This window comes from Dipteris shenzhenensis, chromosome 26 (genome assembly GCF_047967505.1).
Source record: "Dipteris shenzhenensis isolate YYH24624 ecotype China chromosome 26, Dip_SZ_1.0, whole genome shotgun sequence".
NCBI lineage: Eukaryota > Viridiplantae > Streptophyta > Polypodiopsida > Gleicheniales > Dipteridaceae > Dipteris > Dipteris shenzhenensis.
The window spans coordinates 32353295-32497473 of NC_141621.1; the positions used below are offsets into that span (position 1 = coordinate 32353295).

The 144179-nt window shown below is 42.8% G+C and overlaps 1 protein-coding gene across 2 annotated transcripts; it reads left to right on the forward strand.

The window, feature by feature from the left end:
• Positions 1-44005: 44005 nt before the first annotated feature.
• LOC147884970 (cAMP-dependent protein kinase regulatory subunit-like) lies at positions 44006-89094 on the forward strand. 2 transcript variants are annotated; one of them, XM_087397938.1, is made up of 11 exons: positions 44141-44706; positions 44995-45178; positions 70892-71004; positions 71192-71284; positions 71407-71502; positions 71745-71834; positions 71970-72101; positions 72221-72343; positions 72680-72799; positions 73011-73169; positions 88983-89094. In XM_087397938.1, exons 2-11 carry the CDS (start codon positions 45088-45090, stop codon positions 89064-89066), a joined length of 1101 nt encoding a protein of 366 aa, XP_087254064.1. In that variant the 5' UTR covers positions 44141-44706; positions 44995-45087; the 3' UTR covers positions 89067-89094. The 2 variants fall into 2 exon arrangements, with proteins under 2 accessions (XP_087254065.1, XP_087254064.1); XM_087397939.1 differs by lacking the exons at positions 44141-44706; positions 44995-45178 and adding an exon at positions 44006-44041.
• Positions 89095-144179: the final 55085 nt, after the last annotated feature.

Below are 144179 nucleotides of genomic sequence, written 5' to 3' on the forward strand. Positions count from 1 at the left end.
GGATTAAGCATCTCAATGCCCACTATGAACCCTATGAGCGAATGAACGACGAATGACTGTTGCCATGCTTCCTTATTAGGTTAGCAAACCCAAAGCTGCATGACCATCTCATGGTGATGAGGCCCCACCTCCTTTGATCTATGCAACAAAGTGGCCATCTGTATATGTGACAACATGATGGACAAAGTGGTTTCGGATAAGGCCTCGGCCCCCTCTGAAGTAGCCCCATCCAGTTAGGTCCTCGAGTGTAGAGTCAAGTAAGAAGGAAGCTAAAAGCTTGGATGTGAGTGAGCTAGCCTCCACTTTGTTGGAGCAGCTAGGTCAGCAATGGAGAGAAGGAACCTCCAAAGAAGTTTCGAGCAACCCCCACTTGTTTCCACGACGAGACAGTGTATGGTGTGGGGTATGCAATGGCAACCACCCTTCCAATGAGTACCTATGCCTAAGGGCAAGGCCAACACTCTATTGTGCACACTGCCATAGGTGGGGAAACCATGATACCTCCCAATGTTGCTTTTCAAGGTCCCTTCCCCAACCCATGTATCAAATGCAACCCCCATTGGCCCTAACCGCCCCACCCAATGCCCAACTCCCGCAATGTGGCCCTGGAGCCAACTCTAGCCAGTATTGAGCCCACTCTGCTACCTCCACCCATACTGGGCCCACAACCCCCGCTACCTTGCATTGCCCTAGTCAATCAAGTGTGGCTCGAAGAGTTGCCCAATGACTGGGAGGAAATGAGTCCTGATCATGGGCCTCATGATTATTACCCTTACGAGGAGGGAAGGGGAGCCTTAGCCCACTACCTCCCACCAGACGATTAACAAGTCTTCATATTCTAGACTACCCCCGTAAATGCAAGGGCGAGAGATCTGAACTCAATGGCTTGGAGGCCCCAACTCCAATGCTATATCTGCCAAGGTCCCCATAGAGTAAATGAATGCCCCTACCAAGGCACTTCGAACCCATCGGTGTCCTATTTCAAATGCCAGGGCCCACACTTCTTGAAGGACTATCCATACAGGGATCATATGCCCACCGCCCCGACCACAACCAACCCCGCTCCCTTGTGCATAGGATGTGGCACGAAGCATCTATTCCAAGACTGTCCCATGAGAAGACCTACCACGCCACTCACCCCGCCAAAGAGCGCCAACCTCAATTTGCTTAGCATCGAGCAAGGCCATGTGGCTACAGTGCCACTACAAGTCATTACATGGATGTAGGCTAAGGCACTAGGCAAGTCCATGAAGAAGCTCACCAAGAAGGGCAAGGTATCCCCATTGCCCAGTTCCGAGATCCCTCAACAACTGCTAATCCATTCGAAGAAAGCCATTCGAGTAGGTGACGGTCTCGATCCAATGTTCATCCAGGATGGTTTTGATGAGGAGACAGCTACCCCTACCACCTCCTGCACCTCTGAATAGTCTTCTATCCAGGGTGACCCTAAGGTACCTCTAATTCTAGAAGTAAACAAACCAATACATGCTCAGGGCCTAACAACGGCTCCCACCTATAAAGACACCTACGCTAACTCGGTCTTAGAAAAGGGGATGCCCAGGACTTGGTGCGTGAGTGCCAGGATAAGTTCAAGCATTGACTAAAGGCCAGTAGGGGATCAGATACTATCCATCCAGCCCACCTAATGGGGCATCGAGGAGCAAAATCTCTCAAGGTCTCAGAAAGAGTGGAAGAATAAGAACACCTCAGCGCGGAGTAGTTTGAAGCTTCGAAGCTGATGCAGAAGATGTTTCAAGAGGACCCAGTGCTACAGATCCTCCAAGATGAAGGAGATCTATATGGCTTCGATGACATGTTATCCATGGAGGAACAAACATCACCAGAACCCTACGATAGTGTCGGGTTGGCTGCCTTCCTATCTACAGAAGTGAAAATGCCGATCACGTCTTTACTAAGAGGAAATCCCATAGCCCTTGCCAGCCCTAAGCCCAACTAATCAATGCTAGATAAGGGGCTGAACGTACCTAAGATTCCCATCAACAAGCTAGGCCAGTATTTTGAGGGTGAGGACACAAATGCCTCAATCCCTATAGTCTACCAAAACTAGAAGGTAGAAGCCATCCTAGATGGGGAGTAGGATTGAGTGTCTGCACAAAGGAATGCTGGAAAAAATGGGGAAAACTAGCACTCAAGCAGACCCATTTAGTAGTTAAGCTAGCAGATGGAGGAATCGCTAAACCTCTGGGAACACTGATGGGCATAAACATTAAGGTTTGTGGACTCATGTACCCTATCAAGTTCATGGTCATGGACTTCACACAACAGCGCGGGTATAAAGCTATCCTAGGTAGGCCATTCTTGTGAATTTCCGAACTCGTGCATGACTAACATAATGATAATGTCACCCTGTGGCACAAGGAGCAAACCATGAGAGTGGACCTGCATACCTACAAGGCCTACCCATTATCAGGACATCTCTTTGGTGTGGAGTCCAACACCACCGCCCAAACCACCTCTGTAAATCTATTCCAACCCTGTGACAAGGAAGAGGATGAGAAAGAGTTTGACGACTTCTAGTATGCGCCTCTCCCCAAGCCATTAGGGGAGAAATGGGGTCTCAAAAGTGCCTCCAATTAGTGTTTTCTAATTTCAAGGGACTAGATAGGGATTTGAGGTGTACCAATGAGAGTGCTCCTTTGTGTGGGGCAATGGTATGTTGAGGTGGAGGGATGGTAAGCATGTAGAGATCCCCTATTGGCTATTCCTCTTACATTGGGGACCACCCCAACCATCCTCCCCCCCCTTAACCCATGCTTGACCACCCTCCCATGTGCACCCACCCCAGATCATCCCCAAATCTCATTTATGTCTTTATGGGCCCTTGTGGGCAAATTTCTCTTCTCCTTAGGTGTGTTGCAAGTCTACCCCCTCTTTCCATGTTCCTCTGCTCTAGTCCAACTGCTCTCTCCCTCCATTGTGGGACCTTTTAGACAAATTTCTTTTGTCCTCTAGCCTACTGCAGGTCTGCCCCCTTTCTCTGCTCCTCTTCTCTAGTCCAACTGCCCTCTCCCTCCATTGTGGGACCTTTTGGATGAATTTCTTTTATCCTCTAGCCTATTGTAGGTCTGCCCCTTTCTTTGCTCCTCTGCTCTGGTCCAACTTCCCTCTCCCTCCAATTGTGGGACCTTTTGGACGAATTTCTTTTGTCCACTAGCCTACAACAGGCCTGCCCCCTCTCTCTCTTTTCCTTTGCTCTGGTCCACAGCTACTCTCTCCCTCCATTTTTCAAAATTTGGGTTGCAGCACCTCCTACAGATAGTCTTTTCTCTCTTGCTCTTTTCATTGTTTTTGTGCATCCTCTCACTCTATCCCCTCACACTCTACCTCTGTCTTCTCTTTCCCCTCTTGATCTAACCCTCTCTTGCTCTATGGCCTCTTGCTTAGCCGCCATATTCTATAGGTTTTCTTTCCCTTCTGTAGGCGCTTCTCCTTCTGGTACAGATGCTATTTTCCCTCGTACAGACACTTTTCCTTCTGCTACAGCAACTCTTTGCTCTCCTACAGGAGCTTTTTCCCTCTTTCTTTTCCTTCTCATATAGGATACAACTGCTCTTTCCTCTCCTACAACTATTGTTTTCCCAACAGGCATGGTCTAGAACACAGTGACACAAGGCGGTAATGTTGTGAGCTCTAGTGTGTTCTGGAGGCATGGTCAGGAAGAAAGTGACACAAGTTGGCAATATTGTGAGCTCTAGTGTGTTGTAGAGGCATGGTCAGAACAAAGCGACCAAAGTGGCCAAAGATGGAAATATTGTGAGCTCTAGTGTGTTCTAGAGGCATGGTCAAGAAGAAAGTGATAGAAGTTGATAATATTGTAAGCTCTAGTACTAGAACATGAAAAATGCATTGGATGACTTGAACTTATAGTTTGACTAACTAGATAGTCATGGAAGGTTTTGCCAAGGGTCCACATAAGCTTCCGAAGAGGAAGGATGTATTTCTTAGACTATGTACCTTCCTTGCCTATCTTCTTTACAAGATCCTATTTTAATAGAGGAGTGGGAAGTAGTGGAATCTTTTATATAATTGACAATGGAATGTCTGTAAGTTATCTGTAGGAATACCTTTTAGTCATGGAAAACGAAATGTATAGTCCTTCAACCTTACTTGAAATGGTGAAATAGCAAGCAAGAATCTAGAGAAATGCATGAAAATGTCCATTTTATCCCTTGTGCAACATCAAACAATGTATTTGACTAGTACAAGCTGTCCATAAATTGTAGGTTGGATATTTTGGAATTTGCATAGGTTTTTTTCATGACTTGGAGGACATTAAAAGCATTGATAAAATTTTATTTTTATGGTTTTATTGTGTGGTTTCGTGTCCAAAGTTTTCAAGTAATATGTATAAAGTTTTCATGCCTAAAGTTTTCATGTCTGAAGTTTACAGTTTATACCTATTTGCCTTGCTTGCATCATTAAAGGAGACAATGCCATGATGGTAAGAATCCTATATATTGATTTATATTTTATGGTCTTTAATGTGCTTTGTTAGGTCTACTAATGTAATGGTTGTTGAATTGATGCAGGAGGCATTTGAGATCACTCATTGGTGCACTATATTAGTCGAGCAGGAGGATACGTTGTGGTCTTCCACATCCAATTTTTAGAATGGCCTACTTAACTACTGAAGTGCATCAAAGTATTGACAGCTTGATCATTGTGATCCACATCACATGGCTTCCCCTATTGCATTATATCCCATTGGCAATAGTGTAAAAAACTTTGTGCCTGGCTACCCAGAGAGGAGATCCTTAATGGTATTAGTATTAGGATCTTACTTGGGGATTTCAAAGGCCTCTTTTTTCTATGTATCAGAGGTAGCAAAGAGGAGGTACAAGCTATGAAGGGTCTTTGTATTTTAATGGAGAGATTATAATACAAAAATGTACATTTTATCACATTCTCTTCCTTGCAAGATACCATGTCATAAGCAATAATTTTGATTGAGTCATGGTTGAAATTTCAAATGTGTTGTTAATTCAATATAATTTAATGTCACTTTGAATTGTAGAGTATTGAATACACCACCTCCAAGTTTGTTGTGTAGAGAGGTGAACCTTTTAGATGCAAACTTGTCCCTTTTCCTTCATTTGTATCCAAGGTAATTACAAATTTATGACCCCCTCATCTTGTGACTAATTTTTGAAGGTCTTCTACATTGAATTAGACCATATTTTTCTCATCAAATATCATAGAGCTACTCATGCTCTCGATTTTGAACTTAAAAAATTTGCAATCGGAGTTATAGCGCAAAAGTCATAGCTATTTTACTATTCTCTTCATATTCCATGTAATTAAGTTCTATTACTTATATATATATTTTTGTAAAACTAATTTAGGAAAATATTATGAATATTCCAAGTCAAAATAATACTCTAGACCAAGTTTGGTAATTTTGGTGACCATTTTTGGCAAATGTAGGAGGAATTTGACCACGGCGCCGAAGGCAAAGTTGGTTAGGAGATCATGGGGTGTCCAAAAATGCACAAACCCGCCACGGTGCAAATTTGGCCACCTGGACACCCTCCAAATGGCCAAATTCACGCCATGGTGGGTTTGTGCATTTTTGAATGCCCCATGATGTTCTAACCAACTTTGCCTTCTACGTCGTGGTCAAATTCCTCCTACATTTGCCAAAAATGGACATCAAAATGGCCGAAGTTGTCAAACTCCTTCATCTACCTCTTCAAAATCTATATTTCTTCAGAGGAAATCATGAAGTGCATCAATCCTTTATAAGGTGATATAGTAGCAAACCTAAAAATTAAAATAAAAGGTACATGGACATAGCCAACCTCCATGACTAAGAAAACATAGAAAATGAAATTTTGAGATTCCTCTTCAAAATATATATTTTCTCATGTAATGCATCAAATTATTTCAATGTGATTTAGTGATATAAAATCAAATATTTCATTGACATAGCCAACCTAAAAGGTGGCTCCAAAGGCAAGATAAACAAAGAAAATGAAAATTTACAAGGTGATGTAGTGGAAGATCAAAGTCTTCTAGATTAAATTAAAAATTACATTGAGATAGCCAACCTATAAGGTTCCTCTAAAGCGCAAGAAATTATATAGAGAATATATTGCCAAAGGGTCTTACTTTGTGGAGACTAGTGATGATACTGCACATCCTATTGTGCAGATTGGTAAAATTCCTTTGTCTATGTAGGATGGAAAAAAGAAATACCTGTCTGATGTATTTCATGTCCCAAATATCACCAAGAACCTAGTTTCTATTGGTCAAATGGTTGAGTAGGGCTTGCAGGTCAAATTTAATCCTCATGGATGCTTTGTTGAGGATATGAAAATAAAGGTCGCTTGATAGCAAAAGGGAAGAAGAAGGGCAGGATGTTTATGTTGGATGTGGACATGCCTGAATTGAGTGCAGCAATGTTTGCACATGGGCCCAGTGTACTTGCAGATATTGATATCTAGCATAAACCCATTGGTCATGTTAATGTACAATGACTTAAATTAATGCAGGCCCAAAATATTGTTGCAGGATTGCCTAAGTTCAAGGTTGCAGAAATGCATAAGGTATGTGAAGCCTGTCAATTTGGAAAATAGGCAAGGAAACCATTTCCTAGACATGTACAATAGAGTAAGAGGCCATTGGAATTAATCCACTCTGATGTGTGGACTACTAAAGCTGCATCTATTGGAGGCTGCCATTATTTTGTCACTTTTATTGATGACTACAATAGAAAAGTTTGGGTGTATTTTATGAAAAAGAAAAGTGAAGTGTTTGGGAATTTCAAAGCTTTTAAAGCTATGGTTGAAAAAGAAACATGCCTGCAAATAAAATGCCTAAGGTCAGATGGAGGGGGAGAGTACCTCTCAAATGAGTTTACAAGTTTCTTGTAGGAGCATGGCATAAAGCATCAATATTCATGCAGTCATACCCCACATCAAAATGGACTTGCAGAAAGGAAAAACAAGCATATTGGAGAGGAATCTCGTGCCATGCTCAACAAAAAAGACCTACCAAATTATTATTGGGTTGAAGCAGTTGCTACATCAGTCTACATAATGAATAGGACTCCCATTGTAGCAATACATGGCATGATGCCAGAGGAGAGGTATATTGGTAGGAAACCAGATATTTCTCATTTGAAAGTTTTTGGTTGCATTACCTATGTTCATGTGCCAGATGAGTTGAGATCCAAGTTGGATCCAAAAGTTGAGAAGTGCATCTTTATTGGTTATTCTTTGCAATAGAAAGGGTATAGATGCTATAACCCTTCTACTCGTAAGTTTACAGTGAGCAGAGATGTTTTTGATGAGATGAGCAGCTGGTATAAACCAGTAAATGTGATTGATGATGTAGATGCACAAAATGGTAATGCTACACAGAGTTCACAGCAGCAATCACAAAATATTAGTGGACCTATAGTGTCCTCTAGTAGTGGTTCACATACTTCGCCATGGACAGGCAGATTGACATCAAGAGGATCTCCTCAAAGCAATGCAAGTAGTGGTATGCAAGTATCATGAAAAGGAAAAGAGAAAGTAGATCATCCCATGGTTGATGTGAATGCAGGTCACTCTTATGTGGATGGTGAATCCAGTGGCTCAGAACAGAGCCTTGATGATGAGTTGGGTATTTGTTCTATTATTACACCTAGAGTAAGGAAGACAAGGGATATTTTGAGAGCACTGGGTAGTGAGCCTATTTTGTGCAGGTCCACCAGAGCTAGGTATCCTGTGGATAGGCTGAAATATGATGGATTTACATCCATTCACTATGCCTATATGGTCAAAGTGATACATGAACCAGAACCCACTTCTTTTGAGCAAGCCATGGATGAAGAAATGGATGCCTTGGAAGCAAGTGCTACATGGGAATTGGTGCCTTTGCCTAAAGACAAGAATGCAATTGGCTGCAAGTGGGTTTATAAGGTGAAGCACAATGCAGATGCAAGTGGGTTTATAAGGTGAAGCACAATGCAGCTTTACACGAAGAGTATAATGTTGTGCCCAATCACCATAGGGAAGCTCTTCAACTTTGACTGTGTTTTTGACAATTTCAACTAATTATGTGGACCATTTGTCATCAAATTTTTGATCAAAGGATTTGTCATAATGTCGCCCACCCATGGCTAGAAGGAATTAACAAATAGTTGCAACATTGGGCGGAATTTGCTTATCAGCAGGTGCACACAATTTGAGTCGGCACGGGTGGTAGAGATCACAACTTGAAGAATGCTCCTAGACAGAGGAGGTGTGCCCTGGGTTGTAGAAGCCTCACTTCAAAGGATTTTGCAAATGGCGGGCTGAGTACAGAGAACAAGCTCTCACAAATTTGGGAAAGAAGAGGGGAAGAAATGGAGATGATGAAGAAACTTGAAAAGGCTAGTAGTTCATGCTAGAGAGAGCATCTACTGCTAGGCTAGGCTAGATCTAGAACCTAATGCTCTCATACCAAATGTAGAAACATGTGGGATAGAGTAGATGCATCTTGGAAGAGGAGTGAGAGCACAAGATGTAACCAAAAAATGTTGTTCTCTATTGAATGTGAGAGAGGTGACTCTCTCTTATAGAAATGGGGAGAAGGTGGCCTAGATCAAAGGCACCTTCCCTACATCAGTGGCATCAGCCCCTATGTCAATGGGACTAGCCTAAATCAAAGGAACCTCCCATGTGGGGGCCTTTGGCTTACATCATCACTTAAATCACACACTTGACACATCATAGCACTAGATGTGCCTCTAGAACACACACACACACACACATGTGACTCCCCTAGATGCACACATGTACCATAGAGCAAGCCCTTGACCATAGTTATCCCAACAAGGTCTTCTGACCGGACTTTAATATTCCATGTCCACATTGATGCCTCTAACTTTGCCATTGGTGGATGTGTGTTAGCTCAGCCCAGGGAGCATAATTTGGATTACCCGGTATGCTTTGCAAGCCATCAACTAAATGAGGCTGACGTTAACTACACCACCACCGAGAGAGAGGGTCTTGCCATGGTCTATGTAGTCAAGAAATTCACGCACTACTTGTTAGCTAACAAGTTTGTCTTCTTCGTGGGCCATCAAGCACTATTGTACTTGGTCAACAAACCCTGCATGATTGGACACATCACTAGGTGGATGCTGATCCTACTAGAATTCGTTTACAATTGCAGTGCGCAAGGGCAAAACCCATGTTTTAGCCAACCACCTATCGAGAATCCCTAACGGTGGCAAAGCTCCAATAGGAGAAGAAGATGATCTCCTCGATGCTTCCCTCTTCTTCCTCGACATCATTCCAAAATGGGCCGCCAAAATCGACCACTAATTGGCCAACGGGCAACCCCTAAGCCAAGACCTTAAGAAGGATAGAGCCTGTAAACTCATTAAGGATGCAGTGCCATATGAGCTAATAGCAAGCCAACTCTATTGCATGGGTAAGGATGGCGTACTGTGAAGATGCATGTGCAAACACGAGTACATCGAGGTGCTTGAAGAAGCCCACACTCAGGAATCGTAGGAGGCCATTTTGTCGCTAAGGTTACAACATGTAAAGTGCTGCAAGCTGGTCTCTGGTGGCCAATGCTCTTCAAAGATGTGGTTGAATTTATCAAATGATGTGACCACTACCAGCACATCCAAATCCCACATAGGGCAGACATAATGCCCCTAATCAAGATCCTAGCTGACCAACACTTTGAGAAGTGGGGCATCGATTTCATTGGTCCCATAAGCCCAGCCGCTAAGGGGACCGGGGCTTGATACATCATCCTAGCTACCGACGACTACTTCACCAAGTGGGTATAAGGAAGGGACACAGTAAAGGCTGATGCAAGATCCACTACCAGGTTCTTATATGGGCAAGTCATCACGTGGTTTGGATGCCCATTGGAGTTAGTAAGCGACCAAGGAACCCACTTCCTCAATGAAACCATAGCAATCCTATGACAAGTGAGTTTATGATCATTCATAGGAAGTCAATGCCATACTACCCCAGAGCAAATGGCTTGGCCAAAAGCTCCAACAAAACTTGCTATAAGATTATCACATGTATGGTAGAAGGCAGTCATACCGACTAGGCGCATAAGCTCATAGGAGTGTTATGGGCTTACACGACCTCCTACAAGGTGGCAACTAATTGTACCGCCTTCAAGTTAGTGTTTGGGGTAGAGGCATTACTGCCATTGGAGTATGTAGTGCTTGGCCTCTGTCTTGCCCTATAAAGGAAAGACTCAGAAAATTTACTAGTTGAATGGTTGGTCAACCTCAAAAAGCTAGAGGAGACAAGGTTCCTATGCCCTCCAAGTAGAAAAGGCCCGATGTAAAAAGTGGTTCGATCGCAACCTCAAGAACAAGGACCTGGCAGAAGGAGACTTGGCACTCCTGTACCGTGTCCACAACACCAAACATAAGCTTAAGTATCGGGGTATGGGTCCTTACCGTGTAGTTGAGATCAGCCCCCAAGGGGCATGCCGAATAGCCACCCTTGATGGGATAGAAATGGATGGCTACCTAAACAGAAGCAAATTGAAAAGATACTATGAACCACTCACTATCCCTACGCTTCAAGCCATACATAGAGAAAAAGAGCTCAAGACAGAGGTAGCCATGATGAAGCGCCAAGCCATCAAGGAAGCTAGAATCCATAATGCTAAGATCTGACAGCATAGACAAATGATCCTTTTTAAGGCAACGACTGAACAAATTCAACTAATAGATGAGCTAACAGTAGAGCTAGCCAGGTTGCTTATTTAGCTATAGGTACCACGCTTGCACATCAAAGCAATCGTAGACCTAGGAGCGAGCCACAATTTCATTTCCCGAGAGGTATGGGAAAAGCTACAGGTACCCCTAATCCTCACTATTGCCTCAATAAGAGCAATAAATGGCCAATTGGGCAAACCTTGGGTTATGTAAATCTAAATCTAATGGTTGTTCTCCAAGCTGTGGATATTTGGTTTTATGTTCTCCCTACCAAAGACACTGAAGAGCAAATTATTCTAGGAAGAACCTGGTGTTACGCTCTCAATTGCCAAATTGATTGGCATGCCCGAATGGCTTCACTTACCAATGGTGGTCAAAATAGCGGTAATTCCATTATGCAGACCAAGCCCCCCCTCTTCGGACCTGACCTCACCGATTCACGACAATGAAGTGATGTAGCAAAGCCAACCAAAAGCCTCGGCTTCCACTAGCACACTGCCCAAGGGCCCAGCTCGAAAGGAGCACAAAGCTAGCCGCAGTGGTAAACCTATGCCATTGCCAATGCTACCATCCTCCGCTCAAGAATCCACCCACAATTCACCCACCCCACTCCCCCTTCCTTCTCTCTTTTCTTATTTTTCCATAGTCACTATAGCACCGACTGTCGCTAAAGAGTTCACCACTGACCATCGCCGAAAGGTTCATGATTGACCGTCACTAAAGAGTTCACGGCTGACCACAGCCAAAAGGTTCATCATCATGATACCCGTTGGGTCATCACCATCCAACACCGCACTGCCCCATTGCCTTTTGGATACCACGCCGACCGTGGCCTACGTTACTTCACAACGATCATCACCATCGAGGTTCGCCGTCGACCATCACCATAAATTCTCACCATAAATTCAGCACCAATCATTGCCATACCAGTATCCCATCAGTTAGGGGGATAAAAATCTATAAAAGCAGGCCTACCCCACCAGGTTATTGCCATAGCTGTTGTAGCCAAACTCTATCAAAATTTATCCAAAAATTCGATAGTTTCCTACCCACTTCCCCTCCATCCCCACTAGCAAATTGATGTCCTCTTGTTCTTCCTCATCCACCGATTCCCTTGTCATGCAACTCCCATTTTTGTTCACCATGGAGTCCAAACACAATTTTTTTGAATTTGAGACCCACCTAAATCTCAACCCACACCCTATCCCAGAGGCCACTGGCCCCTCAGATTCTCAGAGCACTCCTTCGGCCACAATTGGAATTCCAGACGAAATACCCACAGAGGACTTACAAGATGAAGACACCTCCACCAGATAGGTGACTCGAGAAGAGCCAGCCATAGTAGGCACGACCCCCATGAAAACAAGGAAGCGCACCTCGGTGCCAACCATTGGCAAGTACAAAATCATGCATTCACAAGCTCACTCGCCATTGGGAGAAGCATGGCTCCAAGAGCTAAATGCTTGCATGGTCCACTCGCGCTTCACATTCAAGGGTCGGGACTACACCCTCCACTACCACACTGCAGTAGCATATGCTGCTCTCTAGGACCTAGCAGTCATGGAAGCACTTAACTTTTTAGGCTTGCAGAGAGTAGCAGACCGTTTCCCATGCCACCTGGATATGAAGCTACTAGTGGAATTCCTTAAGACATACGACAACACCAACATCGCTGTCTTGAGAGATGCAGCAGGCAATCCCCACCACTATCAAATCAATCAAGACGTGGTGTGGGCAGTATTCAACGTGCCAGTGGTGGCAGAAAAATATTCCAAGCAAAAGAAGAACCTCGACTCCCTAAAAGTGGTCTGCCCCTATGACCACCACAAGTGCAGAGACCGCATCCAATTTGCCACCATCTACAAGCCCAAGGTAGAGCACCCAGCAAGAGCCCTACAATGGCTCACTCAAGTAAAGCACTCGAATCATCATCAATCCATTGTGCCCAATATCTTGCTGAGGATGGTGAACTTTCAAAAGATGGATTGGGTTGACTACTACTGAACCTAGATGAGGGATGATCTCAGCACTCACAGGGATGTCATCGGCAACCCCATGTTGTACATGCTAGTCCTCTATTACCTCAAAAGTCAACATCTGCCCATCAGCTTTGTACTCGCCAAGAAATCCACCATCAATCTGGTACAGACTGAGCAGGAAGAGACAGAAAGTAGGCCCAAGAGAGTGAGGGCAACGCCAAGTGCCACTCCGGTCACCCAAGTGCAACCAGAACAAAGTCAGCCACTCAACTAATATGAGGAAATCCAATTTCATGAATTTGTGCAACGACAACTATGCATGTAGTGGCTAGGTCCTTAGGAAAAGGGAATACAGGTGCAAGGAGGGCCTATGCTCATTGAAGACCTTCAGGGTGCTGACACCATCGAAATTGGCCTCCATCCAAGAGCCAAAACTATGCGAACAACCCTCACTACACCCATTGTCTCAATCTCCACCACGTCTCAGGAGACAACATCCTTCACCACAAACACCTCTTCCACACCATGGGCAGGCCTAGTAGAGGCCATACAATTTTGTAGCGCGCCCTAGTACAGGGCAATGGGAGGCTATAGCCATATGACTGACAAAATAGCTATCAAGTGCCAACATCATGGAGATGAACCTCTTTGAAGCCATGGCACAACTGCCGCAAGTCGCCCATACGATCCTACAAAGGAGGTAGGAGCAAGCCTCACAACTCTCCTCCAACCTCATCCAAGCCCAGCTCTCGGCACAAGAAAGCCAGTTGACCATGCTTGCAGTGCAAGCAACGGGTCAGGCCGCACTACATCGAGCCGAAGAGTACTGGGCTAAGGTGGAAGAGCTCGAGCTCACTATGATGAAAGTCAAATATGAACTCACCACTAGTGAATCCCTAGTCCAAACGTTTATGAAGCAGGAAAAAAAGGCAAAATCAGCCCTACACACAACGCTAGAGTAGCACGCATAGGCAGAGCAATGGTATGCCCGCACCCAGGAGACCCACGACAAGTAGATCCGCTCCCTACATGATCTCCTAGCACAAGAGAGGAGCCTCACTCTCTCTCTGCAACAAGAGATTGAAAGACAACGCACCACTGGCCACTCAAAGTGAATAGTAGTAGTTCATGATGTACCAAGAGGTGTCTACACAATAAGCCACATATATACTTGCACCACACACCATCACCCAAACCCTCCAGATGCACTTTGATGCACTCCGTGCACAAAACCGCACCTTCCACCTAGACCTCACTACTCCACTACCACCCAATGCCCTTCAAACTATCCTCCGTCTCGTAATCCCGACCACTGCCACCCCATCTTAGCGATGTCGTACTTTTCTCTTGACCTTCAGCCCACCTCCCTATCTCTTCTTTGCCCCTCTGATCTCCAAACCATATCCTCCAATCCCATTCTTCTTAATTTTCAAGGCTGGTGCTATGTCATCACTGAGTCCCTTAATTATCCTACGGACGATGAAGTGATGCAACTCGCAAAACCCGAGGAACTCACACCATGGATCTGTACTCTAGAAAGTCTGCACATAGACATTACATGGATGCAGACCTATAGTCGAGTCTCTGCAGTCCAAGCTCAAGGACACCTTGCGGCCTACCAGACCACCACCTACCATCTCCTTGGAATAATAATACTCTTCAATCGGGTGCTACAAGCTCTCCAAGACTCACTTGAGTCCTTGATGAGAAATTTTGAAACAATTCATGTGGAATACCCTTAAGAAATAACCGAGGATGATGAACAATATGCAATCACCCTCCTTCATGCCACCGCCCCCCCTGCAGATATTCCATTACTACCTCCACTATATTCCTCCCAACCCACCCAACAAGCTACCCAACCTCCTCTCCCTTGGACAACACTACTCGAGTACTCATCCAATGCCTCCAACACCACCACTGCACAACACGGACCCTCCCCATCCATCACCTCCAATGCTCCGATCGACCTCCCTGACAACACATTGCTCAAATCAACACATTTTGTACAAAGCACTGACACCGTGACTCCTACAGGCCCCCCAGAGATAGAGCCAATGCCGCTGGCTGATGATGAAGCTTTGCCATCCCCGCCAAGGTCTCCTCTTCAAGATCTTCATTGGTGTCCAGACTTGCAATCCTTCCAAGAGTTACCGAATAGTGCACTCATGCACCACTGGAAGCACCAGCTTGAGGGCTCCAACCTCCATCTCTGCAAAATTCTAGAGGTGCTCCCTCTCACACAGTTCATAATGTAGTCATTCGACGACTGGCGGCAAGCGCATCCCAAGTGCATAAGAGGAGGATACAACCACCCCCCGATGCCCCTATCCCCATGATGGATGCAGATGGCAATCTACAGCCCAAGTGGCAGCTCCCCCTTTTAAAGCTGGAGAAATTTTGGTGCTACTACCGTAACACGCCCATTGATCCTCGTCAAGTCCACCCACTCTACATGCCCATGGAATGACGTTTGACTTGGGCCGCCTTTTGACATCTCCAGTAACAGGACCCCAATCTGTTGTACAATTTTTCAAAGTACAACTTCCCAAAGGAAATGACATAGGAAGGTTTTTGCTTTTGCCTCCAGTCATTCAATGACACCTATGGCTCCATCCTGGATCTAGCCATCATCACCACTATCCACTAAAATCGCCTCATCCTCTTACTCCTCCGTGTTCTTCCCACCCATAGCTGCCCCATCGATGACCGCATTCACAATTTGACCAACCAGATTGTCTTCAACCCCAACATTGGTCCATCGTAGTTCCAAGACCTCCACATCCGCAACCTCCATGGGTATGACCTCCGCACTTGTGAGGATATGCATGCTACCCATTTTTGGAAGTATCGCTCATACCTCACCCATGCAACTGGACCGCTATGCCATCTTGCAGTCAGTCCTCTCCACCACCCTCATCTAGTGCAGCTAACCTGAGGACGGATCAGCAATAGAAAAGGGGGCATGTTAACATCCACAGAGTACAACTGTCAAATGCAGGGTAATCAATTAGTAAAGGTGACCAAACAGAATGATCTACTTCAACAGGACAAGCTCAAGGGAGTTTGATACCCAAATACACCAAGGTCAAAGATTACAAGCAATGTGCACATGGAAGGATTATAGCTCAAACTCAAGTAGTTTGATCCCCAAATACCCTAAGCCCACCCAAAAGTTCAAAGATTCCAAGCAACATGCACAGGTTATATGTTTCGGCTACCCCCACCCAGAACAAGGAGGTGTTGGAACAACGAGATGCAAACTTCTAGACCATGAAGAGTGTTTGCACCTTGCACTGTTCAGCTCAACATCCATAGGAAATAGCAATGCCACTGAAAATAGCCCCCATGAAAGGAGTATAGCTCAAACTCGGGGAGTTTGATCCCCAAATATTCTGAAGAAAAGGCTTCCCAACAACATTCAGGGTTGTCGTGGGGTGTCTCATGGAAGCCTAGCCTCGTCGCTCCAAGTTTGAGCCGCATTCATGAGGTTTGAATCCCAAACAGGTAAAGGTGTGAGGGCACTCAGGGAGTTTGAGCCGAAAATCACCTGAGCCTAGGAGTGGTGAGGCTAACAGAAGCGCTATTTGGGAATCAGTTAGGATCACCTCCTAATACTAGGTTTGTCCCAAGCGCTTTAATATGGTTAACACAAGCACTATTTTTGCTAGTAGAGGGAGAGACGGTAAGAAGAGCAATATGCCTTGGTGTCCTACAAGCCCAAGAGCCCATGGTTGTAAAGTGAGGGAGAGTGCTAAAAAGGAAAAGGGTTGGCCCTCCCTTCAAAGGTGACTTGTATAAAAGGCCAAAAGTTTGACTTTGGTCTCCATTGTTGTTTTCACAAGTTTGAATACAAGCTCCCCCTTCTCTTCCAAGAGAGTGTTTTAGGTGTTCTCTTGCTTCCATTGTAATGCCTTTGTGGTTGTCACTCCATCCCCCTTCACTCCCTTCTCCTTTTTCCCTTCCTCCTCGTCCCTCCTTCTTCCTCTCCCCTCCCCTCTTTCCCTTCCCTCTTTCTCGTGTGAAACCACACTACAACAATCTGGAGGCCACTTGAGTGACGATTGCGGACGGCTCATGCTATGCATTGCTCCCACAAGGAGTAGCCAGGAGTGGAAGCTCTATCGGCATATCTTCAACTACCCCACGACACATGAGTCACCACTGAGATCACACTACAACCCTACTCATCTGCTACTCACCCCATTAGGGGAGAATCGGGGTCTCAAAAGGGCCTCATAAGGAATGGATTAGAGAATGCTTAGTGGGCTAATGCAAGGGGCTTGGAGGGTCCCAAAGAGGCCTAACCAGTCCAATCTAGGTGGGTTAAGCCCACATTTGAGACCATCTCTCCCCCCATCAATGAGGGGAGGGGGCCACTTTTTGAAATTTGAATTTCAAATTTTGAATCTCCCTCCCTCCCTCCCTCTCTCTCTCTCTCTCTCTCTCCCTCCCTCCCTCCCTCTCCCTTCCTCCCTACCTCCCTGCCTCCTCCCTCTCCCTCTCCCTCTCCCTCTCCCTCTTCCTCCCTTTCCCTCCCTCCTCCTCTCCCCTCCTCCATCTTGCTCCTCCTCCTCCCTCCCTCTCCCCTTCTCCTCCTTCTGGCTCCTCCTCCCTCCTTCCTCTCCCCTCCTTCTCTAGCTGCCCAAGATCCCTCTCCTCTGCTCCTCCCTCCTACAGAATCTCTCCCCTCCTTCTTCCTCTTGCAGCATCTCTCCCCTCCTCCTCCCTTCTATAGTAGCTCCTTCCCTCCCTTCTACACCTGTCGCCCTACTCTTCTCCTCCTCTTCCTCTTTCCCTCATTTGCTTCTCCTCCTACCTCTTTCTTGCTACTCTCTCCCTCTCACTGCTCCATCTTTGCTAGCTCTCCCCTACATTTTAGCCTGCATCACTGATACCTCTCTTTAAGTACTCATGGCACCATTCGAGGACATATCCAACAAGTACCATGTGAACCTACAACTGGAGGCAGAATATGCAAGCACACACTCTTTGGGATATAGTGGAACTCCTCATAGTGTGCTCCACAATCTTCGATTGCAAGGGAAGAAGCATCTTGACCTTTGGATGGATGGAAACTTGTATCCTTTAGACCCTACCACCCAAAAGAGTCCTCCTTTTCATACAATGCATGATGTTGTTCAATTTGTTGGCAAGGGACATGCTGGATTGCTTGGTTATTGCAATCAATTGAACCATTCTCAGACATTGGCTATGCAAGCAAGCAAGGTGCAGAGAGCCCAAGCAGAAGAACTTGCACATTTGGGAAATATTACTATTGTGGCAATGCATAATAGTATGCAGGATCTCCAATTGCAAAACAAAGAACTTAGTGACAAAGCACATGCACTGGGACTTGGATTGACATGAATTGGAAGAATCAATCCAAAATCTTGCTGAAAGCAAACAAGATTTGGAAAGGTCTATCTATGGCCAAGTTCAACGTGCTATGGAGAAGGAACGAGAGAAGTCGATAGAACGAGTACAAAAGTTGAAGGGAACACCTTTGGGACTAAAGGAGAGGAAAAGACAATTGCAATCTATGGATGCATTGTCAACCAATAGTGGTGCCCGAAAGAGGAGAATACAGGCTACAAGGTTAGTTCCCCAAATTTTCAATGGAATTTCTTACCCCAAAATATTTGTGGTGTTGCATTCTTTCCTTTAAGACTCATTTGTACTCTACTTTAGGAATTTCATGGAGGATGTGATGGGAACAATGGAAATGGATGATAGTGATCCTTCATATGTTCAAGAAGTTTAATAAAGCCAAGTGATGTCATGGAAGTGTTGAAGGACCCTAGACAAAAAGGGCTATGTAAACAAGTTGCTAGAGAGGCAATGAAGGATTTCAAGGGCCTCGTCCAAGCAAAGGAGGTGCTTGGAGCTGTGATGCTACTGGTGTAAGTCGTGAAGCTTACAACTCTGTTTTTAAAATTTTCAAGTTTGCTATGGAGGAAAAGTATAAGATATCTACAATGCCATTGCCAACACCATGGTCTGTAAGGCTTGCATGTCAAGAAACAAACCAATGTGCTAGAGAAAAGCTTGTAGGATACCATTGTGTAAGTGGCACAATGACTTGGAAGAGTAAAAATAAATCTAGCATCCAAATGTTTGAGATGAATGCTTTCAATATGTTTACATGGATGTAGAGAATTTGCAGAGAGCCATGGTCAAATTCTATGGGATGAGACAAGAAGGTAAGAGAAATTCCCTCTTCACATTCAACTTTATTTCTTCTTATTTCTATATCCTTACTGAATTTCTCTTTCATTATACAGATGGTAAGCTAGTATTTGTTATAAAAATGGATGAAGCTCAGTTGGTAAAAGAGCACAAGCTAGAGGGTGTGAGCATTTGTATTATGAACGACGCCTTGCATTTTGCTCAAGGGGATGAGGAAGTTGTGCAGGGTTTCTTAGTCCAATCTAAGAAGGACATATGGTGGCTTGCAGCCTTTGAGACCCCAAAGGAGTGTCACGAGACATTGAAGTGGGTTTTGGAGAGAACCCGCATCCCATCGATTATTTGAAGACAAGAGGCAGGGCAAACATTAATTGTGGATGGGCATGGAACGTTTCAAGTTGAATGGCATTTAGCTGGTGAATTGAAGTCCCTCAAGTGCTTGTATGGTTGTGATATAGGTGCATATGCAAAATGGACATGCTTGTATTGCACCCACTCTCAGAAGATGCAAAAGGAAAGCCTACAGTGGGAAAATGGCATCCTTTCTTGCAACCAAAGTGCAGCCACTAATCGTCACAAAAAGGATCCTAAGTGGGACCCCATTCTACCAATTCCATTGGAGCGGGTACATGTGTATACTTTGCATGCTAAACTGCATATACTTGATAAGTTACTCTATCTCCATCTAGTTTATGCTTGGAATTTGAGGCCACAGCAAGTATCTGCACAATGCATTGCAAAAGCTGAAGAGCTACTCTCACTAATGGGACTTCACGGAGGCAATGTCAAGCTTAAGCAGGACAAGAGCTTTAAAAAAGACTATATAAAGCACTTTAAAACCCTAAAATCCCTCATTTCTATGGCACGAGTTAAACAAATTGCTAGACCCACTGGACATCGTTTAGACGCTACCCATTGTCCTCCTCACAATGCCATGGCCTCTAAACACACTGCAAGCCCCAGTGGCCAAGAGGGCAATGATCACCAAGAATCTGAAGGCGGTTCTCCTCATCAGTAGTCCAAGCAACGCAAGTCCCCACCATCCGACTCTCATGGGGGATCCTCAAGAACTCAGCACCATGAGGAATCCTAGCACGATGAAGGATCCAAGCATGATGAGGGGTCCTCTCAGTACTTCCACACAACTAATTGTGGAAGTAGAGAGGTCTCCCGAGAGGGGCAAAATAGTCCACTCAATCCTGATCAACTGCCCCTCCCTCCTCCGTGGGGTTCTGGCGTGGAGCATCTAGACCAACAAAGGGAGCAAGAAAGGCAAAGAGAGCATATGGAGAGATTAAAGGGGCCACAACTAGAGGAAGTATTTGGCGGCTCGCAGATATAATGAACCTTGGCCCCAATCCTCCAACCAAGCAGACCGCACAGAAGAGCACCATCAACCCTCTGTGTCTCACAGCTTCGTGAAAAGGAAAAGAGACCAAGGACAAAGCAGACCCCTAGGCATGAGGAGCCACCTCGAATGACCCAACAGACACAGGAAGAGGAGTCCGAAGAGGTGGTTGCAAGGAAGGAGAGGCGAAAGAAGTTCAAAGCGGACAAGCGGCCATGGAGCCATGTCCAAAGGCCAGTGCAGGGTCCCCCAAAGATTAAGAGGCACAAAAAATCAGGAGTGAAGGCACTTCAAGAGATCTGCAAGTTCCAAACCACTATGGACAATCTCATTCCCCGTGCACCCTTCCAATGTGTTGTACGTGAAATAGCACAGCATTACAAAAGTGATGTGCGTTTCACTTCAGGCGCTATGGGAGCAATTCAGGAGGCAACGGAGTAGATGACACTAGGTCTTTTTGAAGATGCGAACTTATGTGCTATCCATGCCAAAAGAGTAATAGTGATGGACAAGGACCTTGCACTCATCAAGTGCATCCACTCCGATCCCTCCCTTAGGCCCTAGATGTTGTTTAGGTTCATTTGGTGTAACCTGAATCATTTTATAAATCTCCGCCCTTTGAGGCCAATGAATAAAAGATATTTTTATGTTCTATTACTGCTCCCATGTTATTATACATGTTATGTGATGCTTTCCATCAGTTTATACAAGTTCAATGTGAATTTGAGTGGTCAAATGATGTTTTTTCACTGCACGGCAGAAGGAAAATGTGCTCAGCATCGCACGAGGAGCCCAAAAATGGCAAAACCCTCTATGGCACGTATGGGGCCTATTTGACTTGGCCCTCTACGGTGCGTATGGGGCCTGTTTGACTAAGTCAAGTAGGCCCCATACACACCGTAGAGGGTTTTGCCATTTTTGGGCTCCCCGCGCAATGCCAAACACATTTGCCTTTTGTTGCGCGGTGAGATTCTTACTGGATTGCTCAGAAATGACCATTATAGCGCAAATATTTATCTGATCGCATGCTTTTGAATAGAATAGTGAATGAAAATATTAATGCCAAAAACAATTAAAGTTACAAAATACAATGATAGTATAAAATAAATTTTGTAAAAGAGCACAAAATGGGGCACTGTATAGCTGTATTCATATAAAATAGAATTTCTATACAATAAGGCTTCAGAACCTTTCTCTCTTCTCTAAAACACTAAAAACATTGGGCTTTGAATTCCCAAATACATTCCTAGCTCTAAACCTAGTCGATAGAGAGTCATTGCTATTGTCGTTGTTGGCTAGGGACATGGCTGCTACCATCAATGCCATACCTTGAAAATTGGTTCCAAAGGCATTGAGGGCAGCCATGCGGTTTGCCAAAATGACCTCGTCAGCATTGCGATTGATGTCAGCATGACCAATCACTCTTGACAAGGCCTTGCACTTTAGGAGGTCATCAGTGCCATGTGGAGAAAACTTTTTGTGAATAACCACAAAGCACCCTTTTGCTTGGCCAAGGTAATGTGCCAATGAGTGATCTCGGCCAAAGCTACTACGAGAACAAGGCGTTGCCGAGATGAGAATAGGTCAACCTCAAATGCCACCTGCAACAATCCAATATAACATTAGAATTCCATTGTATTGTTTTCCTTCGACAAGAAGGGGAGAAAGAAACCATATCATTATTGTGGGGTCAACAAAGGTGGTGCCCAAGGTGGATGGAATTTGAGAAGTAGAATGGGGTTTAGGAGGTCGCTGGAGCACTTCCAGGTCCAATGCAGCTTCCCGCTCCTCAGCTTCTTCATCTATGGGCTCTTCATTGTAGATGTTGGGCTCATCTACAAAAATAAGAGGATCGAAAAGGGGAGGGGCAGGGTTAAGGCTTGAGGTCGAGGCCTCCTCTTCCATTTGTCCCTCTTGGAGAAGGAAAATAAAGGTCATTTCCTAGGATAGGAACCTATTTCCTATGTTTCCGATGACTCCACATGCTAGGAGGTCATCAGTGTCCACCTCCCTAAACCCTAGGGGTGTGAGCTAGCTCGAAAGCGATCTAAATGCTTCACGAACCTGGGTCCTTGATTGAACAAGTACTTCAAATAATCAATTGGGACCCATCTTTTTGTAGACTCATCAAGTTGATATGCAAAACTCGTGATGTAGTCTTGCATGTACTTGATGAGGTCTTCAAAATCATCTCGGGCTCCCAAATAGGTGCCTAAGACATCTATGCTCTTATCAAAGACTGGAAATAACTCCTCCTCTCTATCAATTAATGGAGTACAAGAGATGAAATCGTGGAAGGTAGACCTCGAAGAATCCATGGTAGTTTGGTAGTTGGGAGAACTATGGCTATGATAGTGAAACTTTGAAACTAAAGTAACTTTATAACCTATATATACCCAAATGTTCTAAATATAAAAAATAAAAAGAATTATAAATTTTTTTGGAAAAACTTGACATTGACATAAAACAAAACCATTCAAAACATCAAAATTAATTGCACCAGTAATAATTGGAAAATACTAAAATCCACAATTGTTCCACCCCATATTTTCTACACAATCTTCAATATTGCAGGAGGGATAAAAGTGGCACTATGCACGAGCTTCTCTGCACACTTTCCTACCTTTTCATCATTTAAGGTAAAGTGAAAGGACTCAGACATGCCATCCTCCATGACCAATAGGTGTTCTCGCATGTCCCTGAAAGTCCACTATGACGTGACAATCACATTCTTAACATCTCCTAAATGAGAACCAATACATAGACTTACCCCTATATTATCATCATCGTTAGAGTCAAGGGGGGGGAGCCAATTGTCACCTATTTTCTTCCAGCGCCTATATTGAAAAGCAAAATATAACATTTGGCGGGAGATGTGGTACTTGACAACCACATTGTCCTTACATACATGGCATTGAAACAGATCACCCTTTTGTTCACCTCACCTGCTTCCCCAATTCACCCCAAGCAATTCCTCAAGGGCATTCTCATGTAGGCACTTGCATGACCACATGGTTTTTGTTATGTGCATTAACGAATCAAAAATGTGTAGAGGCATAAACAAGACAACCTTACCCATTTAGAGCCAAATGTAAACTTCATGGCCATGCCCACATCCTTTGCAATCTTTTCCTTAAAATGTTATAGTACTAAGTAGTATGCGAAATGGAGAGATTCGAGGCAATATGGAGAGATTTCTCGAATCGATGTGCAGTAATATATTTATTGATTACAGATTCTCATGCACAAGATATTCTCACGTAGGCATTCTCATGCTCATATACACATTTTCATGCACTACGTCTCCTCTCATGTGTTTCACTTTCGAACCTACACTCTATCACTTTCACTTTCGAACTTCTGAACTTCTGATTTCTAGCTTCCACTTTCAAACTTCTGAACTTCTGATTTCCACCTCGAATTTTCTCACAGGATGTTGACGCGGGTCGCTCTCTCGTGAGTAATCTCTCTCTCTCCCTTGATTGCATTGTTCTTGTGTCCACCATGCTGCAATCCATGTCTTCAAGTTGTGGTGTTGCAATGCATTGAAGATGGCCATAGCTTGATGCCATCCTTGGAGTAATGTACTTGGCATTATACCAATAGATATTTCTCTATTTCAAAGTAGAGGACTTCTCTCCACAGCATGCATTTGCCTTCCTAAATCCTCATGAATGGCAGTAAACTTACCTAAGAAGCACTCGACTAGTTTCCACTCCTCAAAGTCTGAAGGAAATACATCTACTATGCACAAGTGCTATTTCAAAATACAATTTCAAACTGACTCATTACACTGGTTCTATTTCAAAATTTAATTTCAAGCTGACTCATTACACTTCAAAATCTTACACAAAATGCAGACTTACAATGCGATGGTATTGTCGATTGATTGCTCGACGGAGGAAGGTGCATGTCCTTCCCCATGTAGATGTGTTGCACCTTTGCAAGCAATCCTTTCTTCCCAAGCTTGAACTTCATGATGCAGCCCTTCCATTCATGCAAAAGATCACCTCTTTTGCTCTTGGGAAGCTTATGTGGACCCTTGGCAGATCCTCTCATGACTATCCAATCATTCAAGCTGTAGGTGTAAGGCACCCATTCACCCAGTGCATTTTTGCTCCGGTGGGACATAGAGTACATGTATGGTCTCCTCACCATGCTTGTACAGAGGTCACAACAGCAATAGTGGACTAAAAAGTGCAGCTTGGAGGGAGAGAGCATATCTGATAGAGGGAGAGAGAGGGAGAAGGTATAGAGGGTGCAACTGAAGCATGAGAGAAGCTCTAAGAGTGCTGTAGCTAGGAATGGAGGGAGAAAGAGTAGAGGGGGATGAGCAGCTGCTCCAAGAGGTATTGTAGCTAGGAATGGAGGGAGAAAGTGCAGAGGGGGATTAGCAGCCACTATAGGAGGTACTGTAGCTAGGAATGGAGAAAGAAAGAGCAAAGGGGGATGAGCAACTACTATTATAGAAGGTGTTGTAGCTAGGAGTGGAAAGAGAATGAGTAGCTACTACAGGAGGTGCTAGAGAGGGAGAAACACAGTGGACCAGAGCAGGAGGGGGCAGAGAAGATGCCAAATGAGTTCCCATGTTTAAAAAATTGAGGGAGAATGGAGCTGGACCAGAGAAGAGGAGGGGACAGGCTTGTAACAAGCTGAGAGGGGGGGAAAATTCACCAGAAGGGCCCACCACCTCTTGAATGACTTGTAGGTTTGTTTGGGGGAGGTGCATATGGGAGAAGGGTCAAGCATGGGTTGAGGGGGGGGGATGGTTTGAGTGGTCCCCGGTGTAAGAGGAGTAGCCAATAGGAGCTGTTTGCAGGTCTGCCCACCCTACACCTCAACATGGCATTGCCCCACAAAAAGGAGCACTCCCATTGGTACACCTCAAATACCTCACTAATCCCTTGAAATTAGGAAACACTAATTGGGGGCTCTTTGGAGACCCCAATTCTCCCCTAATGACTCATCTTCAGCATGCCTACTACCACCCCGCCTCGATGGTCTATGATCTCAATAATATCTCCCGTCTCATATAAGGTGATTGCATTATTGCACTCACCTGAAGTAGAAATACTGGAACTAGTGGAGACCCTTCGTTCCCACAATCAATTCCCCACACATCTGCATGTCACCACCTTAGATGGCATGCTCATAGAGGGCCTCTTTATGGCTATGCTGTATGGGTTCCCCCTAGATGCTGACAAAGGCCTCAATATTTTCAGGGCAGAGTACTCTCAACTTGTTGGGGGGGCCGTAATCTGAGTCTTGGCAATGTGTATGGTCTTTGGCCCTTCCATCGTATCCTCCTTTGGCTCCCTAAAATTTTTTAATGCAATAAGCTAGATTGGCGGAAAACTGAGTTGTACAAATTCCCTCTTGCTCAGGCGAGGCTCTCAGCAATGGCTAGATGTAATATTTTGGCCTCTAAGGCTCTCAATGATCTTTTGGCTCACTGGATGTAATCTTTTGGTCTCTAAGGCTCTTAGCAATTGCTGAGCTTTTATTGCATTTGTATAATCTCTTTCTCTTCCATTTGAGGCTCTCAGTATGCATTGTTGTTAACTTTTATATTTGAATGGTTGTGGCCACTAGTTGTAATCTTTTGGCCTTTAAGGCTCTTAACAATTGCCAAGTCTTTATAAATGTAAGATCCTCTATTCAATTTTTGCTCGGTATAAATTGATGATTTTTATATAACCTGTTATTGATACATGTACATTATAATCCCTTTTGCTCAATTTTCACTCGATAAATTGTACTTTTGAGCTCATTTATATTTACTGCGACAAGGACTAAAATACCAAGAAAGAAGGACTACAATTTCCTTCGTTTATGACCAAAATAGCGCTAAAATAACTCCAACAACCCACCGTTGTGGTTGCATGGAGATACATTTAGAAAATACAATTAAACTTTCAAAAAATGCAATTGACGATATGGCCGTTGAGGGGTCCCTCTAGGGGCAAGGGCCATATCGACGTGCATAATTCCTATTACAAATTGAGAAGTTTGTAATCTTAATGCAATCTCCTACATTCAATGTCTTGATGAAGTTGGCATAGTAAACCTCGCCTATAGCGAGTGTAATATACCCGTCCCCTTCTCTATCAGCAATTAAATCTAGTTTTAAAGTCTTGGGGTAATTAATGTTTTGTAAGGCCCAAGTTCCATACTTATTCAATATCGTCACTTGTATTTTTCTTGGTTGCACAACAGAATACATTTTCCTTGGTACACAAATATATAACTCCAAGAACCAATGTGATGGCTTTCATAGATCTCCTTCTATTTGCCAATGCGTTGGTCATCATAGGCCTCCTCCTGTAATATGTAAAAATAGATAACGGAGCTATGACTCCAAGAACCAATGTGGTGGTCTCTCCAAGACAACCTTGAATTTTGGGCGATGACAGGTCATCAAGCTAGAGACTGCACTGAGGCGATGCCCAGAATGATAGATTGAGGATAGATTACATCTCATTATTGCACCAAAAACCAGTGGGGTGATCTCTCCAAGCCAACATATGATTTGCATGGGCTGCAGCAAAGATGCAGCAAAAGGCTACATGATGATGGTCACGCCAGAGACTGCATTGCAGTGGTGGTGTTGATCGATCAAAAGAAGTATTGGTATTCACATTGTGGATCTATAAAAAGAAGTGCTGATATTTTTAAGCAATGAAGCTATCAATGCTTATGTCAATGCAAATATCAATAATTTATCCTCCTTTTATTGGATTTTAATTACTCCACCCAAAATATTCATATGTATGTACATTATAAACATGCAAAGCAAAGTATGAATAAGTAAGCTTTTGGAACTTCTAGAACCTAGATATTTTATTGATATTTTCATGTTCGCGTTAATATGTCATTCATGAACATCATATCCACTCCCACATAGCAAGAGAATAATGTCATCACATTGGTAGTCGAAAAGAATAAACCAATAAACTGGAAAATATTACCATCAAGAGTCGACCTATTTTCGGTAGTAGTAATCCTACTTACTACGCAGTTATATATAGAAGGCCTTTTTTTAACGGTAATAGGCCTCTTACCACTAGTAATATGGCCACTATTAGAGGTATAAATTTCATGCTCCCCACTCCTTTATTTACATATAAGATGCTTGTGAGAGCTATAAGTGCTTTTCATTTGACGAGATTGTAGTTAATAGCTATTGCACCTAGTGTGGTGGGATAAACTGGATCACAATTGAGTCACAGGAATCTAAGAGAGGGAAAGCACAGCTATCCATTGCTCTTTTGATTTCTTTTGGAAAGATTGTAGTCCATAGATCTTGTACCTAGTGTGGTGGGTTTTAAATGTGGACCAAAATTGAGTCACAAATTGAAGATATATGAAATTATGGATAGTAGTGTTGTGACGACCAACAATATTTGGCATAATACCATGGTAGTAAGCCTTTTACCTATCATAGTACAAACTTTTTATTGGCAATAATTGGACCATTACCGATCATAGTGCACAAAATCAACAAAGGTATTAAGTACTTTACCAGGGATAGTCCACCAATTTTGAGGTTATTTTGAACCAAAGGGTCTTTATCATGGTTACATGAGTCATTTCATGAAAATAATCGTTACTGTTCACATGCATAGTCATGCAAAAAGACATGTGATTATTAAATGAATATGTAATCTCTGCTAGTATGTTTTCTTGAAAGGTTTTGAGTAACAATTACTATTCAACATTGTGAATAAATATGGAGAGGAAGAGGAGAAGAGTGGATTTGAGGAGAGAAGGCACAGCTAGACAACACACCATAAATGATTAATTGTACACTAGATTAGTTAAAAATAATAAATATATATAAGCCCCTTTAGGTTTAGGTTTAGGGTTTCCAACCCTTGTTCCTTTTAGCACTCTTTTTTGTTTATGTTACTACCCTCATCCAAAATCTACAGTATGGGAGGACAAGGATCATCTATAACATGCATGATTTTTTGTTTGAAATTTGCAATGGAAAAATATGATAATCTCCAATCCTTCCTACCACGAAGAATAAGGTTTATACTTCAAAAAATATGAAAGATTTTAAATTTTGTACATATTTTGCATAGTATGTGAGACCGCGCAGGGGGGGGGGGGGGGGGGTCTTTTGTATGAGGGGGGGTTAAAACAAAAAATACACTAAAATATAAAAACCCAACTTCTTTCAAAAGCATGTAACTTTTGCATGTGCCACTCAAAATTCAAGGCGTAAAGACATATTTGAAGCTCTTTTAGTGTAGAACGTATTCATGCTAATTTGACTAACCTTTACTCATGGCATATTGCTAAATTCATCTCATTATCAAACTTTTTATAGGTATTCTTACTAAAGGGATTTGGCACCTAAGTGCTAGTGGTATCCACATATGATCACATGATGTTGATATGAATCCTCAACACTTTTCCTCAAGATTAACATCATGAAGTAGGCCTTCCCTCACACACTAAATATTAGATTCCATCACCTTAATGGAAATGTCCTTCCTTTGAGTGAAACCAAGAGCTTTTCGGTGTTTCTCAAAAAACTCTTTCCCAAGTGGTGTGAAAAAGATATCTACAACATTCTCTTTGCCATTACAATGTTACAATGTGGTATCACCAACTTACACTCTTTCTCTTATACAGTTCTCTCTGGCATCAATGTGCTTTGTCCTTGAGTGATATATTGTATTCTTGGCTAGTGCTTGAACCGATTGATTATTACAATATATTGTTGTTGGCTTTGATTCATTAAAGTAATCTATTTCAGACAATAATCTTTTGAGCCATATAGGCTCACATGCTCCTATTGTGAGTTGTTTCTGTTGAAGACAAAGAAACAACAGGTTGCTTGTTTGGTAACCATTATATGGAGCCTTGACCAAGGAAAATGCATATCCTTGTGTGGATCTCCTAGTCTCATGATCTCCTGCATCATCATTTTCATAGTATCCATGCAACCTTGGATGACTTACTGTATATTCTATTCCAAACTATCCTATACCTTGGGTATATCTCAAGACTCTCTTGGTTGCATTCCAATGAGACTATTTTGGATTTTCCATAAACTATGCAAGTGGTCTAACTACATAGAAAATATCTAGCCTTGTGATAGTTAGATATATAAGAGGTCCAATGAGCTATCAATAGTACTTGTCATTGATTGTAGGCTTTTTGGAATCTTTGATAAGTTTCAAACTTTGCTCCATGGAAGTATCTTTCAATCTGCCATATGAAACTTCTTTAGGAGACTATCCACATATTTATGCTAGCTCATGAAGGTGCTACATAAGTCTCATGAAGGTGTTGTTTGAGTCTCTCTAGAACTAATACCAATACAATGAATGCATAAATCCAAGATTTTTCATGTTAAACTCTTTACATATATAAATCTTGTTTCAACATCTTGATGAAGCTTTTCATTACTTCCTGACACCTGTCACAATACGATTGTTGTCTTTCCTAGTGCAAGGTTACATAGATCTTAAGTGTTGCTTTTGTACAAAGCATCCATTTCTTTACCTCAAAGTACATTAGCCCTTCTACGGTCATTATGGTAGTCATAAGTGCAGAATTGGTGGTTTTAATCTCAAGTGATTTGCCTTTCCGAGCATATGTCAACCTTGTTAGTGGTTTGCTTCCTCTAGTAGACCACCTTGACAGTGTAGTCGGGCTACAAATGGCTACAAACCGTTTCGTATTCTATCCCTGTCGACCATTTCGTTCTCCCTTGCAATCTCAAGCCATCCACTATTCCATTTCCTTCATTGTTTCATCTTATATCCCTCCCGACCATTTCTTTCTCCCTTGCAATTGGACTGCAAACTTAAGCCTCCACTATTCCATTTCCTTTAGTGTTTCATCTTCTATCCCTCTTAACCATTTCTATCTCCCTTGCAATCTTTTTGCAACTTCTATCACCTCTCATAATACCGTACCCTACATAGTCAGGGAGCTCCTCACACAATCTTTCCTCCCCCTCTATAGCACAGTGCAAGAGCCCCTCCTCCTCTAATCTTGAAATCGTGACATATGGGAGCTCCTCTCTTGCTCTTCAAAAGCCCAATTCGGATGCTCTCCAAAACTTCACCAAATTAGTACAAGAGGTGAATGTGAAGGAGGGGCTACTAGTCTATCAAGGTTAAAAGATTACATGATCAATGAAAGCATGATTGAAAATGCTCTAGGAATTTCTGGAGGCAATTTGCAAGCACACTTTTTCGAGAAGCAGTGCAAGAGACATGATATTCTAGATGTATACCCCAATGCTCAGATTAGTAAAGATGGTGAAGTCAAGATTTCAAGCTTGCCAACAGACCTCCAAGATGTGCTGAAGAAGACCATTCACTTCTTTCTAATATGAGATGAACCCCCAAGTTTTGGCAGGTTCAAGTAGTAGTAGAGAAACTGAAAGGACGTGATGTATCTTTCTCAAGGGAGATCTCCAAGAGCGTGTTAACCAACCTAAAGAATTGTGTGGATGGAAAATCCCAATTGTCATCTTAGTCTGCTAGAGTTGCAATGCACCTCATGGCCTCTACCCTCAAAGGGATTTTTGAGCAATACAATAAGCAGATGTCTCAAAAGGTGACTTTTCTACAAGAGAAAACCAACGATGCAACAAAGGCAGTGCAACTTGAGAAAAGTCTCAGGGAACATGTAGAAGACAAGAGGAGGCACAAGTGAGGGCCTTGTAGAAAGGCACAAGAGTAGGCTGAGGCCACTAGAAAAATGGTCGACATGGAAAGGCATAGAAGAGAAGTAGAGAAGTGCATGAAGGAGCTCAGAGATAGGCTCTAAGAAGTAAGAAATGACGGGGACATGGCAGAAAAGGAGCGAGAAAAGATGCAAAAGGATCCTTGGTTAGAAAAACGAGATGATCATAGATGTTTTTGGGAGACTAAATCTAATAGCAAATTTTTGGGAGAATGATATATAGCAGATTTTTGGTAGACTACTATATATAGATGTTCTTGGGGGACTATATCTTACATATTTTTGTGCTACACAGGGTGTTCCAATTGTCACTAACTACTCTTATTGACAAGTGCACATTTTTGTGAATCTTGAGCACATGTGGTAGTCTAGGAGCCTTGCAAAAGGGAAAGCTAATCCATGACCTCATTATTAGAAGTGGAGTTGAATCTAAAATGTGGGAGCTTAGATGCAGCAAAAAATCTTTGACAGATAGCCAACTCGAGATGTGGTGTCGTGGGCTACAATCATGTCAAGATATGCACAGCATGGACATAACGGATAAGGAGATGAAGAGAAGCTAATAAGGTATCTGATAATTTTGGGGCGAATGGGGGTTGCCCATTGACAGTGAGGCTTGGTGTGACAGTGAATTTATTTTCTTCAATTGGCGCATCACTCTATCTCTTTCAAGCTGAATTTGTAAAATGATAGTGACCATAATTTGCTTCGTGAGAATTCGAGGGTGTCACTTTGCTCCTTGTCCTTTGTGTTTGTGAGTCTTCATTAGGATTCATCAATTGCATGATTTCATCAACTTGGCGACAAAGGAATATTTCTCTCTTGACAGAGAACTTCTATTCTTCCTTTATGAATTTGCAGTGCTTAATTTTGAGATTCCTTGTCCTTTTCATGAAGTCGATATAGCTCTTTAGTAGTAGATTTTAATATGAAATCCATGTAATCTTCGAGTGCTCAATTCCGTAACCATTGATTAAGAGTGTTTTGACCATTGACTGAATACATGTACAAACCACAGACTGCTATCATAGAGGATGTGCAGACTGATGTGGAGCTACTATGTGGAATGCATCTACTATTTCTAAAGGTACTACTACTTTTTCTATTGCTAGAGGTCGAATCAACACTAAAGCGGCTACTACTGCTCTAGGGAAGGCTCTTGGGATGCTAGAATGAAGGAGGATTGCATGTATTTATAAGTAGCTCAAAAAATTAGGTGTGAAGATTGTCCATGTATTGGGGTGGCAAGAATCAAGCTTAGATTTTCCTGAGGAGCTTCACTCAATCGTGTTGAGCCATTTCTAGCACGTCAGTATAGCGCTCTGTGCACCACTTGCGCCACGAAGCGACAACTTCACTTATGAAATGTATGGAAGCCAAGATGTACTTCTCGTTGTCTTGCATCTATGCAACATAAAGTAGCTTTGAAATTGCTTGAGCCAAGATGAGAAAGGTCTGTGCATAAATGTTCATCTCAAGACTCATACAAACCTCAATGGGTTGGAACATAGAGTATATAATTGATTTTTGGAAGGCAAAATCCCAATAATCATGCTCATCATTCAACTTAGTTTTTTTAATAGATGGTACTTTCTTTGGAGAGAAAAAAAAATTGGTGACATTTAGACACATGTCATCACACCAAATATAAGATCATGGGGATGCTATGAAGATTTGGAGAGGCCATACCTTTGCAATTTGTTCTAGTAAATCTATGTTTATGATTCTTGAGACACAGAGAGAGAGAGAGACGTATCTAGAAGTGAATTGGCTGGATACATCCTTCTGTTCAATTTGTCACATAGTAAGTTGGGAGAAATCGAGTTTGTATATGTAGGATGATAAGGAGACTAAGTGGGGTGGCACTATGAAATACATAGGGGATGAATGAAAGAAATTGCCAATGCTATAGATTGCAGCCCATTGATGGAATTCACACACAAGTGAAATATTGTCTCACAACATGCATTGGGAAAATTGATCCCTAGAATCGGATCATAAGAATTAGTCAAGCCCAAGTGTGGGATTACCAACAATTGTTGGTGAAGACATTCCAAGAAAATATGCATTATATCCATATTAGAAAGAAATGGACAATGAGACAGAGATGGACCTCAATCTTGTGCAAAACACATGCAAGAGATCCTAAAGAGCCAAGCTGATACAATATCTTTTGTAAAATCACCTCAAGGCAGTCTAGGAGTATTTAAGGCAAGGCCCAATTTTAGTGTTTGATCTTTAAAAGAAGAACAAGAAACTTGTCAATGACTTGGTCTAAGTCAAGTTGAAACACAAGTCATGAGCTAATTGTTGCATTTCAGTTTTGAGTATTCTAGCCAGTGATTGGGATTTCTCCTTTTAATAGGTCAAAGTGTGCCTTCTCCATCACACGTCCTCTAAGGCTCACTATGTATTGTGCATGATTCATTGTGCTAGGAGCCAGTTATAGCATTTCGGTTTTGAGCATTTTAGCCAGTGATTGAAATTTCTCTATTGCATCAATTCATACAATGCACATGCTGATTCTATTTGTGTGTGTGAGTGGAAGGACATTACAATCTAGTGTGCTAGAGCTATATATAGCTTTCCCAAACTCAGCCTAGTCCTCAACTATACATATGCCTATGATCTGTGAATAGAATCACTTCCTTGGGAGAAACTCTTGTGTCCATGTCTCTCCTCTTTCTCTTCCTCTCAACATGGTATCAGAGCGTGGCTATTGTCTAGCATGACTGTGAGAAGAAAGCAACATGATTTTTGTCAATTTGACAATGCAATCATTCACAGGAAGTTCTTTCTGATCGTTTTGACCACTTGATTTCTAGGTTTTGAGTTGATATGAAAAAGTTATCAAAGATGCATCACAAATCAGTGTTGTGATCATGATTGATGAAAACAGTTCGCGGTCGCTTGTTCAAAGAGTATGCACTGGTTATTTTGACTGGCTGGAATACTATATTCTGATTTCAGGTAAGAAAGTTATGGTTTTGCTACCTACTATCAATAAGTAGAAGAGTGTTTGGATAGGAAGATGAACATCGTCGACATCCATACATCACAGCTATAAATAGGCCCTCTATGAGCATGTCATCTAAGGTGGTGACATGAAAAAGTGTGGGGAATCGACTGTGGGAACAAAGGGTCTCCACTAGTGCTAGCATTTCTACTCCAGGTGAGTGCAACACAATCACCTTATATGAGAAGGCAGATAACATTGGGATCACGGAGTGGGGGGGGTGGTAGTAGGCATGGTGAAGATGAGTGGGTGAGTAGCAAATGAGCAGAGGGGCAGATGGGTGATGAGAGTTGGAGGAGGGAGCGTGGAACAAAGTAGAGTAGGGGTGGAAAAGAGCTAGATGCCACGGATCTTATATATATTATAAAGTTTGAGCCACTGTGGTGGCTTGATTCTAGGGTTCCATCCATATTAATTGCAAGCCACCGTGGTGGAATCTTAGGTGCCACCCTAGATGGGCTGGTAATCATGAAGAAGACACCATGTGGTCGGTGAGCAGGCCACTCCGGTGGTGGCTGGTAATTAACTGCCAGCCCGGTGGAATCTAAGCCATGATAGACATGGCTGATGAGAGCCACCACCACCGAGCAATAGTCCCCACAAAGGTAAATCATGAAGCTCTAATCACTCATTACCATGCACTCTAGCTCTCTACTGAGCATGTGAGCCTAGTGGCTGGTAATTTTTATTGCACTCATAGTGATCATGCATGCTTAAGCCCAGTCGTGGGTGAGCGGTGGTTGGTAATTTTAACTGCCAGCCTGGTGGAATTGTAGCCATGACAGACGTGGCTATAATCACTCATTACCATGCACTCTAGTATGCTTCTGAGCATGCGAACCCAGTGTGATTGGGTAATTTTTACTGCACTTGTAGTGATCATGCATGCTTAAGCCTGGTGGTGGGTGAGCAGTGGCTAGTAATTTTAACTACCAGCCTGGTGGAATTGTAGCCACGACAGATGTGGTTGATGACAGCCACCACCATCGGGCAGTAATTCCCACAAAAGTAAATCATGAAGCCTAATCACCTCTAATGTCTCATTACCATGCACTCTAGTACTCTCTTGAGCATGCAATCCCGATGACTGGTAATTTACTGCACTCGTAGTAGTAATCATGTATGCAAGCCCGGTGGTGGTAATTGGAAGATGAGTAGTTACGGGCCAGTGCGGTGGCTAGTAATTAACTACGAGCTCGATGGGTCTTAGCGGCCACCACAGATGTGGCTGGGAATCTTAGAAGCCACCCCCTCTAATCATTCATTACCATGCAAGTCATTATTGCCACCTTGAATTAATCAAAATTTGGGCCAACCACCATGGTGGCTCTCACCTTGACAGTGTAGTCGAGGGCTACAACCACCGCGGTGGCTCTGTCCAGCAACAAGTAATCAAGAAGTAGCTAGGCACCACTGAAGCATGTCCTCCTTGCAACTATTTTCCTCCTTCTTTGGGTTTATTTCTACGAGGATGCTATCCAACATCATTTTCAGATAGAACAAAAGCATTCCAAAGTTATTTGGGTATGCCATATATTCGTTGCAAGTGGATCGGCAGTAGGTGGATCGGTGTATGGAGTTTGGATCAGTGTACAAAGTTTTGGGGCTAGATTTCATAATGGGCTCTTAGTTGCGTCTGCACCACACTTAAATAGGGACAAAGTTCATTGGGCGTGACCTTCTCAATCTTCAGTCTCATGTTAGTTTGGTAATCAAAATCTTTGAGTTCATTGAGCGCGACTTTCTCATTCTTGAGTCTCATGTCAGTTGTCTGATCGAAATCTTTCATCTCACATTAGTTGTCTAATTGAAATCTTTTGTCTCACATTAGTTCACTAATCAAAATCTTTCAGTCTCCCATTAGTGACCTAATAGAAATCTTTCATCTCACATTATTTGTCAAATTGAAATCTTTTGTCATGATTATTATCACCACACTGGCATGGATCAAAGGACACTATCTAGTCACATAGCTTAGAAAACATTGCCCAAGTAAACTCTTGAGAAGATTAACAATTCAATGTAGATTACACACAGTACATAGGTTACATCTCAAAGACTCCTTTACTTCAGATTATATCTCAAGGACTTCTTGTGAACTCCTTGATTGCAAGCTTGGCCCTCCTTGCTCCTTTCCAAAATGGGGTTGGTTCCTTCATGTAAGGGCCCGTCCCCTCCCTTCATGCCACTTCCTCTTTCCTTGATTTGAGCTTCCTAGTTGTAGGCTCAGCCCTTCTTGCTCCTTTCCTAAAGGGGGTTGGTTCCTCCCTTCAGGCTCCTTTTCCTTGCAGTTAGGCTCAGTCTTTGCCTTCTTCAGTTTGAGCTCCTTGTCTTTTGTATCTTTTGCCCAAATGGCAAATTGAGCTACAACATCTACTTTCTCATCATAGATAGCTGTAGCAGCAGGCAGGCACATTTGATATGTCCATAACCTAGGCAATGGCAAATGGCATTCTCTACATAGCGCTTTTGTATGCACAAACACCCCAAAGCAAAATACGTGCATAGGGTGGTAGCATGCAGACCATCAGATACAGCAGTCATCAATGATGGGGGTATGGCAAACCATGCATTTTGGGCCCTACTGCATAGTAGGATAGGTATCTGATTTAACTATTGCGGCTGTCAATACCACAATCTTGCTCTCTACATGATGAAGTTGCTTCTTGATTCCTTCCTCCCTCATCCTAAGGCTATGGATGTTCTCCTTCATTTCCTCCACTTTTTGCTCACTCTGTGCAACAACTTCATCTGAATCCCTCAGCATCTGTTGAAGCTGTGTAAATTGCTCAAAAACATCTTCATGGGCCATTTCCAAGACTTCCACTCTAGTTTGGAAATCTCTCAAGATGATGGAATGCTTTTCATAATTGTCAAAATCCACGGCAAGCTCGTGCACACATGTATCATGATCTTCTTGCAGGGTCTTGTAGCTTACTCTTAGGACTTCCAATAGTGTTTTGAAAAAACAACCCTCACTGTGGCTGCTGCGAATTGCTCCACCATGGTAGCTGCAACTTGGTTTACCATGGCCGCTCTCTGCATCCTTCCTCACCTAGGGAGATGCCTCATTGTCTTCTCCACCCCGACTTCTCTCTTTCCAATCCTTCCTAGCCTTGAAGCTCTCTCGCAGTTCCTGCATCACCTTTCTGGTTTCTGCATTCTCCTTTTCAGCTCCTCCATCATCTGGTCTTTTTCAATGTTTAATGCATTTTGCATGTTGTAGAGCCATTTTGTAAAGACCCTCCTTTTTGGAAATTGAAACACAAGTTCACACTCTCCCTGGCAGGTATATTTTGCAATCAAGTCATTCCATTTTACAATATCCCTTGTGTGTAGAAAATCCAACACTATTGGGTATCAAACGTTCTCCCACATTTGGCATACATGTCAATAAGACTACTTACCACAATCGCAACAGCAATATGAAACAATAACTCTCTCCCACAAAGCATATATTCACAAAACACAAACAATCTTTTATCCACCCTCCCTTCAATGAGTTGAAATGTAGTGAGGACCTGTGACTCGAGTATGCGTTAGGCTAAGAGAGCCTCATCATAGCATCTAGTCGATGAAATTTTGAAATTGGTCGGTTGAATTACATCAACAGGATACCTGTTGTTTTGAATTTTAGGCTTTTCAGTTGTTTTACTAATTTGAATTTCAAAGGCTAGTTTGATTGCTATTCAACAAGAAATCGGTTGGCTAAGCTTTTATTTTTCCTCGAATACTCCTTGAGACTTCACAATCCCAAATTACTCTTAACTTTGAATGAGCCAATTAGATGCCAATACTAGTGCTAATAAATTTTAAAAGGTAAGACAATCATAAAAAGATTGCCCGAGTGACATCTGAAAATAGTGAAACTTGGAAAATGTGGAATCCCCAAAGACTTTATGATTTTTGTCTTTCCACAAACCCCCAATATCGAACCCAAGTGAAGAAAAGATGAAACTCGTGCATCGGTGGATAAATGCCAAATATCCAAAAGAGCTTGCCAAATGAAGCAATAGGGAATTTGGAGCGAAGGTGTTGCTATAGTAGAAAGAGAAAGTCACGATTGATAAGGAAGTCATGCCAAACGAGATGGATCAGGCATTCCCTAGGAGCTAGACATCTGCAACAAATAGCAGGAGCAATATGTCTACATGCTAGGATTTGACCTTGAATGGAATAACCCATAACATTACCTGCAGTAGAAACAACTCTGGGCAAAGAGGCAATTTAATTACAACTCCAAATCTGTCGTAATCTTTTGCGCCACCACATGGCACGATGATTCGTAGGACAAATCTGAGTTCCACGATCTTAAATGGAGGCATCAAAACACAAGAGAGGCCTAGAACTCACTTTTTTTAGTGAAGGAGGCCTTAACACACACTTTTTTACTTTAGAAGGCCTAAACACACACCCCCCCAAGACACACACACACACATATGTATGTATATTCTTTACGGAAAAGAAAATAATGATGTGTAATTACGGAACGTAGCGTTTCTCATGCAACGATCTGCTGAATGGATTTCGACGACTTTTGAAGTTTTACGTGAGCATTTCCCCTGGGAACATCGTCAGTCGCATCCATGCCTACCACACTTTCCTCCAAAATTCTCTGAATTCTCATCATCTCTCCCATCTGTTTTGTGCTCGCACTTTTGAGCCTTTTGATACCATGTTTTAGAGAGTCTTTGCTGTGGCCAGTTTCGGATCGTACAAGGCTTTCGAGGAAATCAACGAGACAATCAGGTACGCGTTGGAACGCTGCGAAAAGCCTCTGAGGATTTCTGAGTAAGTAATTAATGGTAGAAGCTGGTGCGATTCAAAATCCATGTCGATGTGAGTTTTCGCGATCCTCCAATGTTGTTTTTCAAGAAGGCGATCCTCCAATATTAAGTTGGAGTGTTTGGCGTTGATATACTACATTTCAGATTCGATTGCTGCTGTAGAAACTGAGAACATGCAATGGTGAATTCGATTGCTGCTGTAGAAACTGAGAACATGCAATGGTGAATGCGATTGGGAGGGGAGGGAGAGATCTAAGAGACAAGCGTCTTCAAGGAGGGAGCGATTGAGACAGGAATCGCTGGGGCTTCTGTTTGATCATCTTCCTAACAATCGCAGTTTCGATTGCTCAATTGCTTTTACGTGACCAGCTATGGCGGACGACACCCACCTCACTGCTACTTATCACGTCGAGGGGACTCTTTCCTTGCAATGGGACGGCCACTCGGGGACGCTTTCCTCCTTGGATATGATCAACAGCATCCGTGATCCCGCTCCTCTTATCCCTCAGATTAAATTCCACCCCTCCAGGCATCCCTCTGCTGCTTCGTCCTCACCCTCTGTCGAGTCGTCATCCGGTCGATCGCCTTCTGATGATGCTAAGAGCACCCTCACTAACTCCTCACGTCCCAGAAGGCTATCCGAAAAATTAAGGAGAAGAGTATCCGGGGAATTAGAGCTTCAGATCCCACGTCGCACTAGTTCCACCGCTAGCAAAACACCCACCTCAGTGCGATCGGCGCCTATCAGCAGAACCCACAAAGCTCATCGTAGTGAGGATAGACGTTTACAGGCAACGATTTGCGACACAGACGATGTACAGACTGGGACGGTGAGGCGGTCCAGGCGGCGTAAAAGGCTCCAATATCCGTTTAACGCAGTGGCTGGCTGTCGTCCTCGCAATGCCTACATTTTCTATACCATGAGGGAGCGTCCACGACTCGTGGCTGCACATCCCCGTTGTGCCTTTGGCGAGATAAGCAAGATCCTTGGCGAAGCGTGGCGCAATCTATCTGATGCCGACAAAGAGGTTGGTCCATTTTCTCAATTTTGTGAGTACTCCTGCTGGCAGGAGCTTACCAGGCTCAATACTGAAAGTTTCTTTTCACAGCCCGATAGTATAGTATGCTCGAAGGTATCATCCAAGTCACCTTTAGATTCTGTAGATAACGTTTCATCGCAGACTAAGCTTGCACGATGGGTGATCATGTCGTTTATGTGCATGCGCAGCCCTATAGACTACAAGCACGAGATGATATAAGCAGATATCACGTTGAGGTTGAGGAAAGTCGTCAGAGATGGTAATCTTCAAATTTCTTACGAGCACCGTGTCCCCGCGTTTATTTTATGGCTGATGCTGCAATGAACCCCAGTGTTGGATGATTCTGTTCTTGCAGCAACCAATTTGGAATGTTTTTCTCATACATTTAGTTGAACATGAGATTTATCATACTGTCAGGAGGCAAACATGAACATGAATGCCCTTATTGACAAACAGCTCTGTTTTGGGGTTTTTAAAACAGGCAAAATGTATCAGATGGGAGCAACAAAATATTGTGTGTCTTTGACCTCTCCTTTGTTTACGAATGGCTTTCAAAGAAACTTCCTCGCTGGGGAAAGTATCTTTCTATTTCAAGCCTCGGCTCAAATACATTGAGCCAAGAATCTGCATTGAATCTTCTACAGAATGGCAAAACCTGAGACCCTAGAGAGAGGCAGACCATATTTTGTTAGCTAGCTCGATCTTTGTGCAGGATGAACTGCACTTGGTTTGAAATTCCAAGGGACAGTACCATGGATCCAACTTGAGGTTCCAGGTCTATGATTGACAGAGTTATGGCATATTCGATCTTCCGGATCATCTGGGAATGCCACAGGTGGTGCTGCAGGATGAAGGCTGACCATTCGATCAAAGGCTCGATAAGAGCATCCTACCTCTCCAGAGAGGAAGACAGGAGTTCATGGAGACTTCATAAAGGTTTTAACATCTGCAACATGTGGCACCTTTTTTGCTTCTTGTTCTGTCCTTAATAAGCCTCTGCATCGGAAACTTCATAAAGGTTTTAATATCAGCAACATGTGGCACCTTTTTTGCTTCTCATTCGGTCCTTGACAAACCTCTGAATCACCTAAGAAAGGCTCATAACTTGGCAATGGTATCATAAAACATTGCAAACTTCGATTGACATTATTAGGTTTACTTATAAAAGGGATTATGCTGAGGTTAGTCAAGGTTTTAGCTTGTGACTATCACCTTTCGGAAAACAAGCTAGCATGTTTTATAAACTCAGAAGATTTTGTAATGTTCAGTGTCAAGCCTTTTGAAGTATCAGAAACCTAGGTGAGGTAGCATAACGTTTGAGTACATTTACTCTGATGGACAGAGGCCTGTTGCTGCTGAAAAGGTCCCTTCGCCAATGGTCCAAAACTTGTCAGATTTTAAATAATTGATCCCCATGCTATGCTTGACTGTAGCACCCTTCTCATTTGTTTTTTAGGTATTAAAATAGAAAATCAGTGTCATTCACAGAAAATTTAGAAAATTCTCATACACTGCCTGTAGAATCAAAGTAATGTTTTTTTATGAGTTTGACTCTATGTATCTTATTCTTCATCTTGGCCTGAAATACATGGCTTTTCCTAAACAATATCAAGACAGGTTAAAATCTTTATCAAAACGGCAAGTGGACACACACAGAGATTTTCTGTAATCTTTTAGGGATGTGTATGCTTTGTAATACTTTTTATGTGTGCACTCTCCTTCCATCAGTGGAAAATGCTGCATTGGTTTCCCATGCAAAACCTTGCTGAAACTCTCTTAGGAATTGTTTGTGGGGTTATTATAGTTGAAAAACCAGTGTTACAATCACATGTGCATTTAGTGTATTTGTCAGATGCCAGACCAAACCTGACCGAACCTTAACTCTTTGCCCTTGTGAACATTTTCTCAAAGTGTATTTGTCAGATGCCAGACCGAACCTTAACTCTTTGGCCACGCAAACATTTTCTCAAAGTTTTCCTTAGGTGGATTTCTCGTGATCTTGTTTGAACCATCCCACGTGAGGCTGAATAATAGTTTAATTTTATTTATATATCAATGTATGTTTGATGTTTGCCAGACTGTATGTTCACTTTTGGCCACTGGACAGTCCAGACGTTTGCTAAGAATGCAGGGAAGAAGATGAAGTGAATGTGAATATGCCAATGTGAGTGCAGAATAGCATAGACACAGCATGAAGCAATGGATATATGAATTTATGGCTGGCATTGTATCATGTTTTGCTACCTTGAGTACTGAGCTGCGTTGATGCCTACATTCATGATGTTGGATTCACATTCTTTCAGAGTGAGATACCTGTTTTTTTATCATCGGAGCGTACTGTGCATCCACAAACTGCCTCATCGAGGCATGCCACCATCTTTAAAGGAGAAAAAATGTAGTGTATCAAACATATATTATTGTACATATTACTTTCTCATGATGATGATTTTAAACATTTAGTTACCAGCATTCCCCTTCGTACACCTTTTTGCTTGGTGATTCTTTAATGAACGAAAAAATAAGCACCAAATATATCTTTTGGCATCTGAAAAAGATCCCAAGGAATGTGAATTCGGCAAAACATATTTTTGGCATGTTCAAAGGTTCTAAAAGTGTGAAAATTTTGGATCTCCCAAATCCACAAGCACCATACATGAGATTGAGATTGAGATTGGGCTGGTGAATGATATTGTAATTCAGATTGAGGTTGGGATTGAGATTGAGGTTCAGATCGAGATTGTAAATTTGACCAAGATTGAGATTTCCATATCTAGAAAAGGGTTTATATCGCATGATATCTTAGAGGTAAAGAAGGGGTTTGGGTGGTGCTTCATATTTCACAATTTGTCCGATTGGAGAATTCATTCTTCTTGTAACTAACTGTATCAAATAAAGCTTCGATCCTTTATTCTTTCCTATTTTCAAACTCTGTAGAAATTGGAATTTCAGTGCATTTTGCTGTCTCGCATGATCTCAGTCCTCAACGGAGTTGCTGTTGGGATCGAATTCAAGGACAAGAGTGGGATCACTTGGTATAAGGGGTCATCTCCATCAAAGGAGTTTCAAATTACTTATTAAATATTGAAGTTTATGGATAGATCTTGGGATCTGGAAATGATCCCACTGAATGTAAACTCAGTAAAGCATACTTTTGGCATGTTCAAAAAGTTCTTAAAATGAAGAATTTCTTGGATCTCAAAAATCCCAAGCTATTTGTATGGTGGAAATCACAAGGTGTACGTGAACTACACAGGAGAAGATCTGTCCTTTGAGAAGAGAATCTTTGGTTCTCTTTATTTTGGCCTTTGGTCGCACGAGATTGAGATTGAGATCGAAATCATAATCCATATTGTAATTCTGATTGAGATTGAGATTCTACCTCCAATTCGATATCTAGCAAGGTTTTATACTCCCACGAGATCTCGAAGGAGAGGGGTTGGGGAGTACTCCATGTTTCCTGATTTGTCCGATGGAAAGAATTAATCCTACAAAGCATTCATCCTCAAATTACTCATCACAGTTTGAAGTTTGTGGATAAAACTTGGGATTAAAGTAGTGTTTTCTTGCTGAAATCATCATGCTTTTGAAAAGAAATGCAATGTGGGATCTAGCAAAAGAAATATGTAGAAAAGCTATTTTGAAAAGTGTATGGTTTACAACGTACTAATTATACGTGAATGAATGATTAAGCAATGTTGGAGAAAGTGAAAGGAAGAAGGCTGAAAATTGAATCTTTAAGAAAGCATGTGGCATGGGCATTGCTTCAAGGTTTCAAAAAAAAGAATAGATTATGATTATGAAGCCTCTCTCGGGAGTTCTTGCACTTAAGGAGTCGAAGAGGCTAATATTATAGGCCAGGCTTTGAGGTTTGGGAAAAAAGGATAGGCTATGATTCTCAAGCCTCTCTTGAAGTGCTCAAAGAAGATAACATTAGCTCCTAATGCTTGTCACCTAATCTCACCATTTGTTTGCTCACCTAGACTCCCCATTAGTCCATTCTAAGAGCCCTAATTTTTATTCCATTTTCCTTGCATAACCTAAAGGGAGAGGCATTTACTTTTGTGGAAAAGTGTTAGAATATGAAGCCAAGTTGAGTCAGCTTGGTGTGTTCTAGATTGAGTTCTATTCTAGTGTGTCCTATGGATGCCACGTGTCATATTGGGAGTTATCCTATATGCATAGGTGTTCATATGTGTGTGTGTGCTCTTATATAAGAGCTGTCCTTGTCTAGTGTCAAATCAATCAAGTATCAAGGTACAAGCTCTTTGGTCTACATGTGAGTACTCTCCTATTGTTCAATGCTCTAGTCATTTCATTTCCATTTCATTATGTCTCCTTTTGAGTATCACTTCCTCTCTCCCTAGCCTACCCTCTCTCTCTCCCTCTCTCCACCATGTTCCTTCATGTGGTATTAGAGCCACCTCTCTTACCTTTCCTCTTCCCTTCTCCTAGCTCAACCTAGAGGATGAGGGAGACCCTGAAATGGAAGCTACCCTCTCCCTCCAAGGTAGAGCTGCCCTCCCCTTTCCTTAGCCTCTCCATTGAAGTCCGATGCTGCTCTTGCCCACCATCACTTTGATCTTGTACTGGAACCGCCTCTTCAGCGATTGCTGCAACTTCTCTTTGCTCGTCCAACCTTCTGGAGAGCTTTTGGATGAGTTTCATCGTGAGAATCACCTGCTGAAACAAGAAAATAGCTTTTCAATTGGGTGCTTTTGATCAACTCCAAATTTTCTTGCATATTTGCAGTCACTACAGCAGGGCGCCTCGTCTTGGTGCAAAAGCCCCTTTAAAATCAGCTCCCATCCTCAAAACCAATGCTGATATTGCCAAAACCACCTCTGGTTTTAGGGTTCCAACCATCTTTTTTGACGTTTTCTACTTCAGAAATGGTCGCCCTACTGAGGAGAAGCTTATACAATACTCACAGAAAGTTTCCAGGTTCATTTCGTACTGAAGTCTGCTGTGATTTTTGACCTAAAAATCGATTTTTGTAATTTTAGCCCAGATTTCAGTTTTTTTTGGAGATTTTGGCATATTTAGCCTCTGATGCACTAGGGCTTACAGTTCTGCATGCTTCTGAGAAAATATCAGAAACCCTAATTTCAAAATTAGGGCTTTTCTGACTCTTTGATTCCTACATTTGTATTCCAGCCTCCTCTATGTAAAACTCTTGAGGCTTGCCAAGAAATATTGTAAAATCGTCTCTATTTTGTAACATTTGTTCAGGGACATCGTAAAATCAAGTGACGTTACTCGACATTTGTAACTCCTTCCGGCACATTGAGAGTCATGACATGATCTCCCTTGGTAGCTGCTCTTATGGCCTTCATCGACACATCATTCAAAGGCATTCTCACCTGGTTCTTCACCAACATACCTCTTTGCATCAGGATGTGCACACTCTTGTGCGGTAGCTACTTCGGGCTCATGGGTTCTCTACCCTTGCTATGCATAAAATGAATGAAATCTTTTATATTTTTTATATGTTTGAGTTAAAGGTTCTCTGCCTTGAGTAGTCCCTCTAAAATGAATGTTTGGAGCATCAATAAGGGTCCTCTTCTAGACCTCTGAGTTGTTCATGCATCCATGCTGAGACATGAGCCTCTGAGTCATGTTTGGGACGTAAAGCCATGTGAGCGCTCAGTCCGACCTCTGAACCATGCTCAGACCTCAGCCTCTGAGTTGGCATGGGAGCCATGTCTAGTTCAGACATTGCACAGTTTAGTAGTCCTGTCACTGTCATGTCCTATCCTTGGTTCCATTCCAGTAGTCTCTCACCTTGCCTTCATGGGGGGATGTTAGAATATGAAGCCAAGTTGAGTCAGTTTGGTGTGTTCTAGATTAAGTTCTAGTCTAGTGTGTCCTATGGATGCCACGTGTCATATTGGGAGTTATCCCATATGCATAGGTGTTCATATGTGTGTGTGTGCTCTTATATAAGAGCTGTCCTTGTCTAGTGTCAAATCAATCAAGTATCAAGGTACAAGCATTTTGCTCTACATGTGAGTACTCTCCTTTTGTTCATTGCTCTAGTCATTTCATTTCCATTTCATTATGTCTCCTTTTGAGTATCACTTCCTCTCTCCCTAGCCTACCCTCTCTCTCTCTCCCTCTCTCCACCATGTTCCTTCAAAAAGTATGTAATATGACGTCACGTTGTAATTACAAAAGTTTTGATCCGCAATTCTCATGCACCACTACATGTTGCATGGTATGGCACCACGATAGGCACTGTCTGCTGCATCTACTGCTGCAAAGACCTTCCCTACTGCTGTGTGCTCTTCATAGGCTTAGGCTTTGGTAGCTTCTCAAGGATGATCTCATACTTCCCTAAATGCTCACTTCTATGCACCCATATTTTCTCTCCTAATGGCTGTAGGTATGTACATTAGTGGCCCACAGCCCCTCCACCATGTGCATTCTGTCCCAGCCCATCTGCCACTACAAGGACTCATGGATGTGAAAATATAAGCCCTTATGTCTGCCCTTTACCAAGGTTTATTTCCAGTCTTATGTGATGGCCTCATTGGCCCATGAGGTAATCAAACTACGGATGCTTTGTGGCTTCCCAAGTGGCAGCCGCTGCCCACATGGAATCCTCTCTCAGTTTCCCCCTCGTAAAGGTCTGCTGGCTCCACTTTGTCCTTCCTCATACGGAGGTTCACGGGGGGGGAGTTGACTCAATAAACCCCTGTGGCCAATACCCACTTTCTCAAAGAGAAGCTCCATCAGCAATGCAGAAATAGGCAGAGGCATTATCATCGTCATCAAGTCCAAGTTCCTCACCTCCTATACGTCTTGTTCTACATCATACATGAACATTTCGAACCAAGCTAGAACATTGGTACAATCACAGCACCACATGCTATTGGCACTGCCAATCCAAGCATGAACACACCTAAGTATTACAAACAGGTCCATCCATTCATCTACCCCAAAAGCTTGGAGATGTCACCTACCTTGATTTGCTATTTTTCTTGTCATGACAACCAGCCAAGTACCTCCATGAAGTATCCTTCCTAAAGTATCCACCAGACTAGCAACTTGTTGTATCTGTAGGACAATGACATGGATATGTAGGACATAGAATAGTTTTCATTATTTTTCTATGTACTAGTGCCTGGGTATAAATACCAGTGCGTGTACTTTCATTACATACTAAGTACAACTAAGTTAATTGCTCTCCTATGTACGTGTTGCACTCACCTCTCGGTATTGCACCTACATTAGGTATCATAGCATTGGTTTCTCTACAGAGGTGGATTGTATCACCATTGTGGGGAAAAAGAACAACCTATGTGAGTACCCAAAGCAACGAGGGAGCTTACTTCAAGGGATCGGCAGTGGCGGACTGCTCCTGTGGACAAGAGTCGGGGGTGTGCTATTCCAAATTCAAGCTTTAATTTGACGATGCAATGTTGCAAGATGGGCTGAAGGCGCAGGTGGATGGTTGCTCGCACGGTCGGCTGAAGTTTGAAGGGGCACGCGTGGTCTTAGGCTAAAGTTTGCAAATGGTAGATTGTTGACAGTTCTCTTGGTACACATCAGGTTTGGCCATGTAGAAACAAAATAAATCTGATAAGAATATTGGATTGGCCCGCCTTATTGTTGCATTATCAGTCAAGAGTGTCAGAGAATAGGAGGGAATGAATCACTCAAACCTCCACCCAAGATCTCTCCAACTCTTACACACACTCAACTCAAATAGATGATCACAGATGCAATAAACACTCACTCAGAAATAACTTGGACAGAGAGAGAGAGAGAGTATATTCATCCACCGGATGGTGGGCAGAAAAAACAGCTCATAGGGAGCAATACAAAATACAGCAAAGTGCTGGAGAATACTGAAGGACTCTTTCTCTCACAAACTACTCCAGAACTGAGTGCACAACACAACCTTGGAAGGAGGCTTTCAGTCTTGCACTGGATGCTGGAAACAATGAAGGAGTGGGCCTTTTATAGGAACTCCCCAGGCCCCTTGAGTTTTTTTTTTTCAAGAAAGAGACTTCTATTAAGTAAGAGAAAAAACCCGCGAGAGCAAGCTCAAAGCGGAATACATCATGAAATCATGAGGATAAACAAAAAACCCCCTCAGAGTGAGGTGGAAAACAACCAAGGCTGAGGCTGAAAGTGCCACCTCAACCCTGTAGTAGTCTCAAAGAAGAAAGGAGAATCCTTCCATTCCCTGAAGAAAGAAGCCCTCCTAGCTGAGGCTGCACGGGAGTCTCCCTGCATACCCATCCATACGGCCATCAAAGTATGTACGGTGTCTGTCCAGATATTAGCCAATGTGTGCGAGGGATGAACCTGAGTACCCTCCAAAGCCTCTGTGCATCTGGCTCTCCAGATATGCCAGGATGCTATGATCGCTAGAATCTCCCAAGAAGTATCCACAGAGGCATGTACAGCTGTAAAAGGAAGGTGTGGTACCACATCCAACGAACAGGACTCAGTCTGATGACGTCGAACCGAAATGGCCCGAGAGGAGTCAAATCTCTCATAGAATACCTGAGGCCCTGTAAGAGAAAGCCAAGCCACTGAGCCCCATGTCATAAAGAATGGGGAGTGGGCAAAGTGACTGAAAATCCTAGCTACCCCCATCCAAATCATCCTCGCCTGTCCGCAATCCCATAAGCAATGCTGAATAGTCTCCGAAGCAGAGAGGTAGCGAGGGCAAGTAGGGTTGGCTGGACCTCCAAAGGTTCACTGCAATCCCACCATGGATAGAGAGCCAAAAGAAGATAGTGATCTTTCTATTCCTGTGGGATTTCCAGAGTCTCCTCCAGAAGCAACTCTGCAGATCCGCAGTGATATCAAATGTCTCCCAATGAGGAACTCTGGAAGGTCTCCAACCTCTACTACTGAGCTGAAATCTCCTGGCATTACTGACCGTGTAACGAAAGAAGGGGATGCTCTTCTCTCGATGCCCTGCGTCAATCCACTCCCACTCTCCGGCGTCCCACTGCAAACACCTGATGGGAACTCCCCCATAGAGCTAGAGCCTCCAAGACCCGGTGGAGAGTAGCCGGGGGTCTGGGTCTAGGAACCACTCTGAATCTGATCCCTGCACCAAAAGACCTACAACCCTGATAGGTTGAAAAGCAGACTCAAGCAAGATGTCCTATGTGGACCTGAGCAATTTGCCACCATCCTGGACACTAAAAACTAAAGCATCCTCCTGTGCATCTCGAAAGGCCAAAACCTGAAGCGGAACACCGCCTCTCATAAAAGTACCTGCCCAAGTGGAGGAAATGAGTGGCATATCATCTGTGTCTACCCAAACCTCTGGAAGGGCTGCCTCAATCTGCAAGATCCTCCTTGCACTCCCTCTGCGATGTCCTGTCGACCTTGATTTGGTCTCCTCTGGAAGTCTGCAGAAAGCTTTCCAAGACCCCATAGATGATGCAGGTCCCCTCTCCCACCTGGACCACTGCATGTAGAGTGAGGCACCCAATGGTCTGCTATGATCATCTAAAATACTGTCATTCCACATGATGGGTTACCTATCAATCTCTTCACGAGAGGAAGGAGGAATCCTTCGAAGAGTGCTTCTGAAACTGGCCTAAGCTTTCAGAATGGCAACCATGAGAGGGGACGAAGGTGATCTGAGGTGTGCTGTGGTGAAGATCCACCTAACACTACTCATCCTGAAGAAGGTGTGCACCTTTGTATGCTGCTAATAAGAAAGTCCTTCCACGGTTCCTACCCTGGCATAAGTCCCCGCACCACCATCTTGCAAAGTAAAGCTCTGCACTGTAAATCTGGATCAATAATATTGAGACCCGCTTCCTGTGTAGGGAGGATGAGGGTCTCCCAAGCCACCTTGGCTAAGGCATCTGCTGTGCCATCAAGCCCACTCCAAAGAAAATTTCTGATCGGTCTTCTGAGCTGAATGATGCAGTCCCTAGAATGGCACCAGCATGAACAAACAAACCAGGCCGTGGCCAAGAGGACCTGGTTGACCACCACAACTCTAGAGGCAAGATCCAACTTGGCTGAGCTCCAAAAAAGAAGCTTTCTCCTGATGCTCTCCAAAACGGGAGCAAACTGCTGCATGGAAGAAATATCCAAGCCGACCTGGCAGCCCAAATACCTGATAGGCACACCCTTCTGAACCCAAGTGAATCCTATGTCAAGCCCCCAAACTGGAGTGTCCTCATCACTGATCCAAAAGCCATTGGATTTATGCCAATTTATCTGCGCCCCTGCTGCCAAGCAAAATAAATCCAATGCTGTTCTGAAAGAAGTGAGCGTCTGTGGAGTGGCATCCAAGTAAACTGCTGTGTCATCTGCCAACTCACTGTCAAGTAGCTCCTCTTCCCTTCTGATGGGAAGTCTCAACCCAAAGATGTCAGCTTGAGATCTAACATAGATACTCATAGCTTCGGCCATGAACAAAAAAAGGAAAGGAGCAAGGGGGCATCCTTGACGGACTGATCTCGAAATCTGAAATCTCTCACCCCTTACCCCACCAATAAGTACCTGGCTGTGGGCTGATCTATACAAAGAGGAAACACCTCTGATCCAAGCATCAGTAAAGCCAAAGCGTAGAAGGGTGCCCTCCAAAAAACCCCAATCTACTCTTTCATAAGCTTTCTCAAAATCCAAAAGTAGAATGGCTAGATTCTGGCCACTCTGCATGGCCCACTCTGAAGCTTCCTAGAAAGAGAAAATGTTATCAAAAATGCTTTTGCCATGCACAAATCCCGTCTGAGTGTCATGAATAAGATCAGGGAGAAGGGGCTGCAATCGGAGGCTGATTGCCTTGGCCAGAATCTTGTAATAAGTCCCCAGAAGTGTGATAGGCCTCCACTGGGACACTAAATTTCTGCAACCTCCTTTCGGGATAAGGTGCCTCCAATCATATCCCAAAATGCAATGAAAAAAGACGGGGTGAGGCCATCCGAACCTAGGCACTTGACCTTGTGAAGGGCTGAAAGTGCAGTCCTGAACTCTGTGTTGGTGAAAGGTGCATCGAGCAAAACATGCATACCCGGATTCACCAACACAGGGATGCTCTGCCAAATAGCCTGTCTAGCATCCTCTCTATCATGTGTCTCAGGATCAGCAGTAAGAAGGGTGGCATAGAAATCTGAAGCTATGCGTAAGACATCATCAGGCTCTATCTGTAAAACCCCATGTGAGTCAATAAGCTGGGATACACTCTCTCTACTATGTCTAGGGCCAAGAGTAGAGAAAAAGTGTTTATTGACTCTACCACCCATCTGAATCCAGAAGGACTCCCGTGCATGAAAGGCATACTCTGCTCCTCTGATCAAGCAATATCTGCTGATGAGCCCTTGCTGCAGCAAGGCGCTCCTGAATCCAAGCATCTGAAGGCCGTTTCTGCTCTTCCCTTTGCAAAGCTGCCAACTGCTGGCGAACACCAATCTCACGTCTGAGAATATCTCGTCTCCTGGTACAAGCAACTGAGCGGTAGAAGTCGCTAATACCAAAAAGGGCAGCAGCTACATGTGATGGATATGGCTGCCCACCCTGGACATGAGAAACCCATATCTGTAGGGCTGCCTCTATAAGGTCCTCCTCTGTGTAAAAGGCATCTAGAATCCTGATGCTGGCAGACCGGCCTCTCAAGTGAGGCTCTGAGATAGCCAGCACAGTAGGAAAGTGGTATGAAGTGGAAACCCTAGCAGCAATGTATCCCAATCCACCTCTGTCTAGTGCCCAATCATCTACATAGAATCTGTCAATGCGTGCATGAATAGGCATCTGCTGCCTCCTGTTCGACCAAGAGAACAGGAGGGACTGTGGCTGAATAAGAAAGGCATTGTCCAACCAAGTATCTCTGCCACAGAAGTGAAAAAGGAAGGCATCCCAAGCTGCTCTCTCCAAAGAGTGAAGTCCGCCTTCTCTACCCCCTTTTTTGTCTGACGGTAACTCAACCATGTTAAAGTCACCTCCAATCACCCATGAATCCGCAATGGGGGCCCAGGAGAGCAAATCCTTCCACATAAGGACACGTTCCCCTCTAATGTTGGAGACATACAGGTTAAGGAAACCAACCTTACACCCTCCAATCAAAAGAATAATCCACTCAGCTCTAGAGGGAATAATGACTCCGTGTCCAACAACTAAGGGGAGAACCGACTGCAAAACTGAAATAGAAGTGCCCCCCCTGGTGCCCAAGGCAGGCGACCAAAAAGTATGGCCAGACAACTTGCCTGACTTGGCACAATCTCTAGAATCCAATTTGTGCTCTTGAAGAAATAAGATATCAATGGAACCCCCAGTAACACCTAGATGAAGCTGATCCCGAATCAGCTGTCTATGGCGGCGATGTGGGACGCCACCTAGGCCTCATATGTTCCAACTAATAATCCTCATCGACGGGAGGATGTAGAGTGGAACACCTTACCCGACCTAGTGGCGGAAACAAACCCCTCAACACGGGAAGACCTCCTGCTTGAGGAGGGAGGAATGGAACCAAGTGGCGGAAAATCAACAGGGGAAAGAACCCTGCCACCTGAAGAAGAAGCCCTGTCAACAAGAAACCCAATCACTGGCTCCCCAAAAGTAGCAGGCACAAACTCCTCCTCTAGGAAATCTGAACCATCTGCCAGGGCTGAAAATGAGTTCCTATGAAGCAAGCCAGACACCGGAGTGTGAAGGATCTCTTCTGAGGGAAGAGGATCAATAGTGTAAACCATCCCCTTCCCCCTATCCAAGGAAGGAAGTGAAGACTGCTCTCTATCCTGTGTCTGCCCAGTCGCAGAGACCTCTACTGCCTCAAGAAGAGCGTCTGGCACCGCTGGTTCTAGGGAAGTCGGGGAGGAGGTCGAAGCTTCACTGTCTCGGACTGTGCGAGGTGAGATTGGAGGGACAGCTCGAGGTGAAGCAGAGTCCACTAATGTACCCTCGTGAACTGAAGGAGGGATCTGCACATGTGCCGGAACCCATTGGAGAGTGTCGTGTGCCCCTGAGGTAGGTGGGGGTCGAGGAGCAGGTGATGGACCTGTACCACCCCCCTGTCGAGGCCGAGGAGCAGGTGCTGGATCTGTACCATCACCATCTTGAGGAGGACCGCCATGCAAAGGCCGAGGAGCAGGTGCTGGACCTGTATACCACCCCTCTGTCGAGGCCAAGGAGCAAGTGCTAGACTTGTACCACCCCCCTATCAGGCCATGGGGCGGTAGCTGTACCAGAGGGCTTCTTGGGCCTTTTCTTCTTCCTGGGGCAATCCCTGGCAAAGTGTCCAATGGTCCTGAAAATCCTGCATTGGTCCTGTCTGCCTGAAATCTCTACTCTCTGGCGAAAAAAGGAACCATCCGGGCGCTGGATCATAACATGGTCCATCTTGAGGTTAGGATCCTTACAAAGGACCCTAACTCTAGGTACCCCATCAGCCTTGGTTGCCTCTGCTGCAGTCAGTGGCAACCCAGGGAGGGGTGGGATCTCAGCAACCGCGCCAAAATGCTCCCCAATAACAGAAAGAAGTCGATGGTAAACCTGGGGAGGCTCGGGAAATCTGATGAAAAGCGAAAAGATTTTCTTATCTGCCTCCACTAGGTCGAAACCAATATGAAAGGCTTCAAAGAAGATCTTCCTGTGTCCCAAGTGTAAAAACTCAGCTTTGAGCACAGTGCTCGCAGCCTCTGGAGTGTCAAAAACAACCTGGAAAAAACCTCGTCCCAGAAGACGAACATCTAACAATCGTGGAGTGAGGTATGGGGGGAGAGCCGCAAGCATCCAGCCTCTAGCTTGGGATCTGGAGGGGTGAGACTCGAAGATGCGTGCTAGCAACGTGGTAGAGCATTCAATCTCTACATCCTTCTTGAGCTGCTGCAACTCGTCTTTAGAAAAGGTAATAGTTTTCACGGCCGGTGGAGGTGGAGTAGGATTGGCTGACGGAGTATCCATTGCCAATCGAGGTGAGGAGGCCGACTCTAACAATTTGGAGGCTCCTTCCGCTCCAAAAAATGCTGCAGGAGATAGGGGGGTAGAAAACAGGGAAAGGAGGTGAGGAGGGAGCGGGGGAAGGGGCGAGGAGGGGAGGGGTAGAGGGGAGAGGCTTAGAGGCTGAAGGGGAGGGGGCAGGCTGAGAGGGAGGGAGGGGGCAGGCTAGGGAGAGGAGAGGGAGAGGAAGGAGAGGCAGGAAGGAGGCGGACTGAGGGGCAGGGAGGGGGCGGGCTGAGAGGAGAGGGAGAGGAGGGAGAGGAGGGGGAGGAAGGGGGTGGCAGCAGGCTGAGAGGGAGAGGAGAGGGAGAGGAAGGAGAGGGAGGGGCAGGGAGGGGCGGGCTGAGAGGAAGGGAGGGGGCGGCGCAGGCTAAGAGGAAGAGGAGAGGGAGAGGCGGAGAGGCAGGGAGGGGGCGGCACAGGCTGAGAGGGAGAGGAGAGGGAGAGGAAGGGGTGGGCTGAGAGGCAGGGAGGGGGTGGAGGCGCAAGCTGAGAGGGGGAGGAGAGGGAGCGGGCTGAAGGGAAGGGGGCGGGCTGAAGGGGGAGGAGGAGAAGGGAGGGAGGGGCTGAGGGAGGGGGAGGGGCTGAGGGCAAGGGAGAGAGGGAGGGACGGGCTGAGGGAGAGGGTGCAACAAGGGAGCGGGGAGAAGCAGCAGCTCAGCACTGCCTTTGGGATTGTAGACGAGCAGAGCCCCTTGAGTTGACCGAATCCTCCATCTGAAATCTCTTCATAAGTTCTCTTCAATATTTCTCCTGTGAAATAAAGATCCTGTCTTTGACCTGCTTTACTTCTATCCCAAGGAAGTAGTGTAATAACCCAAGGTCAGTCATCTCAAACTCAGACATGAGTAGCTCCTTGACCTGCGAAATCTTCTTGACATGGTCACCTGTCAAGATAAGATCATCAACATAGAGGATGAGTACCAATCGCAGCCCCTTCTCAATGAACAAGTAAAGGTTTGCCTCAGAAGGACTCCGACTTAGCCCTATCTTCTGAAAGAAGACATCAATCCTTTGGTACCAAGCTCTGGGGGCCTGTTTCAGCCCGTATAATGCCTTTTTCAACCTGCAGACCTTTAATGGGGACCCTGGATCTTGGAAGCCCGATGGGCCACTGGAATTGGGTAGCAAGGGCAATCACTGTCCGGATAGTAACCATGCGAGCTGTGGGAGAAAGAGTTTCATCAAAATCCATGCCTTTAGTTTGAGCAAAACCTTTGACCACTAACCTTGCTTTATACTTATCCAAGCTGCCGTCTGATTTGTATTTAAGTTTGTATACCCACTTAGTGCCGATGACTTTCCATCGCGGGGGCTAGGCCATTAAGTCCCAGGTATCGTTCTTCAGGATAGCATCCATCTCTGCCTGCATGGCAGCCTGCCATTCTGGATTGTCCTTCGCCTCCTCGAAGGTCCTTGGCTCATCAAGCTGAGCCACCAATGCAAAATTCATGGATGGGGTCTTTTGAAGACGTTGGGACTGACGCAATCCGGAACTGCTACTCTCAAGTAATTCGGTGACCCGAGAGTCTTCCAATATCCGTAAGTACCATTGGGGCAACCTCTTCTGCTTTTTGGAACATCCTGCTCTTCCTCAGTATCTTGTGGAACATCAGCTTCCGATTTTGCCACCTCTTAGATGGTCAACTTGGGGCGGGGTGGGTTTGGGGGTTGAACAATCTCCTCCTCCTCAATCTGAGGCTCCTCCCGGGGTTCAGATTCCTTTTTCTCGAAGACAACATCCCGACTGATAAGGATCTGCTTCTTTACTGGGTCGAAGAGTCGATAGGCCTTGGATTCTTCGCTATACCCAACAAAGATACATTTTCTGCTCCGGGAATCAAGCTTGGTCATGTCTTCCTTGTGCACATGCACCCATGCGTTAGAACCAAAAATGCGAAGATGAGTGATAGAGGGCTTCTTACCATAAAATGCCTCATATGGAGTCTTGTCCTTGATGGCCTTCATCTTGGTCCTGTTGAGAATGTGTATGGCTGTATTGATAGCTTCACTCCAATAGGCTTTAGAAAGGTTCCTCCCTTGGAGCATAGCAAGCCCTGTCTCTGTGGTGGTTCTATGCTTCCTCTCGGCTACCCCGTTTTGCTGAGAAGTATGTGCTGTGGTGAGTTGCCGCTCAATCCCATGATTGCGACAAAATGTGTTGAACTCATTTGAGGTGAATTCTCCCCCCCTGTCTGTGCAGAACGTCTTGACATCCTCCCCTGTCTCCTTTTCAACTCTGGCCTTCCAGTCCTTAAACTTCTTAAAAGCCTGTGACTTTTTAGCCAAACAATATACCCTGGTCATTCTACTGAAATCATCCACAAAGAGAAGTGAGTACCTGGATCCTGCCCACGATGCTGTAGACATTGGGCCACAAATGTCGGCATGAACCAACTCAAGTGGTTTATTGGCCCGAAACGAGGCCTCTTGTGGGAACTTATCCCTGTGCTGCTTGCCTTCTAGACAAGCCCTACAGACATCATCCTTGCCTGTAATTGGTGGAAGTCCATCCACCATCTTCGACTTTGATATTTCAGCCAAGATTCCATAGCTGACATGATCGAAGCGCTCATGCCAAAGTTTGGACTTTCCGTTGTCTTCATGAACCAACATTGCACTGAGGCGGTACAGTCCGTCCTCTTCAACTCCTTGAGCCACCATCTGTCCATTTTCTTTGGATGTCACGGTGACCTTGCCATCTTGAAAGAGAACTGCCATGTTGTTTTTGCCCATCTGACTTACAGACAGTAAGTTCTTGCAAAGGTTGGGTACATAAAGTACTCCAGAGATATCCTTCTCCTCACCCACGGTTGTAATGAAAGGAATGCTACCGATGCCCTTCACAGGACACGTCCGGCTATCCCCGACAAAAACTTTGGAATCCGGGTGTGTACTTTCCATGGTTTTGAACCAAGTCCTTCTGTTGGACATGTGCTTGGAAGCACCGCTGTCAACATACCAACCCTCTTTACCTTCACTGACTGCATATGCTGAACAATGTTCACTGATTAAAAACAACTGTCCAGTCGTCACATTGGCAGAATCATTCTTAGGCTCTTCTTTATTCCTAGCTTCTCTCTTCCGTTTCTGATCTGCCTTCTTCTTTCGGCATTCTTTGGCGGAGTGGCCAAGCTTTTCACAGTAATAGCACTTCTGTTTCTTCTTGTGGTCAGCGTCCTCTGACTTCTTTAACTCCTTTGGCTTGCCTTTTCCAAGCTTTTCTTTGGCCACTAATGCCTTCTCGTCGGTTTGCGTAAAGAGTTTCTCTCGAGCCTCCTCCTGAAGCAGGAGTGGACCAAGCTCCTCAAAGGTGATTGGCTTAGTCCGTTGACCCGCAGTGACCATAGTCACAAAACTTTTGAAACTCCATGGCAACTTGTGGAGTGTGAGCAACGCCAATTGACTCGAGTCCACCTTCTGACCAACCGCTGCGAGCTGGTCCCGCACGACTTTCACCTTTGTCAGATGGTCATGCACACTATCACCCTCATTCATATCAAGATTATAAAGCTGATGCTAAAGAGTAATCATACGGGCTGTATTATCGGTTTCATAGTGCTCCTTCGGTATGGCCCATAGCTCTGAAGACGTCTCTACCAACTGGATATGAGGAATCACAACATGAGGACATTGTGCTAAGGCTTGAGCATCCCTCTCCTCCCATGCACTGAGATCATCCGCATCTGCTTCAACTAAAACTTCACCTCTTTTGTCCACAATGTCCTCTGGCTTCTCCTCGGTCCCAATCACTATCTTCCACAGCTTCTGTGCCAACAGATGGCTTCGGATCTTGACTTTCTAGATTGGATAGTTCGTCCCATCGAGCTTTCTAGCTTCACCAAAATTGGGAATAAATGAAGAAGGAAGATGACTAGAGAAGGAGGAAGGACGAGCAGTGGGTGTAGAGGCTTCTGAACGCTAATCCATCTCGGTGAATAGCAAACTGAAAAACTGAAGCAAAAAAGATGTACTGACCTCCCGTGCTAGCCTGAGCTGAAAACAGAATCGCCTTTTGGCCAAGGGACTCCTTCCTTCAGAGAGTGCTTTGATGAAGAAGAGTTGAGAGCCTATGGCTCTGATACCATGTTAGAGAATAGGAGGGAATGAATCACTCAAACCTCCACCCAAGATCTCTCCAACTCTTACACACACTCAACTCAGATAGATGATCACAGATGCAATAAACACTCACTCAGAAATAACTTGGACGGAGAGAGAGAGAGAGAGAGTATATTCATCCACCGGATGGTGGGCAGAAAAAACAGCCCACAGTGAGCAATACAAAATACAGCAAAGTGCTGGAGAATACTGAAGGACTCTTTCTCTCACAAACTGCTCCAGAACTGAGTGCACAGCACAGCCTTGGAAGGAGGCTTTCAGCCTTCACTGGATGCTGGAAACAATGAAGGAGTGGACCTTTTATAGGCACTACCCAGGCCCCTTGAGTTGACCGACCAGCAGGGTCGGTACCCTGTCTGGTGGCTGACCAGGTGGGCCCTAGAAAACCAACCAGGGTTGGCCCTGGTCGGTGGCCCTGGTTGGGCCAACTTGGCCTGCCACAGGCCCCTATTTAAGGGTGCCCTGTGCAGCCAGTCTGCGCAGCTGCAGGCGCCTCCAAGTGAGGCCTAAGGCCCCTGTTTTCCTGCTGTTGCAGGCAGCGACCAGCCCGTGTGCTGGTCGCCTCTTTCTGCCTCTGTTTTCGGCCTGAGTCGCTCTCTCCCAGCCCCCCTACCTCTCACTGCCTCTTGTCCCCTCAAATCGGGGGCTCACAGGTGGGCACAGTGAGTTTCTAACAAAGAGGAATATTGTGAAAAACGTAAGTCATAACAGGACACATGGGATCATTTGGCAAGCATGCACAATGTGGAGAATGAGTACAAAGACTAGTCACGTTGACAAATCTCAGCTCAAGGACCTGAAAATGCAGCGTAATCAATCAAGTGTCAGATCACATCACAAGGCTAGCAGATCTCCAGATCAATTGATGCAATTGATGAGCCTAGTCAAGAGAGAAAATTGATTTCAATATTGTTAAACAATTTGACTCCATGCTTCCAAGTGTTTGTCACTTCATTGAATATAACTTTGCATGTGGCTCCTTGCTCATATGAGGAGGTGATGGGCTTACTCCTTCAAGAGGAGGAACGCATGTCCGATTTCTCTCACATGTTTTGGTCACGTTTCATTTAAAGTAAGTCATAACAGGACACATGGGATCATTTGGCAAGCATGCACAATGTGGAGAATGAGTACGAAGACTAGTCACATTGACAAATCTCAGCTCAAGGACCTGAAAATGCAGCGTAATCAATCAAGTGTCAGATCACATCACAAGGCTAGCAGATCTCCAGATCAATTGATGCAATTGATGAGCCTAGTCAAGAGAGAAAATTGATTTCAATATTGTTAAACAATTTGACTCCATGCTTCCAAGTGTTTGTCACTTCATTGAATATAACTTTGCATGTGGCTGCTTGCTCATATGAGGAGGTGATGGGCTTACTCCTTCAAGAGGAGGAATGCATGTCCGATTTCTCTCACATGTTTTGGTCATGTTTCATTTAAAGAAGCTTAGTATTCATGTCCAACCATGGGCTAGTTAATGGAATGCCAAAGATACATGGAGATAACTCAGATTTTGTGAGGCATATGTGATGGGAAAAATGCATAGACAACCCTTTCCTCTACCATGGAAAGGCTTGCACTTGTACATGAATGTCCTCATTCAAAGTGGTAAAATATATTTTGCGACATTTATTGATGATTATTCCAGATTTGCACGTGAATTTTAATGCAATATAAATCAAGACTATCCATTTCTTGGAATACAAAAACTCAGTAGAAACCCAAGTTGGCTATAAAATCAAGACACTATGCACAGATAACAAAGGGGAATACATGTCAAATGCCTTTATGCAATACTTGAAAGCAGTGATATTCACGGTCAACTCATAGTTCCCAACACCACTCAGCAAAATGGGGTAGCAAAGAGGGAAAATCAGTATTTGATGGAGATGACTAATTGCATGCTTTCGCACAAGAGGTTGTCGAAAGTATTTTCGGGTGAAGTTGTAAGTACATCCACCTATATTCAAAATAGCTCAACCAATGCATCGGTAGATATCACTCCATTTGAAAATGCATGGGAGAAAGCCCAAGGTGAGCCATTTAAATTTTTTTGATTCTGTTGCATATGCTTTGGTTCGCAAACAATACCGGAAAAGATTGATGATAAGGCTACAAAATGCATTTTTGTGGGTTACAGCTTAGCGATCAAGGGATTCTTTTTTAAGGATCCAACAACATTGCCCATCAGGAGGTGTCATTTTCAAAGAAGAGGAATTGATCCAGTAAAATGTCCCAAAAGTGATGGACATGGATGACATGCCACTTGACATACTTTCTTTTCCTGAATTTGAGCAGCAAAGACAGCATACATCTTCCTCTACCCCTTCAAGTTGGGAAAAGAACAGCAAAGAGAGCCAGAAACGCCCACATTTGATTCCACAAATGAGGACTTGAAGAGTGCATTTCAGGAAAAAACAGGTTGAGCCTGTCGTACACACAGAAAAACCAGTTTCCAATGACCAACCTTCACTTGGTACGACACAAATAGCCACCAAAAGGCCAAGTGAGCCTACATGTTTCAAGGATGCTATGAGTGATTCATTATGGATGGATGCAATGCAATCAGAAATGAGATCTATTCTTTTTTTTTTCCCATGAAAGAGACTTCTATTAAGTGTGAACAAAACACGCAAGAGCAAGCTCAAAGAGGAAACACAACATGTTGTGCATGAAAACGGCGCCTCAAAATGGGCCAAAAAAGCTCCTAAATATTCTATCCCAAACTGTCTTGTACCTGTGATGTATCTCAAGACTCTTTTGGCTGCATTCCAATGAGACTGTTTTGGATTTGCCATAAACTGTGCTAGTGAGCTTACTGCATAACAAATATTTGGCCGTGTGATAGTCAGATATATAAGAGATCCGATGAGCTACCTGTAGTACCTATCATTGACTGTAGGCTTTTTTGAAACTTTAGTAAGTTTCAAACTCTGTTCCATGGGAGTGGCTGCAATCTTGCAATCTGCCATATGAAACTTCTTCAGGAGACTGTTAACATACTTGAGCTGACTCATGAATGTGCTATCTGAATCTCTCCAGAACTCAATTCCAAGACAATAGTGCGTAAGTCCAAGATCTTTCATGTCAAACTCTGCAGATAAGTCTTGTTTTAGTTTTTTGATAAAGCTATCCTTGCTTCCTATCACATTCAGATCATCTACGTATAAAGGTACAATAGTAATGTCTTCCCCTTGAACTTTGTAGTAAAGAGTATGATCTTCATCGGATTTCATGTATCCCAGATCAGAAAAATACTTGTTGATTCTGCTATACCAACTTCTGGGTGCTTGCTTTAAGCCGTAGAGACTTTTCTTGAGATGGCAAACCTTATTCTCTTTTCCTGGTTCAACATAATCTACTGGTTGTTGCATGTAGACTTCCTCGTCTAGGTAACCATTAAGAAATGCATTCTTGACATCGAGTTGATACACATTCCATGTGTTGAGTGTTGCTAGTGATATCAAGAACCGTATAGAATCCATCTTTGCTACTGGAGCATAAGTCTCATCATAATCCTGACCATATTGCTATGCAAATCCTTTTGCAACTAGTCTGGCTTTGTATCTTTGAATACTGCCATCTGAATTGTACTTCACTTTGTATACCCATTTGTTTGCTATGGCCTTCTTTCCTGGTGGAAAGCCACATAATTCCCAAGTATTATTCTCATACAAAGCATCCATTTCTTCATTCATAGTAGTTTGCCATTCTGGCTTGTCTACTACGTCTTCAAAGTACACTGGCACTTCTGTAGCCATGATGGTAGTCATAAGAGCATAGTTAGTCGTTTCAACCTGAATTGCTTTGCCTTTTTGAGCATATGTCAATCTGGCTGGTGGTCTGCTTTCCCTAGTAGACCGTCTGAGCTGCTGGGGTGTTTCTGGCAATTCTTGCTCTTCTTCATCAACCTTTTCTATAGATGACTGTGAAGTTGATGGTTCCATCTCCTGTGTATTTGAGGATTTCCATTCCGATTCCTCATCAAAGATTACATCTCTGGAGATAATGACCTTGCGGTTGATGGGATCATACCACTTGTATGCTTTGCTTTCTTCACTGTAGCCAACCATGATGCATTTGCATGACTTCGCATCCAATTTCTTGCAATGATCATCGTGTATGTGAGCATATGCTATGCAACCAAATATGTGGAGATGCTCAATGTGTGGCTTATGTCCAGTGAATGCTTCATAAGGAGTCATACCCTGTATCGGTTCGGTAGGAAGCCGATTAAGCAAATAGTTTATAGTGGCTATTGCTTCTGCCCAATACTGATTCGGAAGATGCTTCTTACTAAGCATTTCTCTAGCACTTTCTGCTAAACTCCCATTCTTACTTTCAGCTCTTGCATTCTGTTAAGGAGTATCTGCACATGTGAATTGTCTTCAAATGCCGTTACTTTTGCGAAAGTTCATGAATGCTGAAGACATGTGATCACCTCCTCTATTTAATCTCATGACTTTGATCTTTTTGCCTGTCTGGTTTTCTACCATGGCTTTGAATTCTTGAAATCTGGAAAACACTTCAGATTTCTCTTTCAGAAAGTAGACCCAACAATATATGTTGTAGTCATCGATGAAAGTCAAGTAGTAAAGTAAACCACTGATGCTGCGGGTCTGGGCATAACCCCATACATTTGTATGTATCAAATCAAGAATACCTCATGCATGAGAGGTACTTCTGCCGAAATTGGTTCGCTTTTGTTTGCTGAAGCAGCATGCTTCGCAAACTTTTCCAAGAAATTGTAGCAGAATCCCAATTGCCATATTCTGATTCTTGAGATCTAACAAGTACTTGAAATTGACATGACCATATCTCTTGTGCCATCCATGCCCAATCACTAGGGGAAGAGAAGAATCCGAGACTGAAATGCATGTATCTATCCTAATGCCCAAGCAAGTGACCAAAAAGTGTGACTTGAAAGCAATTTACCTAATTTGGCACAATTGATAGCATCCATTTTGTGTTTTGTAAAAAAAAATATTAATAGGACCCCCAGTAACACCTTGATGGAGCGGTGTAGGCACTCCACCAAGGGCCTGTATGTTCCAGTTGACAAACCTCATCAGCGGGAGGAAGCAAGGTAGAACACCTTACCCGACCTAATGGCGGAAACCATGTCCTGAGAAAGAGACCTCCTATCATAGGACCTAGAAAGAGGTGAAAAATCCACCGGGGAGAGAATCCCCTCCATCTGAAGAAGGGGATCCCTGTTAAAAGTATACCAATCATTGGCTCACCAAATGTAGTGGGCATGAACTCCTCGTCACCAAAGTCCTCCAAGGATGAAAAAGAGTTTCTGTGAAACAAGCTTGGTTCCGGGGTGTGAAGAATTCATGCAGTCAAAAAAGGTGAAGAGGCAAAAGCGACTCCCTTCCCTCAATCGATGAATGGAAATTGAAGATCGGATGAGAAAGGGGGTTTCTCAAATGAGGGGCCGCAACCAAGAGAAATATATGTATGTATACCAACACTAGCCCTATAGGACCCCCCAACATGAAAAATTGATTAATTAGTTTGTGGTGCCCGGGGTTGGGAGCGAAATAACCTATGCAAATAAGATCGATTAGTGGCTTCTTCGATAAGCCACCGCCTTGTGCCATTGAGAAGGTTCTACAATGAGTTTAAAAGGAGGAGGGGGGTAGAATGCAGGCAGCAGCGAAGGGGGCTGTGAAAGCCTCCCAAACAAGCAGGAAAGGGAAGGGAGAGGAGTGACGAAGGAGGAAGGAGAAGGGGAAGGGGCTGAAGGAGAAGAGTGGGGCTGAGAGAGGGGGAGGAGGAAAGCAGAAAGAGGGCTGAGGGAGGAGCTAGAGAGGGAGAGGAAGCCAGAGGAGGCAGTGGAGAAGGAGGATGGAGGGAGGGAAGGAGGCAAGGAGAGAGCAGAGGAAGGAGGGGGAGAGCAGAGGAGGGAAGGAAGTAGAGCAAGGAAAGAGTAGGGATGGAAATTCCATTTGATTAATGCTTTTAGATTGGGTTAATTGGCGAATGGGGGGGAAGGGTAGATTACTTAATAGGTAAGAAGAGTAGATGCGATTAGATGTTAATAGGTAAGAACAGGACTGGATCTGAGGAATCTACTCTGACCGTAACTTGAGGAGAGACATCAGAAGTCACACCCATAGCATCACTATGGGCACTGTCTCTGCAAGGTGCAACCATCCGACTCCCCTTGACCTCCTCATGGGGGCTTAGAGGTGGGGAGGTGACCTCTACATTCCAACAAAGGGGCTAATGGGACGGAAGGATTCATGGGATGCTTCTAGACAATAGCTCTCCTAGGAAGAGATTAATGGGGTGTTCAAACTGAAAACTGAGTGCAATTCATTGTCACATATCTGGTCTACTAATCTCAATTTCAATGAAAGTACATGGATTAAAATGCTGGAAATGGAGAGATGGATACACCTTTTTAGAAAACCACTATCCAGTGGTCCATGCTCTCATCACTAAGGCATCATATCTACTAAAAGACTTAACAGGAGTATTTAGAGTGGGCGAATGCTCGCTAAAGTAAAATTCTGCTGTGGATAGAGTTGGACCAATAATTGGCTCAGAGAGGAACGTTTGGTACATGTGTCCCCCTTTGTTAGAGCATGGTTGAAAATACTTTACATCTGTTCTGGTAATGCACCACTGGAGTAGAGCCTTCTAATGACTGAAAAGATCAGGTTTTCTTCTTAGAAATGCTATCTATGTGAGGACACATTTGGTCTCTCCTCAAGTTCTGCTCAATATCACCTGCAAGAGGAGGGGCATCCATTACTCACATCTAGCAGCTCAGAAATTTCATTGTGTTTGGCAGGTCTGGAACCTTAGATAGTCGCCCCAGCTAAAGGTGACTCCAGCAATAGCCTGCAAATTGCTGCAACCCCAAGATACCCCTAAAAGATTTGTGATCATCCAGTGCATCAGTTTCCTTAGAACTTTTGGTAGTGACTGAGGTTATCAACTATATGCACGGTGTAACCTTGAGATATATGCCCTATGAGAAGCAAAATATCTATGTAAGACAGGGAGCATTTTCCCAATACAATTCTCTGTTTTTTAAATCTAAACAAGAGATTCCAGTTCCATAAATAGCTAGATGTCAAGGAAATATGTTGTGTGTGTACCTATGACCAGAATTTCCAGGTTGCATGCCATGTAGGTGATCTTATTGCAGTGTGTTAGGATTCCCTTTATGCGAGATCTTACTGCCAACGCCGGTTGTTCAATGACTATACTCAAGCATGTTGATGATAGATTCTGTGTCCAGTATTTTTCCTTGATATGCTGATATATCCAATAGTATGTTACCATCCTCAATATCTCCTAATTGGCACATTCTAAGACTCTAGCTTCCTTACGATGTACCCATTTCCACCTCAGTTCATGAACGCTACTTCTCAGCTTGCACATATTATAGAGAGAGAGAAAGAGAGAGAGAGAGAGAGAGAGATGTCTTCAGGGCCTATGAGACAAAGTATACACCTAAAAAAGAGAGTAGCTACTACATGTCTGAATCTCAGAACGTCAAGGAGGGCACACATCTCAACTTTTAGCACACATTTATGTTCTAGTCCTATAGCAAAGTGGCCTTCATTACATCCATTTAAGACTGTGAGTGTTTAGGTTTAGATTTGGAATCTCTGATTAATGCTAGTCCATGCCAGTAGACCATCCATTTTCCCGGTTTGTGTCCATCCTTCACTTTATTGAGTTCAATATTCTTTTGTTTGAGCTGAGTCGGAGTGAGCTCCTCAGATATCCATATCCTTGTACCCTTCATCTTATTTGTCTATCAGAGAATCTTCACTCTTTCTACCCTCTCTCTAAAATAAACTTGCACTTGTGTTCCTTTTTCAGTGAAACAGCTGATGTTAATTTCATCCCATTCAACTTGCAGTATCCCTTCTTGAGGCATGTGATTTTTTTGCCTTCTATGTGCCCCTCATCATCATTGAGATAGTTGAGGCAATCCTCTGTCAGCCCACCAATAACATTTTCTTAATTTGCACTGTATCTTCCCACTCAAGATCTACTTTATTAATTTATGTTTGGCCACAATGGCCATCTCTTTTTTAGCTGAGCTTACTTGAGTGATAATCATCTCTATGGCCGTGGAAACAAGTATTGGTGCTGGTGGAGATGCAGTACATTTTTCTATAATTCCCCATCTTCTTTACCTGTCTTCCAAGAGCTGCAAGCTGAAGCCTGAGATCTCTAACTCCTTGCTGTAGGTAATAGTGTGGATGTCAATGCATAGGGGCAGGGTGTTACTGCGATAGCAGAGTACGACGGCTTGTTGGTTGGGGTTGAGGCAAACAGTTTTGTCTTGGAAAACTCCATATTGGCCTTCACAAATTGGAGAACCCCTTTGCTGAAGCTAACCCCCAAGCTGGACCAGGGATTCAGCCCATCCTGGGGTGACCCAGAACTCAAAAGGGGCTAGTGGACTGCGAAATAGAGCTGACCTGACCTGGTAGGCGGCACTGCTCGAGATGCGTCTTGGGACTTTGACTACCCACTGCAGCGAGGAGAGTGAATTGTTCTTATAGCTAAGGTGATTGTTAGTGTGGCGTGAGCTTGAGGGTGTGGGTATTGCTTTTGCGTGAGCTTGAGGTGTGGGTGTTGCTATTGCAGAGCTTGAGGGTGTGGGTGTGGGTGCTGTTGCTGCGCGACCCAAACCTGGAGGAGCCTGCAACCTGTATGTACTTACTGTTTTTGTATGCCACGCTGGAGACGGTTGCTGCTACTACAATAGTGGAGGGGAGAGAGAGAGAGAGAGAAGTATGCTTTAGACCCTTTAAAAGGGACTGGACACTATTATTAAGTAGATAGGGGCCCTTACATCAAAATTTTGTGGAAAAAGAAATTCATACACAAGATTTTGTTATACTACGAGTACATGCCTAGCCAGTCAAGGACTTTTCTGCAATGCCCTAATACTTCCTTTAGGTAGGCTCCCAATTTCTTATCTAGCTGAGAGAGAGAGAGAGAGAGAGAGAGAGAGAGAGAGAGAGAGGATTCAAAACAGTGCACAAAATGAGGGCATTATGCTGATAAAGACTTTGCCATCCAGAAAACTGTTGTTTTTATAACACCATGTTCTAATTGCTGCACTTTCAAAAAATTCATCTGCCATTTCTCTTACAGATGAGTGATTGCCATTCCTTGTTTTTGAATAAAACACAGATATTTCAGGTAAGGAAAATGAGTGTGTGCATGTGTGTTTGCAGCAATCTTTTTTTGATTGCTTGCAAACAGGGACTTTTGATCATGATGTATATTTGTCATATCTTGAAATCTTCTCTTGATGTGCTTGAGCACATCCTACTTTGGGATTGTGACTCTGTAATATAAAAATAAATATTTTCACCAAAAAAAAAAAGAATGTGTGTGTGTGTGAGAGAGAGAGAGAGAGAGAGAGAGAGAGAGAGAGAGAGAAGTGTGTGTGTGTGTGTGTGTTGTTTGTGTGTACGCGTGTGTGTGTGTGTTTGTGTGGGTGTATGAGAGAGGAGAGAAAGCGTGAGGATGAGGAGAGCTCAGCTTTGGCGTCCGTCTACAGTAGCGTAAGCGTGTAAGCCTAGGATTTTCGCCCTCTCTAGATCTCGTACTGGCTTGCGGCTGCCCTGCTCTGCCCGTTTTGGATTTTTGTGTCCCCGCCCCTGCAGGTCTTCCTTATTCCGTACCTGTATGGAACTGTCCGTACAGTTCTGTACTTTCCATACGGGACGTACGGCACTTCTGTTGCTCTGCTTACGTGATGCCGCCTGTAGGTCGTTCTTATCCATACCTGTACAGAACTGTGCCGTACAGTTCCATACTTTTCGTACAGTACGTACGGCTCAAGTTGGCGCTTTTGTTGTTGGTCGTCGGTCACTTCTCCTCTCTCGGCGTTGGCTGCTGGTCGTTTGTTTTTTTGTTACCTTGTCCTTTCTTTGGTCATCTGTTGTTTGCCTTTCTTTGTTCTCATAGGTCTTACTTGCTTTCTTCTTCGTCGTACAGCTCCTCTATTTGTTCTTTAGTTTTTGCCTTTGTTGTTCGTAAGCCCGTCTTCTTCTTCTCTTTCTTGTGTACTTATTTCATCTCTTCCTTTCTTAGGCTCTTCACTTTTTCAAATCCCAAAACCGGATTGTTCTTATGAGAAGACTATTCACAAAGACAGATGAGTTCCGTATAAAAAACAAAAGCAGGTTATGGGTCAGGATGACTCCCTCTATGCCTGTGCAGAGGCTCAGTTAGTCTATGAGGTGATGCATGAGGGCTTTGAAGATACTTGAAAGAGTTGGAAAGATCCGGTTCCCACCACGGGCATCATGGTTGAGATGGATGACATTTTTGATCCTGTGAAGGAATACGCCAAGCATGCCATCATTACTTTTTTTCTAGGATGTATGCTTGCTGCTGCAGATGTTGGTAATTGGTTGACTAGAACCTGGGTGGTTGCTATGTCAAAAAAGTTCATTATGCAGCAAGGGGCTTTTTTGAAGTGATCATGGCGGATGAAGAGGACAAGCAGATTTTATTGGAGCACTCTCCTCTTTTCTATGGACATTAGATGGTTCATGTGTTGCCTTGGTCTCCTACCAGAGATTATCAGGCATTGATCTGATACAGATGCTCTGTCTGGGTGGAGGTTGTGGATTTCCCTCAATGTCTGGCCTCTCTTTTACCAAAAATTGCAGCCTCTTGGCAAAGTGGTTTGTCCACCATGGCCTAATGGCAATTCAAATAGATTTTGTATTTTGTGGGACACAGATAATCCAACCCCAGACTCTTATTCGGTTACAGTGAATAATGTTTCGATGGGCAATGCCTTCTATAAACTGAAATGGGACCTCTTTGCATGTGCTTGCTTTGAATGCAAGAGGTTTGGGCATATGGCTTCGCAATGCCCTTCACGTAGTCCCAAAATGCCATTGTAGGCTTATTTGTCACCGCCTCCGAGCAAGACTTCTATGGCCTTTGATGAAGACTGAGGGAGTGAAACAGTTTTTTGTTGTCTAGGACAAAGGGAAAGCACCGGTCTACTACCTCCTCTTTGATGAAGACTAAATGGGTTGAAACAGTTTTTTGTTGTCCAGTACAAAGGGAAAGCACCGGTTGCTTCGAATGGTGATGTTACTCCTTCTGTGCCTTCGGCCTCTCATCCTCAGGCGAAGGAAAAAACTTTGAACGATGCTTGGCAAACCCCAAGAAAAGTCTTCTCACCTAGGAGACCTTTGCCCTCTCGGACTTGGAATGGTGCTTCCTCTCAAGGTAAAACACCGGCTGAAAATTTTGGTATTGGTTTGACTTGGGCTGCGGTGACTACCAATCGTACCCTCTTTCTAGAAGAGGAAGTCGCTGCCTTATTGTCTTCTCCTCCGGTTGAGTTTTCTTCTCAGGGCCAAGGCCCGGATATTGAGGTGGAAATGCAGACATAGAAGGCATTTTTGCTGTTGTACATACCTGTCTTATATCTGTAAATATGCTTGATCATCTCAAATATGTCACTTTGAATGTACAGGGTTTGTGTAATGGTAAAAAATGGAAATTGGTCTTCAGGTGCACATCCTTGCTCAGAGGGGAAAAATGTTGCTGCAAGTTTTGCAAGGTGATCAGCCTTGGGCTCTTATGATTAGATCTTTAGTCACACATCAGTATTTTTGCCTTTGGCCACTGGCAAATCAATTACTGGAATTTCTTATTTGGTCGCATCGATGGCACTTTGCCTGGCTGCCCTTTGGTCTCTAGTTTGCTTCTTGATTGGAAGCATGTCCTCTCTCATTTGGAATGGCATGGTCAACAGTCTTTGCTGGGTAATTCTTTGCAAGCTGAAAGCATTCACTGGTCAACAGTCTTTCACTCTCCACTGGCTTTACAGGAACCTCGCCGTTCCTACTTTGTTTCTTTTAAGAGCATCACTTCTGTTGCTGATGTTATTCATGATGATGGCTCTGTGCTACCTTTTTCTCTGGCATTTACATGGTATGGCTTGGGTTCTCATTATCGTGCTTTATGGCAACAAATTGCTTATATGCTTTCGCCTTTTGTTCCGATTCCTCCTTTGGAACTTTAGGATAGGTTGGAAGATTGGACTTTGACTTCCCCAGGGCCTCTTCTCACCCTTTGAGGCTATCTTAGATTATGGTGCTTGCATTGTATAAAATCCTTTTGCCTCAACCTTGGGTTTCAGAGAAAGGTAATTCTATTTGGCAAATCCATTGCCCAGCCAAGTGGTGGAGAAAGAGATTACAGCAGCTTCGGACCTACAAAACTCCTCTTCGTCAACAAGTTTTCTTCTGGCGAGTACTTCTGGGCATTTTTCCATCTAGACAGATGTTGGCTCGTAGACACATTGCTCCTGCTCGTTGCCACAGATGTTTGAGTTCTCAGGAGACTGTGCCTCATTTATTCTGGTTTTGTCCATGTTCTCGTGAGTTCATTGATCTTCTTTGGCAGCACCTGTGAGCGAGATTCCCAACTGTTTCTTTTGGGAAGTCTTTCTGGCTCTTTGGTTTTCATCCACCTAGACCGGAGTTTCATCTTTTCTTTGTTTGGGTTCGCTATTGGGCACTCTGGACTTTATGGACAGACAGGAACTATAAAGTTTTTGGTGATCCTATATTTCCGTGTTTGGCTTTTTTAAGCATTATCTGCAGCAATCCTTCTTTGATTGCTTGCAGACGCACTGCATAGATCATGATGTATATCTAGCATACATTGAGATTTCCAGTTGATGTATTTTCGGCTGCCTCGTTTTGAGGTCGCTACTCTTGTAATATAATCAATCAAAAGTTTTCACCGAAAAAATGTGTGTGTGTGTGTGTGTGAGAGAGAGAGAGAGAGAGAGAGAGAGAGAATTACACATACTCGTCCAAAACATTTAACTAGGAATTATCATAGAGATAACTTATTGTCTCAAACAGGAAGATGTGAGAGGTGAGGTCATCAACATCAGAACTAAGAAAAATACTGATTTGGTATTTGTAGGGGAGGCAAAAAGCAGAGAGGGAGGGACAGAAACAGAGAGACGGAGAGAGAGAGAGAGAGAGAGAGAGAGAGAGAGAGAGAATTCTGCAGGGACTGATGCTTTCTTTTTTGAACATAGTAACAAGACAAACAATGTCTTCTTCGAAAGAAAGTAGAGCTCGACGTCTTGTATCTAAGTTTGCAGGCTTTGCAGGCTTTAGTATTAAAAAAAGTGATTTGTCATCTAACGAGGTAATATCAAACCTTGCTGACATCTTTTTTGAAAAGATGATAATTTTTTCTGTGGTTGGAAAGCACATTATTTTGTACATCAAGAAGCATCTGAAAATGCACAGAGGCACCACCTTTAAAAGCACATCATCAGCTTAGTCATGCATCACAGCAATATACATCATCTACCTTTCGTATATGACATTAGGCGATGCAAAGGCAAAAGACACTACTTAAGCGTAGATCTGCTGTCAGTGCTGAGGTCACAAGCCTGCATGAGGCAGGTACATTTCAACCTAAGGCAAGTACTCCAACCTGAGCTGTAAAGATGTGCACACTTATGTTCAGAAATCAGAATTAACAACATCCATTTGGATCAGTAATCTGATTAGGGCTTCCACTTCTACAAGCGGCTTGCTTCAGGTAATCCCGAAAAGTGATGATGCCAAACAGCGAATACAACACGCTTTGGAAAGCAGTTACGTGTGCAAAAATTTGGACAGAGAACAGGCAAAAAGTGTAGGGGCTTTTGTTCTATTCTTAATAATCCATTTATATAAATAATAACTACAAATCGGATTACTTGCATACACACAATCTTAACTTCATATATTGGTGCCATTTCACAGAAAAGCATGGGTCTTGACCATAAAAAAGTATACTCGTGAAGCTTGTAGTCATCAATATGAATATTAGTAAGAGCAGTAGGCCCCTAAATTCTTTCCATTATACTAACTGTGTGACTTGCTACCTCATATCAGATTATTGATGCTGCAGACGAAGTTAAATATAAAGCAGGTGCCATTATCATCAAACAAGGAGACCCTGGCGACCAGTTCTATCTTTTGGAGGTCATATCCTTTTTCATTCATTGTTTAACTCAAATTTGTATCTAAAAAATATGTCTGGAATTCCGTCTTCTTGAAATTAGTTAGACAGAAGTCCTTACAAATTCTTCCCCCTCCCATTAAAACATTCATAAACAGGAAGGAAATTGTGAAGTTTGGTTGCGGCAACCTGAGAGTTCAGAACCACGTATGGTGAAGAAGTATTCTGCTGGTGACAGTTTTGGAGAGCTTGCACTCCTGTACAATGCTCCTCGTGCTGCAACAGTAAAGGTGATCTCCTTCACCATTTATAATGGAACTTTCTTCCAGCGTCAAGTAAAACCTCAGTGGTCTGAGTGTACATGAGGTATATCACATGAAGATAAATAATTTTCAATTGCTGTTGACAGGCAAGCACAAATTGCTCACTTTGGGCTGTGGATAGGCTTACTTTCCGGACTATCCTGATGAACATGACTAGTAGCAAGAGAAAACTCTATGAAAATTTCTTGGAGGATGTGCCCCTATTGAAGGTTTGCCAGTTATACAATTCTTAACTGTTACTAGGAGGCTTGGGATTTTTTGGATTCTTTGCATTTTATAGTTTATGGGAGTGCAGTATGTAAAGTAGTTAGCTATTAGAAGTTGCATGGGTTGTTCACCATTTACCTACTAAGTTTTTGCAATGTAACTTAACATTTTTTTTGTCGATGAGGTTTATTCATGTGCGAAGTATCAGAAGATAAGAAAACATCTGTAATTTTAGGTTTCCAAATTTCAGTCTTTATTAAAGAACTTCTAGACGAGTTCTGTGTAGGTTGCAACTGTTGTCCCTTGTAAGAAGTGACGTAACTTTCTATGAATGTCAGACTCTTGATAAATATGAAAGGTCAGCAATTGCTGATGTTGTGGATACTGAATATTTTGATGCGGATAAAGAAATCGTTGTTGAAGGTCAGCCAGGAGATAAATTTTACATCCTTGAAGAGGTCTGACTCTCTTAATACCTGGAAAACCTTTTTTGACCATTATATGCAGATTTCAAATTCAGACAGCATAGATTAGATAAAGAAGAACAGATGTGATTAGTGTCTAAAGATCAAAATTATGCCTGCAAGGACTGAGACAATTTGCTGTTGCAAATTATGAATTTTATTGATTTATTCTCAGTAGGAATTATTGGATCTTGCTGTGAACCAGGGAGAAGCAGAAGCCAGAACAGGAGGCAAAACGGTGATGAAGTACAAACGGGGAGACTACTTTGGTGAATTGGCTTTGCTAAACAATAAGCCCCGTGCTGCAACTGTTATTGCTATTACTCGATGCAAATGTGTTTCTATTGATAGGAACAGTTTCAAGGTCAGTATGGTAATTACCTATTTTTAAAAGGCCTAATTTCAGGGAAGGGACAAAAATAATTCTTCTCTCGTTTTTCAAAAAGTAAACTTCTAGTATGTACTTTGGTCAGGATACCTCATACCAAATCATGTGGAAAGAAATGAGGCTGTAACCAATCCAGAGAGAGTGGAAGTACCATGAAGGCCCTATGGCTGTATATGCAAAGAGTAAACAATGATCCTACTTCTCAGGAAAGAAGCTCTCTTGGCCACTGCAACATTAGAACCTTGGGTCCTGCCCCAAGTGGCCATGAGGGTGTGTATCCTTCCAGATCTCTGATAGTGACTAAAAAGCTTAGGTTTATGTCCCATCTAAGAGCTCTGTGCATTTGGATCTCCAAATCGGTCATGCAGTAAGACTGGTAAATGATCACCCAAGCTGAGTCTATAGAAACGGATTGAGGTCTATGCAAAGAAACATGCATTGCATCTAGAGTGATAAGGTGAGGAGCTTCTCTGAAAATTGAATAACCCTGTCCAAATCTCTTCCTTGTAGAAAATCTGAGCACCGGACTGCATGTGTCAGGCCTCCAAGTGATGTAACAAGTGACTCTCCTCATCCCAAACTGAGTTCATAGTAGGAGACTGAGGTCTGTGTAAAGAAATATCCAGTGTGCACTGCATCTAGAGTGATATGGTGATGAACTTCTATGACAATGAGAATCACCCTATCCAAAACCTGCTCTCTCATAGAAGGTCTGAGGACAGCAGGACTGCACGAGGCAGGCCCCAAGTGATGTAAAAAGTGCCTTTGAAAAAGATGGGAATCTCTCTTCTGGTGGGATCTCCAAAGTTCTCTCTAAAAAGGCAAGGTGAATCCATGCATCCCCCAGCATGCTCATCAGATGGGTATCCACTGAAGGCTTGGAAGCTGGCCTCATCTGGCACCCTGACCATGTAGTTGAAGAAAAAAATAATCCTATAATTAGACGATCAATCCATTGCCACTCTCCATAATCCCATGATATGTGCTTAGCTCAGGAAGGATCTATATGGGTTGAAGCAAGCACCTCGTGCATGGTATGAGAAGATACATCAGTTTTTGCTCTCCCAGGGCTTCATCAACACTCATATAGAGCCAAATTTGTATGTTCTGCATCAAAAATCAGAATTGGTCATGTTGGTACTATATGTGGATGACATCATACTCACTGGCAGTGATTTGCAGCAAATTACAGCACTGCAGTCCGCTTTATGTCACAACTTTGACATGACAGATTTGGGCCTATTGCACTATTGTCTTGGCATTAAATTTTGGCAGAACCATGATGGGATTTCTATGTCACAGACAAAGTATGCGAAGAGGTTTTAAAATGGAGAACTGTAAGCCTGTGGCTACTCCATTGGAAAAGGGACTCAAGCTGAGTAAGCATGATGCTGCTGAAAAGTTTGATGGCACTTTGTACGGGCAGTTGGTTGGCAGTTTGATATATCTATGCTCCACACAGCCTGATACTGCCTACGCCACAAGGCTTTTGAGCCAATTCTTGTCCCATGATCACACATTGGAATGCAACAAAAGAGGGTTCTCAGATATGTCCATGGCACTCTCTCTCTTGGCTTGCATTATGCTTCAGATTGTGATCTAAAGCTGAATGGTTTCACCGACTCAGATTTAGGACAACAGATAATTTTCCATATGGATAGCCAACACGGCTGACAAATGGGTAGATGCATGACCAAACAAGGGGAACGATCAATGCCCATGATGGGATTTGTAGATCCTTATTAAGTTTGAGGGAGCTCATGCCCATGAGGGGTTGTGCTGTTATGGATAAATTTGACCAAAGTAAAAAGGCATAAATATGAGTGTGTGCTTGTATGTGTGGCAATAGTATAATAAAATATGGAGTGCATAGGGCCCAGGGTTGAGGTGGCAGGGCATGACCATGTGCCACCCTTCCACGTAAGAGGACCCATAAGGTGTGTTGTACATAATCCATGGTAGTAATATTATAAAATATAAGGTGGCATGGCTCCTCCATGTGCCACCTCTCCACCTAGGCAGTCCCATGCCTGCATTTAGTGAGATATGGCCCAAAGTCCATGGGAGAAGTAATATAAAATAGGTGGAGATGGATATTATATTGGGTTATTCCCTCCATATAGGATAGGCTCATGTGGGGGAGGTATAGAAAGTCCAAGGATGCAAGTTAAATAATGGGGAAAGTAGGATGAGGTGGCAAGATTCCTTGTGCCAACCCTCCACTTGTCCTCCTAGATGTTTGAACGTATTATAAAATTGGGAAGAGACCAAGGGAGAATCATAGGCTTGGGATATGGGAGTTGATATATGTGGAAAAATGTGGCTAAGCGTTATCGCACACAATTGAGAGTGCGTAACCGCCTAGCCCACATGGGAGACTCTTCCACACACACCATGCATGTGCGAGGATGCATTTATTGGGAGAGACCCCCTCTCTTGGCTATAAAAGGAGGGGGCTATTCCTTGAGGGGACACGCTCATTCTTGTAAAGCCACCTAGCTAGTACTTTGATTTCCCCCTTCCCTTCCTTTCAAATAAAGCATGGCCCTCTTCCCTTGATGTCTCCATCTTTACATTCCTCCTCCCATCATGTACATGCTTCTCTTCCCCCTCTACCTTTCCCCTTGTGCCATAGTCTCCCTCTTCATTCCCTCCCCTTCTAATCCCTATTCCCCTCCCATGATAACGTTTTGCCCTCACGTTCTCCTTTCCTCTATGGCCCTTGAGCATCGCCATGCTTAGTGTCTAGCCTCTTGTCCTGATTTCTTTTCTAGGTAACAGAACTGTTGAGAGTTGTGGTGCCATGAGCACATAATTAAAGGCTAAGGTATGGTATAGGAAGGAATTAAAGTAGCCACCCTAGGATGTGGACTACATGATGTGGAGATGTGGATCAAGGATATCCACAAGGAGAGATGTGGATGAGAGGATCCCACATGGTTTGACTATTCTAAAGGCTCTCTCTATATAAGAAGCCTATCATGTATTGTTGATATAGCACATTGGAATAGATTGAGTGTTTCATACTTCCTTTCTCTCTCTCATGGAGTTTCTTCTATGGTTTGATCCTCCGTGATCTTTATGCTCATTGAGTGATAGATTAGGCTAAGTACGATCCGCACTCTGTCATGGTATTAGAGCATAGGTATAGCTCTCTTAGTTTAGCTCATTAGTAGTTCACTAGGATTGCTGCCATTCCTAGATTAGTTTTAGAATGAAAGATTAGTTTTGAGAGATCTTCTTCCGAGAGAGAGAGTTCCTTCCATCTTCGTGATCTTGTGAGTTTGAGAGAGAGTGTTCTCCTTTGATTTGTTTTGTTGATAGATTCTTCATGGAAAGAGTTACTTTCTACAAGGTCTTTTGGAGAGTATTCGTTCCGTTCTTCTTGCTTTCTCTAAGGTTTCTTTGAGAAATTTTTAGTGTTCTAAAAGGTTGAAAGCAGTGTCTTGAAGCCTCCTAAGCTACTGTCTCTAGTCTCAGTATGGTAAGACAAAACAACAACCAGAGCTATCTATGAACTCCAACCACCACGAAGCAAGAAGCTGCAAGAAGGCAACAAACTCAAAGAGCACGCTCCAACAATAGAAGCTCCAAGCGGCTCCTACAATCGACCTTTCATGGGTAAGCAAAAGCCTGCAAATGCGCCATACAGGACTCCAAGGTGGCTCTACTTCGACTCAACAAGCTCCTTAGTAGCCTTCTCAGAGCAACGACCTCTAACTCTTCCCTTGCTCCAACTACAACAGCGAGCCTTCGCCTCCACCTCAACAACATAAGCTCTCAGGTGACCTTTGCGGAGAATGTCTATTGCAAAAGAGCCAGATATGCGTTCCAGCCTCAGCAGACCTTGTCAGCAGTTGACGGCCGCTCCACAACTGCGCCTCCAGCAGCCGCACACAGCGTATAAGGCTCTGCACCACCGGCCATCGCAACACAGCTTCCATGTAGCCGACGCAAGCAACATGCACCGAACTGCACCTCCAAGCTCTACAACAGCCAAGGCTCACGCGGCCTCTCCATCAACGACAGGCGAACTCTACAGCTTCCTCCATCGTCACAAGGCTCTGCAACGCTCTGTAACAGCCACCTCCAACACCAGACTTATGGGTACGAGATTAGAGCTGCGCCTCCACGATGACCAACGGAATGCATGATCCAAGCTTCGAGCCCATGCAAACCTCCACGCCCTCGCGACGGGCAGCCTTCAATGCCACGACCAGCAATGGCTTTAGCCGCTCTCTGAAGCTTCTCCAACGAATCGCAACACCATAGTGCATCTCTGCCATCATCGTCACCGTCAGAGTTGCTAAGGTTCTCCAAGGTCACCAAAAAAATGACACATGGCAGATAGGACTCGTTAAGTTAACCCACCTTAAGCCATGGTTAGGGTTGTTAAGGTAGTATGGTTAAGTTCCATGCTTGGACCATAGTTCAGTTTATCTACCCTTGAGTTAACTCAATCTGGTTAGAAGACTGCCACATAAGCATGCACAGTCACCACAGTGCCACCTTGAGTTAACTCAGTATGGTTAGAAGACTGCCACATAAGCATGCACAGTCACCACAGTGCCACCTAAGCACAGAGTCCCTTGCTAAGCACAGTATGGAATTCAGCATGTGAATCCCTATGCCACATCATCAAGGCCCCTCTTCTTCACAGATACTTCGACAAGCCATAACTTGCAATCCAAGAAGAATTTGGCCACGCTGGCCACGCTCCAAAAAGGAAAAGTGATCGTCTTTTTGAGCTCTACGCGCCTGTCAGATAAGAATCATTGTTAGCAATTAGACACTGCCAATATTGAAAGAAATCAATTGGTAAGACCTTTGTAACAAATGACAAATCAAAGCATGAATGCACGCATCATTGTCATAAACATGCCAAAAATACAAGTGCATGAGATGACCATAGCATGAAGCATGGCATCCATACATAAAGCATTAAGGCACATGGAAGAACAAAGCATCATGCATCCAGCTACATCGAGTAAAGATGAGAATGCCATAGATATCAAGCATTGAAAAGTAAAATCCTTTCCACCTTCAGCCCATATGTTTTGTAAATCAAACCTGACCACCTGAGAGTAGCCATGTAAGCACCCAGGGGAGGTATTGACATGTAAAAGCCACACTTGACCACCTTAAGTAGCAATGCAAGCACTAAGGGGAGGTGATGGAATGTAACTCACATCTGACCACCTTGTAGTAGCCAAAGGATCATGGCACCAAGGGGAGGTGTTGAGAGTTGTGGTGCCATGAGCACATAATTAAAGGCTAAGGTATGGTATAGGAAAGAATTAAAGTAGCCACCCTAGGATGTGGACTACATGATGTGGAGATGTGGATCAAGGATATCCACAAGGAGAGATGTGGATGAGAGGATCCCACATGGTTTGACTATTCTAAAGGCTCTCTCTATATAAGAAGCCTATCATGTATCGTTGATGATCTTTATGCTCATTGAGTGATAGATTAGGCTAAGTACGATGCGCACTCTGTCAAGAACTGGTGTGGCTGCTGGGATCGAAATCTCCACGGCTAGTGGTATAAAACCTGTTACTCCTACGATTGGGTGCAGCTCTGCGGCCTCTTCCGTGCACAGTTCTCTACTTTTACACCTCCAAAACCTCCCTGCTTCTATGCTTCCAGTCTACCTGCTTTCTGCTCGCGGTTTTTCCTACGTGTATTCTGGCTGGCGAATCTTCTGCTCGGACTGGTCGCATCTGTAAAACTGTAACATTCGTGCTCCCTCTGAGTTCCTGCGCGTGCATTCGCGCATCTACTGTGTACACCCGCACGCATCGCAGATAGATTGCAACGGTTTTCTGGGCTTCTGCGTCTTTTGGTCGTGGATAGTTTTCTTACAAAACTATAACAGATCCCGCGTCCCCCCTCTCTTCTCTTCTTTCTCTTTCTCTTTCTCTTCTCCTTCTCCTCTCCTCTCCTCTCTTTTTATTAAAGAGTGGAATTTGAATCCAAGACCTTCCCCTTCATAAAAGGGAGACTTATCATTGGGCCAACAGATAAGAAGTGATGAAAATGTAATGATTTTTGCTTATATATTAAAATCTCAAGAACTGTAACTCTCTAACCATGGGGAGTTTTCACATACTATAAAAAGCAAAAGTACTTCACTTCATGTGCTCTACTCATATCTCCTACTAGATCGCAGATTTTGAACTTTTTCAAGTTCACTTCACGGACGCACGCCACGCGAGGAGGGTGGATATTTATGTCACTTCTCGACGAGTTTAAGGATTTGGTGCCTGGTCCTCCATACCTTACAGCTACCAATGGGTGAGATCTCTTTCTTGATCTTCATGTCGATCTTCAACAACTGATTGTATAGTGCATTGCTCAAGGAGACGACAGGTGGGATGATACACCATGGATGATTCAAGGTGAAGAACTAGTGATATGTTGGGAGGACTTTGATTTCAATTCTACTCATTGTGCGGTGATCGAGCTACTTGCTACTTCAGAGGTAATTAAAAGAGTATCCTTCTTCGAAGGGTGGGATGCTCCCCAAGCTTGGGGGGAGATTTGGTGCATCTGCTTATTAATTCCTGTGGATAAGCTCGTCTTGAATGGTTTATTCTCAATCTCACTACAAAGGTTTCTGGGGCTCGGCTATGGTTGGTAATGTTTCGACCAAGGAATCCCTTTGTACCTAATCAACCCTTTGTGCCTCATTTGGGCTTCAAGTTGTAATTCTTTTTTGTCTAAAGATAAACTATCAACAAAGGATTGCAAGTTTACTTGGTGTTGAACGTTTGGCTCAAGTATTGAATTCTCCCCACCCTCTCCTTCTACCTATCTTGGACTACCGAGAAACTTGGGATGTTCGGATTTTAGTCTTGGTGTGATGATGTCTTGGATCCTTCAATTTGATAGAGCTTACAAACCTTCAACTAAGGCTGCTAGCGTGGGTGTGAAGCTCACTTCACCGGGTGGTGAGTATTGTTATAGCAAGTATGCACCTGCAAGTACTTGCAACCAAGCTGAGTACTCGGCACTCATTTTTGGGCTACAAAAGGCACAAGAACATCACGTCAAGCAACTTGAGGTACAAGGAGATTCTCAACTAGTGTGTGAACAAGTTAGTGGAGTGGAAGGTGCGGAGCAAAGGCTTGGTTCCATGACATCAACAAGCATTGGAACTTTGCAACCAATTCGAAGAGGTAAAAATCTAGCATATCCCTCGAGCTCAAAATCTAGTTACTGATTTCTTAGCACATGAAGCTTGTACTTCAATCACGCATGACACGAGTGGAAGCACCACCCCAATAAAGCTGCAAGCCACGAAGGAGGGTGATCATTTGTAAGGAATGCAAAGGTTGTGGTCATCATGAAACTAAGTGTTGGGCATATTTGATACGAGTTTACCGACTTCGAAAGATCATCAGAAAGGTCTTCAAGGACATTGCTCAAAAGAAGGATGCCAGACCACACACCCCTTGAAGAAATAGCATGGTGATTACAAGAACTAGAAGAAGCTGAAGGTGATGTGCAAGCTCTCTAACTGTTGACCGTTGTCATGGCATTCTTGTTTGCCTTGATGAACAACCTCATGCAGCGCCGTGTCTCTAACCCTCGCTTGTAAAGATGGATATGATATCATGAGGGTTGGTCCTTTTAAGATTGTCTATGAGCTATTCTATGCTGAAGATTCTTCCCGTGTAGTATTTCACAATATACCAGTCACACCCTACCCTGCCTATGTGTGCTTTGTGGATGTATCTGCACCCGATTTTCAGTTCAAGCTTCCTCTTTCTATTGTTTGTCAATAGATAAGCCTCATTTCGCCTCTCTCTTTTCCATTTTCCAAGCATGGCAGACATTCCTGTGTTCTATGGACGGGTTGAAGAAAATCCAAGTGAGTATCTTGTGGCCTTCAAGCGCCGTTGTGTTTCTCTCAACTTTCTTATTGAAGAAAGATGGCTGTTGGTTCTTCCCACATTTCTAGAGGGTTTGGCTCAAGTGTGGTATGAGAAGCAGGCCGAAGATGTTCGCCAAAGTTGGCCAAGGTTAACAGCAGCTATGATTGAGTATTTCAGCAAAGAAGAGGAGCCGGAGAATGTGTACCTGCAGGTGGCAAACCTGAAGTAGTCAGAAGGGGAGATGACGCGTCGATATGTGGATCGAGCGGCCGTGCTCCTAGACCGTTCAATTACCACGCAGGAGAACAATGTCAGATTTCGAGCTGGAATGACTCAGCATGTGCTGGGCTACCTTGTAGCAAGAGCAAGTAACGAATTCCGCCTCAAGCTTAAATAGGAGAATCTAGACACTATGGTGCTAGCACATGAGATTGCTCAAAGGTTTGATAAAGTTCAGTTTGACCCTGCTTCAAAGAAGATGATTGGTCAGAAGGGGAGACGGCGGGTCGATATGTGGATCGAGCGGCCGTGCTCCTAGACCGTTTAATTACCACGCAGGAGAACAATGCCAGATTTCGAGCTGGAATGACTCAGCATGTGCTGGGCTACCTTGTAGCAGGAGCAAGTGACGAATTCCGCCTCAAGCTTAAATGGGAGAATCCATAAACTATGGTGCTAGCACATGAGATTGCTCAAAGGTTTGATAAAGTTCAGTCTGACCCCGCTTCAAAGAAGATGATTGTCCCTCCGCAACCCCCTCTGCTCTGGTAACAACTTGGGGGGTCCACCCCAAGGGCATACTCCCACCCCCCATCAGGGATGTATCCACCGCCTCCACCTCAAATGTATGGTCCTCCCTTAATGGCTTATCCTCAACAAGGTGTATATCCTCACCCTCCGCCTGGAAGATTTCCCGGCCTCGCCCATGAGTCCCCCTCCTTTCTACTCCCTCGGCCCCTCGAGCTAAAGAGGCCCCTCCTACAAAAGAACCCGGAGTCAATGACCTAGCCAAGGCCCTAAATGATCTTCGGCTTGAGATGGTGGGCATCAAAAATCAAGCCAATCGCCCTCCAAGAGAACGTGCCAATGTTGTATGCTATGAGTGCCACCAGAAGGGTCATTATCGCACCGAATGTCCCAATATTCCAAGGGTAAATCTTCTAAGTGAATTAGGCTCTGAGGATTCTGACGTAGAGATCCTTGACCTCGGGAAAAGAAGTCGTACCACCTCGGACCCCTCTCCAAACCATGGACCAGGTTGCCCCAAGAAGAAGGTCTTCTTCTCAGAGCCCTCAGATGCTGAGATGGCAAACCCACCAACAGAGAAGACTAAAAGATCTCGCAGGAGTAAGTGGTCGCCCTCGAATTTTCCCATCGGCTCGGGGTAAGAGGACTATTCAGTCGTTCAGGACCTTGCTCATCGGTCTTTGAGCATCACGCTCCCTCAACTAATAGCATTAAGACCTAAGGTGAGACGTGAGCTGCAGCAAGGGATCTCAACAAGGAGGAGCAAGAAAAAGGAAAAGGTATGAGAGGTCTCTTCTATCTCTGAAGAAATTGATCGGCACCCACATACAGTAGATGTCATCATAGATAATTGTCGTGCCAAAAGCATGTGTGTTGATGGGGGAGCCGCATGTAATATCATGGTGCCCCGAATCATGAAGAAATTGAATTTGAAATGTACAAGGCGTTCCTCCACTCGAATCAAGGTAGTAGATGGTCGATGACTCGCCACCCTAGGAGTCATTGAGGATTTGCCCATCACTGTCAATGGGTTGACCACCACCATCAATTTCTATGTAGTGGACATTGAAGATACAGGTAGGAGTTACCCAATCATACTCGAGAGACCATGGTTGAGAAAGAGTGATGTCGTTAGCTATTGGAAGACAGGACACATGTCTTTTGGAGCTTCTAAGGAGAAGATCCCGGTGCAACCAGGTGCCACGGAACTAGAAGAAGAAGAGGAGCAAGATAGTGATACTCTCTCATCCTAGGTGTCTGAATCAACGGAAGAATCAGACAAGGGGGAGGAGTTCTCAGAGAAGGAAGTTTACATGATGGGGGTGTCTCTAACCCCGCCACCTACAGAAAAGGTAACAACTAGTCCTCAACAGCTTAAATCTATGCTTTCCCAAGACCTCACTCCAAGTGAGAAAGACAAGTTCTTAGAAATGTTCAAAGATTTCCCTGACCTCTTCGCAACTAGCTACCGCCACCTTCGCCATGTGACTCCCATAGAGCACAAGATAGAGCTGAAGCCTGATGCGAAGCCTGTGGCTCAGAAGTATCGGAGATTAGGGCCCCTACAGACCGATGCTTTGCGCTCAGAGTTGTAGAAACTTGTAGAAGCTGGGTTTATTGTTCCAGTCCACAATACTGAATGGGTTTCACCAGTGGTAGTCACCCCAAAGAGAAGAACAACAAGTGGCGGGTCTGCCTCGACTATAAGAAACTCGATGCGGCCACCAAGAGGGATCATCATCCTCTGTCCTTTCAAGACCTCATTCTTGAGAAGGTAAGTGGTCATGAGATGTATACTTTTTGTGATGGTTACTCCGGGTTTTATCAAATCAGAATTGCCGAAGAAGATGTGCTTAAAACCACATTTGCACACCCTGGGGGACATTTGCATTCAAAGTAATGCCATTTGGCCTCACCAATGCTGCTACTACCTTTCAAAGATTTATGTAGATGGTGTTTGCTTCTTACTTGGGGGATTTCTTGGAGGTGTTTTTAGATGATTTTTGTATATTCTCATCACGTAAGGAGCACGTCATGAAGGTTAGGTTGGCCTTCCAAAGGATCAATGATGCGAATGGCAGTCTCAACCCTAAGAAATGCACCATTGGAGCCACTCAAGGGAGGTTACTGGGACATATTGTCTCATCTGAGGGCGTCAAGCCACCCCGAGAAGGTAGAAGCTATCCTTAAGCTCTCCCCGCCAACAACCAAACGTCAGGTATGCTCATTTGTCAATCTAGCAGGATACTATTGCTGCTTCATTGATCAATATGCTACTTTGACATGACCCATGACTATGCTATTAAAAGATGGAGTTGATTTCTCTTGGGATGAGGATTGTGATCATGGGTTTGTACAAATCAAGAGTGCTCTGGCTTCAGAACCCATTCTACGCAATCCAGATTGGTCAAAGAATTTCTATATCAATCCTGGGTTTGGTGAGCACACTCTGGCAGGTATTCTTCTCCAGCAAGGGGAGGATCGGTTCATGTATCCCGTTCGATTTGCTTCTCGACAATTGCTCGACACCGAACGACGCTACTTAGAGGCTGACAAGCATGCCTTGTCTTTGGTGTTCTACATTGAGAAATTTAAGCATTATGTGGCTGGAAAGTCCTTCATTATACTCACTAGCACTGGTCTTGCAAAGTAGGTTCTTCAATCACAAAATCCCATGGGCCGATTGGCCAAATGGTTGGTAGTTTTACAAGAATATGATTTTTCTTTCAAAATTGTAAAAGGGGGTTGTTCCAACTTGAAGAATGCTTTGATTAATTAAGAGGAGTGCCTCGATGTAACCCTTGTAGCGTCCATAGAAGTTGGGGATCCATGGTATGGTGGTATCTATAGGTTTTTGACTACTTTCTCCTTTCCTCCAAAAAGTACTAGCTATGAGAGAAAGAAGACCCGAAGAGATAGTAGGCACTACACTCTCTTTGATGGGGTCTTGTACCGTCAAGGCATGGATGGGGTACTAAGACGGGCCATTGATGCAGATGAAGTGCCTAAGGTGTTGAAGCATTATCATGATGGATTTTGTGGAGGCCACTATGCGAGTGACTATACATCTAAGAAGATTTTACATCCTGGGTACTATTGGCCGACCTTGTTCAAGGATGTCACTATGCATTGCAAAACTTGTGAACCATGCCAATTCTTTGGTAGGAAGGATTTGCGTGCTAGGCAACATCACCCAGTGATGTCCGTCCATCCGTTTCAGAAGTGGGGAATAGATTGTGTCGTGCCCCTTCCCACATTAGGAAAAAAGGGAGCTCATTTTGGGGCCCTGTAAGAAATTCACTATTTTCTCTTTTCTCTCTCTACAAAAGCAAGAAAATATAGATACTTGCGTGAGAAATGTCAGTGTGAAAAGGAATAAATATATTCTTTCACATGCTTTACATTCAATGTTCATATAAGAGCAACACTTTTCTGTGCAAAATTTGGTGATTCTGACACCGCAGACGCGTCCGGAACGGCCCAAAACCCCAGAAACGGCACTGGAAACGCTGGAATCGGACATCCGGAGGCTCGGAAAGGCCAAAAAAGGCCGAAAAGTGGGATTTGCAGCAAAACACGATCTGGCACCTTTTGAAAAAGTGGGATTTGCAGCAAAACGCGATCTGGCACCTTTTGAGATTTCAAAAGGTGCCAGATCGCGTTTTGCTGCAAATCCCACTTTTCGGCCTTTTTTGGCCGTTTCCGGGCCTCCGGATGTCCGATTCCAGCGTTTCCAGTGCCGTTTCTGGGGTTTTGGGCCGTTCCGGACGCGTCAGCGGTGTCAGAATTACCAAATTCTGCACAGAAAATAAATTTTTAAAAGATTCAAATTAGATCACCTCATTAATGTGACATGCTTCTACGAACATATAGTACTATTTCTTTTTCTTATTTTCATCTTCTTTTGTTGAATTTTCAACGTTACGTTGGCCCACTCTTGATTGGTTGAGAGCCTATTTTCTCTCTCTTCTAAAAGGCCCCAAAATGAGCTCCCTTTTTTCCTAATTTGACTGCCCGCAAAAAGAAGTATCTTTTGGTAGCCACTCAGTATGTCACTAAGTGGGCTGAAGCTATCGCCCTCCCCACAACAAATGGTAAGGCAGTTTCAAATTTCATATTTGAATGTATCTGCACAAGGTTTGGGACACCCATGGAAATAGTATCTGACAATGGGAGTCCATTCTTAAATGAAGCAGTGGAGTTACTCATGGATCGCATGGGTATTGATCATCGCACTTCTAGCATCTATTATCCAGCATCCATGGGTCAAACGAAGCAGACTAATGGCCTCCTTTGTAAAACCATGGGAAAACTGGCCATAGGGAATAGGAGCCAGTGGGATTAGAAGGTCACAGAAGCCGTATGGACTTACAACATCACTCATAAAACGTCTACAGGTCACACTCCTTTTGAGTTGGTGTACGGTACTGAGGCCATTTTACCACTAGAGATAGAGATTCCGGGTTTGAGATTGGCACAAGAACAGAGGATGACAGAAGATGAACATGTAGAGGCCCGGTTGGTGCAACTTGAGAAGCTAGATGAAACCCGACGCCTTGCCCTACATCAAACAGAGATTCAAACGAATCGACAAAAGGCTCGCTTAGATGCTCAGATTTGCAAGGGATGGGAAAGACACTTTGCTGAGGGGGATGTTGTGCTATGCTTTGATAACAGATTGGACCACCAAATGGATAAGAAGTTTCTACCACTGTGGACCGGTCCATACAAAGTCATCAAGGAACGTAGCAATGGGTTTGTACAAGTTCAGGAGTTGCATGAGCCATATGGCAAGAAGGTGATCAACAAGCGTTATCTCAAGCCCTTCTTTGTGCATGATGGTCCCAGGCATGGAAATGCTGTGCATTCCCTACCTGGGGGGGGGAACTGTTATGGATAAATTTGACCAAAGTAAAAAGGCATAAATATGAGTGTGTGCTTGTATGTGTGGCAATAGTATAATAAAATATGGAGTGCATAGGGCCCAAGGTTGAGGTGGCAGGGCATGGCCATGTGCCACCCTTCCACGTAAGAGGACCCATAAGGTGTGTCGTACATAATCCATGGTAGTAATATTATAAAATGTAAGGTGGCATGGTTCCTCCATGTGCCACCTCTCCACCTAGGCAGTCCCATGCCTGCATTTAGTGAGATATGGCCCAAAGTCCATGGGAGAAGTAATATAAAATAGGTGGAGATGGATATTATATTGGGTTATTCCCTCCATATAGGATAGGCTCATGTGGGGGAGGTATAGAAAGTCCAAGGATGCAAGTTAAATAATGGGGAAAGTAGGATGAGGTGGCAAGATTCCTTGTGCCAACCCTCCACTTGTCCTCCTAGATGTTTGAACGTATTATAAAATTGGGAAGAGACCAAGGGAGAATCATAGGCTTGGGATATGGGAGTTGATATATTTGAAAAAATGTGGCCAAGCGTTATCGTACACAATTGAGAGTGTGTAACCGCCTAGCCCACATGGGAGACTCTTCCACACACACCATGCATGTGGGAGGATGCATTTATTGGGAGAGACCCCCTCTCTTGGCTATAAAAGGAGGGGGCTATTCCTTGAGGGGACATGCTCATTCTTGTAAAGCCACCTAGCTAGTACTTTGATTTCCCTCTTCCCTTCTTTTCAAATAAAGCATGGTCCTCTTCCCTTGATGTCTCCATCTTTACATTCCTCCTCCCATCATGTACATGCTTCTCTTTCCTCTCTCCCTTTCCCCTTGTGCCATAGTCTCCCTCTTCATTCCCTCCCCTTCTAATTCCTTTTCCCCTCCCATGATAACGTTTTGCCCTCATGTTCTCCTTTCCTCTATGGCTCTTAAGCGTCGCCATGCTTAGTGTCTAGCCTCTTGTCCTGATTTCTTTTCTAGGTAATAGTGCATGCACATATTGGGATTGATTGGATGCCCAAGAAGAGGGTTGAACGGTCCAGTTGGGGTGGAGACCCGAATGGTACCGTAATTATAAGCTGAGGGCTGGTGCTCAATTTGTAGGTCTGGCAAGAAGCAACCACCTTAGGGGTGCAACAAATTCTAAGTCTCTCTTGTGTACTTGGATCATTTTGGATACAAGTTGAATAAATTCAGAAGGTCTGCCCTAGAAGCTAAGAGAAGAAGAAGAAGAAGAAGAGAAGAGAGAGAGAGAGAGAAAGGGGGAGAAAAAAATGGGGAGAGAGAGAAAGGGGGAGAAAAAAATGGGGACCAAAATAGCAAAAAATCCACATCATTTTCCCTTTCTTAAACAGAAACATCTTTACTAAAGCCTTCCCTCCTCAGGGTACGCCAATAATGTGGCCTCTACATTTTCCACACTTAGAGAATGCGGCTGCATATGGTCCATATTTGGGCTGTGGGTTGCCTGCCACTTGGGCAACATCAAGGCTACCCTGTGAGCTCTCTAAGCTGGCATCTTTGCAATACATTAGGTTGCCATGTTGGTGAAATTGGAGCCTGATTTGGAGGTCTTATACAAATGATGGAACTCCCTTGTATACTACTTGACCAAGTGCCAAATCTGATCGGAGTTACAGCAGGAGGTCAGGTTAATAAGAAGCAAGTTATCTAGTAGTGCCTTGTGAGGGTCTGGTTGACAAATATCTGAAAACGAAGGGGGAGGAGGGATGCAAGGCATCCAGCCGCACCTCTATATAAGGGGCCATTAGTCCCTTGCTGTGTCAGTCCATTCAGCCACAGAAGACCATTAGTCCCTTGCTGTGTCAGTCCATTCAGCCACAGAAGACCCTCATGAAGGTATGTGACAAGGAGGGGGAGAGTAGGACTTTGACTCCATTGTGTCTTCATAGGTACTTGTTTTCACATGTTGTCAAGGAGTTCTGATATCTTGTGTCATCTGTCACAGAGCCCATCATTTCCTTGTAGTGAGTGGTGTATGGAGCGCTATTACCTTGGATAGGTTGGGATGAGCGAATATTAATTTTAAATGATAGTTTATGATGGCTTATAAATGGTTGGTGGTTTTCACTTATTCACTTTAGTCATTTTCCATTGTATGGTAGGTCTATAGTTATTATAGTACTTTTTTGGGGTTTTAAAAAATCACATTGGCTCCATGTCAATCTAATTTGTCGTTCTACTAGTTCATAGCAAGAGAATAGTTGTATAATTATTTTTTCCCCCTAAATTTTCAACAGCGCTTGCTTGGTAAGTTGGATGATATTCTCAAACGGCACACAAAGGATTATGCAAAGCACCAAGAAGGACCAAGAACAAATTGAGTCAACTTGTGCATGACCAATATTGGAGACAGTAAAGTACTTTGTTTAGCCTTGTTTTCACATTACTGACTATAAATTTCGATTTTCTTGTCTAAAATACATGAGATTGCTTTGAATTTTGTACACAGTGGATATATATATCAACATCGGGAAACATCTATCATGTTTTTGAGAAAATTGCATTTAATGTAGGGGATTTGTTGCCTTTTTGTTTTACGATGAGACTTTAGAGTGTACCCAATTAAAGACAATTGCAAAGGAATGGCATCACCTTCTTAAGCACACATTAAAAAGCCCTATTAGCATTATACACTCCTTACAATTGCATAACATTAGAGCCACTTTGATAAAGGACCATATTATAAATTAATCTGTAGAGTGGATGCATGTGGGATTTATATAGTTTAAAACTTAGATTAATAAAAAACGACAATGAAAGAAATCAAATTTCAAATTTATATATATTCATTGTGATGCTAAGTTTATAAGCTCATCTCTGTAAGGTATAATCTATGACTATATAATCATTATCATCATCCATGTCCTTTTCCATTTGGAGGTTTGCTTATGCTTTCTTGGAAGAACTCCATGGTATTTTAGCATTATAGGAGATTGGGTCATCCTCTAGCTCTACACAATTGAACCTACATGTTCTCATTGTGTTATTCTAATTCCTTTATGGCATCACGTTTTTTCTGTAAGAACCCAATCTTGTATGTTTACCTTTGTTATAGTTTTTTGATGAGGTGTTTAAACCTATTAGTGCAATACACATCCAAATTAGGTAAAGATCGTCACATGGCCTTACTATCTTCAAGATCTTCAAGACCCAAAAACTCAAGATATTTTGTCATCTCATTTGCATTATTTACCATCCTATCTTTTCATTGGCTTTCTAATCAAATGGATGACAAACTTCTTTTTGACTCATACTAGGACTTTATATGCTAGAAATCACATTTTCTTTATAACTAGTTTGAGGAGAGAGACACATTTTATATGACTTAATTACTCTTCACCATTGTCCTTGTTATTCCAAGACCTCTAATATTCTACACTCTTGCTCAATCCAAATAGTATTGAATCTTTGTCAACTAAGTAGTCAGATATGGAACAATTTTTTTTGTCTCATTGGGAGCACTAATCTATCAATTTTCACAGAACAACTATGGATATGTCATATCTTTAACCATTGGAATCCCACTAGAGACAAAATTGCAATGGTTTGGAGTAACATACATAGTTGTTCCTTCCCTTCACATAGGCATTCTTTTAACAAATGCCTTGAAGAACTTAAAGGTGCAAGCGACTCGAGATGATGTGAATACACAATTTGTCATGAGTGTCGCAAAGGAGTGATGAAACCAAGCAATGATAAATAGGCAAATAAATACGTGGTGTTGTCATCTACTACATAATTATTGAGTCTGAGAAGCAAAACATGTAAAATTTGTCTATAGAAATCCCTGTCACTCGCATGTCTATCTAATAAAACAAATAATATTTCTTGTGATTTCTATCCACTATGACTATTTCTTGTAATTTTGGGCTTTTTTGCTAGAAATCTTTCTACAAATGCGTGGTTGTTCTTTGTCTCAAGATTGTGTAAACACAAAGCAAGTAAACATAATTCTCAAACTACAATGCCAATGTGCCATATCCTCATTGACCATGCTCATGAATTAACCTCCATGACAATGACATAGCACTTGCTTAATATACTTTGAATATTTTGGGCTTTTTTGTTAGAAATCTTTCTACAAATGTGTGGTTGTTCTTTGTCTCAAGATTGTGTAAACACAAAGCAAGTAAACATAATTCTCAAACTACAATGCCAATGTGCCATATCCTCATTGACCATGCTCATGAATTAACCTCCATGACAATGACATAGCACTTGCTTAATATACTTTAAATATTTTGGTTAGGGTTCCAATACTCCATCTTACCATATATGATCCTATATGATACACAAACTTTGAGCAAGAACTAGCTTGTATGATACAAGATTCTACAAGATATTTGTTATATGTAGTCTAGCTTGTAGGATACAAACTTCTACAAGATATTTTGGGAAATGTATAGCTCCTATGATACAAGCTTCTACAAGATGTGTTGTATATGTGCCACTTCTTTTCATAGTAGATTCTTGGTCCCACTCCACAATTTGTAGCACCAAGTTTCATCTTGATTTGAATACATGTGTCTCAATTAGAGAAAGTGCTCCTTTTTTATAGGTTGACTAGCTTGATGACAATATTCCATAACTTTTTAAAAGCATACCTCTTATTTTTTTCAATTCTTCGAATCTACCATTTCTTACTTCATAGAATATGTCTACTTGCTATAATGCAAGGGATCCATTTGAGTGTCCCTTTCTTCATGTATCAATGTCACATGTTCAATTCATATGTAGTGTCTCCTTTGCATTATTTTCCTCAATTCCTAGATCATCCAGTATTTGGTTGGCATCAACACATCCACTTACTCCAAGAAAAGACCAATTTAGCTAAAACAAAGAAACATTTTTTCATTTATTGCATACTTATACACATTCCAAGAGAAGATTTAGTAATTACTTCAGCATTTCCACAAGTGTAATGACTACTCTAATGGTGCAATAAGAGAGATCTTGAAGTCACACAGAAAGGAAGTCAAACATAAATTGTAGGATCTTAATTAGGCTTATGAAGATGGTATCCTAAGGCTACTCCTTGAGCTATAAAGTGGTGAAAAGATTGAAAGACAACAATTTCCATGAAAGATCATTTCAAAAGACACTGAAACTATGCCATCAATCCTTGTTAAAAGGTAGCAAGGGACTTGTCTCATGCACGTCAGCTCAAGACACACACATTTCTCATAGTAATCTTTGACTTTGAACCAAAATGAACACTGAAGGAATCCTCCAATTTTGGCTTATCCAAATACATTTAGGTACAAATGGAGGTAAAGGTAAGAGGGACATCAATTTTGATAGAGTCCCACACTTTATTAACTTCTTCTTTCCATGAGGTAAGAATGAAGAATGAATACACACTAATGCATTTCTTTGTTTTTTCCTCTACCAATAGCTCACATCCAAAAATGATCAATTTTGATGGTGATAGCCTAATAGTTGCAATAAGTAGATAAATAATCTTTATTAAGAATTAGTTCCAGAGGGAGGATCTATCAAGGAGGATTGAATGCATTGTAAATTCTAACCTTAAATCAAGAGAAATAGGAAAAAATTTAACTTAGAATATTATCTTCATCTTTTTCATCAAATCCTTCTTTATAGGTGATGGAGATTTTGCCTTCATCAATCTAGTGGATAGTCCTATGATGAAGAGGGCTCTCCATAAGTTATTTTTGATAGTCTTACAATGAAGAGGGCTCTCCAAAATTTATTTTTCTCTCATCAATTGCGGTAATCCTATAATAAAGAGGGATCTCTGGAATTTATTTGTGATCTAGCTCGTTTAGCTTGCCTCTCCATCTCTAAAGTGGCTTGGACCTCTTGAAACTCTTCCTCTACTACTAATGCTTAACTTGAGTTGAACATTTCTTGGCATGTTGCAATGATTGAAACCTCTAAAGTTCTTGCAAGTGCCAAGTTTGTGCATAGATTTTGACATTTGTATGGGAAACCCAAATTGACATTGCTCTCCCAAATTGACAGTGAGATAATGCCATTCAAGAACAATTTTTTCTTCGATAGCCACATTGTTCTTTTCTTCAATGATCATGCTCTAGTGTGAGTAAAGACAACACCTCTTGTATGATCCTCAGTGTAGAGGGATCTTCCATCTCTAGCATGACTATGCAAAATACACCACTTCAATGGACACAAAGAGTGTTTCTATGGGCCCCATTCAAAGATCGCTTTACTCTTTGTTTGTTGATAATTTTTTGTAGTGATCGGGACCTAAAATATTGTAGATTCTATGTAGCCTATGTCCAAATGTAGGATCTCACCTTTGACTATATAAGAAAATTACAAGGAACCCATTGCCCTTAATAGATTCCTAGTTGGACAAGGAATTGGCTGATATAGCCATCCATAAACTTGCTACATCAATGAAATATCATGTTCCTTTCACACTGCCTTGATCAAGTTGATCTTGTGATAAAAAATCTCATGAAACTCCTCTCTCTCTCTCATATGAGAAGTGGTGGCTGCCATGAAATTGTGGTATGCTTTGTGAGAGGTGGTCATTGTAGGTGTTGGCGAAAGTGGTATGAGATGGAGAATGAGGAAAGTATTTTATAGGTGATGAATGCTATAAAGGCTACACTAAGCCTTTATATATACTTAGACTCGTTATATTTACACTATATCTTTTAGAGAAACCTTAAGCCCTTTTTCGATGATGAACTTTGTGATCGCCTACCTATTCTTGTACCAATTCACCTTGTATGTTGAAAACTTGTTCATGTGTAGCCAAGGAAAGAGCTCACGATCAAATGCAACCTTGAAAGTAATAGATTCTCCTTCATGTCTGCAATGGTAATGAAAATACCTCTACGTCCTTGCTTTGCAATGGTGGGACTCTTGTCTCTGGGAGAATGCCGGGATTCAAATGAAGGAATGTTCATTCTCCTTGGATCAGATTTTGCTCTTCCAATCCAACCAAAAAACTCATTGATTTGTAAAATGTCAATAGAGACTGAATATGTACTGTTTATTTTTTTGGTATAATTTGAGTCTACTTTAGAAAATGAAATCCCTCCAAATACAATTGTTGCAAAAATGGTCAATGAAATGTATTAACTTGTCCATCACAAATTTAATAACTACACAAATTCAAAGTAATTTCCATGATTAGATATCAAAAAGCTTGAGAATATATTTTCTAGCTTTGTCATGATAAACTTTTATAAAAGTAATAACATTTTTTGACAAACAAAATTCAACATAGACTCAATGCATGAAATCTAAAAAGGTTTACGGTTTACATTCATAGGTCATGTCAAACTTGAAAACGTCTTTGATTTATTCTACCAAAGTATGAATGGGCAAGGTACCTCCTCACATCCTTTCCATTCAATGTAAAGAAAAATTCTAAGTCATCAAAGTTGATAGCAACATATTATTGAATGTGGTTAATCTCTAGCTATTTGTAACCTCCATGTTGATACTTTTACATGTGGCAAATTTGTGTTGTGGAGACATGTATTAAGGGTTCCCCAACCCTCTGCCACCCATGGATCTCCATCCCTAAAAATGGATCAGATTAAGGTAATGAGGCCTCTATCACTCAAGGGTTACATGCTTGGTATTGGGGAACCCTTTTCAAATGCCTTGAACTAATTGCCACGTGTCATCCTTAGGTGAGGCTCCATCCTCTCCCTTTGTTACATTTCATGCATTCTCATGATTGCGCACTTTTTAACATCCCCCCCATCACAAGTCGAATTCTAATTGCTATTGACTTCATCCTCATATGCTTCTTTGCAATTTGTGGGTTGAATTTTGTCATTCCATTGTCATGTTGTGGCTTTTTTATCCCTGAGCTTTTACTATGCAAATCTTCTTTTTGCATGTTTGGTTAATCTTGTTTGGCACTCCTTGATTACATGGCATTTTTCATTGGAGGACTTGAAATCCATTTCACACTTCAATGTGTGTGAATTTCCAATCTTAGAAAGGTGTAATTTTCCATTAATCCTTCTTGGTCCACCTGTTCATGTATGTCACATATTTATTCATGTCGCCTTTGATGTGCTTGCCAAGTGTCATCCTGTGCTATATTTTGGTTGTCTATATTGCCACGTCATGATCCATGTATCATTTTCAATCATGGCTCTAGTAAGCTTTCTACCATGCAACTAGGCCACGTGTTGCCATCTCTTGCAAGTCTATCACTTTGCCCTATTTCTGTTCATGGCTAGTTGACCTTTGTAATCTACATTGTTGTCAGCATCCATGTTGTCTCTACCACCGTAATCTATTCATGACACAGTGCTCTGCCTTGCCCAACTTTTGTACTAGCTTTTCAAGCATCTACTAGACTAGCCAAGATTCTTCCCTAGCTTTTGCACTCTGATTAACTGATGTAGCTTTGGGCTCTAGTCACTATTGGCCAATTGCTTATGTGCTACTAGAATGACCCCACATAGTGTGTGTAGGCTCTGAGTACTTGTGCAGCATGGTCTTAGGTCTACTATATAGTTGCTCTTCATCAGGTTAGGTGATTGGCCCAATTTCAATGCCGTCATGCTCTTTAATGCCAACTCCTACATGATAGCTGCTTTTGGGGTGGGGGGCATTGTCCACAACTTTAGAGATTCTCTAAGTGTCAATCTTATGCACATGTCATTTTTCCACGACTTTTGAAGTGCCTTCTTGTTGAGGACCCGATCCCCTATTGCCATGCCGCATAGGCTCTATGCGTCAAACTCACAAGTAGCTAGAGATAGGCCCTAATACCATGTTCATAATTTGACAAATCTCTGTGGTGGATCCATGTACTAAGGGTTCCCCAACCCTCAACCACCTAGCCACTCCATGGAACTCAACCCCTCAAAGTGGATGCTAGGTAATGAAGTCCCTATCAGTTAAGGCTTTATATGCCTTGGTATTTGGGCACCCAATTTTTATATGGGATTATGCCCTTGAACGAATTGCCATGTTGGGTCAGGTTCCTTCCTCTCCCTTTCTTACACATCATGAATTCTCATGATTGCACACTTTCTAATGCTCAAGACGATCAATTTCACCATTATGTATATCTTTTTGTGTCCATGACAACACAGTCTGTAGGAATCTATGTGCCAAGATGAGTTTTCTAGTGCACAACATCATACCTTGTTATTGAACTTGCCTTATTAACTGCACACCTAAAATGGTCTACCTTTTGAAAACATCCTCTAGGCCATCCTAGACCTATCAAAACTAGGAAGATTTAGCAGGATAGAGAATTCCATATGCACCTTCTCTTTGAGATATTTGAGAGCATGCATTATAGAAATAAATCCTAGAGTTTGTTTAGGAGACTGGACTCTACTCTAAGAACATTAACTCCTCAATGTGTGAATAGAAAGCTTGAAATGATGCTATGAGGCCCCTCAAGGGTTGGATTTTGACTATAGTGAAGGAAATATGTCTTCATAGCAACAATCAAGGATAAACAAGATCTCATTATGCCAATCTCTCTCTCTCTCTCTCTCTCTCTCTCTCTCTCTCTCTCTCTCCCCACAATGTTGCAAGGAGCTTGTGCTCCCAGTCAGTACGACTAGCTTCGACTATGCAAGTTATAATCTTCTAGCACGTTTTGTTCAAGCTCTCAGCCAGGCCATTTGCCATGGGATAGTATGGTGTCGACTTCCTATGTATGATCATGAATTCGCTAGTCAGAATTGCTATGGTTTCATTGATGAGGAAATGAGTTCCTCGATCATTGACTAATTCCATTGAGGGTATGAGTTCCTCAATCGCTGTCTAATTCCAAGGGACACCCAAACCGTGTAATGACTTTTTCGTATAAAAACTTAACTATGGACCATGCATTAGCTTTTCTTATGGATCGCCCCTCCAACCATTTGGTGAAATAATCTGTGGCCAAGATGAAGTATCTGGCCCCTATTCCTTTACCTATCGGGCTTATCGGACCAACAAAATCTATGCCCCATTTCTCAAAGGGCTGATCAGTTAGTATTCCCATTAGGGGCATCATGTTTGCTTTATGTGGAACTTGTACTCTTTATCAGGGATCGCATCGCTTGATAAACTCACCTACATCTTCGAAGAGTGTTGGCCACCAAAGGACTGCATGTAACACTTTACGTTCCATAACATCAACGAGCAAAGTGACCACTTGCTATCCGAGAATGGACTTCTTTGAGCACATCTATATATTCATGTTCACACATGCACTTGCACATGATGCAATCCTTGCCCATGTGGTAGAGTTGACATGCAATTAGCTGATATGGTACTACGCCCTTAATGAGTTTGCAGGCTCTGTCATCCCTCTTGAGGGCTTTGTTCAGGGGTAACCCATTTGCGAGGTAGTGGCCTATTTTGGCTGCCCACTTTGGGATTATGTCAATGAGAAATAGGGGAGCATTTGGGAGGTAATCCTCGACTCCTATTGGAGCTTCCCCATTGGGAATCCTGAAGAGGTTGTTGGCTAGGACATGGGTCTTTCCTTTGTGCACTGCAACTGTGAAGTCAAACTCTAGAAGAATTAGCATCGACCTTGTTATGCATCCCGTCATGCAAGGCTTATTAATTAAATATAGTAATGCTTAATGATCAATTAAAAAAACAAACTTGTTGTCTAGCAAGTAATGCCTAAACTTCTTTACTACATAAACCATGGCCAGGCCTTCCCTCTCTGTCGTATTGTAATTAACCTCGGCATCGTTTAATTGCTAGCTAGCAAAGTACACCATGTAGTCCAAGTTGTACTCCCCTGGTTGGGCTAACATGCATCTGGTGGCAAAGTTTGAGGAATCTATGTGGATGTGGAATATTAGATTCCAATCCAAGGCTTGTAATATTGGTATTGTGGCCAGAGCTAGCTTGATGGCTTCAAAGGATTTTTGACATTCCTCAATCTGCTCAAAGACTACCAATAGCTTGTACAATGGCCAGGCTATGTTTGCATAGAACAACATGTCCCTCCCATAGTAGCCCATATGGCCTGTAAACCACTGAACTCCTTTGGCATTTGTGGGAGGGGATAGCTCTAGAATGAGCTTAATCTTGTAATCAATGGAGATGCCATTTTTTGACACTATGTGACCAAGAATCACATCGTGTTTGACCGGTACAACCTACACCTCTCAAGGACTAGCTTCAGGTATCTCATATGATCATGCCATGTTGAATTCATGCACATGTCATTCAAGAAGACTTCTACAAAGTCCCTTAGGTACTCCTTGAAGATGGTGATCACAAACTGGCTGAAATGTGGTGGGTGCATTGGTAAGTCCAAATATCATCACTTTGGCTACATACACACCCACTCAATTGCAAAGGTAGTTTTATGTTGATCTTCCAAGGTGATGGATACTTGGTATCTCGATAACCCATCTAGGAAGCTGTAAACTTCCTTCCTAGACACTCTTTCTAGAATATGTTTCGTTAAAGGCAATGGGTAGTCGTGTGGCAGCATTGACCTTTTTCAAGTCTACACATACTCGAATCTTTCCATTCTTCTTTAGGACTATCACAATGGGTGACACCCAATCTGTATGCTCTATCTCATAGATGAATCCCAAATTGAGTTTTTAAATCTTCTCCCTCACTCTGAGCACATATTTGGGATTCATAGGATAGGGACACTAGCGCACTCGCCTGATCTCATATAGCATGGGTATCATGTGCTATGCAACCTCAACAGACACACCCTTTATGTTTATGTACTTGCGAGCCATGCAGTCCTTGTACGCTCGGAGGAGGGAAATCAAAGCATACTCCTCATTAAGGGTTAGGTCATTTGCTATGTATACTGGTTGTGGGTCTGCCCCTTTCAGTGCCAGGTTTACTTCCTTAACCTTAGCTGGGCTATCGTATCCTTGAAAGCACCCTTCTTCTTGGGTTCTCTTGGCCTATTTGTTGAGAGTTCACGCTCAACATCATGTGATCACGTGTGCATAGCACCATCATGTGATCATATGTGCATAGCACTAACCTTATAGAGTGCTATAAAGGAAAGGGTTAGATCCCCTAACCCTAACCCTAAATGGGTTTATATATATTCTATCTTTTCAAATAAATCTAGTGTACAGTTAGTCATTTGTGGTGTGCTCTCTAGTTGTGCCCTCTCTCCTCATCTCCACTCTTCTCCTCTCCCCTCTTCATATTTTGTCATGGTATCAGAGCTTGGTTCTGCCTTTCGCTGAGGCGCCATCCTTCTTGTGAGAGTGATTGAGAGATTGAGAGATAGAGAGGGATTGAGTATTCCATTCTCTTTCGTTGAGAGGAATTCATCCATTGCATGTCTAAGAATTCCTTTCATTCCTTGTACTCTGAGAAAGAGAGAATTTCCGTTGAATTCTAGTCATTCCGTCAGAGAAAGATATAGGGAGAGATTTGTTCTTTCGAGAGAAACGAGTGAAAGAGAGAGAAAGATTTTTCTATCCTTCTGAGAGAAAGAGCCATTGAGAGAAATAGAGAGGTAGATTGAGGGCTCCTCAACAAGCCCTTTAATGGTGACTTTGAGCTAGCTCCTACAACTTCGAGGCGACCTCTCCAACTTCAAGGGCCTCTTGAACTGATGCCAAAAGTGCTTCATAGGCGACTAAGTGGCTGCCCATCTTTTGACTGGAACCATCACAGCCCTCACAAAGGAGTTGAGACTGGAATAGTAGCCCGCGTATCTTCTATGGTTCTAACTTGCCAGACATTCTACAATGACCGTTGCTCTTTTGCACCGTCCACAAATGCAAACCGTCCAGGTTGCATATGAGCTGCTTGACAGCCATGGCTATGACTCACAATGGCTCCAACAGCTCCTTCCACGTCTTCACCAGTGACCTTAACGGGCCAATGCTCCAGCTCTATGCCCAGCTTATATACTACGTGTGCCAGCGATGACTACAGGCGAAAGCTTGTGGGTGGTTCACGACAACAGCTCCAACATGGCTCCTTTGACTCAAACGACTCGCTAGCCAAATGCCTCAGTAAAGTCTGCAGCTCAAGCTCCGAGCCAGGCGCCCGCTTTTATTCTGCGCTACCAACTCCATTCCCCACACCAAGCACTGTCCTTGGAAGCATCCTAAACCTATAGCTTCATGTCTTGGAGGAGCTTCACAGCCTCCTCAATGGCAGCATGGTCAGCCTTAGAAGCCTTGAGAGATCGCACAAGGCCCCCCTGCTTCTCGATAGCTGCCTGCTGAGCAACCAAAGAGAGATGCAAAGTCTCGAGCTGGTTTGCCGGAGCACCCATACGAAGGGGTGGGATTAATCCAACTGCTGCAAGCCAAAAGAATCAACTTGCAAATTGGGGCCAAATCGCTACGATAAAGAGCTCCTAGGAGCAAAATAGCTTCGATAAGCTGCAGACTCCTCAAGCGACAGAAATCCACAGATAGACAGAATCTAAAAAGATTATGTCAAAATCTTCAGTAGATTTTGATATACCAGAAGGTGACACGTGGCTCGTGTGCCACATCACGTTATCTACCACGTGGCAGATAAGGCTGTCTCACCTAATGACATGTGGCACAATCAGCAACTACCACGGAAGTAGCCCCGTGAGGCTGCCATGTCATCTTATCCATAGTGACACATCATTTGCCATAGTGGTAGCCACATCATCACTACCACATCATCAACCACATCATCAGTGCCATGTTATCATTGCCATGTCATCTGTTGACATCATCATCTATGCCACCTCAGTAGTGCCACCTCAGCTTTCTAGTTAGCATTGACCCCTATAAGCACATTTACCTCTCCACAGTCATTGCATGTGACCATTTCTATTGCCTCAGCACATGGCTCCACTAGTACACCTCTTGCTAGGAACAATGCCACATCATCACTACGTGTGACCCACACTGACACATCATCATTGAGCACCATTTTCACTCCTTTTGCCCCTCCACCTAGATCAAGTCGTATCTCTTGATCCAGGAAGAACTTGAGGGTGCTCCAAATAGGAAAGTCGCTCATTTTTTCATGCTCTACATGCTTGTCACATCACGCACACATTTCGGTGCAAGTTACACTCACATTTGAGCCTCACCGACAAAACCACTTCCTTCACACACATTTGCCTCTACATCAATGCATCTAACCCAGCACTTAAAAAGAACAAAAGAAAAGGAATTATTTGCTATTCTTTCATCGATCGACGGTTGGTTTAAATCTAGATCAGAGTAGACTAGATCGCCATAGAGGGGACACTTTGAATTTCCCCAAGTTGCCAATCTGAGCCATGCCCAAAATTCCCGACTAGTACCTAAGTCCATACGCTCACATACGGTTTCACATCATTACATTACCTGAAACTTTACATTCATCAGTTTAGTGAGCAAACTTCAGAGAGTACAGAGGCATTGCAGATTGTTTCAGTGGGCAGATAGCACTTGATTTCACACACACATGCCACCATTATAAAGTCTATTCGGTTATCTCATGGCATTGTGCACATCATTTCAGCCTTGTAAAGCCTCTTGGCTATTCCCGGCATCATTTCCACAAGCCTTGTAATACAAATTAGAGATTTTATATATTGCAGCTCCATCTTCATCGATGGTTCAGAGATTTCACTTGGCATAGTCAGTGTATTTGCAGTTGATTCATACAGAGATTTTCATGACACTTTTGAGTGCATTTCTTGCACCATGTCGACCAGCAACCTCAATCTGGAGGCATCTGCTAAGTTAGACAACTCCAATTATGGTACATGGAAATACCGAATGGAGACTATTCCTTCAGGACAAATGGGAGTATGTCGATGGGTCTACACCTAAACCATTGGACAATCCAGCCACAAGTAGCTCTACTCCATCTGTTGTCACAGCACCAGCAACGGGATCTACAACGTGATCTATAGTTACACAAATAGTTTCCACACCAGTAGCAGATCCTGCCATTGCTCGGAGCTCAAGCAGAATGGGATAAGAAAGACAAGTACGCCTATCACCTGATCAAGCAGAATGTGCAAGATGTCATGCTAGGATAGCTCAACATAGTCAAGACATCGAAAGAAGCATGGGATATGTTTGCAGCTCTCTACGAGTCTAAGAACACATCCAGGATTCTCACCCTGAGAAACCAAATCAACTAGAGTTTCCGCAATAGTAGTGAAATTGGTCATGCTTATGTACTCCACATAAAAGACTACAACAATCAACTTGCAACAACAAGAGAGACTATGAACCCCATAGAAATGGTTCAAGTCATTTTGAATGGACTAGGAGAAGGATACAAGAATCTAGTCTAGAGTATTGTCATTCAATGGCAAATTCCGACACTAGAAGAACTTCGGTCAGTACTACTTGGTGAAGAACTCAGGACTCAGGCCATTCAAGCACGTAAAGGTCATTCTAATGATCAAGCAATCATAGCTTCAGACAAAAGTAGAAGTAGAGGCAAATGCAGAGGTAGATCATACCAAAAAAGTGGTAATCATCAGCATCAACATTAGCATCATCATCATGCTCAACAACATCAGAATCAACAAAGAGGAAATCATTCCAACCGAGGAAGATTTCAAGGACGAGGGAATGCATCCACCAACGTGTCAAACATTCAGTGCCACTACTGTCACAAGTTTGGACACTATGAAAGAGATTGCCACAAGAAGCAGTATGACCAAGGTGGTCAATCCAACAGTAATCGAGGGAATTCTCGAGGCAGAGGAAATCATCATGGTGGACATTCTAGTCACAGTCATTTTGCAAATGAACATGGGAATATGTTTCTTGCAAGTGAGGAAATGCATCAGACTGATACAGTGTACTCAAACACTCATTTCAATCCCAAAGAGGATTACAGCTATCAAGTCGACCAAGTGGAATAGGATCCTTGGTATATCGACAGCGGTGCATCATCTCATATGACAAAATCATCAGGAATGGTTCACAGGAATGAAGTCATTAGAAGGACAAAAGAATGTCATCTGCACAGCAGACAATACACCGAATCCGATTCAAGGGACATGCGTTATCCCTATGAACAATTTTACTAGTACGAAAGGATTGGTGAAAGATGTGCTCTATGTTTCGAAGCTTAGCAAGAACCTTTTGTCAGTAGGTCAAATGACGGAACATAATTACAAAGTCATCTTAGATGGTGATGAATGCACTATCAGAGACAAATCCAAAAGATGTCAGCTCGTAGCAAAAGGTGTCAAGGAAGGACGCTTATACAAAATGCTAGCTATAGTACCAGATAAGCATGCCATGTCAGCTCAACCACAACAGATGCCACTATCTGCAAAATGGCACAAGAGATCTGGTCATGTCAACTTTAAGTACTTGTTAGATCTCAGGAATTAGAATATGGCAATTGGGATTCCGAAGCTCCAATTTCTTGGAAAGGTTTACGAAGCATGCTGCTTCAGCAAACAAAAGCGAACCAACTTTGGCAGAAGTACCTCTCGTGCACGAGGTATTCTTGATTTGATACATATAGATGTATGGGGTTATGCCTAGACCCGTAGCATCAATGGTTCACTTTACTACTTGACTTTCATGGATGACTACAGCAGATATTGTTGGGTCTACTTTCTGAAAGAGAAATTTGAAGTGTTTTATAGATTTTAAGAATTCAAAGCCATGGTAGAAAACTAGACAGGCAAAAAGATCAAGGTCATGAGATCAGATAGAGGAGGTGAATACATGTCTTCAGCATTCATGAACTTTTGCAGAAATCATGGCATTCGAAGACAATTCACATGTGCAGATACTCCTTAGTAGAATGCAAGAGCTGAAAGGAAGAATGGGACTTTAGCAGACAGTGCTAGAGCAATGCTTAGTGAAAAGCATCTTCCGAATTAGTATTGGGCAAAAGCAATAGCCACTGCAAACTATTTGCTTAATCGGCTTCCTACTACCGAACCAATACAGGGTATGACTCCTTATGAAGCATTCACTAGATACAAGCCACACATTGGGCATCTCTGCATATTTGGTTGCATAGCATATGCCCACATACATGATGATCATCGCAGGAAATTGGATGCAAAGTCATGCAAATGCATCATGGTTGGCTATAGTGAAGAAAGAAAAGCATAGAAATTGTGTGATCCCATCAACCGCAAGGTCATTATCTCTAGAGATGTAATCTTTAATGAGGAATTAGAATGGAAAACCTCACCTACATAGGAGATAGAAGCATTGACTTCACAGTCATCTATAGAATAGGTTGATGAAGAAGAGCAAGAATTGCTAGCAACACCCCAAGCAGAGCCACAGCAGCTCAGACGGCGGTCTACTAGGGAAAGTAGACCACCAGCCATATTGACATATGTTCAGAAAGGCAAAGCAATTTAGGTGGAAACCACCAACTATGCTCTTATGACTACCATCATGGCTACAGAAGAGCCAGTGTACTTTGAAGACGCAGTAGACAAGCCAGAATGACAAACTACTATGAATGAAGAAATGGATGCTTTGTATAAGAATAATACTTGGGAATTATGCGACCTTCCACCAGGAAAGAAGGTCATAGCAAACAAATGGGTATACAAAGTGAAGTATAGTCCAGATGGCAATATTCAGAGATACAAAGCCAGACTAGTTGCAAAAGGATTTGCACAACAATATGGTCAGGACTATGATGAGACTTATGATCTAGTAGCAAAGATGGATTCCATACGGTTCTTGATATCACTAGCAACACTCAGCAAATGGAATGTGTATCAACTCGATGTCAAGAATACATTTCTCAATGGTTATCTAGATGAGGAAGTCTACATGCAACAACCAGTAGGTTATGTTGAACCAGGAAAGGAGAATAAGGTTCGCCATCTCAAGAAAAGTATCTACAGCTTAAAACAAGCACCTAGAAGTTGGTACATCAGAATCGACAAGTATTTTGCTGATCTGGGATACATGAAGTCCAATGCAGATCATATACTCTACTACAAAGTTCAAGGGGAAGACATTACACGTAGATGATCTTACTGTGACAGGAAGCAAGGATAGCTTCATCAGAAAACTGAAACAAGACTTATCTGCAGAGTTCGACATGAAAGATCTTGGACTTATGCACTATTGTCTTGGAATTGAGTTCTGGAGAGAGTCAAATAGCACATTCATGAGTCAGCTCAAGTATGTTGATAGTCTCTTGAAGAAGTTTCATATGGTAGATTGCAAGATTGTAGCCACTCCCATGGAACAGAGTTTGAAACTTACTAAAGATTTAGGAGACACTCAAGAGAGAGAACTTGAAGTGACCTTCATTACCAATAGAGTGAGACTCCACTCCAATGCAACTAAAAATACTAAAAACATAAGGGAGAAGAAGAGGTTTCATAATACAAGAGGGAGCGGAAGCTCCAAGACTACTCATAGAGAGAGAATAAACTAGAGAGAGATGGACTCAAGAGTCTACATGCGAGAATATCTACAAGAGGAAGAGAAGGCTCATGGAAGAGGCTTGAGGAGACTAGAGCTACAACAACATGAGGCCTAATGGTGGAAGAGATGATGAACAAGGGAGAGGAGGGCTTCTTTTATAGAGATTTTGTCACCCTCCTTCACCCATTTACAATTACTGCATGTAGATTCCTTTCCCCATCAATCACATAAGCCCATACATCACCATCCACTTTTTGGCTACTCTTGCCATGTGTCCCATCAAAAGATGCTCAAGACTCTTAAAATATTGAGAAAGTCAAGAGTCTCCCCACATGGAGCCTGTAGGGACCCTCTCTTTTCCATATGTCCACATCCTCCTTATTCCACATAGGAATTCTAGAAGGATTCCTCTTGACTCCACACTCCTCCACATGCCTTCCACACGCTTGGCATGTGGCCTCTCTTATATTATTGGAACACATGGACATGAGCCCACCTCTTTATATGACTCACTCTTCCTATTTCCTAAAAACCCCATAATATCCCATACACAAATAACTCTCACCCCATACCAAGGTATTTATCATTCATACACATGGTATTTGCAATGATCCATTCCACTGATTCTCTCAATCCCATACAATATCTTAGAAAATAGAAGTAAGTGAGAGCCGCTAGGCTATCACTTGATACTCAAACTCTTATCAAACATAGCGAAAAACAATACCAATGCCAAATAAAAAATATCAATTTTTGGTGTCACATATTTCCCCCCCCAACAGATCCTCTCTAGTAATAGAGAGGGTCTGTTGGCCCTCAAGGTGGTTGAGCATAGAAGAATTTAAGGCGATACTCATTGGTGCATTTGGGTATCATCATGTCGTCAACATCCTCAAGCTGATAAGGTTCCATTGGTGAACTTCTTTTTGACTCGATATGGTCCCTCCCATCGACCGATAAACTTTTTGTCTAGCCGCTTGTCCAAACGGCTATCAAATCTCATCACCAAATCTCCTTCTGTAATGTCTTTCTTCTTGCATAATTTGGTGTCAAAATGGGCGGCCTTGCGCCTTTTTTGAGAAGCTTCCAAGTTTTGTAAGGCCTGTAATCTGCGTTCATCCAAGGCTTCTAGCTGTACCAAGCATTGAGCATAGGCATCCTCCTATCCTTCTTTTCTTGCAACAGTAGTGCAAAGACTATGTATCTTCAATTCAATGGGTAAAATGGCTTCTATTCCATACACTTGTTGGACTGGTGTAAACCCAATAGCTAGCTTGCGTGTGGTTCTGTAAGCCCATAAAACTTGTGCCAAGTGCCTATCCCAATGCCTTTTCTTGGTGTCTATAAGCTTTCCCATTGAATTGCACAATAATCCATCTGTTTTCCTAGCCAAGCCATTACATTGGGGATAGTATGGCATGGACATGCTATCATTTATCTTTAGATTATGCACCACATCTTCAATTAGTTCATTTCTAAAAGAGGTTCCTCTATTAGTGAGAATTTCCAAAGGACAACCAAAGCGTGAACACATATCAAAGAGAAAATTTTCAACTGTGCTTGCCTTGCTATTGACTGTGGCCTTGGCCTTTGCCCACCGAGTTGCATAATCTGTGGCCACCAATAAATAATGCTTTCCCTGAGATGGAGCGAGGGAGTGGTCCCACAAATTCCACCAACCCGAATAGGCTTCAAGGGCCCAGGAATCAACTGTTGCCTTCCAAACTTTTGTTATACTTTACAACTTCGACACCATTCATATACATCCTTATGGAGGCATGGCCAAAAGTAACCTGCATTAAGAATTCTCCTAGTTGTGCTCACTGAAGCAAAATGACCGGAGCATTCATGACACATTTCTAGGATTCTCCTAGTCTCCATGGGATGGACCACCCGATGGAGCACCTTATCTTTTCCCAATTTATAAAGAATATCATCAACAATAGTATAGGGACAAGCCTTCCTTACCAATCCCTGCTTATGTTGTGGACTTAACCCTCGAGGAAACATGCCTTCTTCCACATATTGCTGAACATCTTGCAGTTCTGGCCATCCAGTGTCTACCAAAGAAACCACCCCTTGGTCTTGTACTACAATGGCTTGAGTAGCTAACTCATCTGCCCTTTGATTTTCTTTTCTATTTATATGAACAAACTTGCAAAAATCAAATTGACTACATAGTGCCATAGCCTTTTGATTAAGCTCCTTCAAATGAGGACTTCTTGTCTTATAATGCCCTTGCATTTGCTTTATAATAAGCTGAGAATCTCCTCTTACTTCCAATTCTTTAACTTGACTTTGAAGACAACCCTCCAAACCAAGAATCAAAGCATTATACTTAGCTGCATTGTTAGTTTGATACCTGGAAGCTCTTGTCCTCTAGCCCATACCTCTTGACCTTCATAATTCATCAAGACTATCCCCTCGGCTCCTTGTTGGTGTGAAGGACTAAAAGCCCCATCAAAATACAAGACAAAAGCTGTTGGTGGTGTCTCCCTTTCATCATTAATGTCCTCCTTATATTTCTTTTCTTCTCTTAAATCTTGTCGTCCTGTGAGCAAATCTACCATAGTGGACCTAGTGGTATTTCAGTGACAAAAGAAAACCTACCTCTTGAAGCTCTGACAACCATTTTGCAAATCTCCCCCTAGGATTCGGAGCTACACCCTGTCTCTTCTTATTCATTGGTTGAGTCAGAGCTCGAACTCTCTGATGTTAAAGACTCCTCCTTGACAACTTCCTTTTTGTGACTTCTGATGTTGTAGCGCACCTTCTTATCATTTCCCTGCAAAATCAATTCTCCAGTATCCCACTTTTGAACAACCTTCACCTTGCATAGCCAAGGCCTTCCCAAAATCAATGGATAGGCACGTGCATCTGGCTTGATAGGGATCACCTGAAAAGTAGTTAGCACAGAAATTCCACATACATCCACTTCTAGATTCTTCACAACTCCCAAGGTCTTAACCCTAGTGTTGTTATCCAATTTGATGCGATAAGGAGAGGTTGCACTAGAGTATTTTAAATCAGCATCTATCATGGTCTTCTCACTCATGACATTAATCGATGCACCTCCATCAATGTACACATTAGAAATCACTTGACCATCAATGATCACATCAACCACATGTACATCATCACCAACATCTATATCTACCTTTTGAACAACAGGAATGGCACTTTTCTTCTTTTTCTTCTTTGACACTCTTGTGCTTACCAGCTTTCCTCATTCTTTTCGTAGTTTTGGAGACAAAGCAAGTAATTGACCAAAGGTGATATGAGCTTCCTTTTCTTTAAGGTCGGACAACGAGTCATAGCTTCCAATGCCTTATCCTAAAGGAAAGTCTAACTGGCTAATTCTCCTTCTAGATGCCCTCTTTTTCTTAATACGATGTTTCTCTTCTTGATGTTCCTCATCTACTTCTTCCTTGCTTCTTCTTCTTCTTTTGCTTTACCACGCCCCCGTTTAGCCATCATTACCTCTCTTTCCTCATCCACTGAAGAAGCTTCTAATAAGGATACTTGTTTTTCTTCTTTCTTTCTCAATCTAGGACACTCGAGGTGATAGTGACCTTTTTCATTACATTCATAGCAAGTGACCCCACTCTTATCTTGAAGCCTATCTTCACTCTTTGGTGCTCTAGGTTGTCGTGCATTAACCAAATGCAATTTCAAATCAGCAAATTTTGCCATCAATTGGGAGATATTATGATCTAACGCAGAGGACTTTGGTACCTGAGAAGTGCCCATTACCTCCACCTTAGAAGTTGAAGTTGTTGAAGACACAAAAAAAGAGGATTCAATCTTTAGATCTTGGTCGCAATGCGAAGTGCCTCCATGTTTGTTGTGGATCTTTACTCATTGATTTTGAGTGAAGACAAGGCTCCAAAGCCATAACAAATTTGCTCATCTTTAAGTGCTTCATCCCTACGAGACTTTGAGGGGCTGATGATGCAGATGCCATAGCTCGCAAAGCTACCCTTTCATACTTTGTCCATAAAGTTTCACATCGGATTGCCAATGCAGAGACCATCTCACACTCTCCTTGATAGAACCAGTCCAACTGCAACATCAAAGCATTTGGCGACTCCACTACCCCAAATCTCTGCTTCATTGTAGCCCACCACTTGGTCCCAGTCCTCCTTGGTAGAGTCGGGCAAGGCCTCATGCCAACTCAAGGCTACACCTTCAAGAAAATCAAGCAAAATCTCCGCCCGATCCTTCATGGACCATCCAAAAAGTTGGCATCCTCGAACAAAATCTCAAAGATAAGACTCTGGTTCTTCCCCTTGGGTCCCTTGAAACACTGGAATCTTCACTATGATGAAACACAAAAAGGAAACACCAAGATCCAAATAATATCCCAAACAAGATCCCACAAAGTCTTAGTATACCAAGACCAACTTATTATGCATAACCACTTGTTGAAAACCCTCCACAATATGATCCTCAACAAAATCTTCAAAAATAAGTGACCAACCAGCACCATGAAAACATTGTGTATACATGCATTCAAGAATCACCCTTGTCACAATTGGAAGTGTGCATAACAGCTTCAAGATATTGTACTCTTCATCATTTTTATAGAAAAAGAAGTTGAAAGCATTGAGAATCACCACTCCATTGTTATAGTCAAAAACTACCCAAAGACTCAAGTCTTCTTCACACCAAGCTGGCGGTGCATGAAAGAATCCCCAGTCTATCATTGTGCCTACTGCCAGCATTGTTGATTCACCAACATATTCAAGAGTGCACACATAAAGTATATGATCATGATGATCGTGTGAATAGCTTGAGCATCACCTTCACAATCTTCTAGTTCTCTTAAACGAGACTGCAATCTCTTCTAACAAAGTTCTTCCAGGCATCTTCTTTATCATATCAGAAAACACATGCCTATACTAGGCATAACATGCAATCAAGTACACCCAAGACCGTTAAGGTCGGATGAATCCAATACCAAACGTACCCAACGTCTCTACCAAAAGATGTGACATGAAATTGGGGGTAATAAACTTCATGCACCTCTTCACTTCCTACTGCTTTCGAATAGAGTGATAGAGATAGTTATCACTGGGAAAGGGACATTAAAAAGAAGCTTCTATACCAAGAGACCACACTATACTTTCCTCCCTTAGATGAGAATGAAGATTGTAACATCCCAAGTGATGTACTCAAGCATAGGGAGAAGGAAAGGATTAGCGGAGGCCATAATCTCAGCAAGCCGGTCTGCACCAAAGAGAAGAGTGATACGTTTTTGAAAGAAGATCTTATGGCTCAACATGAAATGAATTAATATATATCGAGGAGTTTGAAGGGGCTGATTAGGTTGGATGGGTAGGTTCTAAGGAAACATTGCACCTCCTTCATAGACACCTTTACACTTAGCTCAAAACACTCTCCAAATTGTCATAAGACATAGAGATCCATAACTTTCAACATAGACATGATATAAAATATTCAAACACATATCCAAATGCACCTTGAAATGGGCTTGGCTCTGATATAAGTTTCATAAGAAATAGAGAAGCGGTCGGAAAGATATGGGCAGTTTACTGGACGAGGGTAAAAACTGTCTGAAAAAGAAACAGTCACACACAGAGAGTCATAGATTTTTGGTTTGAAATTTAATACAATAACTGAAGATATAAGATGATTCTGCTTGAAGAGAGCTTCACGTTGATATAAGTTTCGGACCACCGAGCAAAAAGTTATGAGCAAAATACTAACAGGGGGCCAAATTGTCATGAAAAACACCTACTCCTTCTACTGGTGCTGACTTGGGATAATACTACCTCCATGCTTAGACTTCATCAACGATCCAAGTCCCATAGAGGTCACCTAGGAGGGAAGAAAGAGCTCCCTTTGTGGCTTGGGAAATAAACCATGTATGTGCAATGAGCGGCCGAATAGACAACACTTTTGAGCACTTTGGAAGAGAAGGTAATGAAAAAAAAAAGGGAAGAGACACTCAAGAGGGAGAACCTGAAGTGACCTTCATTACCGATAGAGTGAGACTCCACTCCAATGCAACTCAAAATACTACAAAAGCAAGGGAGAAGAAGAGGTTTCATACATACAAGAGGGAGCGGAAGCTCCAAGACTACTCATAGAGAGAGAATAAACTAGAGAGAGAGGGACTCAAGAGTCTACATACGAGAATATCTACAAGAGGGAGAGAAGGCTCATACAAGAGGCTTGATGAGGCTAGATCTCTAGCAACATGAGGCCTAATGGTGGAAGAGATGATAAATAAGGAAGAGGAGGGCTCCTTTTATAGAGATTTTGTCACCCTCCTTCACCCATTTACAATTGCTGCCTGTAGATTCCTTTCCCCATTAATCACATAAGCCCGTATGTCACCATCCATGTCCTTTTTGACTACTCTTGCCATGTGTCCCATCAAAAGATGCTCAAGACTCTTAAAATATTGAGAAAGTCAAGAGTCTCCCCACATGGAGCCCATAGGGACCCTCTCTTTTCCATATGTCCACATCCTCCTTATTCCACATAGGAATTCTAGAAGGATTCCTTTTGACTCCACATGCCTTTCACATGCTTGGCATGTGGCTCTCTTATATTATTGGAACACATGGACATGAGCCCACCTCTTTATATGACTCACTCTTCCTATTTCCTAAAAACCCCATAATATCCCATACACAAATAACTCTCACCCCATACCAAGGTATTTATCATTCATACACATGGTATTTACAATGATCCATTCCACTGATCCTCTCAATCCCATACAATATCTTAGAAAATAGAAATAAGTGAGAGCCGCTAGGCTATCACTCAAACTCTGATCAAACATAGAGAAAAACAATACATATGCCAAATAAAAAATATCAATTCTTGGTGTCACAGTAGGTTCCAGCTCTCCTCATATGGTTGGTTGTCTTTGGGGTTGGTAGGACCTTGGGGCAGGAATTGCCCATTCATCTAGTTTGAGAGGTCTCACCAGAGGGTTCATAACAAGGATGCAATTGGCATCTTGACCTCTATGGAGAGGAGGGCCACTAACCTGACAATATCACATGGTTTCTGAGAGGTCTCCCTCCCTCCTAATAGCAGATCCTTGAGGCTGTAGAGGCCTCCTTCCTCTCTTATTTTTTGCTACACTTGGTCCTCCTAGAACATCTGTTGCATCAAGTCTGGAGCCTCTGAGTTACTAAAGATGGGTAGCTTCTCTTCTTCCACTCTCTTTGGCACCCTAAGTGCCTTTCCCCCCCTATGAGTAGTCAGGTGGTTCGGGTGGATGGTATCCAACCCTCTGTTGACCTTGAGCCTATGCTCTAATTTCTCTTGGCATTCCCATACCAAATTTTGAGCATATATCAAGTGTTGTTTTTGTAAGGCTCGGTCTAGATATGTTCCCTTATAAGAAGGTGGAGATGTGAGGCCTTGGGCTTGCACTGGATTGTTTACATCCGGGTATGGGGGCATACTCAGATCATCCTAAGAAGGGGCTCGCCCGAAGGTCGAGGAGGTGGCAAGGGTGGCTGTCTCCTCATCTAAACCATCTTGGATGAGCACTTGGTTCGTTCCTTCTCCCACCTTGGTGAACTTCTTGGACCTGATCTATGGAGGTTGGGGTGCCTCGGGACTTTGTGATGTAGACATTATGTCCTTCCTTGCCTAGTTCTTCATTTCCTTGCCTGTGGCCCTTGCCTGCATCCTTGTGATGACCTTCAAGGGCACTGCCTCTACTTGATTGTTTTCAATACTTAGTAAATTGATGCTAGTGTTCTTCGATGGGGAGGCTGGAGTCACTAGTCTACTTAGGGGACAATCCTTGAATAAATGCTCCACTCTGCACCCAGCACACAAGGATGTGGGACCTATGTTGGGAGGAACCATAGGGGTAAGATAGCTATATACACAGTCCTTCAAAAAATGTGGCCCTTGGCATTTAAAACATGACACACAGGAGGGTCCACTATGCCCTTATATGGGCATTTGTTTGCCCTGTGTGGACCTTGGCATGTATAGCATTGGATCGAAGGCCTTCGCACCAAGGATTTCATGTCTCTTGCCCTTGCGACTATGGGTGCTATCTGGAACACTGGGACATGTTGATCCTCATGTAAGTGGTAGTGACTTATGATGCCACTTCCCTCCTCATAAGCGTGATATTTGGGATGTTTGTGATCATCTTCTGGCTCCTCCCAATCACTAGGTGGTTCTTCCACCAATACTTGGTTGAATGGAGTTATATGAGGTACCCAATATGGGTGGCAGGGGTAAAGGAGTAGGTTGTGCCCTATATTGCCCTAGATTTGGCTAGAGGGGCATCTTGTGCATTCATCTGGTTCGGTGGGGTCATCAGGGCTAATTGGCACCTTGGTTGGGGAAGGACCTTTAGAATTTGGCATTGGGAGGTGTCGTGGTTTCCCCATCTATAGCAATGTGCACAGTAGAGGGCTTGCCTTGCCTTGAGGTAGGTGATTGGCATTGCATAACCTGCACCAAACATTGTCCCTCTTGGGGAATACATGGGGGTTACTTGGTGTTTCCTTGGAGGTTCCTAAGTTCCACTGCTGGCCTAGCTAATTTAGTAGGCTAGAGGCCAACTCACCCATATCTAAACCCTTAGACTCTTTGTCCTCCTTCTTGGTAGGCTCCGGACTGGGGCTCCGGACTCTAGAAGACCTTACCGATTGTGATACTTTGGATGGAGTTGTAGTTTTGTCCTTAACAACCTTATCCTCATATTATCACTTATACAGATGGCTACTTTGCTGCAGAGTTAGAAGGAAATGGGATTCAGGTGGGATTCATAACCATTAAGTAGCTTTCGGACTACCAATCCAATGACGAAGTGTGGCAATAGTCATTTGTCGCTCATCCTCTCATGTGGTTTGCAGTGAAAATTGAGGTGCTTAATCCTAGCAATGTAATCTTGGAGGAATTCCTTATCATTCTGTTTCACCTCATATAACTAATTAATCGGACTCCACTTATGACCACTGGGGGAGAACCCTATGAGAAAGGCTTTCTGTAACACCTCTCAGTTGACTTTCTCCTCTAGACCGAGGGCTCTATACCATTGGCCTGCCTTGCCATCCAGGCTAAGGCCAAATGCATTAACCATTTCCGAATCTCCAGGAGCAAAGAATGCTTCACATATTTGCTCAAATGGCTCCACATGGGAGACTAGATCTCCTTCCCCAAGAAATTTGGTTATCAACTTGGAGATGGCTATGGGTCAACTCCTAGAAGGATTGGTGATCCCTGCTAGGAATACAAGTGCAGTTGGGGGTGGGGTGGCCCCTCTTCCTAGTGCATCCACCAGGATGTGCATCACCTCATCCAATAGAACTATTTGGGGAGCTTGTGGAGGTAGCACGATTGTGATCCTAATGGGTCATGGAGGCAGCCTCATGCCTTGCCATGGTACCAGGATCCATTGGGTTGCCAGTACCGACATTGGGGCAGTGAAGCCTACTCCCCCATACATCGGAGCTGTAGCTGTGGGAGTAAACTGTTGGCCTCCAAAAGGACGCGAGTTGCCAAGAATTTGCATGAATGTTCGTTGCATTTGTCTGTAAGGTGGAGTTTGCAAGGCCACATAGCTGATGAGTGTTGGGGGCACCTAGAAGGTCAGAAGTTCATAAAAGTTTCCCCCTTTTGGAAGTCTCGTGTGTGTCCTTTGACCATGGTTTCTCTCCCTGCAAAGTCCCTCATCCACGGGTCTTCGTCCTTCATGCGCTCAAAGTCAAGGTGAGCTGTGAAGAATATGGCCTCAGTCCCTACCTGTGGCTTAGGGGTTGGTTGTCATTGGCCTCTCCTTTCCATGGACATACTGGCAAAGGGGTTCTCCATTTTTGTTGGCCCAACCATCCAAACATGTTGGATATCATCTCTCATAACCTGGAGGCTCCGAAAGGAGCAAGAGAAGTTGGGCTAGTGTAGGGGGCTTCAAAAGCCCTCGAGCCATCAAAGTTTTGCATTTCCTTGTTCAAGCTGTCCGTCTCATTGGAGCTAGAGGGATCCCTGCATTGATGCCCTAACACTGAGTGAGAGCTAGGGTTGAGCTCCTTGTTGGACCTGCTGACCCCAAACTTGGGCGAAAGGCGGGTTGTGTATAGTTTGAAATATTGTCCTTAGGCTCGAGTTCTTTGGACAAAATTCTTCTGGATCTCAAGTGCATGTATGAGATCTCTGTGGAGGTACACCCTACCTCAATTTCACTTTTGCATTTTTAATAGAGAATATGTCCTTAGAGCTATCTCAACAGTCTGAGGGTTAGCAGTAAGACAATATGCCATAGGGATAGACATAAGTTGATGGGCCATAGGGATAGACGTAGACCGATGAGCAGTAGGGATAGAATTAAGCCGACGGGATTTAGGGATAGACTTATGGCAACGGGGCATAGGGATAGACTTAAGGTGACGGTCGGAGGGTTAGAAGTTGACACATGTCGGTGGGTTAGGGTAAGATTGGTATGTCATTTGGTTAGAATTAAAGCAATGGGCAGCGGGATGCTTAAGTCGGTAGGATGTGAGTATGGCAATGGTTGAGGGTTAGCTATAAGCAAATAGACCATAGGGATAGTCTTAAGGTGATTGTCATAGGGTTAGCAAAGCAACAGTCAGTGGGATGTCTTTCCTTGAAGGGACACCAAGATGGCAACAGTCGTAGGGTTAACAATATGGTGACCGATTAGGGGAATAGACTTAAGTCCACAGGTCAACGCCTATCAAACTGATGGGATAGTAGACCCTGACATGTCATAAATAAGGCGGCAGATTAGGTGACTGACATGTGTCAGGCCATGGGGATAGAGCTAAGGCAACGAGTCATGGGAATAGGGAGCTAAATCGATGGCTTTTTGCTTGTTGAAGGAGAGGGTTGCACAATTTCATTCTCTATAGCCTGGGGATCTATAATGCTAGCTAGCCCTGCAATAGCTATGATACTATGGAGAGGACCGGATTGAGTGTTCGAGAACAAAAATAAAGCTACACTATGCCTAACCAAAACAACACGATCTGTAGGGGTGTGATTTTTTGGTGAGCTTTTTGTCATGAGCTTTTTTTCAATTTTCATGAATATTGTGAGCTTTTCATTCACTTGAGAGAGAGAGAGGGGGGGGGGGGGTTCATGGAGTGGGGTGGGTGGAAGGTTTGGGTTGTGGTTGCAGTTAAGAGGAGAGAGGGGGAGAGGGGAGATAAAGGAAAAGGGGAGGGATGGGTGCATGGGTAAAGTGGCATGGAGAAGGGAGGGGAGGGGAGTTGGAACATATATTCGTTATCATAGTTAGAGGGGGAACTTATAAGGTATGCAAAGAGAAGTGCAAGGAGGAGAGAGAGGATGAGGAATGTGAAAGTTATGTTCATCTACTAAATGTAAAGGGGAAGGGAGAGCATATGGGAAATTTTTTGATTTTCAAAGTGTATAATTTGATAGATTTGACCTCATATTTGGATTCCTCGTCGAATTCCGGTCATTTTGAGTACCAACATGACCATATTCCGATAAAAATTGGAAAAATGGTGTTTTTGTCATTTTGGCCTGTTTTGGGCCTATTTTGAGCCTGCGCTAGTTTTGGGCCTATTTTGAGTCTGCGCTAGACTCAAAATAGGCCCAAAACAGGCCAAAATGACAAAAACACCATTTTTCCAATTTTTATCGGAATATGGTCATGTTGGTACTCAAAATGACCGGAATTCGACGAGGAATCCAAATATGAGGTCAAAAGTTTCAAATTATACACTTTTAAAATGAACATATCTCCCATAGTTCCTCCCTTCTACTTTGAATATGGACATATCTTCCATAATTTTTTGCCTCCTACTACCACTCATATCCGCCCCCCCCTTATGCATAGTATACACTCTTCCACCCCTTCCACATGCTATGAAAATGAACATATCCTATATCCTCTCCCCCTCTTTCTAACCTCCCCATCTTTCTTATAACAAAAACATGTATGGATTTCTAAAAAAAGCTCGCAAAAACAAAGGAAATGGTCAAAAAGCTCACATTAAAAAGCTCGCCAAAAGGTTTTTCCCGATCTGTAGTAGGACGGATGGGATTCATCTTTACCATATGTCGACTAAGGACCTTGAAATTCATGATATTCATCTTTCCATCCGACGATAATTGTCGATGGAACACCAAAATGTGTTGAGCCACTCTGTTGATGTAGTGGCTGATCGAAGCCATCCCCCCACCAGAAGGCGCTCTGATTCCACCCTTGCATCCGGTATATTCATCAACCCATAAGATATCCTACAACCAACATATTACATCAAAACCCAAATATTATATAAATTAATAAAATATCATTTTTCAAGAATTAATAAGAATAAGGGTTTTCATAGATGAAAAATAATATCTTTAAAAAATCATATTTGGGAGGCCACTGAGAACCTAGCCACCATGTGCATCAACTTTATGCAAAAAAAAACCCTTGCAAGCCCAAAATATGACATTGTGCGACCAGAGCCTAGTTTTTGCAATTGATGCACATGGTTGCTAGGGTCTCAGTGGCCTCCCAAATATGATTTTTTAAAGATATTGTTTTTCATTTGTGAAAAAACCATAACCCTAATTGTTTCCACAAATGGAGTGCCAGGGGCATGTGTCAGGGGCAAGTGGCATTGGCAGGATGATGTCCTGGGTTTAAAATCATAAAATTTTGTTGGGTTTGGTACTCTAAACCCTAAACCCTAATTTTTATTCCCTAAAACTAATTGTATTCCATGTGGCTTGAATAAAAACCACCAACCTATTACTTTTCCTATGTTTCAAAACTATAACCCTAAATTTTTCCATAAATGGAGTGGTAGGGGCAAGTGGCAGGGGCAAGTGACAGTGGTAGGATGTCGGGTTTAAAATCATAAAATTTGGTTGGGTTTTGTACCGTAAACCCTTAACGCTATTTTTTATTCCCTAAATCAAATTTGGGAGGCCACTGAGACCCTAGCAACCATTCAGGGGTTTTTTTTCTTGAAAATGATGTACATGGTTGCTAGGATCTCAGTGGCCTCCCAAATTTGTTTTTTTTTAAATATTTTTTTCCTAAATTACAAAACCATAACCCTAATTGTTTCCAGAAATGGAGTGGCAAGGGTAGGATGTCCTGGGTTTAAAATCATAAAATTTGGTTGGGTTTTGTACTCTAAACCCTAAACCCTATTTTAAATTCCGTACCAGTTGAAGAAAAAGCAATGATTTTTGTTGCTAAAATGGAACCTAGAATTATATTGATGATTTTGAATCACATGATGAAGTTGGCAAAGCTACATGCCTTTTCTACCTCATTGTGGAGTGCGTCAGCTATACTATAGTGTCCAACTGGACTCCCTTTTGTGGTTGGTCTTGAACTTCATGTTGGCTTGAGGTGCCAGCTTCTTCATCTCTCTCCCCAAACAATTCCCTTTGCAAATTCATGAACTACTCATCGGACATGTCGTACTCTGATGCCGCATCCTCGATTGCCTTCTGTGTTGGTTGGATTTCGGTGAGGCTCGAGTAATCAAATCCTATAATCTCATTGATTTTTGGATTGACTGGAGCATCAAAGTTAATGACATCATCAAAAGTCTCATTCGAGAGCCGATATAGCACCTCATCCTCTCAAAGACCGGTTTCTTCCATCACTTCCAATAGGGTAAGGTATTCCTCACCCTCAATCCTAATTGGATCACCAAAGCAAGGCCCTGGCTTGGTTGCTGTCTCATCTGGATTATAGGTAGAGGATGGATATGCACGAGTTGGATATGAAGATAAGATGAGCTCCTTAGGCTCCAAGTCTAGGTTTAGGTCATCTCCTCCACCACTTGTTGATGGACCTGCTCCACCACTTGTGGATGTAGGACCATCGGGCTGCTCACCAACATCCTCATCAAACTTGCTGGTTGCAAGGAGAATGATAAGGGCTGCATCTCTCTCAATCAAATGAATTGGGGAAGATGAATCATCCCTGATGGGAATAGCATACTCAAGAGAGAGATATGGACATTATCCATGGCCCTACATAGTGTCTTCTTGAAGTTAGCACTATGCTCAAAAGAGCTCAAAATATCCAATGAAACCCATTGGTGAGGGGAGTTAGCAATCACGACAGATTGCCCATGGATAAGTCTATCAAAAAATTGAAGAGAGGGATTATCTCAGTAGGAAGGAGAGCTCTCAACTGTGACTCAAGATGAAATGCCTTGCAGAAGATAGGATAAACCTGATCTGTAGAGGCATGGGAATCAGTGGATGAAATCCATTGGTCAAAAGCATCTCTAGGGGAAGCCATGAGTGTAGGAGGATGCTCGAGAAGATGAAAGAGGAGGCTGTGGAATGCAAGGTTACTCAAGAGTGGGAAACTGAAAATGTGAAAATGACCTTAGAAGTGTACTTTATAAAATGGGCATTGCCCTTAAAAATGCTCTTAATTACAATATTTTTATATTTATTGGCTGCATCTCTCTCAATCAAATGAATTGGGGAAGATGAATCATCCCCGATGGGAATAGCGTACTTAGGAGAGAGATATGGACATTATCCATGGCCCTACCTAGTGTCTTCTTGAAGTTAGCACTCTGGTCAAAAGAGCTCAAAATATCCAATGAAACCCATTGGGGAGGGGAGTTGGCAATCACGACAGATTGCCCATGGATAAGTCTATCAAAAAATTGAAGAGAGGGATTTTCTCAGTAGGAAGGAGAGCTCTCAAGTGTGACTCAAGATGAAATGCCTTGTAGAAGATAGGATAAACCTGATCTACAGAGGCATGGGAATTAGTGGATGAAATCCATTGGTCAAAAGCATCTCTAGGGGAAGCCATGAGTGTAGGAGGATGCTCAGGAAGATGAAAGAGGAGGCTATGGAATGCAAGGTTACTCAAGAGTGGGAAATTGAAAATGTGAAAATGACCTTAGAAGTGTACTTTATAGAATGGGCATTGCCCTTAAAAATGCTCTTAATTACAATATTTTTATATTTATTGTTTTTTCTTTGGAAAGTGTTTCTCTCTCTCTCTCTCTCTCTCCCCCATTAGCTATCTCCCTCTCCTCTCTCTCCCTCTCTCCCTCTCTCCCTCTCTGTCTCTCCCTCCCCCCCCCTCCCTCTCTCTCTCTCTCTCTCTCTCTCTCTCTCTCTCTCTCTCTCTCTCTCTCTCTCTCTCTCTTTCATAGACCCACAAGTTCTTTTGAGGATGTTAATATATCTTTCTTTCTTTCCCTCCCTTAGTGTCCCTCATTGCTCTCTCTCTCTCTCTCTCTCTCTCTCTCCCCCCCTCTCTCCCTCGCTCGCTCTCTCTCTCTCTATCTCTTTCCCACCCTTTGTGTCCTTATTTGCTCTCTCTCTCTCTCTCTCTCTCTCTCACACACACACACACACACACACACACACACACACATGATGATCATCTTGTTGCCTTGTTGCCCTTAGCTATCTATGTCATGGACATTGATTTTACATATACACTTTTTGTAATTTTTTAGTAGCTCCACCCTTTGGATCAGTTGTATCTGGGTTTTTTCTCAATCTCATAGTCTCTCAAAGACCTTAATTAACTTTCTTATTTTTCTCTTTCTCAACTTAGAGGTGCAAATGAATAAATGCAATCTTAACTTTCTCTCTCTTCCCATTCTCTATGTCTCTCTCTCTCTGTCTCTGTCTCTCTCTCTCTATCCCACTCTCTGTCTTCCTCTTTCTATCCCCGTCTCCATTGTCATAGACATTGATTTTACATCTACACTTTTTGTATTTTGTTAGCGGCTCCACCCTTTGGATCAATTGTATTTGGGTTTTTTTTCAATCTCATAGTCTCTCAAGACCTTAATTAACTTTTGTATTTTTCTCTTTCTCAACTTAGAGTTGCAAATGAATAAATGCAATCTTAACTGTCTCTGTCTCCCTTTGTGTCCCTCCCCTTTTCTCTATCTCTTTCCCTCCCTTTGTGTCCCTAACTGCTGCTCTCTGTCTCTGTCTGTTTATCTGTCTGTCTATCTATCTCTCTCTCCCATATTATATATCTCTCTCTATTCATACATCTAACAATTTCTCATGGCCAGGTGCATTATTTGTGTCCTTGACTGCTCTCTCGCTCGCTCGCTCTCTCTCTCTCTCTCTCTCTATTCATACATCTAACTCTGTCTCATGGCCAGGTGCATTATTTATGTCGCTTATTGCACTCTCAACTTCTCTCTCTCTCTCTCTCTCTCTCTCTCTCTCTCTCTCTCTCTCGCACACTCTAATTGCTATCTATCTCTCTCTCACACTCTCTCAATATAGATATACAAATGTCCCCACATATTTAAAATTACAAATATTTATCGCTGTATCATTCATAGACCATAGAGAGCCATCAATCTAGAGGTGTAGACTTAATAAATAAATTTTTAACAATAAATGAAACAACACTTTGTATTATTTATGATTTCTATTCATAAATGTTACAATGCCTCATTGTCAAGTGCATTGTTGAAGCACTAAGGATCCAAGAAACTGGATATTATAAAATACCTGCCATCATGTCTCTACTATCTCTAGAGTATGGGGGGGGCAACAACAACTCTTACAAAGGATACTTATAAGTATGGGGGGGGATGCTCATAGATTAGGCATGCTCCATAAGTTTTGTTCATGATATCACCTATCTCTGTTACATTCTTGAGTTATTGATGTCAAAGTTTTCCTTGTGCTTGAAATTATGCATCTTTGTCTTTCTTCAAGAATCTCGTCTTCTGTCCACTGAGCCTACCCGCGGTTCCATAGGTCATCCCACGTTTTGAGTCCTTTTTTTTTCCTTTTTTTAAAAGTATGACTGCCCCTTTGATTGGAATGTCTTAGAATGGGTTGTGACTCTAGATGATGGAGAACCAAATGGAGTTGTTGCTGCAAAAAGTTCCCATCTTCCTAGTGAACCCTTTCTAGTTTAGGAATGGTTTCAAAGCTTCCCCACCCCAAAGGAAGGTTTGGAAAATAATGTTCACCTGGTCAAAGGCTTTCTTTGATGGGAACTATCAATATATAAAGTAGATTAGCGAAGGATAGATATAGTTATTAAGTATGAATTTTCTTCTAGCAAGAGAGGGTTGGAGACCTTGACATCTTTGCACTTTTGTCTAGAACCCAGTCTAGAACCCACTCCCATCTTGAGCATTTATATCCCATAGGAATTCCAAGGAGTCTAAAGATTTCTCCTTCATTTAAGAGTTTGCACCCTCTACTAGTCAATATTTGAGGAGGAGGACTCCTAGTTTCGAAGATACCTATTGTTTTGTGGTTAATTTTGGAGCCGAAGGTGCTTAAAAAAATCTCCAAGAACTTTACCACATTCCCAACTGATTGCTCTTCGTTTTGCGGAGTGAGATTAGTATCATCCACAAATTGTTGGTAGACAATATGTTCTCTTCCTTTTACCTGAATGCCTCCTATTGTTCCCCTCTCCATTTCCTCTTGAGTGAACCAACCGAGTGAGTCCATTGCAATGGCAAAGAGCAAAGGATCTAAGGGGGATTTTGTTCTAATTGGTCTCCTAAGATAAAAGGAAGGCAAGACTGCCATTTATTTCGACTTTGGCTTTCACTTGAAAAAGTAGGATATTGACAAGCATTTGAATCGACAAAGCATGGAAATGGAAGAAACCAGCTCAGCCTAGCATTTCTTCCACCAGTATTTGGCTTCATAGCATTTCTCAAATCATTAAACATTCTATTTGTATATGATTCACTTATTTCCATGCTTGGAAGTGCCCATTCTAGATTATCAAAAGAGGGAAAGGGAAGAGATTCTAATCCACCATACTGTCCTTCTTCATCTGGCACAATGAACATTGAGTCATAGAAGAAGATCCCGTCCTTTTTTAATTCTGATGGTGTGTGACCTTCATACTAAAGACTCCCGATCTCAACATGGAGGACATGCAACACCCCAATTCCACATGCTACAGGCTCCCACTCTTTGTAAGTAGATGGATATAAGTCTGTAAAACAGATACAAGGCATAAGATAGTTGTGTCAAAGTTCCCAAATAAATGCAATTACTCTAAAAAGTAAATGAAGTACTAGTACACTTTGGAAACCTTACGATTGGGCCTACAATATGGAAGTCCTGCATTCGGATGCACATATGCGTTTGCATGGGTAAAGACATGCTGGATATATACCTGTGTCATTGTGTTACTGCCAGGAGAAATTTCAAAATCTAAGATCCTTCCCTTCCAATGTTTCGAGATGTCTATTGCATCCTTCCGACCCACTTTGTAGCACCCATGATTAGTGGGTTGCATTGTGATCCAAGAATATTTCCTATAGAGCTTAGGAATCCATTCCCCATGCTCGTCCTTAACATTCTTCAATACAACAGACTGTAAACTACTTCTATATCTATCATTTTCTACTTCCATAGTTTCTGCCCCTATACCATATGGTTAAAATTAGCTCTTTCTACTTCCAAGGACACTCCAAATTTATTTCTTCTATTCTCTCTTTCTCTTTCTTTGCAACTCTCTCTCTCTCTCTCTCCTTTAACTAAACCTCTCACAAAAACAAACAAAATATTATTACAAAAAACATAGAATACTTCTCTCTCTCTCTCAGTCTGTCTTCCAAGGTACCCCTCACACAAACAAACATCAAATTTTTTTGAGATATTTAGTTTACAATATGCTCTCTTCCTACTCTCTCAAATAGGAAACAACATAGCAGTTCGAAATAATCTCTATCCCTCTCTCTCTCTCTCTCTCTCTCTCTCTCTCTCTCTTTCCCTTCCTCTATCTATCCCTCCTATACCGGTGAAGAAGAAAATGTCAAAAATCATCTTGTAGTTTTAAATATCATCTACCTCAATCTCTCCCTCTTCCCTATCTCTTGTAACAAACTTATAGACAAAGTGTGATACAAAAATGTATCTACTTAATACAAACAAAACTTTCAAGGTGAAATCACTTCATTACCTGGAAAGTATGTGTTCCTTCTTCTAGAGTTGACTCTATATACTCCAAAAAGGTAGAGAAAGAGCCAAAAATGATAGAACACTCGTTTTGCTCACTCCTTCCAATTAGATTTAGGTCACAACTTTAGGAGTTGACTCTCTATACTCCAAAAAGGTGAGGAAATAACCGAAAATGAGAGAATACCCATTTTTCTCACTCCTTCCAAGCAGATTTAGGTCACAACTTTGGTTTCTAAGAGAGAGTGAAATAAGTAGAGAATGAATGGAAGAGAAGAGGGATGAACATAGCTTGGATAGAAGTTTCTCTGAGAGATTTTTGAATGTGGAAGAAAAACATGAGCAAAGAGGAGAGAGAATGACTAAGCAACAGTGGAAAGAAGATATTTTGAAACTAGCTGCTAGAAAGTGGCAGGAATGAATGCTTGAAACATTTTGGAAGAGAGAGAATAGGGGGAGAGCTAGTTAGGAAGTCAAACTTTGGGCCAAATGGTTGAATCAATGGAAAACATGAGCATAGTTCTAGCTAGGGGATAGTTTGCCATGGGAGGAAAACAAGGAGGCCTGACATGGTCAGGGCCAGGCCTGCCAAAGATAATTTTTTATTGTGAACCACCAATGATGTTTTTTGGGCTATTTTGAAAAAAACTAAAATTTCCCCTTGATTTGGGGAGCCTCTGTTACAGAGAAAACCACATGGCATACTCTCCTTCATGGATACCATATTCCCTTATCCAAGCCTCTAATATTTTAGTAATTCTCCAAAGGGCCCCATTTTGAGTCTAAATTTTTTGTAATGTGTGTTATCCATATACGGGATCCAAATGGCTCTTGTATTTTCCTTGCCAATTCAGATGATCCTAGTGACTACCTCGGTCCTAAGCCATTTGAGGCTCAAAACCCGCGGGACTAGATCAATCTTGAGCCATTTGTGGCTCAAAGGCCATAGGTCTAGATCCGCCAATGTGCTCCATGGCTATGGCTGTTAACATTTGTAGTCACAAAAGTGACTTATCGCCCCCTTATCACGTTGAAATCTCAACCAAGCTGTCACTTTCTCTCCATAGAATGCACATCTTCTTCATCTCGATCATCATCCATGCCCTCTTCCACCACTACTTTGCATTTGGATCCGCTTTGATTGCGTCATGGGTGTTACTTGCACCTAATCATGGAGGGTGGACTATGCATCCACTATCCAATTAAAAAAGAATTGACACCTCAAATGGACTGGGCCGGTCCACATTAGGTTGTGTCTCTGTGTGTCAAAAATAGGTTTGAGTTGTCTCTACATTGGCATACTGATGTGGCTATGATCTCCACATCGGTGAGAGGCATGGCATATTGATGTGGTGCCATCATTCCATTGGGATAGGATGGGGCATCTGTGTCCACATAATCTATAGGATGAGGCATGCATCAAGAGCTGTCCACATGGCACTCGGCCCACACAAGCCGCTGGGAAAATCTTTCACTTGCCAAATTTTGGCACTCACCCATGAGATTGAAAAGCAAGTCTTGTGAGTCCACATGTGCAAAAGACAAAATGGGGTAGTCCGTAACTATGCCCAACCGAGGTCTTTCTGAGTGAACTAGTTTGCTAGCCATTGTTGTTAGACATTTAATTTTTTTGCACTTTTTGGGTAGCTGCTTTTTAGTCTCACCTATTTGGCTCTCTCTCTCTCTCTCTCTCTCTCTCTCTCTCTCTATCTATCTATCTATCTATCTCTCTATCTATGTATATATATACATACATATATATATATATATATATATATATATATATATACCTACCTACCTACCTACCTACCTATTTATCTCTCTCTCTCTCTCTCTCTCTCTCTCTATCTATCTATCTATCTCATACACTTTAAATTTTCTATATATATAAAAGGTAAGACATCGGACCTCTCCACCATCCTAAGCAACTAGGACTGCAAGAACTGATTGGCCCATGCAAGCTCCAAGCATATGCACCACATTTTTCAGCCAAGGGTTGTGTACAGAGTGCTGAAATCTAAATTATCACCTACCAAAATATCCCTAACATAAATAATCCATGCATATTCCTTCTTATCCAAGTTGATATTTTGGCCACAATAACATCACAAAGGGATGACAATTGTACAAACATCACGTACCTATGTCCATACCCGAATTTTAAGAGCAATGGGACTAGATATGGCTCTCAAGGAGAGATCAATTGGATTTGGGATGATCGCGAGTATGGTTCAACTCACTTTAGGAGAGATAATTGTAGGAATAGCTTTTGGATGACCCACAAGGGATGATCTTGTTAGATATGCTCAATGCCCCACCCTCCTCGTAACCACCAGTGGTCCAAGGTGCTCAAGTTGTAAGGCCCCCATATGAGGAGAAGCCATGTGTGAGCCTGGGACATTGGATGGATCCTGACTTGCATGTCAGATGAGGTCTATCAATGAGACCGTTGTTGGTAGAAAGGTGATTGTGTGGGATCCCCTTGTTCTTGCTAGGGCCTCGGGGCCAACTGGCCCCCCTGGTGGGGGTTTGGGGGCAAGAGCCCCCAAGGCGATGGTATAGGGAATATTCCCAAAATATTCCATCAACGACTAGTCAGTTCCACCGACTAGGTTGACTGGTCGGCTTCACCGACTAGGTTCACTGGTCGGTTCCACTGACTATGTTGATCCGACTACTGCCCTCATAGCTATAAAGAGGCGACCTCCCTAGTCCATTGTACCAGATCAGATCTTCCAGCTAGTAGTTCTTCACCTAGTATCTGTCTAGATTGCTATGTAAACTCCGTTGTGGGAGCACACAAGTGGACGGAGCCATCATTTGTACTACACCAGTATTGAAGGAAAATTTTGTTCATCTCCAGTTTGTTGTGTACTCTCTATTCTTTGTTCAGTTTCTGTTTCATTGCACCGTGTAATTTAACAGATCTATCATCATGTTTTGCATTACATCTTTCAAATTATTCATTCTCTCTTTGCTAAAAATTTATGAAAAAGGTGCTAAAAACATGTAGGAAAATTTGCTCATAGATTAGGCATGCTCCGGAAGTTTTGTTCATGGTATCACCTATCTCTGTTACATTCTTGAGTTATTGATGTCAAATTTTTCCTTGGCTTGAATTTATGCATCTTTTCTTTTTTGAGAATCCCATCTTCTGTCCACCAAGCCTGCCCATGGTTCCATAGGTCATCCCACGTTCTGAATCCTTTTTTTTAAAGTCTTACTGCCCCTCTAAGTGGAATGTCTTAGAACGGGTTGTGACTCCAGATGATGGAGAACCAAATGGAGTTGCTGCTGCAGAAAGTTCCCATCTTCCTAGTGAACCCTTTCCAAGTTAGGAATGGTTTCAAAGCAAGCCTTCCACATGCCCTTCCGAAGTTCAAACCCTTTAGCCGTGCATGGTTCTTTCCCAAAGAGGGATGTTCCTAAAGGTATATTCTTCCAATGTTTGCATCTTATTATCTTTACCCGGGAGATATTTTTGATGATTAGTGAGGCCCAAACTGATCTCGGGTGCAGATAAGCTTTAAGATCCATTGGGCCATAAATATGGCTGGGGATTTTTCTACATTTACAATGTCTAATCCTCTAGTCACCCTTGGGAGGGTACAGACTTGCCACCTTCCTTTAGCCATCTTTCTTTGATGCAGATCCCCACCCCAAAGGAAGGTTTGGAAAAGACTGTTCACCTAGTCAAAGCCTTTCTTTGATGGGAACCAGCAAGATATAAAGTAGATTAGCAAAGGATAGATATAGTTATTAAGTATGAATTTTCTTCTAGCAAGAGAGGGTTGGAGACCTTGACATCTTTGCACTTTTTTCTAGAACCCACTCCCATCTTGAGCATTTATATCCCATAGCAATTCCAAGAAGCCTAAAGATTTCTCCTTCATTTAAGAGTTTGCACCCTCTACTAGTCCAATATTTGAGGAGGAGGACTCCTATTTCGAAGACACCTATTGTTTTGTGGTTAATTTTGGAGCCAAAGGTGCTTTAAAAAATCTCCAGGCACTTTACCACATCCCCAACTGATTGCTCATCATTTCACGGAGTGAGATTAGTATCATCCACAAATTGTTGGCAGACAATCTGTTCTCTTCCTTCTACCCGAATGCCTCCTATTGTTCCCCTGTCCACTTCCTCCTGAGTGAACTAACCAAGTGAATCCATTGCAATGGCAAAGAGCAAAGGATCTAAGGGGGATTTTTGTCTAATTGATCTCCTAAGATCAAAGGAAGGCGACTTTGTCGTTTATTTCGACTTTGGCTTTCGCTTGAGAAAGTAGGATATTAACAAGCATTATAAGGGGGTGCTAGCTCTTTAGCTCTGTCTTGGCTCTGCCTTATGGTAATAGCTTAATCATCCCAATGTTTATTCTTGAGTCCAAAAAACCTTTGTCCATGGATTATTCCCACACTGTTCAACAAATAAGGTTGACTGTGTTCTGAAAGGTTTGGTAGAATTCAATTGGGAGGCTATCTTGTATGGGTGTTTTCCCTTTTGCCATTTGGTTAACTGCATTTTTCAACTCTGATAAAGTCAATTCCTTGTCTAGGAAAAGGGAGTCAAATGTTGCTCTAGTCTTCTTCCTAGGCCTATGGCAATAGATAACTCTATTCATCACTTTCTTTGTCGTGATCACTTTAGGTCCTCCAAGGATTCTCTGGGAATGAGAAGCTACAATAGTCAGAAACTCTCTTGGATCCTCAATCACTTGGTCATCCTAAATAATATAGTCCACAGTTTCCTGAGCATGCTTTTTCTTGAGAACTTGGAACATATTCTCATTAGTTCTATCTCCCTTTCCTACCCACCAGTCTCTTGTGTAAATCCTTTCCTAGGACACTCCTATTGTAGCTTCTAAACAGAGCTCTTCTCTGTGCTGTTTGAGCCTTTTTTGCCTTGCATTAGTGGAGTTGCTTTCTAGGACTCTAACGTGGTTTTCAAGATCTAATGCCCCTTGCCATCTTTCCCTCCTAGTTTCTAACATGTTGAAATCTCCCAAGAGGATCTTATTTGTTTGTATCACATTATAATCCCACAATAGTGTTCTGTCGTGAATTGAATTGGGAGCACAGATTAAGTATATCTAGCTGGACAAATGATCATGATTGAAATCGATACCAATTCCATTAGACCCAAATGAGTTTGAGCTCTACCTATGGAAGAGGCTCAATGAGCTACTACCCCAAGGGCAGTGCCTCCTCTGCCTTCTTCATGATCCGTGACACGGTTTTTGTCTGTCTATTTTACCTGTGCCACCTCAACTATCTCCTCAAACTTTGACTTCCTAAAGTGCTAGAAAGTCTAGAAGAAGGCTACTCTTTCTGATATCTTTCCCTTCCTCTATCTATCCCTCCTATACTAATGAAGAAAAAAATGACTATTTTATGTCTCTCTCTCCCTCACTCATCTCTGAAAACTAGAGGTTTGAGGTCATTTATAAGCCCCTGAATGTTAACACTGAGAAAGGAAAACTTTTTTTGTGTGGGTAGCTGCATTATTGGGTGGTGTTTTTGTTTTTCTTCTTCTTAAAACTAACCGGGCTATGTTGAGGGGAGATGGTGAAGCCTCTTGACATCCTCCTTTCTCCCTTTCTAGAATGATGGTTTCATTGGGACTACTTATTGCTAGGTTTGCTCTGTGACTTTTTCTTTGGGCTTGGATCCCCCCCCCCCCTTTTTACAACTGTGAAGGGAGACTCTCCTTTTTAATCTTTTGAGTTTATTAAGCCAAGGTGGGTTTTGATGAGAGTTGTTAAAAGTTTTGATCCCTCTAAATTATATATTTTCAATAACATTGGCTTTGCATGGTCTTAACTTCAAGTATCTCCAAATGGTTTTATCATCTCCCTTGGACACCTTTACCACTTTTCAAAACACTTCTTGCATACATTTGCAAAGCAAACGCTTTGACCCTTTTCTCAATGATGGATTCTTAAATGAGTTACACATCTTTACCACAGATATATCTATATGCCATCACCCCAAGCTGAAATAGTTTCGTTCTAAAGGTCTTAATCATATTCCCCCACCTCCTCCTAACCCATTTGTGTATATTGAATAATTTTATAAAGTATGGTGTGATTTATGTAAGATATTTATTATCATGCCTACTACCCATCATAAAGACAATATTAGGGCCTTATGTCTTAAAATATTTAATAGACGATGTCCTAACTAGAATGCCTCTCAACCATGGTAAAAATATGAAAGCATCATGAATGAAGTTGAATATTCAAACTCACATCATTAACTTTTGCAAATTATGAGTTTATATTGAGTTGCCTTGACCCTTCTCAATGTAGATCATCCAAGGACCCTTGGTGGATTGATCCTCTTAACATCATTTCTTTGAAGCCCACTTCAAATTTCATAGGTTTTTCCACTAAGCTACTACATTTCTTAACAAACTTTTACATTGCATAATCCTTTCATTGGAAAGTATGCAAATAATCTCTTTCTACCCTCTCTTTTATGTGATTTTTTCCACCTTCTTTGGATAATTTTGTCAATCATGGGTGTGGAATGCCCCCCATGTTTAATTTCCAATCGTGGGAGTATTGCCCATGTTTAAATGGAGAGAAAAAGCCTTTTTTCATACAAGGGTGTGGACTACCCCCCTTAGAATGCCTTCACTGAAACTGAGAAATTTGTTGTCACAAATGGGTGTGGACTAACCCCCTTTTTTGTTGAGATATCGAGCTCCACTCGCGATATGCCAGGGTGACCGTTGTGCATTTATGTCACCAACTTGTTAGCTGCAGATGCGGTTGGTACACCGCCCACGAATAATAGCTGGATGACAGCTATCCTTATCTACTCTAGTTCATGGCTCAGTTAATATGCCACCTTAGTTAGTTGAGTTTGGTTTGAGACCCACATATAGGGTTCTTCTATTTCTTTATACTAGAGTTCTTTTGGCTTTCACAACTAAGAAGAGGAAAACTGTTTTTAGCCTCCACCTTTGTGTGTATTCCCCCATTGTGCATGTGAGAAAGCCGCAAGTGAGACTCCTTCCCTCTCTCCCACTATCTTCACATGGTATCAGAGCCTTGTTCGTGGTAAGGAGCTCAAGAAAGCAAACCAAGTTCGTGATGTCCTGGTAAGAGGACCGGTGTTGCTTTCCTATTTCGAGTTTGGGAGCAAATATCTGCAGGTGGCACAGCCAGAAGTGCAAGAGTGCACTGTCTCAGATTGAGACACCCTTCGCGGTGTGCTGAGAGGGCAGTACATGCTGCAGGCAAGGGCGAAGCCCTTGGTGACTTTGTTTTTCTGATTCGAGGCCATTTCGGGGCCCGTTTTGAAGGCGGAAGTTCTTCGTAGGCACTCAGAAAAAGGCCCTGTTTTTGCTGTGCGACCACTGCTCTACCGGTCGGTGAAAAGTTGCCGCAGAAATTGCATCATATGCCTGTGTGCAGAGATATTGGGAGTTCCAAAATCATGCTTGTTGCCTGTTGATGCAAAATCGTCACCAGGAAGTGACTGTGTGGTCAAATACCACTTTCGTCAGTTTTGCAGATCTGCCCGTGTGAGGCAAAAGCTGTGTTTTTCGCAGTGACAGAATATTTTGCAATGTTCTGTAATGGCGTCTGATTCTCTTTCATAGATTGTCACTGAAAAGCTTGACAAGAACAACTTCCAGGCATGGAAGTTTAGAATGATGAATTTCCTTATGGGAAAAGGCTATTGGGAGTTCATTACAGGAAATGAAGAAGAACCAGTTCTTCCTAATGTTCCCAATCAACAGGAAATGCAGGCATTTAAAGGATGGCATGAGAGAGCCAGGAAAGTTATGTACTGGCTGTCTATCAGTATTTCTGATTCTATGATTGTGCATATTCAAGATGCAAGTACGCCAAAGGAGGCATGGGATACTTTGGCAAAAATGTATAGCACAAATACGCAAGCCAGGAAAATGCAGCTCAAACAGGAGTTGCACAATGTGCAGAGAGAAAATTTGAGCATAAATGACTACCACATGAAGGTGAAGAAAATTGCAGATGCACTTGCTTCCATTGGGTCGCCAGTGGAAGATGATGATCTAGTTTCTGTGACCTTGAATGGTCTAGGAAAGGATTATGCACAGTTCCGGACATCCATTGTCGTCCGTGAAAAATTTCCTGATTTTGAAGAGTTGTTTGCTCTTCTAATTTCTGAAGAGCAGAGAAATGGGGGTGCATCTTCTTCAGGAGGAACTTCAAAAGAAACTGTCTTCTACTCAAATGCTGGAAGAGGTAGAGGCAGAGGTAGAGGAGGCCGATCTAGAAGCCGTGGTAGAAATCAAAATATGCAGCAAACTCAAGAAAACCAGTCCTATGGAGGAGGACGTGGTAACTCTAGAGGCAGGGGGAGCCAAAGAGGCCGTGGTGGATGGCAGAGAGGCCAAAATGCAAACAACAATGTTGAATGCTACTACTGTGGTAAAATGGGTCATATGGCTAAGGACTGCTACAAAAAGCAGAATGACATTATGAATGGAAAATTGCAGCAAGGCAATTATGCATCTTCCAGTAGACAGGGTGATGACAGATGATGCAGCATATGACCAATTCTGTGACAAGTGCAAAAGAAGGAAATGATGTGTGGTATGTTGACTCAGGTGCGTCAAACCACATGACAGGTCATGCAGAATGGATGCAGGATGCAAGGAAAATGGAAAAACCAGGATTTGTGGAGATTGGTGATGATACTGCACATCCTATTATGCAGATTGGTAAAATTCCTTTGTCTATGCAGGATGGGAAAAAGAAATACCTGTCTGATGTATTTCATGTCTCGAACATCACCAAGAACCTGGTTTCTGTTGGTCAAATGGTTGAGCAGGGCTTGCAGGTCAGATTTAATCCTCATGGATGCTTTGTTGAGGATATGAAAAATAACGGTCGCTTGATAGCAAAAGGAAAGAAGAAGGGCGAGATGTTTACGTTGGATACGGACATGCCTGAATTGAGTGCAGCAATGTTTGCACATGGGACCGGTGTTGTTGCAGATATTGATATCTGGCATAAATGCATTGGTCATGTTAATATACAGCAACTTAAATCAATGCAAGCCCAAAATATTGTTGCAGGAGCAATGCCTAAATTCAAGGTTGCAGAAATGCATAAGGTTTGTGAAGGCTGTCAATTTGGAAAACAGGCAAGGAAACCATTTCCTAGGCATGTTCAAGAGAGTAAAAAGCCATTGGAATTAATCCACTCTGATGTGTGGACTACTAAAGCTGCATCTATTGGAGGCTGTCACTATTTTGTCACTTTTATTGATGACTTGTATTTTATGAAAAAGAAAAGTGAAGTGTTTGGGCACTTCAAAGCTTTTAAAGCTATGGTTGAAAAAGAAATAGGCCTACAAATAAAATGCCTAAGGTCAGATGGAGGGGGAGAGTACCTCTCAAATGAGTTTGCAAGGTTCCTGCAGGAGCATGGCATAAAGCAACAATATTCATGCAGTCATACCCCACAGCAAAATGGACTTGCAGAAAGGAAAAACAGGCATATTGGAGAGGTATCTCGGGCCATGCTAAATGAGAAAGATCTACCAGATTATTATTGGGCTGAAGCAGTTGCTACAGCAGTTTACATAATGAACAGGACTCCCACTGCAGCAATACATGGCATGACACCAAAGGAGATGTATACTGGTAGGAAACCAGACATTTCTCATTTGAAAATTTTTGGTTGCATTGCCTATGTTCATGTGCCAGATGAGAACTTGAGGTCCAAGTTGGATCCAAAAGCTGAGAAGTGCATCTTTATTGGTTATTCTCTGCAGCAGAAAGGGTATAGATGCTATAACCCTTCTACTCGTAAGTTTACAGTGAGCAGAGATGTTTTTGATGAGATGAGCAGTTGATATAAACCAGTAAATGTGATGATTGATGTAGATGCACAAAATGGTAATGCTGCACAGAATTCAATGCAACATTCATAAAATATCAGTGGACCTGCAGTGTCCTCTAGCAGTGGTTCACATACTTCGCCATGGACAGGCAGATTGAGATCAGGAGAATCTCCTCAAAGCAATACAAATAGTGGTACGCAGGTATCACGAAAAGGAAAAAAGAAGGTAGATCAGCCCATGTTTGATGTGAATGCAGGTCACTCTTATGTGGATGGTGAATCCAGTGGCTCAGAAGAGAGCATTGATGATGAGTTGGGTATTCCTTCTGTTGTTACACCTAGAGTAAGGAAGACCAGGGATGTTTTGAGAGCACCTGGAAGTGAGCCTATTTTGCGCAAGTCTACCAGAGCTAGGTATCCTGTGGATAGGCTGAAATATGATGGATTTACAGCCATTCACTATGCCTATATGGTCAAAGTGATACAGGAACCAGAACCCACTTCTTTTGAGCAAGCCATGGGAAATGAAAAATGGGAGAAAGCCATGGATGAAGAAATGGATGCCTTGGAAGCAAATGCTACATGGGAATTGGTGCCTTTGCCTAAAGATAAGAATGCAATTGGCTGTAAGTGGGTTTATAAGATCAAGCACAATGCAGATGGTTCTGTGAATAGATACAAGGCAAGATTAGTTGTCAAGGGGTTTGCACAGACATATGGCATTGATTATGAAGAAACATTCAGTCCGGTTGCAAGGATGGCAACTGTAAGAGCAGTCATTGCTATGGCTGCATCAAAGGGATGGTCTTTACATCAGATGGATGTAAAGAATGCCTTTTTGCATGGTGATTTGCAAGAAGAGGTCTTTATGGAGCAGCCAGCAGGTTATGTTCATGCTATTCATCCTGAGTTTGTTTGCAGGTTGAAGAAAGCCTTGTATGGCTTGAAGCAAGCACCTAGAGCATGGTCTGACAAGATAGGACAGTATCTTGTCACTATTGGCTTTCAGATTTCCAAGGCAGATTTCTCACTCTATGTGAGAAAAACAGAGAAAGGGATTATGCTGCTTGTCATTTATGTTGATGATTTGATCATCACAGGTGATAGTGATGAAGATATCCTTCATGTGAAAATGCTATTGAAGCAGAAGTTTGAGATGAAGGATTTGGGAGAGCTGCGTTATTTCTTGGGCATTGAGGTGATTAGATCACCAAGTGGGATACAGCTCTTGCAGAGGCAGTATGGACTGGACATGCTGTCCAAATATGCGATGACAGGCTATAAGCCTATTTCAGTTCCTTTGGAGCAGAATGTGAAGCTGAGCACAGATGCAGGTGAGTTTCTGGAAGACCCTACTATGTACAGACGCATAGTAGGAAGTCTGATTTATATGACTATTACCAGGCCAGATTTAAGCTATGCTATTGGATTGGTAAGTCAGTTTATGTAGGCTCCAAGGAAACCGCATTTGGATGCAGCTAGATGCATACTCAGGTATGTGAAGTCCACATTGCAGTATGGACTATTTTATGAGGCTGGGGTTCAGATACAATTGCATGGATACACTGATGCTGATTGGGCTGGTAGTATTTCTGATAGACGATCTACCAGTGGATATGTGTTCTCTTTTGGGAGTGCTGCAGTCACTTGGAGCAGCAAGAAACAGCCTACAGTTGCCTTGTCGAGCACAGAGGTTGAGTACAGGGGTGCAGCAATGGCTACATGCGAGGTAGCTTGGTTGCATAAGCTTCTCTATGATATGCATCAGTCTACAGATGGGCCAGTTGTCATTTATTGTGACATTATGAGTAGTATACACTTGGTAAATAACCCAGTCTATCATGCTAGAACAAAGCACATTGAGGTGCATTATCACTATGTGCAGGAGAAGGTTTTACTAGGTCTTATTGATCTAGTTTATGTCAGCACAGAGGATCAGGTAGTTGACATATTCACGAAAGCATTGGGCGCAGAGAAGCTGCGCAAGTTCAGAGACCTGCTTGGTGTGCAGGAATTGGGATTGAGCTTGAGGGGGAGTGTTGAAATATCGAGCTCCTCTTGCGATATGCCAGGGTGACCGTTGTGCATTGATGTCACCGACTTGTTAGCTGCAGACACGGTTGGTACACCGCCCACGAGGATGACAGCTATCCTTATCTACTCTAGTTCGTGGCTCAGTTAGTATGCCACCTTAGTTAGTTGAGTTTGGTTTGAGACCCACATATAGGGTTCTTCTATTTCTTTGTACTGGAGTTCTTTTGGCTTTCACAACTAAGAAGAGGAAAATTGTTTTCAGCCTCCACCTTTGTGTGTATTCCCCCATTGCGTATGTGAGAAAGCCGCAAGTGAGACTCCTTCCCTCTCTCCCACTATCTTCACATTTTTTTCTATTTTATTATTTATCACATTAGATTTGGATTAACCCTCCTTATAATGCTTGTTTGACTCAAAGTCAAATTTATTTTACATGTGATATTTTTCCCAGATGACCCATTTGCCTTTTAGAATATAGGGGGATGTCTTGTTCCTAGGTAAAGTAACCACAAGTTAGGGTGAACAGACTTTACCTATCTACCCATTTGAAAGCAAGAGGTTCTAATACCTACTTTTGTTTGGATTTTCAAATTCTTGCAATGCCATGTTGATGTTGACAAAAGCATTTAAGGGCGGGGAGACCTCTAACCCAGAGTTTGGATCCATGGTCTTTACTCCTAGCCCTTGATCTAGTCTCTAATCCAAGGGATACATTCAAATTTGAGGTAGAGCACTCCTAGCCATTAGATCAAGGGGTAGATCTAAGGGATAGCATTAAAGGATAGGGGGATCAAATATTAACCCTTGATTAAGACCAAGATCCAATGGATGAGATCAAAAGAGAAGACAAGTATAAATAAGCCCTTGATCAAGATGGAGATCCAAGGGAGGAGATGAGTGCAAAATGTGCTCCAATTTGGGCCATTGATTGGCAAGGGAATCAAGGGAGCAAGTTGGTTCAAAAGGCGCTTGAATCTGAGACGTCCAAATAGGCGCTTGAATCCGGTCCAAACATTTCAAATCTTGATCTCCACCATCCAAAAGCCGCTTGCATCCTAGCCCTCCAAATAGGCGCTTCCATCCTAGCCCTTGATCTTAGATTTAGATCAAGGGTCCACATTAAAAATGCCTTCTCCCTCTTAATTAGGCCTCCCCAAAGTCAAATTTTGTAGCTTGGAGCCCACCAAAGGCCATCCACCATCCACCAAAGACATCCTAGGTCTTTGATCTATCCACCATCCACCTCCATCCAAAGGCCAAGGTTGCTCTATTTCAAAATAAAGGTACCCATGTTAGTTGATTCATTACTATGGGGCCCTTAGTCCATGGGTTACCATACTAGGTTCACTTCCAATTAACTTAATCTATTCCTTACGAGGCCCTTTTGAGACCCCAAATCTCCCCTAATGTAACCTTGATTTATAGTCTTACTTAGCCTTGATTTATATTATTACTTCTCCTTAATTATTTCCTTCTTCATTTGCTCAATGTTCTTATTTTTGAACTATGATTTTTCCTTTTAAACTTAAAAATTTTTTCCTCCATCTTAATTTCCCTCTTTGTTCTTGGCCTTTTAGCCCTTTGTGTTTCCTTAATCAATTGTGCTTGGTTATTTGGCCTCCCTTTATATATTTTTGCCTTATAGGCCCCTCTTCATTTGAATTTTGGTGTTTCATATATTAATTACTTCTACCATCAAACCCCATTAATCTATGTAGTCTACCCCCTAATTTCTTGGAAGCTAATTTTTAAAATCTTATGTCAATTGCTTTATTCATTTAATTTTGATAAGATATGCATAAATCTTACAAATTTCTTGTCTAAGGGTGTGGAATAATTGTTGAGAGATCATGCTCAATATCATGTGATCATATTTGCTAGCACTAACCCAATAGAGTGCTATAAAGAAAAGGGTTAGATGCCCTAACCCTAACTCTAAATGGGTTTGTATATATTCTACATTTTCAACTAAATCTAGTGTATAGTTAGGTGTGCTTTCTAGATGTGCCCTCTCTCCTCATCTCCACTCTTCTCCTCTCCCCTCTTCATATTTTGTCATGGTATCAAAGCATGGTTTTGCCTTCCACTGAGGCGCCATCTTTCTTGTGAGAGTGTGAGAGAGTGATCGAGAGATTAAGTGAGCATCCTTTCATTCCATTATGAAAGAGAATTTCTGTCCATTTGGTGAGATATTTCTGTTCATCTCCTTTGAGAGTTTGTGAGAGATTTCCGAGAGTGATTTTTGTCTTTCAGAGAAAGAAAGAGAGTTTTCTTTGAGTGTGATCTTCATTTGAGAGATTTATGAAAGTTTTCTTAGTTTGTGAGAGAAAGATTTCCTTAGTAAATGAGAGATTTTTATGTAAGGTTGGTTTGGAAGGTTTCTTTGTGACTCTCTTGAGTTAGACACTGGTCTTCTGCAATATATCAATAAAGCTTTGGCTTCAACAAATCTTTACCAACAAGCTTAGGCAACTAGCTTAAGCAAAGATGGCTCTACCAACCACAAGCAGTTGTGCTTAGAAGGCTCCACAGCTTCCTATAGCCATAGTAGTCCAAGGTAGTACATAAACAATCGAGTTTTGTGCACAGCAGTCGGCTCTTGCACCTGGCCTCCACAGTAGCTCCTATCTCCCGGGCTTACAGCGACTCATAACGGTGGCCTCCAAGCACTATAGCTCATAGCAATGCAATAGTGAGCTTCGACGACCCTCTAAAGTCCTACAACAAGCCCACACCTTGAGAGTAGCACTCCTTCCACGGACTAAAGCCTCGCAGCTCCCTACAACCAATTCGACGAGCCCCACAAATGACCTTATCCTTGGTGTGTGGGTGGAGGCGTAGTCTAACCATATCAGCCACCACTAAGGCTCTCCAACCACCTCAACCACCCAAACAGTGCCACAACACACCGACGGCTCCTTGAATCGGCTCCCCAGCTAGCACCATCGAGCGTAGCAAGCACCAATGACCTGACGGGGCTCCATAGCTCTCAGCGCCAGCCACAATCTCCAACAAATCTCACAACCTGTGAGCTCCTTTTCAAACAGAGCGGCTCCACAGCTCCAACTATAGACGCGCATGCTCAAACGACTCCATCACTCCAGCGTTGACAAATGACCATGACTAGAGACCTCTGCAATCGACAGTGCTCAAAGCCTCTCCTTCCACGATGCACTGCACTTAGCTCTTGCGGCTCCTCCCACCAACCTTCAAGCCTCTACAACAACCAAAGCTTCCAACGGTGCTCACCGGCTCTCCTACGCTCAACTTATGGGAAGCCCCCTTCGGATGACCAACCTCCAGGCTTAGGGCCTTCTACACCATCTCGATCGGTCCTCCAGCATCAACGACTCAGCAAGCAAACGTCGACCTAGGAGCTCCATCAACCTCGTCTGAGAGAGAAACTACCACATGGTAGATAAGGCCTCGTGGCTCTCCACAAACCACACCCAAGAGTGCGGTTAAGGTAGGATAGGATTGGTCACTAGGCTGGCACGTGGCAACCTTATCATCTTATCCACTTGCCATGTCATTTGACATGTGTGCATGCCACATCATCTGAGCTGCCACATCAACTAGCCCAGTCAGCTACCATGTCAACATACAAGCCACATCGTCATTGACCAAAAGATTGCCACATCATCCTGGTTAATGTAACCTTGGTTAGGTCTGACCCTAGTTACCTAATTACAGCACAGTCAGTGGTGTCACTTCAGCACACACAATGCTCCATAGGCACTTCATGTGAACACAAGTGCCTTACTTTGCTATGGTTATCCTTGAGTAATCACATTGTCAAATTGCCCACCCCACTCAATAGAGCTTAAAGTATCATGATTATTTTGCTCCTCAACGTTTTGGACACCCTTCTACTATGGGTGTCCATTTCAAAATCTTTACTTATACACGCTTTGGCCAGCTGTCTTCTCAAGGAATCATAATTGCCATGTCTTCCCATGGTAGCACCCTTGCTATTGTGGCAATCATTTGCTTCTTACATATTCTACTTAATATCAACAAATATTTTCTGCGAAGAGTCTCTAGCACCATATGTGTCTCACTTCTCCATGTCAAACTCAATGCAACTTCTGGCATAGGCATATGGGCTTGCAATGGCTCTATTGTTGTAGTCTATGGAAGTGGTGGGAGCAAAACCGGTGGAAGGAGCAAGCATGGAGGGGAAAGGGGTAACGCTGGATAGGTCGAGTTATAGGGTGTGGAGCTCTCAGGGGCCTTGTGGTATTAGCAAAGCATGGTCTCCAAACAACACAAAAAAATTTAATAGGCCCTGCAATGTCTCATACGTTGATGTTGCATGGTATGTAGATTATTTTGGAACTCTTTTCTCCCCTTACACATCAATTGAATGAAACATTCTCAATTTTGATGGATTCATTAGACAAGGTGTTTGGCGACAAAGGTGTGCACAGTTTCAATGATATCTTTTGGATCACCCATTTTGGAGTGCCCTACAAATATTGATCAAGTGGAGCAAAGAATGCAGAAACCCCAAGAAAATGGCAGCCATCAAGGAATTGTTGTCCAAGTATGGGAATATGTCGAGTTCTTGTGCACTCTTCATTATGGATCATTGGCACAAGACCAAAGCTTGCGACTTCTAGAGTGGTTCACAAATGGGTTGATGTGCTTCTAGGAATTGGTCGTGGCGTCATTTGCAAGACAGTTCTAAGAACTGCACCCTCAACAACTAAGCATTAAAGGGATTCTACACAAGGCTTCAATGTTTGATTGGAGAGAGGGAGTTGAAAGAGAACCATTGTAGGCTAGGATATTGTTCTAGACAAGGAGGTAGTCTAAGGGGTCATATTTCTCCATCGCAAAAATGCTGCCAGCATTGACATTGATCAATCAAATCTTTCAAATGCTATCTCAATCATTCAATCGAAAGGAACATTTGTTGATCAAAATGCACATCAATCAAAAGCAATGTTGATTGATCAATTACATATTGGAAACAAAAAACAGGGGACCACAATGATTAGCTAGCACAATGATTAAACGCCATGTTAATCAATCTATTAATCAATCCATTACCATGTTGGACAATCATAGGCCATCCATCGGAAGCTAGATTGACCAATAGGATGCTATATCAATCAAACAATAGATTGAAAGGAACATTAATGGGTCAAAATGCATATTAATCAAAAACAAAATTGATAGATCCATCAAAGTAAAAATCACCAAATTGATACACTAACATAGCAATTGAAACCACTTCGATTGATCAATTGAACGTTACATTAGACAATCAGATGTTATTGATCGATCTAACACCACATTTAATCAGTCAAATCCAAGTCAATCAATTGCAAGCCACATCAATCAACCAAATGTCACATCAATTGATTGAATGCTACACTTATGTTTATTGAACAATAGGAAACCACGTTGATAAATTAGAATGCACAAGGTATTGCTTGCACTCTTATCATAGTTCAGCGGGCCACTAACTAGTGTCATGTTCACTGACTAGCAACCTAGCTAGCTGGGATATCGCCATCAAAATCAGATGCAAATTTAACTTGCAGTACTCTTCCATTTACTAGTGGTACATTGTGTACTACATCAATAGTAAGATAGGTACAGCCGCTACGAGACCTAGTACTAGTGGTATTGGGCTATGTATTGACGGTACTTGTACTAACTCAAATATGTAAGGACACTGCGAGTATATTTTTCAATGCTTTTGATTCAAGAGGTAAATTCTCCTCTCTTATCTTAAGCCCCACACCAAGGCCTAACAGAGTAGTCCTTGGCCCCACTCACAAGGCAAAAGAGCTAGATGGGACCACTCTTAGGGTGTAGGTCCCTAGGCTCTCTAGAAGAGATAAGTGGTTTTTGTCATTTTTCTTATTTGAATGTGTGTCCCTGTTGGTTTTGCATTTGTGTCATTTTTCTTATTTGAATGTGTGTCCCTATTGGTTTTGCATGAATGCAATCAAAACAAGACACACATGCAATCTATACCATATTGGATGCTTTAAATTGTTAAATGTTACATGGAGTATGTCGGACTCCATTTCTCGAGCAATTTTTCTTGAGCAAAATCATCTTCAAGCAATGAAGGACATTTTTATAGGTATTAGTAATAAACACACTGCTCAAAATTGAGCTTCAAAGTTAGAAATGTTAGAATTATGCTTACAATTATTCTCGGCCAAGCAGATAGTTAGCGACCATGTCACTAGGAAGTGACTAGGAACTATTAACTTACCAGTGATAGACATAGTAGCTTGTAGTTGCTTTGGTCCGTAACTACTAATTCTTGTGTTGCTAGTTAGTATGTGGGTCACTACTTAGTGATCTTAATCAATATACCTAGCTCACCAGTTTTTTAATTAGCTCATGGGTTAGTGCGCATGGTCACTAGCTAGCAGGTAATTAGTTACTAATATGTGCTGTAGTTAGTGAACCTAGGTGTACTAGTTAGTCCTTAGAATTACTAGCCCATGCCAGGTTTCACTACTGAGTGCAAAGGGTGGTCACAAACTAGTCAGTAAACAAGTGACTTGTGTGACAATCAGTCCAACTAGGTCACTAGTTATTGCTCTGGTTCACTAGTCCATAGAGCCACTAGTTACTACACACACTTCACAAATTAGCACACAGGGTCACTAGCTATTGATATGAGTAGTATTCAATGTTGATATTCTTAGTGTATAGTGCATAGGCTCACTAGGTGGTGCAACAAAGAACAAGCACAATAGTATTTCGTGTTTTACTTTGAATATTTTGATATGAAGCTAAAGAAAAAAACTACCACTTTTAGTCTTTGTTTCGGCTTAAAGTTTTTGTGGCTACATGATTGTTCTAGGTAGGAACCTGTGGTTATACACATCACTGCAAAACACATGATATGGCAGGGATCTTTGCATGCAGCACGCAAATACCCATCACATCATCATCTTCGAAGACAAATCCACATCCATCGCATGCACCGATCAATACAACTTTACTGTTGCCAATAGCGATCTTCAAAATAGGAGGAAGGAAAAAGATGTGTGGCCTATTGTCAACAAGTCTTTGCAATGTTAACTCCATGTGCTATACCATGTCCAACTCTAAATTTATGGACTATAGGTTTTCCTACGAGAAAAATTTTAGAATTAGTTGTGCCATAAAATATGTTGATTTGAGTCAAACACTGAAGAAAAAAAAGCTTGCATCTCTCTCTCTCTCTCTCTCTCTCTCATGCACACACATGCACATGCACACGTACACGCACACGTGCATGCGCACACCCACACACACACACATGCCAAAACTATTATGATGCATAGGTATACTTTCAATGTGAATGACAACCACCTCAATTTGCAAGATCCAAGATAAGCCATGTAGACACATTGAACCCTCACCTTGAGACCCTTTTTGGTCTTTCGAAATTCAATAATATGGCCTTTCTAGTGCTTCTCTTTCTTTGATCTATTCTTTCTTGAAACCTTGTGTGAACCCTCACCTTGAGACCTTTTTAGTGCCTTTCTAGTGCTTCTCTTTCTTTGATCTATTCTTTCTTAAAACCTTGTGTGAACCCTCACCTTGAGACCTTTTTTTGTCTTTCGAAATCTAATAATACGACCTTTCTAGTGCTTCTCTTTCTTTGCTCTATTCTTTCTTGTAGAGGGTTGAATTGTAACTAAGACATAGCCTAAACTCTTTAACTATCAAAACATCACTCTCGTCCTTCAGATTGAACCGATGATTGCTTCACCATCTCAGAGAGGAAATATAAGAGCAAGTAAAGGAGAAAGATTTGTGGGAGAGGCGAGGGCGCAAGCAAAGAGGCTCATTGAGATCTTACACAACAAGAAGAGCACTTTTGAAAAAACCTCATTTTTGGGAGGGAAAATATTATGCAAGAATTGAGGCCCAACAAGAGGAAGGGAGGTGACAAGAGGCCTCCAAAGAGGATGTTGACCTACCGTATGAGTAGATGACACAAGTGGTGGGGACAAGAGGGGAGGTGGGGACCAAGAAAGGGAGTCTCCACCAATAAATGGCCGATTTGGTTTCCTTGAAATGTAAATGCCAAATCTTCCCATTGCCATGGTTCCCTAAGCTCTAGAGCAAGGGAATGCTTACCTTCTTAATCCAAGAGGCCCTTTTTGAGTTCAAATCTCCCCTAATGATACCTCTCGGAGATTACTTGGATTTGTCTCCCCTCTGTCCTCTCCCTCATAAGCTCTTAAGAATGACGAGTGTCCTCTTTAGACTACCATTAGCCCTTAAAAGGGTAAAATTTCAAGGACTAACCTAGCCCCAAAGAATTGAATATCCATGCTCGTACCACTAGGCCATGCGGTATCTTGGAAAAGACCTCGATGATTATGTTTGGAAAA

What these genes read in the sequence shown, in the direction of transcription:
- LOC147884970 (XM_087397938.1), top strand. Translation starts at nt 45,088, where the DNA reads ATGGCCTTCATCGACACATCATTCAAAGGCATTCTCACCTGGTTCTTC. An exon ending in CTCGTGCTGCAACAGTAAAG is followed by an intron (nt 72,102 to 72,220) that starts GTGATCTCCTTC and finishes TGCTGTTGACAG; the next exon opens with GCAAGCACAAATTGCTCACT. An exon ending in AATTTTACATCCTTGAAGAG is followed by an intron (nt 72,800 to 73,010) that starts GTCTGACTCTCT and finishes GCTGTGAACCAG; the next exon opens with GGAGAAGCAGAAGCCAGAAC.